Source organism: Corvus cornix, chromosome 11 (assembly GCF_000738735.6).
Source record: "Corvus cornix cornix isolate S_Up_H32 chromosome 11, ASM73873v5, whole genome shotgun sequence".
Lineage (NCBI taxonomy): Eukaryota > Metazoa > Chordata > Aves > Passeriformes > Corvidae > Corvus > Corvus cornix.
This window is the reverse complement of record NC_046341.1, coordinates 9203836-9325731: the sequence shown is the minus strand read 5'-3', so window position 1 is coordinate 9325731 and position 121896 is coordinate 9203836. Positions and strand designations below refer to the sequence as shown.

Here is a 121896-nt window from a genome sequence, read left to right as displayed (position 1 = left end):
AGCTGCAACTTTTGAAATAGACAATGGCCATTTCAAACTCTTCAGTCTCATCTCGAAAAAAAATAATAAGAATAAGCTATCTTCTCTCTAAGCTGGGCAGGAACATCCCATGGGATGGGCCAACATAGAAATCATTTCTAGGTAAAATTATCAGTATCAAGAGAATGGAATTTTAGAAATTACTAAATGAATCATCTCAAAACCAGCACTATCAGAAGTGTGAAACTAGGAGAAGGAGTACAAACAACAGTAATTTTGTTCCTCAGTTATACAACATGGCAACACAAATGCAGGTGAGGGAGCTTGCTGATTACAAGCACAGAAGAAGCTTCTTTTTGAGAATCAAATTTTGTGGCTGAGTGTGAGGACCCTTTCTTTAACAACAGGAAAAGACAAATCAAGTTCTTTACCAAACTTCCCTTCTTCTTTGGTGAAACAGTTAAAGCTTTATGTTTTTTTAAATTTTTCTGTTAAGCTACATGTATGTAAAGATAGTGATTCCTCTGATAAAGCTTTGCAACACAGCACAGTCTAAAACTTCAATCACAAGAAGTAAAGGCATTCATCAAAGATTAAAAAACACTTAGGCCTTACCCCAGGTTCCTAGCCCTCTCCAGTGATGGAAGCCGTCATCCAAACACGTGTGCTGCAAGTACTTATCTTCCATCTGTGAAGGAGAGCTCTTGGACTTGAAGCCAGTCCATCAGCTATAAAGCGACTGCAGCACAATTACAGGTGAGCAACGCCAAAGGGACGCTGCTGGTGGCTGCGGCTGCTTCAGAGGTGAAGCTGAGGGGTCACTGTGAGCACAGCTGAACTGCCAAGAGTTCCCTGCCTCACCCCAGGGCCCGGCAGAGCCCCCCAGAGCTGAGGCACGAAGCCTGCGGGCTGCCCCGGCCTGGGAGGGGCGGCTCAGAGCCGGGCAGGGCCAGAAAACTTTAAAGGCCAAGTCCGGCCCCGCCCGACCCCTCTGGCCCTGGAGCCGAAGCCCCGGGGGAACTGGACCGCTCCGGCACGGCCGTTCCGCTTTTACCGAGCAAAAGGGCGAAACAAGAGGCGGCTGGCGGAGTTTCAGCCCCCGCTGGCCGCGGGTGCCCGGCCGGGACCGTCCCCTCACGGGATCAGTCCCCCCGGTCAGAGCGTGGCGCCGATAGCGCCGAGGTTGTGGGTTCGATCCCCGGGTGGGCCATTCACGAAAGGGTTGGGTTTGATGCTCCTTGTGGGTTCTTCCCGACCCGGACTATTCTGTGATCCTGATGGATTCCTGCCTCATCCACCGCCCTATGCCAGCAGCACTTTGGTTTTTACCGTTCCTCTCTTTTCCCCCTCTTTTATTCTTTTAGACAAGAGCGCAGTTTTCAATACAAGCAAGAAAGTTCAGAGGAAGAGCAGCCCCAGGTCTGGCCTCTTGTCAGGCCCCCACCCGAAGGACTCTGGGCCACCCAAAATGCTGTCACTGCCCTTGCAGTCATTTTACACAGATAACTGCTAAAAATGACACATTGCACCCATGTGCCACGTGTTAGGTTTCACACACAAGAACACACAGCCTGAAACATCCCCAAGTTCACTTTCTAGATCTGATTTCCACTATCTCATGCTAAACAGGGAATAAAACAGCAGTGGGTGATAGACAGCTAGGTACATATTCTGCACATGGCAGAGCCTCTTTGCAGTTTTGTCACGTGGGCGTGGGACTGCACTTGAACTGCGATCATTATCAACTAAGCCATAAAGGTGTTAAACTAGTAGGGGGAGTGTTTACATCTAAATCATGTCTGATGTGACTGAGGTTCTCCATTCCAGCTCTGCCTCAGCTTGCCAAGGAAGCAGAAAACCACAAGTTCCATATCAGTTTTATAAGAGGAAAAATAGGAATCTTTCAAGAGCCTGCAAAGCCTAACCAGCTGGACCATGGCAGACTGTGTGTAATAAATGGACTACATAGCAACCAAATTTTCCTCCAAGGCACAATGACAATGTTAATTACCATTGTGCAGTCCTTTCTACTATTCAAATTACTTTAAAATTATGATTTTTGGTAGACTTCACCAAGACAAATCTTGAAAATAGATTAATGCAAACATTCCCACTTCAAAATAACGAAAAATCTTTCCCTCCAGTCCTACCCGGTTGTTCTGGAACCTAATTTGGGAGGTTTTGATGATGAAATGGCATGTGGCATGAGAAACTTCTGACTAGAGAGAAACAAACCTTATCTTGATGTGATTTCCTCCCCTTTCTCCATTTTCACTACAAAAAGGACGACTGGCTCTATCCTGACTTAAACATAGCATTTTGGGTTGCACAGAAATGCAAGTGACCCATTAGGGCAATTAAACGCAAACACGAACACAATTTCAAGTTCAATACTTTGTTTCCTCTGGCAACAGAATGAGAACACTAAGCATGCATGTAAACAGTTACATCATGTTGCCTAAAAAGTGTTGCACTACAAGAGAAACAAGCATCATACAGATTTCTATCTTACCAGGACAAGCAAAAAGGCAAAAAACCCCCAAAAACAAAACCAAAAAACCACCAGGAAAGTCACACCACTGGCACAAAGTACAAATGCTTATCTAAATCTAGGAGAAGGGAAACGTGTAAGGCTTTTTATCAAAGACTGATGCTCCGGGAAAATACATTAAACCAAAGTATAAGTTACTTTCAGAGGGCAATGCACATCGTAAGCATCTCTTTTATTTATTGTAATATAAAGAAGCATACATCATTCAGTTCTTTAAAGTACAACTCAAATTGTACACTAACAAAAAAGATCAATTCAGGCATCCATGAACATGTCAACAACAGAATTCATTACATTTTGCTCTGCTGGTATTGCACTTGGAATGGTTTAGAAGTAAGGCACAGTAAAAACAAAGTCATTTAGTGCTTCTACAGCAGATGTCTTTTTTTAAACACATGCTACATGACGTAAAAGTACTTCTAGCTTATGTATATACACACAGGGAAAAAGAAAAAAAGCATGCACTAGAGAATTCAGATTTCAACATATCTTGTTGTTTCATAATATACAAATAAAGTAGTTTAAAGATGTAAACAAATTGCATGCACATAAACTAGAGCAAAATCTTTAATACAGTATCTGAAAGCTATTATGCTTAAATAAAAAAATATAACTTATTAGTACTCAGGTTTATGTGCCACTTTTGTCCTGTAGAGATTAAAAATTCAGGGCTGGGGGCAGGGATTTATGGGTGGGCAGAGAGGATTTTTCTGGTTTTGCTGTTGGTTTTATTTTTTTGCTTTACATGTTGGCAGCAGTACACTGGTAAGAAGGTCAAATATGGCTTTTGCAAAACAATGTCTCACGAAAACATGAACAAGCACAATTGCGTTCGGGATCCAGCATCCTGATATTTTCCAGTCAAGAACAAAATGAAACAAAAATCAATATGATCTACGCTTTGAACTGGGTAAGCCATGCATTCCAAAAGACTTTCCTAAAGACATTTAAACTCTACAAGAATGAGACACTTTGTCAAGTGTAAACTCTTAAAAACTAAACAGAGAAGAATCTGAACGACTCAAGCATCGCTTTCCACTTCAAATGCTACTGAGTAAGTTTTGCCCATGGCTGTGGTAGCTGAAGTGCTATTGGACTGTCTTCAGAATTAACTACATGCCAGGAGCGGGTTTGCTTCTTTTTACACAGGTACATTAGAAATTAAGTAAATTAACTGTATCATTTTTGGTTTCACTTTATCTTTGGCATAGGATATGCCATTTTTCAAATTAAACACAGGACATGCACCACTCTGCATTCCAACATGTTATGCTGAAAAGGCACATTTGTTGCTGCCTGGGTCGCAAGGGAAGACTTCTTATTTTACAAAAGGCACGGTGTTGAGTGCAACATCCTTTCCTCATCCTCCAGAGAGTGCTGAGTTAGACCAGGTACAATTGTACACAGCGGCTTCCCAGGAGCTGTCCGTTTTTCTCAGCCACTGCTTTCTTAGCTAGATCCAGGCTTGGGAAAGTCACCAATGCCTCACCACTGGGCTGGCCACTAAAGTTGTAAAGCATGAGGATGGAATCTGCTTGGAGCTGCAGTGGTACAAGAAGACAAAAGAAAAAAATTATTAAGACCAGAGACAACACCTGGAAATGCAGTTTTTAATGCTGGGGCATTTTTTAGTGCATCTGGTTCACTCCACTCCTGTGTCCTTGGCGAAAATATTCTAGATATTAAGAATGAGAAGGAATCAATGATTAAAGGAAATTCAGCTTTTAGCTTGGCAAACAGCAGTAGCTCTTATTCTGCTGGTGTGCTGAATACAGTGATGTAGACATAATTCCATGCAAAAATTTTGCTAGAGAAGCAATTGAGATTAAAGGTTGATAAGACAAGAAAGTTAGGTGTTAATAGGAGGTGAATGGAGCAAGAAATCCAGGCATTAATAATTCTTGTACTATGTGGACTACTGGCCAAGTGACAAAGGCTATTAAGGCACGTCAGTACTCACACACAAAGTTAAAAAAAACCCCAACACACATGCAAAAAATAAAAGAGCTGTATGAGTTTTGTGTTGGGAGAACGAGCTGAACTTAACACAGGTATACAGTGCTAAGAAGATTTTCCAGAAAAATTAAGTAAAATTTGGTGCAATCCAACTGAATTAAATAAATATTTATTGTAATTTTAACAAGGCTAAGAAAAAGCAGGTTAGTAGATGAGATTATTTAGTCATTGCAGTTGATTTACTTTGGAGGGCATTTGCCTTCATGAAGTCTTAAAAGGCAGTTCCAAATTGCTGAGTTCAAAGCAGACATCCCTGTCAGCCCTATTGTACCCCATCCATTTTCCATAAGATGCAGGAAATTCTTCCAAGCTAAGTTTGGAACTCCTGTTTGTTGGATAGAAATGAATCTCAGTGAAGTTTCAAAACCAGAGACTGAAGGATCAAAAGCTCAGCATACAAGGTTAGTTTTTTTGAGAAAACAGTGTCAGACAAAGCTATGCTGGAAAACCAACCAGTTTTATGAATACTAACCCAATTCAAGTTATGTTCATGTGACATATGTCCTCTTGAGTTTATAAGAGGTTAAAATATTTAAGCATTTCATTTCTGTAGAATTTCTGTGTGTCTGGTATACTACAAGAAATAGCAGACTTCCCATTTATTACCAATAGCATTTCATTCATATATCATATCATATATCAGCTTGACATTCAAACATATGAAAATAAAGCAAGTACATGCCAGAGCTTCACTCACCCAAACACTGAGCAGGCAGTAAAAATATTCTTAAAATATAAGCAACAGCACACTTTGGAAACCAAAAGCATGCGTAAGGCAGTTAGTACAAACTTTCTATCATTTCTTCTCAGAGAACTAATGTTAGTCAAGAAATAGCATGCAGAAAGATATCCAGAAACAGAAAAAACCCATCATGTCTAAAGCCCGCTTCAAGTTTGGAAGCAATCTTGGTTTATTTCAGAGTAACACTCTCTCAAAGAGAAAGCTGTACCTAACTTGGGTTGAGCTGCAAATTTGAGTTATAAGATGCTCTGCTCTAAACCAGCTCTTTGCTGTTAATCCACATGGGAATTTATTTACCATCAGTCCAGCTCAGAGTCAGCTAAAAACACACATGGAGCGCAGTTAGATTTCTGAGCACAGAGGAGAGTTTTAAAACATAGTTTGAATAGCAGTATTGGTGTAATACCAATGTAGGGATCTGGAAATTCATGTTATAAAAGTTGCATAGAAAGTCAGCAGAGAAGTCTACACAGTCTTCAAGCAACATGATTAAAAGAGTTAAATGAACCCCTTCAGTTTCACTTTAAGACATACTGGGTTTCAGTTCTTATTTATAGATATTTCGGGAGAGAAATAGATTTTACGTATGTACATGTGTGTTTTAAAATAAGATTCAGATTAATACAAATCTTTTTTCTGGATTTTTTTGTTGTTGTTGTTCTAAAAGAGTGGTACCTGTATAATACTACTTTGTGCCACTTAGAATTCAGATTGAGCTACTCCATGAATTACCCAAAGACTGTTTCCATATCATACTTAGTAGAAATCTATTGCTGATCTGGTTTTTCACTTAATCACCAGACCATGCAGTCTGTCTGCTCCCAACAGATCCAACATGAGAAAACAACTCATTTGAAAACAACTGACTTGATGGTACATTTGTCTGTGAAAGTAATTCTCGCAAGGAACAGTATTTGATTGCCATTTTAAAACTGAAAGATTGTTCTGGCTTTTTCCTTAAGGAAAAAAAAAAATACTAACTAATCAGTAGCATTCTGAATGGAATACAGTAGTACTGTGGCATCATTTACTCCACATAGGCCATAACAAAATTTCTCTAAGAATTATCTGTTAGTGCCAGAAAGGCAGGCAAGTTTACTGTTAGCAAATCTAGTTAGTTGCGTTAGAAATTGACTATACCCAAAAAACTCTTCTGAAAAGAATAATGTAATAGCTCACATTGCATTAGGGAGATCAAGAAAGAGAGATATTAATCTCTATCCAGTCATATGGTACAGAAAAGACAAAGCCGGTGGTCTGGGGGTTTTTGCACACGCATTTGTGTGTGCTTTCTAGCAATATCAGGGGGAAAAAATCATCTTCTACCACTCTACTAAAAGAAAAATATTGGGCTGAAAGGTTCACATGAGAAACAAGCACTAACAAAGTCTTCTGGAAGTTTAACACACCATCTGAGCAGAACCAGGCAATCACACTACCTCCACCACTGCTGCCCCATCAGCTACGGATCACAGCTGGCCCATTTCCTTAGGTTAGTTGATTTTTGAAGCAAAAAGACTAACACCAGGATCCCAATGCAAGCTACTAAGGGGGGAAAAGCCACAAGCAGAGATCTCTGTATCACCAAGCCCTTTTTTCCCTTCCCATTCAGCTCTGGAGACCGAGGCTCTCCAGTCACATCTTACCTTCTTCAGAAGTTACAAAGAGTTACAAACAGACCCACTCTTTCGGTGCTTGTAACACACTCCTGGCTTGATCGCTCAGCTGAATTAGGCCATTGTAGTCATCTGGTGCATACTACAGTACAAGTGTGACATGGGACAATCAGCAAGAGAAGGAACAGTCTGGCACAGCAAGCCACACAGACCATCATTTGCAACCACAATTAAGAGCATCAGCTATAATAACTGGCAGGAGACACTGAATTGGACAGAAACTATTTTTATGCAAGATAAAAAAATACATCAATTGTATTACTGGTTGTAGAAATAAAGTAAATGCTTGTGGGGAATATTCTAAACTATTTGAACTGTTCCTTATCAAGGAAGGGAAATAGACCATGAAGTGCTCCTTTGTCCCTTCTACTCATGAGATGGCAGCACCAGGTAACCAAACTTTTAAGTTTTCATAAGCACAATCATGTACCCAGTAATGGCTCTCACTGTGACAGATGAGCCTCTTCCAGCCTGCACACTGAAATGGGGAATTAGAATAATCGTATGGATCTCATTCAGATGTTTTATGCACTCATGGAAATACGCTGCAGCTTCTCTAGGGCAGAGTGACAAACACTTGAGCTGCAGATAATACTTGTACTACATAGACTACACCAATGTAATAAAAGAAAATCAATGCCCTGGCATGAATGCATTGACAAGGTAAAGTAGCATTTTTGGTAGTATAGTATATTTCTACATTGGAAAAAGAAATAAACTACACAGTGTAACTGCATCATGATAGATTTGTAGAAGTAGTATATTAAAATAAAAATAGTGACTGTACATAACAGGCACACCAACAAATTAGAACAAAAACCTCACATGCGAATCAGATCTAAGAATTATTTGAGATCCTGAATCTGAACAGTAATCACTCATACTATTGGCTTGGTACAAATATGACATATATAGTCAGAAAATACATCTTGGGGAATACGAAACATTGTTCTTAGCACATAACCTTTCCAAAGCACATAGCCTGGAAAGGGACCAAGCATTCTTACACATGCTGCAAACACTGCTTGAGTGGCTCCTATAATCCAGAAGACAAGAGTGTTTATCATAACCTGAGTTGTAGAATATCTTTTCAGTGGCAAGAAGAGTTTCCTGTTTCCCCCCAGATGGACTACCACTAATGGTTTTGCACTAACACTTTAGATGATTGCCAAATGCACACAATGTAGATGTCCTATGCTGCCTTTTTTTTGATATTTCTATCATACAAAAAGTCTCCTGCCAGCTTAGGGAGAAAAGGGTATTATATTTGGGCATACAGGACATGTATCCATCCAAAGGGAAGTTGAAAAGAAAAATACCAACCATCACAGGATACACCTTCCACAGAAAACAATAACCAAGAGCCCAGAGAACATAAAAGAAAAGAACCCCCCAGAATTTTACTACTGAATTCTAGCCACCTTCACATCTAAACCCATGCCATTAAGTAAAAGACAAATATAAGAAGTATTTTCTAGACAGTCTCTGCCAGGGCAACCAGACCGTGCAAATATTAGATTTATCAGTTCCCAGACCTGCCCTTGAAACAAACCTACAAAATGTAAGTTTACTGTTTGGAAGGAATGTCTCAAGATAGTACATACTTTAGATTATCAGTAGATGTACAGTAGGCAAAGTTCTACACTCTACACTCTTACTTTGAAATACTGAGGGACAGTATTTCAAAGGTTACACTTGAAGTGCAATAAACAATGTGGAAAACATAAAAGTTGGAAAAATATCCTGCACAGAAATGTCAAAGTTGTCAGAGCTTAGACAAAGATCTAAAGAAAGTGAAAAAGCAAGAAGAAAATAAATTCATCAAAAGACCTAGAAATAAAAGTAGCTTCTTATCACAAGGATAAGTAAGAGACTGCACTCAATTAAAACAAGCTGTAGAACAGTAAATTCTTCAAATGAAATGAAAACTACCCTAACTTGCCTAAGTACATGATTGTGAATCCTTCTGATTCTGTCTGCATTTCAGAACCCATAAGAACAAAACACAAACATCCAATCACACAGGACCAAACCAAGGGTAAACTGGTTAATAAAGACATAGTATACTATACTTTCTCCTTGAATTTTCTTTTTCTTCAAGCTATTTTATTTCTTTCTTCTTCTCTTACTAAGAGAAATATGGGACTGTCTTCCCCTCACAGACTGTGCACAGATTTAACCAGGTCACTAACCAGAAAGTCATTGATTTCCATTTCATTTTTGCAGTTCCTACAGTGAACATTCAAAGCTCAGTCTAAAAACAGCACATACAAAGCAATCTAGAGAAAATAACCCACTGCTAAAAAAAAAAAAAACAACCCAGCATTAAAACTGGAAAGTATATTTAGACACACTCCAACTGGGAAAAAACAGGAGCAAAGAAAAGAAAAGGGAAATATCATAGGCAAAATGGTCAGTTCAGGACGGCAGCTACAATTCTAGCCCAAACTACCCATAAACTTTACAGCAGAATGGTCCCCAAAGGGAACTCTCAGACTCTGGAAAAAAGCCTAGCTGGACTAAGTCTGGAACACAGAATCAGATTTAATGGTAGGTAACTACAACCTTTAGCACAAGAATCAGGAGAAATACCCTAAACTGGCTTTGCCCCTAAAAGTATATCAATTGTACCATAAGACTACCAATACAAACACCCACAGCACCTGAAAGCTCTGTGGAAGAGATACCACCTCAATGTTCTGTGTATCAGAGACTGAAACAAGTAATGCCTGTTCCCAAAAATACAGAGGGTGCAACTTTAGTCTCTCGCTTCAAGCGTGGGAGGCAACAGACAGAAACTGTAACCACTAATATATTGTTCCCAGTCTCACAGATGCTTTCTCCACAGGGGCAACATTTCCAGGTGGGAGATAAATTTAGGAATAAAGCAAAACAAGAAGTATGCTCTATTCTGAGAGTGTGGGGGTGAGCATCTAACAGTGTCTGTATTGCCACATGACTTCCAATACCAGTATGTGGGAATTCTTCCTCTACCACATCCCCTTTCCCTTCCCTATTGAGAAGGTGCAATGCCTAGGATTGGCAAGCAGATGATGGGGTATCCCCCTCTCAGACTACAAAGAATCAGATTTCAAAAGGAACCCAAAGGAAATAGAGAATACTTCTTTGTTTAAGCATGCATTTCAGAGAAAAAAAATCCCCTAATCCCTAAAAAGTCAGTAACAATGAAGTCTGCTGTCCTGATACAAGAGAGAAATGTCGTTAATGCCCTTGGAATTTAGCCATCCATCCACCTCCCTTCACTTTCTTATTACTGTTTTAAGCACAAGTCACCCTCCTCCCCTCCAACAGCAAGCCTTAAATTCTGGGTCTCTGAAGCCTTGGAGGATTAATATACTGCATAAACTCTTTATAGCTACAGACAGAAGACACTTAAGCCCAGTACAGGTTTAAAGAACACTATTTATTTTAAGCTTTTCTTGTGTAGACACATGGACACCCAAAAAGAAGTCCCTACATTTCCATCGTAGCTTTTTCAGGAAATTCAGGGGGCTTTAAAAAAAGTTCAGATGGTGACCATGGCCCCTAAATCTTAGTAATCTTCTAGTTTGCTTTTTTTTAACTACTGTAACTACACACAATCTACCTAAATAGCAAGTCTGCTTTCTAAGAACTAATCCACAGGGTCTTTTTGGCAGGCGTGAGTTCACTGCACATCATGCCAACCTCCAAGAAACTGGGCAAGTACTACTAAATGCAAGCTGAATCCTAGCCAAGACAACAGCTGTGAACTAGTTTTTGGTCAGCTAAGACTATGGGCACAGCTAAACTGCATCTGCTTTTACATTAAACTAACAGTTCTTGTCATGATACCAACTCTGTCACTATTTGCATTCTCATAAAAAAAAAATTTTTAACACCCCACACCAACACCCCCCACAAAAAAAACCCCAAACAAACAAACAAAACAAATCAAACAACAACAACAACAACACCAAACAAACAAAACAAAAAACCCCCAACCCCAAAAGAGTCAGTATTTGGAGACTGAAATATTTCTCATTGATTCATTTAGCAGCTAAATAGTAAAACCCATTAAGTATTTAGCCACTAAATAAAGAAAAATAAAAATACTTTAGTGAAAAATTTTGTTCTGCTATGCACCAACTTCACATTAATCCATCAAACTACTACCCTACTACTACTCTTGTTCATTCACTATTTACTAGAGTTCTCTCACTGCTTCTACAACTGTACAGTGATGGCCTAAAATAACACTGATGAGTTTTATTTTATTACTGTATTTTATTACTATATTTGCACCACTTCTTCCTCAAACTTTACCCCATATGATATGGAATATGAGTTATTTTTCTGAACTCCTGAAGAGTCTCCTCATAATCCCATCCATGGATCCCTTACTTCATAATGCCCAGAGACCAGGATCTGCTGAGCAGCTGGTAAATTGCACAGTGAGGGTTTTGTTGTTGTTTTGGTTATTTTGGGGTTTGTTGTTTTTTCAGTGTGGTTTTAGTTGGCTTGGGTTTTATTGTTTTTTCAGTAATCCTTTAATATTGGACTCAAATCAATGGCCCTATTGCTTTACAGTACAACTAAAAAGCCGTTTAATGCAAATTACTGAAACAGAGTACTAATACTAGCTCTTTTGAGGATTACAGTACACAACAATATTATACAGAAAGGTGATGGGGAAAATTACCATCTCCCTGATTTACTATTAAAATTCTTACCAAGTTTTCAATTGTTTAATCCAAGTTACAATAAATACATGCAAGCTGGAAGGAATTTTCACCAATAAAAACAAGAAAACAGAACTACAAGAAGAAATCGAGCTGCTGAAACACTAAACAAGAGGCTAATGGTAATAAAACTAAATGAAAATCAAAATGCTGATCTGCAGACTTTTAAATTATTTGTTTTTAGAAGCATGTACTGATGTTGAGACCAGCTTGTTGAAGCCCATGGTAGGCAAAGTCTATCTCTTAAGAGGCAGGTCTGGTATGAAAAGTGCTTTCACTTAAGTAGCAACATGTGCACACATGCAATATACACAGCCCATGAAGCCTGAAGGAAAAAACCAGAGGAGAATAAAGCAAGAACTAAAATTTAAACCCTGTTCCTTTCAGACAAGGACACAGAAAGACAAAAATCACCCTTCAATCTCAGCATCCCGATCTGGTTCCCATAATACCAACACTGAAGTCCATTGAATACCAACATCAATTAGTCATACAGAGATTAAAACCATGCCCAAACCACTGATGATTATTAAGGGCTCACTTTATGAACGAGCAGAAGCATCGTGCAATAAATCCTTGGGCAGCAGCAGAAAATGAAAAAACAATGTGAGGAAAGGGAAGAAAAAAAGAAAAAAAAGATTAGTTATTGCTCCAGAGATGTTATATTGTCCCATTACAGTAAGTCACCATCTCTTTTTCCCCTAAAGGAATGAATGAGTATAAAACTAGCATTACCACATGTGGGATTCCAAGAACAATTCAAAAGAATTCCTTGGTTCCTTTATAAGATTTTGAACCCAATCTCATTTGGACAACATCTTCTAAAGAAATCAAAGAAGTGACCAATTCAATAACAGTAACTGATGATGACAGGAGGTTGCAGGAGCAGAATATAGTTTTCACCTTGTGGCAAAATTTCTGTTCATCTAACCATTTAATTATGCAATACAAACACCAGGAACTGCTCTCCAAATGCAGGAACAAGGAAAAGGGCAAACTGAGCACCAGACACGAAGTCCAGATTCACTAAACTGAAGATTTAGTGAAAGGTAGAGATGCTTGAGATTGTCACTGACTTGTTCAATTCACAGAGTGGTTGAGGCCACATTTTTCAAAGGTGCAGTTACACTTCTAGCTGAATTTAATTTAGCAAATAAGCTCCCCACCCTAAGGCTTTAATATATCCACCATCTAGTCATCAAAAACCCCCATCAGTAGAAAACAACTAAAAGGCAAAATATCGATGGCTAAACAATAGGATGAATGATTATTACTTGTCTGGACATCATGAAAGCCACAAATAACTGAACTTGGTTTGAACTCTGGAAATATCTGTGGAAGAAAAGCCCTGTTCGTCAAAATTCACCACACTTTTTATGTGACAATCTTTTTCCACTGAAAAACTGAGTATGCAAAACTGCTTTCAAAACATAAATGTAACATTCAAAAAGAAGACACAAAAGATAGGGCACTGCATCTTTAAGACTCAAAACTTGGAACATACACATTTAAGCATCTGTTCTCAGTCTACATTCATTTACAACCAGACATCTGGCTCAGCAAATTAAAGCTCATTGTCTTTGAAGAATCTTAAGGTAAAAAAAAAAAGAAATAAAAAAAGAAAACATACCATGCCTGAATGTTTCCTATTAACTCTAGCAATATCACTGTTATCCAACTTACAGAATGTTGAAGGACAAACATGCAAAAACCGTTGCCTTTTAACACAAATCACTTGCAGTGGTTTGAGAGCCACAAAGAGGATTTTAAGTCAGGGCTTCCAAGTAGTACCCAAAAGGGCAGAGTCGGTAGCTGTGTAAGTGGTGTTACCCACAGGAGTTAAATACTCACCAGAATACACCATATTCAATTATCTTTCCTTTTAGCAAACATGTTATGACAAAACAGGGATATAGATACAATATCCTCTGAGACAAAAGGCAGAAGACATGGAAAGAGCCATTCCATGAATTCAAATAAGTGCTGCTGGAAAATTATGTTTGTAGATGGTGCCTTTTTTTTTTTAAACTTATCAAGAAGGTAAGTTTCTGTTCACACACTTGAGAGCATTCCATCAGTCCATACAGACTGAAGTTACCTATAGTATATTTGCTATCAATATAGACAGCTTGGACAATACAGATTTCCTTCAGTTTGCAATGTAATACAGCTTTAATGAAAGATATTCTTGCATGTAACCAAAATAAATTAGCACTTCAAACAGTGTTTGACTGAGACATCTGTCTCTCTCCCTTTCCAAGTCACCACACCCAGCTCACAGCTCTCTGTACTACAAATCTGCAAACTGTAAGTGTTGAAGGTCAAACACTGACCCTACCAAAAGGCTTCCACCATCAAGTGGCCACGACTGAAAACTTTTGGCAGCCCCCACTTTCCTGTGCCAGGCCCTTTGCAGCCCCACTCACACTGGGGCTCTGAGGTCTTCAAACTCAAACCCCAAACCCAGACACCAAATCACTGCTTCCAAATTAGGATTTGTTTGTTTAATAAGAAGCAAGGCAAATCGTGTGCTACACTTCAGTCTGCCAGTTAAATATACAACATGCAGCTTGCACACTTGTTTGGCAATTTCCAAAAGCACTCACTTGCTCAGTTTGATCTCCACTGATCAATTCCCAGAGGTCCAAATATCTCTAGGAGAGGTACTGCATACTAACCTGGTACCCCTGGAAGAAACTGAGTATCTCCTTCATTCCTGTGTTATATGGCAAGCCCTGCATCCGGACTAAGGCTCCAGGCTGGGGCAGGATTGGAGTGTGGGTTGCAGTGGCAGCAGCAGCCACAGCTCCTGGAGGAGCTGCAATGTACCCCACCGTGGTAGGAGATACTGGAGGACTGAAAGAGAAAGAGGAAGCAAAATTGTTATGAAAACCAGTAACTGGTTCTACTACTCAGAACAGGCAAAGATGAAACTGAAAATTTAGATTTGAAAATAAACCCAAATCCCACAGAAAAACAAACAGCCCTGATGTGGATGGTTTTGTGGACTTTCTTAATTTCTCAGAAGCATCTCAATCTATTTTTAAAGAAGTGAAGGAAAATAGCTAACATTTGTTGCTAAAGACATAAGGAGTGGCATTTGTTATTTCACAGGGGAGTAGAAAAAAGTAGCTGCAGATGACTTGTTTTAAGATCATTAATTAAAAAAAAGAAATAAAGGAGAAGGGTGTGTCATAGTATGAAATGGAGGCAAACACCCAAACCTGGCATTTTTGACTCACAAAATAGTGAGTAATTAGCATCTCCATCTCTAGTCACGGCCCATCTAGCAAATTACCAGATAGTCAAGCCAGCAAGTGTAACAAGCCTAGGAACTATCAGTGAACAAGCTATTTCCCCACAACTCATGTACCAGACTTCAGTGACTCATGCTGATACCATCTGTGGGAAGGGAAAAGGTGGAGAGCTGCTTTGCTTTCACATGTAAAAATGTTCTTTGGTCTCACTGATACACAAAATCAAACCTAGTATACACCTATGAGGAGTCTTTCAGTATGAAAACAGTACTGTAAGTAAAAGAACAAACTAAGACATGAGGGTAGAGGAATGTAGTGACACAGCTTCTCTTTTGGCCAAGAATAGAACTGCCTTGATGACATTGTCCCAGCGTCAAAAAACCCCTGTTAAATATTAGGCCAACGTTATCATGAGATTCAAGCAGAGCCTACAGAGGAGATGAATCCCATTACAAGGCAACAGAGAAACAGTTAAAACGGTTTCTGCCTCTGCTGCTGAACATCAAGTTCCCAGGACTACCTACACCAGAAGTACAAATTTAAGAGCCATTCACAGGTGACCACACAGTCACCTACTGCACTGGGATGAGAGGTTAAGAGAAGCAGTGAAATCTCGGGGTTACCTGGGATAGTAAGCTGTGTAATTCATGTAAAGCTGAGCAGCCTGGGCTGGGTAGTAGGTAACAGTTGGAGGAGCAGCTGTGGAGGCCTGGGGCGTCCTGGTGGTTGGCAAGAGGGCTTGTGGCTGGTAAAGCGCTGCTGCCTCTGCTGGGATCACAGCTGCTGTTTGGAAAGCTGCATAAGCTGGTGGAGAAAGACCTAAAACCAAACCAGGACACAGCACCAAAATGCAATCAGAATGAAGAACTCTCAGATGAATAATTCCTCTCCTACAGCAATGTGATTAAAACCTGGGCATGAATGATGAACACTTGAGCAAAGACTGCTCTCTAGCTTCTTCCCTGGAGACCTTTGCTACATTGCCATGAATGACAACTGGGGCATTTGGAATGAGTAATTCCTAAAAGTTCATAACTCCTAGAGCTGAGCAGCCTTGTCTATATGTAAATGGAAAGTAGGGAACTTCAGAGTTATTAAAAGAAAGCATAAAGCCATGTGCATAGAGAAAGCAGGCGTGCACACCAACACACCCTCATGTTTTTTCTAACAGAAGTTGTACTCTGTGGGACAAAAGTACTGTAATAGTAGCTACACATGGGCATCCATAACTGTTGACCATGAGACTTCATATATAAGCTTCCTGCGACTTCAAAAAGTATTTTTAGGATATAGCAAATAGAAGGGAGAATAGATCACTAGTCTGATGCATTTTGATGAACAAATACCTAATTTGTACAGGAACATTAAACTTGGCTTGGTGTGCAGTCAGATTGGTTTTATATACTGTATTTGGCAGCTTTTTACTATTTTGCAAATACATATCAGTATCTGCTTTGTGATTTGGTAATGAGACTAATTAGAACAGTACAGTAAAGTTCCATTATAGTTCCTCAGTAAGGTTCACTGTAATCTTAAAATAAAAAAATGAAAATACATCCAACTTCCCCACTCTATGGTTGGTTAGTATATAATTCCAGTGGGTGTTTTCCTTCAAAAATAAGCCCAAAGAGTACCTTCTCAATGCTCTGAGGCAAGACAGCAAGAGCACTCATCGGCAGCTAGAATACAGAACTTCACCCCATTTTAAAAATGCCTCTCATTCCAAGTAGGTTTCACTACAGGCAAGTCTACTGCAGAGCTCAGAAGAACAGTACACCCATAAAAAGCAAAGTGTGCAACAATTTCACTGGCAAGGCCTTGCTGCCCTCTACTCACCACCGAAAATACAATAAAAATGCCTCTGATCAGTCCCATTATTGCCCAAAGGGAACAATTCCAATCTTAGCATGTACACGGATGATTATTAATCATGGCAAAACCCGAGTCAAAAGGTGAAAGGCCACAAAGCTTCAGCACCTACCACATATCAGCCTTTAGCAGCAGAGAGCAGAAGAATTGGAGACTTACATGGTAACTTACATGGCGGTGGGGATAAGCCACTACGATTTAAAGTGCCACCCATTAAAACAAAGTTCATCTCCTCTCCTGAACACTGGAATACTTCCACATAACGGTCCTTCATCATTTTTTTGTGACATTTTTGAGCCACCATAAAGGCTTTGTCAGCAGATTTCATTTGGATAAAAGCATCACCTGACGGTCGTCCCTAGGGGAGGTGGGGAAATAATTGTACGTCAATCTGTTATTAAATCACCCAGATCACAAGAAATGCAGAAAGGAGTAAGATCAAACATCTACTGAAAGCCTGTATCGTTATTCCTTCTCTGGCACTAATGACTCACAACTCAACAATTCTTTTTAGAAGCAGAAAAATCAAGACTTATGCAACAAGTGCCCAGTTAATACAATGCCACTTCAGTCCTCTGCAGAAAGAAACAGAGAATCATGTAGCGTGGAAAAAAAATTTGGAGGTCTCTAATCCAAAGGCTGTTCAAAGCAGGACTAACTTTCAAGTTACATCAGGCCACTCATGGCCTTCTCTACTTGAAATCTGAGCATCTCCAGGGATGGAGATTCCATATCACCTCTGGAAGCCTGTTCAGGTGCTTAGCTAATTTCTCATTGTGATTTTATTTTTTCCTTTTCACCCAGCTGGAATTTTCTTTGATGCCGTTTACTCACACTGTCTCTTATTCTTTTGCTGTGAAGCCCTAAGAAGAGCCTGGCTTTGCCTGCCCTAGAACTACTTTCGAGGTAACAGTACAACAGCACAAAGTTCCAAATCCTTTAGTAAAGTCCACAGCTACATCAGAAATTGATTTCCAGGTCTGAATTTCTGCAGTCTGACAGATATACCTGTCTGTATAAAATACTAAAAACTTCCTTAACAAAAAAAAAAAAAACCAACCAAAAAACCAAAAAAACACTAAACAAATATAGTAGATCTCTTTCATTTGTTTTCTTTAATACCTCAGTATTTCTGTCATTAAAGAGTTTATTTTTAACACAAGACAACAGGGAAAATATATCTCTATGATCACACCATTAAAACACACCTAAACCACAATTTTTAATTATTGACTTCTTCTAAAGCCTGAGCAATCACTAATCAAGTTAGAAAAACCTAATTTTGACAGAAAGACCACTCAAACAACACAGCAGGAACCCTGAAGCTGACAGAGCAGCTATGCCATCTAAGAGGAGACATTTCTGTTGTATCTTCGGCCTCTGGCTGAACCATGAGGGCTTATTTAAACAGCCTCCAGGATAAGGTTATCATTCAGAGAACAAGCTTCATCCTCCCCAGGCTGATGCATACATACAGAGAGAGAAAAGCAAGGTTGCATGTAAAATGGCAAGAGAAAAGAGGCAAAGACAGACAAAGAGAACATTGTATTTTCCCAAGGTTAAGAGAAGACTAAAGCACAGCCAAGATCAGGTAAGCTGCCCTGACTTCTAACCTGTTCAGTCACTGCAAAGTTACTCCTCCCATGCAAAATGCTGTTACCTGCTGATTAAGGACCATGTGAACTCCATGGGGCTTGATATCACCTGTAGCATCTCCCATAAATTCCAAGATGTCATCAATGCCAGCAGTGTAAGGAAGACCTCTGAGCCGGACACAGTCACGGATGCTGCCCGTGGCAATGGTGTATGGTGGGGGTATGACTGGAATGATGGGAGTTGGAAGAGTTGGAATAAGAGGTGTTGACATGTATCGATTAAGCACCTGTTGGCAAAAAACCCACAGAAATGGACATTTACAATCATCTGTCTGAATACAGAGCAATTGTCACAATACTATTTCCAACATCAGAGAAAAATACCCCTTCTTACACCAAATTACTGCAGTTAGTTTCCTGTAGGGCATATGAAAGTTTCAAACTCAGAAGGGGAGAGGGAAAGGCTAACAAATTCAATGTGTTAGACCCTAATAATATACTTTTCTAATGTCAATATAAAAAAAGTTAAAATCCAATTACAGTTTATAGTATCCCAAAAAGGAACATCTGAAATCACATCTGTGCTAATAAACCAGTATTGCCACATACAGTTCTTAGTTAAACCAGGGTAAATTAAAACCAGTCATTTTAAAAGAACCGAGACCTGAAATAGCTGGAAAGTAAAAGCACTAATTCTAATTTATTCTAAAACCTGATTCGTTAAGTGAGTGTGCTTATTTGTTTAACCCCAGTGCTCATCTCCAAGTACAGAGTTTATGAGGAAAAAATAAAGATAAGAATATAAGAGACTTTGATCTCACATTTTCTCTTGACTCATTTCCAAATGGCAAAGGGAACATATGACACATGTTGGGGCTTACTGCTGAAAAACATTTTTACTGATCATTATCACAAATAAACACATTCTACTGAAAGAGGTATCAAAAAACAGGTTACAAAGCTTAGGGAGTTTGTTTCAAGAATCTCCTTGTAGCACATTTCAGGCCAGAAATCTCTCTCATTTGTGTGGAGAATATTGCAATTACTTTGTACTAACATTAAGTAGATGAGAGCTGGCTTTACTTCTTGCAATTACTCAAAGAAGTAACTTGTAATTTCCTAAGAAATAATCTCTTGCCTAAGCAGCAAAAAAGTTCAGGTGTCAGCCTAGACAGCTGTCATAGTGGAAGAAGTAATGACATATTGGTAGAATATAAGTTATATCCAGGTCTCCCTACAAAAAGTGGAAGCAGAGACTTGGTCGCTGTGACAGAGTGATTTTGTTCCTCAGAGGATTTTGCTTCATTCTCTCTCAGGAGGGAAGCTGTGTGGGAGGGGGAAATGCCATTTCCCAATCTTCACAACACACAGATCAGATTCTTGGCTGTTGTAATACCCATATCACAGCAGTAGCAATGGGTCTAGAAGTGTGGATATTCATTCCCTTGCCCAATCCCTTCGACAGAGAGACTTGCCTGTCACATAGGTTGAAACAGAACTGTATTACATTTTTATAGCCAGTGGTTATGCAAAGACTAGACCAAATCTAATAGTGGTTCCCTTTGGAGCCACTTATATTCTGTGTCAGGAAAAAAAAACCATTATGTGGTGTTTTTCATAGGGACAAGCTGCTGGTGACAAAATAAAATGGTTTTATCCATTTAAGAAGGTAATGATAGGAACCAGTGAAGGATAGGGAAAAAGTGAAATATATTACCTCAGGAAAAAAAAAAAATTTCACTTCCTTTCACCAAAAAATCAGATACATCCTCTTAATTCTTAGTTTCCAAGAAAGCATTGTAGAAATCGCTCATTTTATGCACTCAGGTTTGGATTTAATATTAGAAATTCTGTACATGGAGACCAGAATTTAAAGACAATAGTGCAGATTTTTAAGAAGCATTACTACAATACTATCAATCTACTATGTTTTTAGAATTATTTTTGTGATTTCAGTCAACCTCTATGGAGAATAAAATTATGCAATGATTTTTACTTCATGGTCTAGGGCATAGTAAAAAAAAAACCCAAACCCAAGCAGTGGCAGCTTAAAAAAACCCAAAACAAGCAACCATCCAAACTAACAAAACGAGCAAAACCAGTGCTGCACTATTTTCCATGCCCATTGGGAAACATATATTTGCCTTCCTTGACAATTTTCATATAACAAACATTCATGATTGCCTACAACATATTTGTGTGCAAGTGTTAGAAGAAATGTTTTAACTGTTAAGTTTTGAGTCTCACAACCAATAGTTACAACCTGTTGGACCTCTGCTGCTGTGCTCCTGAAGAGTTCAATGTAACGTTTTCCAAGTATTTCTTTGTGCTTTTTAAGTGCATTCTGTGCATATTCTTCACAGGAAAATAACACAAATGCATCTCCTGTGGGCCTGCCATCTGGGTACTTGACAAAGAGAAGTCCCTCTTTCCCTCCTGTGACTGGGCACTCTGGCCCCAGGAACCCCAAGACATCTTCCTGAGTAGCAGTGAATGGAAGGCCTCTCATCCGGATGATAACTTGATTCTCCTTGGATAAGAACTGGGCCACTTCATTGGAGGTGCCTGGTAGAAAGATAACAGCACATGGTCAGCCAGGAACATACGGGCAGTGCTGGGCACTCGATTCCAGAGGATGCAGCAGCAGCGAAGCATTAAGGAAGAACACAGGAGGTGAGTAGCCAGCAACAAACCCAGAGAAGACCTAACACACTATTAACTTTCAGCAATATCTTTTGAGGGGGAAATCTCTTACTCTGCAAGTGTTTCATATTTTAATGAAATTGGAACAAAGATGAGATTACTGTGAATTGATACAAGATATACAGATGCTTCCACTGCAAAGGCTGGTCCTTCCTCCCAAGACCTGTCTATGAACATCACAGCTCAAATGCTCACATCTCAGTTTCAACCACGTGAAAACAGAACTTGACAGGGTCAAATACTCTTGGAAGGCAAAACAGGAAAAGCTACTTTGTTATCCATTTGCATCCTCAGTCAAGGAACAAAAAAAAAAAAAGAACTAGAACAACATTCCTATGAACTTAAGTAATCACACTGAACTCCAGCATCACTTACCTCCTGCAATTTTTAAGAATTCTTCTCCAGTTGCTTTGTAAACCTTCAAAAGAAAGAACAAAAAAAACCCACATGAAAATCACGATGTTCAACTTTAAACCACACTCTTTCACAAACAAGAGAATTGTGTTTTGGTACTTTGAGCAAAACAGAAGTGCAGTTTGGTTTTTAAATGAGAACATAGACTAAAATATTCGGCTTTCTCTCCAAATATTTGTTTCAAGTCACAACTTTTTACCTCAATGTATCTGCTACCCATATGATGCTTGTGCCTTTCCAGGGCAAGGTCTCTCTGTTCAGAATTGACAAACCGAACCAAAGCCTCCCCATTTCTTCTTCCTTGAGAATTCAGACACAGAGCCACACCACCTCTGGAAGATAAAGACAACAAATGTAAGCTTAGTCTGAAACTTTAATATATTTAATAAATAATTGTGTAAGAATAGTAAAGGAATCAGACTTTTACACAAAGGTTACAGATTGAAAAAGAAATTGCTACTACCCACAATTTATTTCATTTTTGTTGTAACACAATTATACTTTAAAATCTGCTTCATTGAGATCATGGATCTCATGTTGTTCACCGCTTTCTCAACTCCCATGAAGATGCAAATTTGTCCTTCCTATTATCTCAGACAGGCACATTTGAATTTCCTCATCATTCCATATAAAAAAATTATATTTTCTCAGTGTTGGAGATCTGGAATTAAGTGACAGGTATGCTAAATAAACTCACTCTCTTTTCATATATATATGTATACACACATACATCTGTACACAGGTATACACACAAGTCATGAAAATTTCTTTCAAACAGTACTTGGAAATTTCTAAATCTGGCCTGTTTAGGAGGTATAGAAGAACAATAAAGAGTTGGCACAAAATTAAAGCTTTTTTCATATCTTGGCCTCTGCTTTGATTAATGCAATAGGAGTTTCTCCCTTTAGATACTATAAATAAATGAATGCATGTTGGTTTTCAATTGATAAGTCTCTTTTTCTTCTTCACACATTTCAAACCTTTCTTGCACACCTAAGGCTGGTAAACTTGTTCAGTTGTCATGACCACAGTGTGGGAAGGGGTCAAGTAGGGAAAGACTGAAGGACTCTAGTGGGGAGTGTGGGGGATGTGTGTTAAACAAATATTAAAGGAACTTGCTATTAAAGGCAAAGTGATAACGCAAGGCAAATTCTCCTTATCTTACTTGGCAATGTTGAGTCCTTTGAAAAATCGAGCGATATCCTGGTCTGAAGACTGCCATGGCAAACCTCTGGCACGTATGACTGTCTCACTGTCCACAGTTTCGGATTTACTACTGCACAGAAAGAAGGGGGAAAAAAAAAAAAGCCAAAGAAAGCTTTAATCCTTTAATCTAGGTTTTCCAATATTTTACCAAATGTCAGATTGCAACTAATTGAATTGTAAATTGGGAGCATTTTTTCCTCTTGAGACTCTTTTATCTCCATTATTCCTTTCAACAAAGAAAGGGAAGATAACTTGGAAAATTCATTTATATCTACAACATTGAAGATGCACAATGTTGTCACCACATTGCAGTTCCTTAAACAAAAAAACTGGAAAACTGCCTCAATGTAAGGTAATAAGGAACTGGATTAATTTTATTTAAAAGGTCTAGCAATCCAAACAATACAAGTTACTTATGCCTAAGATATTTCATTGTCTGGTGACTGAAATGTATTTGTAAAGAACGAGCCATCCTGTTCCTTCCTTCCTTAACCCAACACCCAATTCAGCATGTAAAACCATTTTGGGAAGCACCACACAGCTCAGCTTATAGAGGGTGCACTGGCTATCAGCCCTGTTGACTTAGGGAAAGTTCACAAATATTTCTTCACCCTGAATAAGATAAGCCAGCCTCGCTGCCACGCAAAACAGAAGCAAGAGAACAAAGAGCATTTAACTTGCAGTGACTTTAAAGAGATGGACTAAAGTACAGCATTCAGCGTGCCAGCCAAAGTGTGTCTGCACTGGGGTGACTGCTGAGTACACTGTACTGTTCTCAGCAGCCAACCTGCTTTCACATGACCATGGGGAAATATTCACAAGCTTTCCTTGCTGTACACAAGACTCATCTTTGCTTGTAAACAACCGTGACAAGTGCACTTACCAAGGACCTGTTTCATACTTGTATTTCACAGTTTCAGGCTCAGTAAATACGTGATCTGTGACAAAACAGGAAGTTTAAATATAACCAGGGTCAGAGACTACTTAAGAATGACAGTACCACTGCCAATTCTTTCAGAAAAGAAAGATTTCAGCATTCAGTATAAATAATTAACTTACTACAACCTTCTGAGAGCATGCTGAAAATGATAGCCACCATGGTCTTCACTTGCCACACACCAAAGTCCTCCTCCGCTTCATCTGTCCCTAAGCCTAGATCTAAACAGGTGATTATAGAAAATAACAGACTTGCACAATCTTTTGCAAACAAGTCATAAGGCTTTCATGATATTAACACAAAACTAGTAATCAAATGTACTGGTCTTAGCGGGGACATGTGACTATTAGACACAGTACTCTGTTCATAAACTGGATTCACTTTAACAGTCAACAGTTTGAAAACTATTGAGAGCTTACATAATTTCAGTGTTAATAGTTCAAAAAAGAAAAAGCTGAGTAAGTTCCTATCACTTTAAACATAACCCAACTTTAATCCCATTCAGATGGGCCAAAACAATCCTTTTAATTTTAATTCAGATGTAGAGTACTGTTTTGGTTTTGTTTTTGCTTTATTTTAAACTCACTTCAGTTAGGATCATGCAAGGTAACTATTACCTGCAAACAGTGGGAACTTGCAGGCCAGCTGGTGCTGAAAAGCCCCACTGACAGCTCAGCTTTTCCTTTAAGATCAACTACCAATGCAAATGATGCTTTTATTTGGCAAATTTACTAAATATGGTTTAGAAATCAGTTATATTCAATTTGGGAAAAAAAAATTACAAGCAGAGCCACTCCCCTGACACACACAAGTAGACATTCCTTTCACTTCACCTGTGAGTTTTTAAAACCCACATCTTGTTTTATTTTTCTAAACTCTGTAACAATCACAGACATAAAACTTCAGGAAGCTTAACTGATTGTTGTATAAAAGCTGCAGCAAAAGGATACATTCTGCCATGGTCTTGATAGTCTGATCTTTCACGGCGGCTGAACTAGGGTAGCAAGAGTGAAATTCTTTGCGCAGATCGTAAAAGGAATAGAAGCAGTCTGACAGCAGGAAGTTCTACAAGGAAGGCAAAAATGTTTGTTTTGTACACACTATCCTTTCGAATGTCAGTTAATACTTTTGAACTGAATGAGGCACTCTCAAAAATCACATAGCTGCACATCACCAGCTTGTCTGTGACGGAACAGTTTGGTTCCTTTGTAACACAGTTCAAATTCCATAATTCTACAGAATTGGATCTCTACATGAACAAAGTCAAATAGCCTCTGGGAGTCAGACCCATGCAAAAGAGCTGGAGAGGATGGCTGGGGAAAAAAAATTTTAAATATCTAGGCTTTGCTGTTTAATTCCCATTTTGGACACTCTTATTTTTTCTTTTGCAGCTACACTAAAAAGCAGAATTGTACCAAACCGTAACGACAAATTTTAAATAACTATTGTTACAGAATACAAAATATCTTTCAGCAACTTTCAAAAAAAAAAAAACAAAAAACCTACAACTGGCCAGCTCTTTCCATGTCAGCAGCTCTTATTCTTGTGGGTTTCCTGCAGACCCTGCTAAACCAGCAAACTCAAGAGCCACCACCTTGCACAAAGGCAAGGTTCTCCTCCCTGTGCATGACAGGCTGCTCTAAACCCTCCACGAACATGGAGTAGAAACTGCTGCTTCATGTGGGAGTAGCAATAAGCTGCAGCTCTGTTTCCCACTGAATAAATGCAAATGGAGAACCACTGCCAGGCCACATCACTGCCTGTGTGCTTACCCTCCACAGGACACTGGTTTAACACAAGCCTAAGCAAAGCAATAGTTCTCCATCACTTCTGTTGAGGTTTGATCTGTACCTCTGTTTCCACTTCACACATGGAATTCAAAGTACTTCTATTGTTTCTATCTCTATCCTGCTCTTCCTGATTTTCCTCTTCCTTACGCTCATCTGGAGTCCAAGTAGTGTGGCTGACTTTCAAGAGTAAGTCCCTAAAATAACTACTCTGCTACTCAGGGTTGAGGTGGGGAGGGGATCATCTTCAATAGTCTTGGAATGCTCTAGTTCCCAACATGGAATTGTGTCACTCCCCTCCCAGTGCTCCACCTCTGCACCAGTTCTGATCTTGTACCTTCTTGGATGTTTCTGGGTGGAGAACTTGTCGAATGAGTAACTGGCCATCACTGCAGAGTGTGTAAGAGCTCCTTCCAAGTACTTTCAAGTCACTGGATACCAGCTGACTAAACTGGAAAATAAAGTGATAAATTTCATTGTACTGACTGATAGAGATACTTTCATGCACTTACCATTATTTCAGCATCTTTTTTTTTTTAAGGAGATAAAGTAATTAAACGAGTTTTTGAAAAAAACGTGATGGAGAACAGACATGGGCTCCTTATAAAAGTAGGCAAATAAACTGTATGCATTTGTGGAATAGAAAACAAGAACATCCAGAATATAGTAAAAAGACTAATTTGGAAGATACGGCAGAATTATGAGTTCATATGAAAGGTGACTGTATTATACTGGTAATGTACAAAATCTGGACTAATTATAATTTAAGTTATGAAATATTTGAAAGAACTTTCAAGATCAATCCCATTACTGGTTTTGCAATACCCTTTCTTCACATATGGTGCCTTAGACTTTGGTTATTTCCTTAATAACTTATTTAACTTCAATAAGAGAAAAAGCTACCCATCAGGATTTACTAATGTTTCAAAATATATTAAGCAATACCAAGCAAATAATGATCTAATACCTTCAAAAGTGAAATTATAATCAAGTCACCTTTGAACAAATAAAAGTTCTTTGTAGAGATACAGTGTTACAAATACTAGATTAAAAAAAATTATTCCCTACCTCTAGGATGGGTAACCCCCAGCAGATTAATTCTCAAGAGGAAAGGGCTCCAGCTATCTTGTTCACTGTTATTTTCCAGCCTTACATACATAACAGTTTCCAGCCTTTTATTTCTCTATACTAGTGTTGAATTCCTAGCTCATAATGGTCAACTAACATGTATAGTACCTACAAGTATTATATAAGTAAGCAGTAGGTTGTTAACTTTCGAGGGGATAAATATAATTATTCTAAGCTTCCCTCTTGACACTACTCCCTCCCAGGAAAGCATCACCTCACAAACAAAGCAATAATTACAATCATGATGCAGTAGCCACCCACTGCTCTCAGCAGCAGTTTATAACTCCAAAACAACCACCTCCAAAAGCAAATTACAAGTTGACTTGAGACTCACACTATATCTTTGTGCTTTCTTTTAACCTGTGTAGGGGGAGAAAAGAGAGGTGGTTTGTTTTATCATAATATGTGTGACACTTTACACCATAACAGTCTCTGCTTAGGAAAGATGATGTCCTAATGACCTGATCCCACAGCTACACAGAACTCACAGTATGAACGAGTGTTGCAGCACCTGCAGCCCAAAGGTAAGGCTCCACAAGGGAGAAATCATGTACTGAACATGACTGAGAAGAAGCAGAGACATGATTACCCAAGCTTTATTTCAAAATAACTGCTCAAACCAATCCAGATCCTTTTCTAGGCTTGGGCGGCTGACCAGAGTCCCACTACCATTTTGAGTTCAGAACCCTGTAGTAGTGGGTACTACACATAAAAACAGGGACCTGAGGGGCAGAACTGGGTAAGGAGGGGCACTCAGTTCAGCACCTTGTGTTAAGTTGCTTCATTTGCAGATATATTTACAGATATAGATAAGAATATAAAGTGAAGTTATTTAATAACAGAGAACATACGTGAAACTATAAGAAGGGTGAATATCCTCCCAAAACAAAAAACCCTTATAGTGCAATCCTCTACACACTACCAAAACACACAAAAAGAACAAATACACCACACATAGGCAAAATAACTAACTCACTAAATAAAAATCAACCAACCCAAACTCTTGCAGATTCACAAAGCCCATTTCCTCCCAGGGAAACAGGTTGTGTTCCTACCACAAGGTGAAGTTTTGAAGAAGCTGAGGCTTTAAAGCAAGTTATTATTCAAGGATGATTTAAAGTCAGAAAATTGAGATCTGAGAGTGCTCAAAATACCTCAGTTGATGTGTAAACATCAGAAAAAGAAGAAAATGGACTCCAGAGGAACCACTTCAGAAAAGTAGTTCTGTGGATGGCCACAGTCACAGACCAACAACAAATATTCTCACCACAATAACACACATGAGGAGAATTGCCTTCTTACTAAATGCAGTAACTTATTAGTTTCTTTTTTAACTAATGGGCACAGTAAAGAGCAAATATTTGTAAAACGGGATTGGAAATGGTGATAGGGATCAGCCTCCAGAGGGTGCACAGGGATTCTTGCCAAAAGGAAGCGGAGTCTTATGGATGAAAAGTAATAAAACACTCCCCAAACCTTCAACTTTGTACCCTGTGCTTCTGAAGATGCTCAAGAGCCAATATAGAGAGTGCAGTTAGGGAGCTATTTTGATCAGATACAAGAAGAAATCCAACCCACACAATTTGAAGGAAGCAGCAAATGAAAGCAGCCTCCTGCTGTACATATAAAACCTAAGAACTGTAGTTCAAAAAGACTTTATCAAGTTAGAAAACAAAAGGAGAAGAACGTTTGCACAAGGCAGGAAATGCTCAGGTCAAATGGTGTAAGTCAAGTTAGTAAAAATCAAGACTGCTGCAGTGAAACAGTTACATTTTTTTCAAGGTGGTGTTTCCCACACAACTTACAGCTGAAAAGACAACATAGATATTTTCAGAAGCCTGTACTGAGAAGATGCCAGAGTAGTAAAATATTGCATAAGGACACTGATAAGCCCAGTATTCCAAGTGTACTAAGGTTTGAAGAATTCCAAAGGATCAGCATTTGTTTTTACTTTTACCTAAGTAAAAATAAGTCTAAGTATTTGCACTGCATAATTATTAAATGTCAGTGATAACATTCAACATTGCAAACTCCTTTCCAATGGAACAATCAACATGTCAAAACAATTCTGTTTTTCTTACCAGATGCCAGCAGATTAAAGTGCCTTAGATAAATTGGCACAAGGTTGGCAGGCCTTGTTGAGAGCTTATTTAGAAACTTCTCTTTTAAAAACAGCCTGTTCGAAACTTTGGGGTGTACTGCTCCAGAAGAGGGCAAAAAGACTGTGTGTGGGAAGAACAGTCAGGAGACGTAAGCAATCCTTCCTTATCCAAAACAGCTTAACTATGGCATGGGTTAACTGAGGAGAGGAGGAGGGTAGCAGAGCGTGAATGGGAAGATTCACCAGGATCAGAGCACAGGGCAAAACAGCCCCAGAAGAATGACAGATATTTGAGATTAGCCTGAAGTAGCTTCTTTCATCCACATGAGATGTCCCCTAATTCTGCAAAGGTTGAGCATGAAAAGCATAGCTGTGGACCAGCTCTTGCTGCTATAGATTACACCGGACCCTCAAGTCTTTCAGGCAAAGATACACGTCACACATGTGTCAAACGTATTAAAGCAACCAGGGCAGATGTGTTTGTAAAGCCACATTGTTCAGCATAACAAGCCACATCAGTTAAGCAAGTCAGCATTCCCGAGGAAAAGCCATCTTCAGCCTCCTTTCTTGCACCACAGATTTCAGGCAGCATTTCAAAAGACAGCCTTGAACAGGCATCCACCCAAATGTAGCAAGCTAAGGACAAGTTAAGACCAGCACCAGATCCACATTAGGTTTTTCTGTCTCACATGTTGAACAACCTGTCCACAACTCAGTCATTTCATAAATTCCATCCCCATCTCCTTCACTCCACTAATAAAAGCCCATCTGAGCTATTTACCTGCTGTCATTCATCTTCATGCTGCCTTTCAAGAATGCCCCCACTTCAGCAGGCAGTGCTACCCCACCTTAACGCTTCCCCCACCAAGCTCACACACCCTGTCTGCCCTGTTCATCTGCTCCTTTCACAGCAGTCACACACTGTTAATTACCTGTTTGCATCCTGCAGCCAGCCCTCATTTCAACTGCAAGAACCAGTATTAACATCACCCTCCACCTTTATTGCTTATTCCACCAGATCAGTCTCTCCAGTAAAGCTCTGATGAGTCATTCCATATTTAAAGGAGCACGTTCAATAATTCCATGCCGAGATTAAAAACTGAACAGAGAGAAGAAGAATCAAAGAAGCTGCTCTGTATATTTGCCTCCACAAAACCTAAAACAGTTCTTAGAGAAAAGGTGGTGAGAGGGATGGACAGACTTTGAACACCACTTTGAAAAACTGGCTAAACAGGATTTTGTTCATGTAGCTGAGAGTACAAAGAGACTGAAGAGACATGTTTTGCCAGCAGCAAAGCTGGATGAAAGCCAGCACAAGCTGCTGTGTCTTTTGCAAATGAATCCCAAGGGACTAAAATAACAGCCCCCTTCGTGTTGCCTTAAATATCCTGAACTAGGATGTGCATCTTAGAGAAACAAGAAGATTCTTCATTAAGCTTTTTCTACAGTTATGATGCACGAAACACTAAAATAAACATCTGTCTATTTGGATATTCTCATTTCCCTTACTAAAAATAGCTCTCATCCTTGAGAAAGGCCACTGCATCTGCACTGTATCTGTGCCTGGCATGGTAATGAAACACTGAGATAATTCAGTCACAGAATGCACCCATGCTGTCAAACGGAACCATTTCTAAACCACCATGGTACTCTGGGGGATTGTCTCTTTAAATCACCTGTGAGAAGTAACAGAAAATTCAGCTGTCTCTTACTCATCTGATTTCCAGCAGCTCCTAGTGAGTCTTTAAAACAGGATCCTTTCCTTTAGTCATGCACAGAATTTCTCTTTTTTGCTTCTTTTGGCCCTACTGACCCATCACAGCTAAGACAAGACAAAATAATTCACAGAGCTTCAGAATTAAAGGCATCCTTGCAGTTTAACCAGGTCTGGAATGCCATGCTAAAGTATAACATAAAAATCCCAAAAATAGCTTAGCTTGTAGTCCACACTTAAGCCAGACGTGAATCTATTTTCAAGTAGAAAGATGAGTTATATTTATCAATATTCTTTGCACAAAAGATGGTCTTCACTGTGTAGGATCTGGTTTCAAATCAGTAGCATCAACAGGATGTTACTAAATTGCCCAGAGTTTACAATCTGGTGATTGCAGATGAATACATGGTTGTGGGATATGCCCAGCACCTCGGACCCCACCACCAGCTGTAATACATGGTCTACTTTCTGCCAGATCAGCAGCTCATTTTTACTTCCATGACATCTTTAGACTTGGGTGGGTGAACAGTTCATACCTGGTCCAGTCAAAATTGGAGACATGAGACAGAGGGATAGATGATATTTGATTTGGCTTAAAGCCTGTTGGAAGACTTTGAACAGGTTTAGCATTCTAGATTAGTGTTTTGTAAAAAAAACCCCAAGCAAACAAAACAAAACAAAAGCCACCAAAACAAACAAAAACCCCCACACTAGAACTTTTTCAGGAACGATATCTTTTGGTCATTATTAAAAAGAAAACTTTCAGGAATAACTTAGAAGAAAAGTTATTTTGCCTCACTTAGGCCCTACATTCTGATATATTCCCTTGAGCTTAAAAACCCCTCATATTACTAAAAGGAAATCATCTTAGAGAAAGTGAAAATAAGACTCCACTGATCTGTAAAGTACCCTGAGATGAAAAAAGTTTTATCTGAGGCACATAAATGTGCACTGCTTACATCTCCTTTGCACAAACCTATGACTAAAGCCATACTGTTTATAACCATGGATGTTTTCCAGTCTAACTTGTATTAAAAAAAAAAAAAAATCATCACTTACTAGACATTACTGCAATTCACAACATTAGAGCTTTAGACCCTCTTTTAGGTCTTTGGTGTGAGTCATTCTTTGCTTGTAGCATGGAGCATATAACAATGATCAGTCTTCTTTCAGCTTACAGCAGCATGGAAAACAAAGGATAATCTTCGAAAAGGTTTCTCTGAAGATTTTCTACTCCCAGTTCTGTTTCAACAGGCACTGCAGTTGTTGCCTCAAAGCCTGATTTTATGCTAAGTCCTCTACAGTTTATTCCAGAGAACACCCAAACTCAATTATACAGTTGCAGGTGCGGTTCCTGAAAAAAGATCTCCAGCAGTTGAACAATGAAAGAGGCTGCTGAGAGAAGTTGCAGATTCTTCATTGTTGAAGATACTAAAGACCCAAAGTGGCCATGGTCTTTGGCAGCCTGCTCAAGTATCCCTGCTTTCAGGGCTTGGGCTGGACAACATCTATAGTTGCCTTCCAGCCTCAGCTGTTGTGTGACTCTCACATCTTTGGACTCTGTTTTGCCCATGCTGCAGCTCCACTAAAGATCAGGACACCAATGTCACCATGGTGTGCACATGAGGGGTGTTTGGGAAAGGACATGTTTTCTGGGATGGGGGGGAGGGGAAGCGAAGGAGATCAGAGTTGAGACACAGCCAAATCTCATTAACAGAACCTGTCTGCCACTAAAACAAAACAAGATTGGAGCACCTCTGAAAAACAACATCCAACATTCGGACATTGAAGTCTGTCTGAAGACTTAAAGTCTAATACAGCGTGAGAAAACTCAGGAGTGACAAACCATGGCTTTGGTATACAAAGCTTGCACACACATACACCACATCGTGACGTGTCAACCTATGGAAATATTTTCACTTGGACTTTGTGCCTCAGTTCCTACACCCATGAGGGTTTCACATTTATTTACAATACTCTCCATGGGCAGTTTTCTGCTCCTTCACTCTTCCAACCCTGGTGATAATGTCAGCCTTATCCATGCAATGGAGGAATTTAAAGCATGTCAATACTACTGGGAGGTGCACAGACTGCATTTCAGCACTATTTACAAGTATGATAACCCTTTATTGTGCTAGGTAACTTTTTAAACAGAGAATCCTATAGTAAGCCCTTGCCTTTGTTCATCAGTTAACTGATATTCCACATGGCTGATAATGGATACATGGTGACCTTGTACAGAAATTGCTATATGGAAAAAAAAGAAAGAAGTGTAAGCCCCAGTGTAGCCACAAGCTACAAATAACTTCTTTTCCCCTTCTAGCTAAATAGGGAAAAAGTTACTGTATTTAGATACCATTCAGACATAAACACGAAAAAAAAATTGCCCCTTGGTTTTTCTTCTTGGCAGGGCAAACATGCAGGAGATGACAGAGGCAGCCCAGGTCTATTCACCACAAATGTTCAAAAATAATATTGCCAGTTGATTTCTCCTATTAGGAGGAAGGCAATTATTTGCTCTACTGAACACTAAAGCCTGAGATTATTTAGTGGCTGCAGACTAGGCTGGGCAAAGCATGGGTTTCATTTCCAGCTTGCCAGAGAATTTAATTTTGCTCTATATAACCAGTCAAGTTACATATCACCTTATGCCTCTTGATGGCCTGTAAACTGCATTAAGTAACAGAACAAGTAATCAGTCACAAAGGCCACCATAAATGTACTCAAGAGAGATGGGTAGATAGTACTCAAAACCAGTTAAGAGCTTCCATCCATCTTTGGCATTTGCAAGTGTAAGAGCAAGTTTGCCCTACTAAGTCTCAAGGAGAGGCAGGATGTGGCACTGAGCTTCAAGCACTGTAGACTGTCTTCTTCTCAATTACATTATGCTGCTTCTTCTACCTGTTAATCTGCTGTCACTTTGCCTTCTTTCCTGAATAGAGGTCTAGACCAGGTACTGCACATCCTGCTGCTTCTCTGGCTGTTCTAAAGCAGTTTCCTCCACACCAGCTGCTCACATAGACAAGCTCCTGCTGTTGCCTCTCTCACAGAAAGAAACTAATTCTTTTTCACCCATGGCATGAGCCAAAGGTGACAACAGAGTCTCAACTAACCTATGCCTGGCATTCCGCCATGAAATTCCAATCACAAATCTTCAAAAGAAGTAGTACTTGAAAAACAAAGAATTATATTTTTAAATTTGTTTATGATATTCACTTTTATTTTTTAATTTGTTGGGAAGCTGAAGTTACCAGAAATAATACCACCTTGTCCTCTTCCTTGCTATCATCTCACAGGTCACCACAAGTCTCTCAAGACAGAAAGGCCTATAGATACTTCTTATAATTACTGCAAGACTTCAAAGGAGATAAATGGAAGGTATTCTTCAAGTTTATTGCATCCGTCCACGCAATAAAAGAAGAGCAAAATTCCTTTAAAATTCATTATACTCCTTCAGAATTAATAGAGGGACTTGCAACTTTAAACTGAGATGGTGAGAGTAGCCTACAGCTAATTTTCTGCATTAAAATAGGTCTGTTTAGTGTTGTTCAGCAACAGGTAGAACGTGAAATACAGAAACAGAGCAACAATTGTCATGGTTTGTCTGTCCAGTGAGTCTGTGGAGCATAGAAAACAGACCATTGTGACTCAGGGCTGTGACAAACTGTCTTAAAGATGAAACTTCCACATTATTTCTTTCTGTGGTTCATTTTAATTGGGACTGGGTCTTTGTCTGACAAAGTAAACAATAGCTAACTAAATGCTTTAATTCTTCCTAGGAAAGAATGTGAACATCTAACCTTCTGCCACGACAAAGATCTGTCCAAGCCATGCCACTTGAGCATTTTATGACCACTTTTGATTAATTATTTCTTAGATGTAAGTTTGCAACACCAGATTATTTGCATGCTTTCCAGCTATGGTATCTACAGCATCTAATTCAGGTAATGCATTAAGCATAAAAGGCAAGAGCATGGCTCAGGCCATCTGAATGTCACAGCAATCTGGTCACAGGCTTTTATCTTCAAAAGCACAACCTGTTTTAATAAGAGAGTGTTGAAATATGCAGAGTACTCCACAAGTAAGCTACTTGAAGTCAGCCTTGTGTAAGATAAAGCACCCCAGTCCAGCAACATAAGAATTTCAGAGTTTGTGGACTTACTTTACTACTACATTATGTGTCAGGAAACAGCTAAATAAAGAAACACTTACTGAGATAAACTATGTTTTCACTTTAATCAGTGTGAAAGAGGCCATAGCTATCAAAACCAACAAAATAATGCAAAAATATGCATATCTTGCAAAATACTTTATTATTTGTTAGCACCGATTATTCATGAGTCTGACTTTAAGCAAAAAGAAAAGTCTGAATACTACTAATACAAAAAATCCCTACTCTGTCAACCTTTTATCTACATTTCAAGCAGGATTACAATGGTGCCTCACACTCCTCATTGCTTGCTATCAGCTCAACTCACAGAGCAAGTCATTACTGCCTGAAAGACAAGGTTGAACATACTTTCCAAATGCTAAGTTTTAATTAATGCTATGACTGCAATATTTCCCAAAGTCTTGATATAAGCACAAGCCCTCTCAGTGCTTTGTACCTCCCCCACTCTCACTCACCTCTGTTTCAAGGACAAACTTTCATTAGCAATGTGATCTTTAGCACTGGCTCTATTGACTGTAATGCTTGGTACTGCTCTATTTACTCAACACTACCTCATTGTTTGTAGTGCAAGCTTAACCAGTTGTAGGAGAAAAGCCAATGCCTGCAAAATTAAAGCATTTTTTGCTAGTAAGTTGTTTCTCAAGTTGTTTCTGTAGTAATACACAGGGAAAGTAAAAAGATGAGGCAACATCAAAAGAATGAAGAGACACCTATCATCCACAATCCAGTTTCCTGTATGGTTTTCTCATACTCCCGCCTCTCCATTAAACTTATACTGTAAGAGTATTATAGGCAGGGACTTTCCTGAATACAGCCTTGAGATCTATGAAGTATTGTTGCTTATATTAGAATCCAAGTGATTCCTGATCAAACCCTTACAAATATCAGCAAAAGAAAGTCAAACTTTTAAAATTGACTCTGCTTTCCTTCCTAAATGGGGGAGTGTTCCCTTTCTTGTACAAACATGGTTTCACAAATACATAAAAGACAAGTGGAATTAGATCCCTAAATCAGTTTGCCTTCAGTCTCTCAAACTTTCAAGTCACAGATTAGGGCAAGCATCAAGAATTGGTTATAACTCATCTAAGGAAAAATGAGAGTAATAAATTGTTAGGGATACGATTTCAGCAGTTCAAAACCGAGTAAGGTCAAAATTTACACTTGGCCTTCCAAAGGATTCAGACCTGCCCAACACAGAACAAGGACGTTAATGGTGACGCTATTTAGATGTTGCTTCCTCTTATAGAACTATGTCCTCCCTTCTAGGTAACTTACTGTTTCCAAAGCAAGTTCCTTGTGACTGAAAAGACTTGATGTAAGTTTGTCTGAATGTGAAGCATGTCACAGCTTCTTGTGGTCAAATCTTAGTATCTGAGACTTAGAGAGAAAGGCTGTTGATTTATATTTTCTTTTGTTTCTTTAAGCATAGCACAAGAACAGCAGTTTTCTTCTGCACTTCATATTTACAGGGTGCCATTTCACATGCTTTACGATAAGCTAAAGACCATCCTGTGTAAGTTTAATTCTCTTGTAAGAAATAACACTGAGACACTCAAGTTATCAATCAAGCAAACTGCAAAACTCTGTCACAGTCATATTCTTGTGACAACTATGTATTTCCAGCTATGTATTTCTCATGATCCCCCCTCCAATCCAATGGCATTTGATTCAAGAGTCTTGGTGTGTTATACACTGTCTTGTGTGTTTCTTAAGCTGCAAAGGAAACTTAACTTTCAGCTACAATAAGTTCTAGTTACACAGCAAAACTCCCACAGGGGCTTTTTGCACTTCTATTTTTCAAGCTGCATTACTATAGTTCTACTTTCCTCTTAGTGCAATTCACTGCAACAGATTTACTTATCAGGAAAGTAAACATCTTTACAGAAGTTACAGCAGAATTAATTTCACATACTGCCAATGTCGACACAGATCATTATAATGTTAAAGCACATGCTTACATTTCTCTAGAATAAGAGCTGGAGAAAGGAAAACCCCACTAATTAAGTTTTGATTTGAGTTCCATAAGAATGATAACACAATTCAGAGATTGTCCTAGAGCTCTAGTAACAGACAAACTTTCATTTTAAGCTAACAGGTGTCCAAAATGAACACAGGAGCCAAGTTTTTGCAAAAAGGAGTACAACTGTTTCTTAACCTTAAGTTTCTAACCAATATTTCAGTGCTAACAAAATATCCATTTCTCAGTACTTTTTGCCAAACTCTGCCCACTGCAGCTCTACAAAGAAAGCAGCAGGAGGAAAGAGAAACTAAAATATTTTTAAATGGAAGTTTGGGGGAAGTGGGAGAACTGATTTTAGTTGTTTTGTTTTGTCACTCATCAAAGGGGTGAGCATTTGAATTTCAATTCCCAATACCTTTTGTGTAATATTTATCCCATAACTCACATCTACTTTCACAGCATGTGGATTTAATGAATGAGGCACTATTAGGAAAGCACCTTTTTATGAACTAAGCAAGAACAGAGGCTACTGTATAGAAGTACACTGGAGCAAGATGTGAAAAGTTTAAAGAACATCACCACAGATTATCAGAGCAAAGCACTGAAACATGGTTTGTAAAACAAACATGACTTCTGACTCAGTACTCTCTTAGGGCACGTGTCAAGTTGTCTTTCAGAGTATCAATATTTCCCCTCTTTTATTGGAATAAGATTGTAGCTAACAGAAATGGATCATGCAGGAAAACATTATGTCTCTGCAGGTTTTTGCACAGCAGCAACTATTACGAAGAAAAAAGCTTTTCCAGAGTATAGGAGATGGCAAAGACACGAACATGAGGGAGAATTACTGTTTCTGTTTCTAATAAAGAGACATAAAATTTCCAGTTGTAATCATAGAAATTATAAAATGAGACAGGACTGATATTATGTTGCTAAAAATTAAACTTCAAGCAGCATTTTTAGTTTTGGCCACAACACTGCTTTGCTCACAGTATCAATTCTAGCATCTATGCATCAGTCTGAAACCCAACTGCTCAGCAGGGAAGTGCTGCAACACATTGACAGAGACATTGCCCTCATTTGGCAGCACTCAGCCACCCAAAAACTTTATATATAACTTAAGGGCATTGGTTAATGAAAAAGAGGGGGAAAAAAATCAAGTAAAGCAACATACAGATTGAGGAAGTGTGCAACCCTTTCAAAATGCTACCAGAGGAAGAGAGAAACAGCACAGGTTTGCAGACAACGCAGAATATCCACGAAAAAGTTTTCTAAGCTGCTTCCATGTTAACAGCAAGAATAGATAGAAGCACTGCACATATAATTACTGTCAAAATAGCAGAATACAAATAATAGAATAATTTAGGTTGGAAAAGCTCTTCAAGATCATTGATTCTTACCATTAACTTAACAGTGCCAAGTTGACCACTAAACCATGTCGCTAAATGCTACATCTACACACTAAAATCCTTTATGCTTCATTTACTCCTCAACCACTTTTAAAAACCCTGACAATAATTCATTAACACATTTCCAGTGATTTTTTTCAGTAGCTACTTAGAGCAAGTTAGAGGAAAGAAGTTCAAAGTCTCTGAGGATCATGCAATCCAGCAATCTTTGTATTAAAATGCTTCTACCTGCTGTTTTGCTGTCTTTCAACGACTTTAAAAAAACCTGCAAGAACAATTTCAAGAGAAATTCAAGTATTCAGACATAATATTATAGCTATGGAAACATCCAAATGTGTTAATGACACGGTTTTCAAACACGGCACAACATCACTCCCTGTGAAGACAGGCACCTCAAGCTATTCTGGAAGGTCACATAGTAAAGTTTATTTGTCCATATATGCTAATCCTAGACATGGTAATTTAAAGTTACTGTTCAACTTCACCAGGAAAAGTAGCAACATCTGCTATCATAAAAAAGTCTACTCATCCTCAAACCACTGGGCCAAATTATTCACTTCTCGTGAATACTGGCACTTCTAGTTTTAAGAGAAGATAGCCCAGCTAGCCAAGGCTAGGACATTTTTATGCCTCTGAGGAAAAGAATATGCAGCTTTAGACAAATTCCTTTATCCAATTCTCTGCTCATTCTGAAGTCAAATGTACCTGAATACAGGAACAAAGCAAGGGAACCTTCCTATTTCCTAAAGGGAATACTTGAGGAATTCAGATAAAAGTATTGCAGCCTTTGGAGAAGGTAAGGTCACTGCTTTTCCACACAACCTAATGGAACATAAATGCTGCCAATAACAAATGGATTCACATGACCTACATATGTATATTTCTGTACACATATATATATATATAAATATACATAACAGAGGAACTGTTTATGCTATCAAGTCTTTTCTGGGTTTTTTGAGGGAACAGATTTGATTGTTTCAATAATAATGTAGTGGGCTACAGAGCTGGGTAGCACTGAGGATTTGTAAAGGGAAAAATAGTTTACCTATACCATCAACAACAGAATTAGAACTAAGGTTCTGAAAAAAGAGTTAGCCATAGCTAAAAAAAAAAAAAAAAAATCCACACTGTAATATCCTACAGCTACAGAAAGCATTAGCAGATCCTTAATTCCACACAGTAAATACTGATGATATTTCAATATTAAGTATGCTACCTAATTTAACCAATGCTCATCTAACTTTATCAATGAAAATAGGTGGTTATTGGATGTTAATAGATGTAAAAACTTCATATAAGGCTACCTGCACACAGGACACTCAGCCCTCCTGTAGGAGCAGAAACCTCTCACTTACCTGCCCTGACAACCTGAAGGCCCTTGTGTCTATCAGGAAATCCTCACCACTCACTGCTGATGCCAAACCAAGGCCATAATTTCACATAAACTGCTCAGTGCCCTACCTGTCTTAAAATGTTACCCTCCTTTCACCCACACCTTAGTGCTATGGCTGCCCTCAGGAAAACTTCCCAATCTGCCATGTGTGCATCAGACAGAACACTCCAAATCTGAACTGGCTTGAATTCAGAACAGTGCCCTGCTCCAGTTCAATTTGCAGCCCCAAAAACTTTTGTACTGGCAGAATGCAGGTAAGGGAGGGCCAGGTAGCAGCAGCTGCCTAAGTGAAAGGTGCCACTGAAGTTTTCATACAACAGCAGCTCGAGCACGCAATGCAGAGGCGGAAATAGCTTAAGCTGGTATCACCATCAAACGTGTTGGATCATGAAAACACAACCAAAGGGTGTAGTTTCACAGGACGTGAGCTTGGACAGCAAAGCAGCTGCAAGTTCCCACCCCACCTGCTCATTTCAGTGATCCTGTTTACAGCACATCTCCACAAAGGGTTTTACTGACACAACAAAAAGATGGCAAAGTCTGGCATAGGGGCAGGGGAGAAGCTGGCTTCACTGCTGAAGCCAAATCTTGTGAAATGACACCCTAAGTATTTGTTGTGGAAAGAACAGCCTGCTTAGTAACATTTGCCAAAGGCGTGCCAAACACCTGCTCCAAAATGTCAGAACTCATACCCAGCAAATACTCCAAACTCAGCTAGGAGTTTTATGGAGGTGATGCAGTCATCAAATAATCTGAAGGTGGAAGACCAACCATAAGACAAAAAAACCCCAACCAACCAAAAAAAAAAAAAAACAAAAAAAACAAACAAACAAAAACCCCCAACAAAAAACCAAAACAGAACAAATCCCCCCCCCAAAAAACAAACAAAAAAACCAACAAAAACCCCCAAAACAACAAAAACCAAATAAACAAACCCAAAAAACCACACACACAAAAAATAAAAACCAACCAAAAAACCCACCCTGCATTGTCAGGCTTTTTTCTGCAGTTTGAAGACTGGGAGATGTATTAAAAATAAATTTAAAAAAAAAATCATTTATCCAAAATGAAGGCGTGACAGCTGGTAAGGGAGCCAAGAAAACTTTCTGCTAGCACTTTGTGAGGAAGAAGCTGCAGAACAAGTTTCTCTTAAAAAGAAGGTTGTAACCGGTTTATCAGGTTAGAGGAATTCACAAACTCTTCCACCTCTCCCCCCATCCCATTTGTTTCCAAATGCTCATTTAACCAGCTTGTTTCTTGCTGAATTTGCTGAAAATAAATTGCACCTGCAGCTCAGCTGGATGATCAATAGGCATCCAAACATGCTTGAGGGAACTGGCAATTTGCTATCACCTGATAAAGTGGCAACCACTGAATATTTTCAATTTAAGCATTATTTAGGGAAGTGGGAGGAAAAAAAGGTGCAGCTTTGTCTTTCTCTAAGAATATAAATCAAAATATTTACTGATGTATTTGATTTAATATATTCAATCAGCAGGACTAGGACAGTATTTTAAACAAATTTTTAATACTTAAATGTCAATCCATAGATTCAATTTGAATGCTTTTGGTAGTCCAAAAGCAAAGCCAGGTCTCACATGAGAATGTCTCCCTTTTTATGTATATCGTTCAAAGAAAGACGGTAATTACAGCTAAACACTGCAGATGGTTCTCCAAAATTATTAGCTCTTCTTAGACTTACCCTTTGTCAGGAAGACATGCAAATAGTGTCTTGCAAAAGGAAAGTAACATGTCTTAAGGCAAGTCATGCTGATTCAGCCAGGTTTTCTGTATGGGAAGGATTATGAAATCCACAGCAGTTTCAACTTCATATGGGATCTTTAACTTAGAACCCCCGTGGCTACAATCAGAGAAGCGCGTGAGGATGTCAGCTTTTTGAAGACAGAGTAATGGGGCTGAGAGAAAGGCAAAGTTCATTTTGGTTTTGCTCTTTAAAAGCAAGGTTCCATTCCTGCAAGGTTTCAGAGAGCAACCTGAAAATAATTGCTTTCCCTTAAAAGCTTGGAAACTGGGAAACTATAAAGCTACAGCAGTTAACTAGAAAAATATAAATAACATGCTAAATAAGCCAGTCCTGTGATTTGAGGATCTGAACAATGAAACCTGGCAAGAATGTCCGAGTAATGCAGGAAGAAAACTATTCCCCTTGGTAAGTGGTGTAGCTGATGCATGTTTAGAGGCTTAGATCACAGGCTCAAGACAGTTTCAAATACACACTTGAACAAGAGATCTCCCATTTACTTTGTTAAATAAAAATCCTCACATTTTTCTACTCAGTAGCATTCTGCAACATCTCAGCAGCTGTGAGTTCACCATTACTGCTCGCACACCAGAGATAAGTTACTAATGCCATTTTGAGCTAAATACATCAAGCAGGCTGCTCCCAAAGAGCACACATTTTATGACTTCAGGTAACTATTTCCCTGACATTTGTACATACTCCACTCCCCCCCCCCCCCCCCCGCCAAAGGAAAGCTATGACAACATGGCACATCACCTATCAGAAAGTACAGATAGATCCCATAACTGCAGTAGTACCTATGGAATCAAATGCTTGTTACCCTGGACAAGTACAGTAATTAAAACCTTGCAACAAAACATACAGAGCATACACTGCAGCAAACAGCTTGGTTATTTAGGGGCACTGTGTTTCAGAACCTTACCTTGTAAAATTACAACAACCAAAACTTATTGATAACCCTATTTTAGAACATTTCTTCAGAAACTCAAGTAGTAAGCTGTGCAAGATGTAACATTTTAGGAATATGAAGCAAAATTGAAATTATGCATCATTTGTTGAAGTGTCTGGTTAAAAGCAAAGTAAAGACTTGACCACAGATTACAGGTAGACCCCATCATTGCTGGAAAGTGACCTACACAGCAATAGAAGGAGACTTTCTGTGGTCAAGGGAATAACTCCAGACCCACAGTAGCTGATCTACTGTTTACCAGCTACAAATCACTGATTCAGAACCACAGAATGTTTGAAGTTGAATGAGGCCTCTGAAGCATGGATAAAAGTTACAATGGATTTGTGCTCAGTGATTCTCACTTCCCTCTAGGTGTAGAGGCTGGGAGATCTCAAGGCAAGAGCCAGAAGCAGGCACCGACACTTTCATTTACATGCTTGAGATATGTGCTAAAGTGGGTGATTTTCAGCTGCATCATCAATTTTCTACCACAATCCAGGCAGGGTGTGGAAAGTTAATTTCACATACTCTATAACATTATCTCAAATCAAGGTACAAGTCTACTTCCTTTTCCTCCTCCTTTTAAAATAACCACTTCACCTACCTGTGCTTTTGCTGAACAAAATGCTTAACTGAGAAAGAAAAAAATACCCTGTATGTGTTGTCAGATACCTGACTCATCCTTAAAATACATGATGCAATTAAAATATTCAGTGGACTTGTCTTCAAAAACGCAGAAAATTATCTACTATTAAAGAATATGGAGTTTTGCTTTTTGCCACCACTGCAAGTGGGAAGTTGAATTAATTTTCTCCTAATTCCCACAGGAGTCAGGACACCGAGGGGAAGGGAGAAGAGTTTAGGTAAGGTGTGTTCCAGAAGACTTATGATGGATCTGGCCACATCACAACTGGCATCCAACAATTAACAGTAAAATCATTATTTAGTTGCATAGATATGCAAACAAAAAGGAAAAAAATTGTTGTTTTTCAAGAGTCTCTACCCACCTACACACAAAGGTAGTATTTCCTTTTATTTGCTAAAGCAGACCCACCTACAGTGCAATTTACAGCAATAAGATACAATCTCTCATAAAGTATTGAGTATAATTAAAGTGTGTCTGTTATAAAGGTAAACAGAGTGTACTGGGCTACGCTGTTCCAGATGTCTTTAGTGCAAGATCTGGGACAAGATCAAACCTGCAGCTGCACATTTTCTCAGGGGTTATTATGGAGCTTTAAAAAAAAAAAAAAAAAAAAAAAAAAAGAAAATCACCTCTTGGTCCTGGACTCCAGCAAAACAAATGCAAGTAGAACAAATGTCATTGCAGCCAATGCTGACAGATTTTAAGCCACATAGAAGTTACATGTTCAAAGACACTGCATGGTTAACACTGCACTCTGGAGTGAGTACCAAAGAGGCTTAGGACCAAGTCTGCCAAGTTATCTGTGTCACCAGAAGTTACAGCAACACAAACCTGTTCTACTGCCTAAGCAAGTTTCTTGCTGAAACACACCTACAAATGATTCAGACAAGGTGTGGAAAGCCAGGTTTATATATTACACAAAAATGCACTATTGTATTTTTCCATTCAAGCCCATTTCGTGTACAGAAAGGACAGTCAAAGCAAGCACACTTTAGGGAACTGCATTATCTATACACACTATTTGCACTAAATTTTTTGAAGTAACTTAAGTCCTCTTGAGCTGTAGGTATCATACAAATTTATAGATTTACTGTCTCAGTGTGATATTAAATGAGCCAAAGAGCAAACCTACAGAAATCAGAAAAAAATAAAACCAAATCACTTTGTAATCCACTAATTAGGCTCATCTGGAAAAGAGTGATACACAACAATCATATCTGATGTTACATGAAAGATTTTGAAGATTTCAGCTGACTTTAGGAATAGCAAATGAAAAAAAGTTTTTTAATACACATTAGAGCATTGAACCTGTAGACTGGAATGTACCATGTGAAGTTCGAAAATTTGATTAACACTGCTTTATTAAGCAGTACTTTTACTAGCCTACTCTTTTAAAGCTTAAGAGAATCCTAGAATAAAAGTAGACCCATCAAAACAACCAGAAGTCAGATCTTCCAAACACTTATAGCATCACCTCAAACAACTCTGGTATTGTACATAACTGTTTCAGAATTATGGTGTTCCCATTTCAAATGGTTCAGGTACCTTTTGGGTTAGCTTAAAAACAAGCATGAAAACTTGCTAGTGATTTCAAAATGAAAGACAAAATTAAAGTCCGTTTCCTTTTTCAAATCCATTAAATCTCCTTCACAGGCTTCACCCTGAAGAGCTCCTGCTCCCAAAAGCAGCACCTCACCTGTTGAAGAACCCGGTCCAGTGGTTCAGCTTTGCCCAGTCCCTCTGGTGTTAAGCCACTGACTTCGCGACACTGGTCACTTAAGTCCAAGTTGTCTGCTTTCACCAGGGATTTGTGTAGTGTCCCTACCTAAAAACATTTAAGAAATTATGGGCAAAAGTGAGGAACAATCGAATTAGCTCTTTACAGCAATGTGTTGAGACTGCAGAAAAATCAGAAAGGTGCAGTATCACCTCCCGATAAACGCCAGGAGAAAACGCATTTGTCTATTTCACAAATCGAAACCTTTGGCTGCGGTTTCTCTCCCTCCCACCCCGGAGAGCCACGCTCTCAGCTTCGGAGTATCCGAGCCCATTTTCAGGGAAGGCCTTTTGCAGTTAGCACCCACTTTTGCGGGAGTTAACTGCAAAGGGAAGATCACTTAATATTAAGGCAGTTTCATGAATCCACTAATGAAATTGATAGTCCTGTTTGTTTTATCAAAGCCCTTCATGTCTAGGGGGTTATTTATGATAGGACTTTCGGGGAGAAAAAAGATTAGAGGTGACTTTTAGATTGGCATAAAATTAAAAGAAGTCAATATTCTTGTAAAGGTTATCCAAACATTGGTTAAACAAACAAAAAGCAGGCCCAAAGGGTCCAACGGTGACCGTGAGCCGGCTGCCAGGGAAGCGAGCACGCTCGGAGCCACCCGGGGCAGCTTTTTGTTTTAAAGCTTCAAAAGTCCGCAGACATCCTCGAAGCTACACATGATTTAAGGCGGACGGGGCAGTGGGGCGTGGAAGCGGCCAAACTTTCTTTAGAGGTTACTTCTTCCCTGAAGACGGAACAAAAAGGAGCTTCCCGAGCGAGCGCCCCCGGGCAGGGAATGACCCCCGGGCACGGGCCCCGCGCCCTCCCTTCCCTCGGTGCATTTGTGAAATGAACAAACGGCTCCGGGCAGGCGGCGAGTGGCCGGGAGAGCCCGCTCGCCCCGCGCCGGGGAACGCGCCCTCGCCCCGGATATCGAAGCCATACCTTCTTGCTGTGTAGATCCACAACTTGCCACACCAAGAGAATTAGTTCCCTCTCATCCGAACCCAGTTTAGCCCCATATGCACCAGCTGTTGCCCCAAACAACACCACCAAAGAGTCACTGTGCGAAGCCGTCATGACCACAGGGGGAAACAACTACAATCAAAAGCAGAGGTCAAAAAAAAAAAAAAAAAAAGAAAGAAAAAGAGAGAGAAAAAAAAAGCAAAAAAAGCAAAAGAAAGACACACTAACAAACAAACAAAAAAAAACCAACCCAAAATAATCCCATAAGGCTCACCCCCTACCTCCAAGTAATCAAAGGGAAAAGGAGCGAACGAGGAGTCACAATAAAAAGAGGAGAGAAAGAGCTATTTAGGAGATTGAGTGTTTGAGGAAAAAAAACATGGAGAAAGAAAGGCTCCCATCTCTACCTGTTCCCGGTGATCTCCTTCCCGGGGCCGATTGGGAGGTGAAATTAGCAAGCTGTGGGTTTCTTTCCCTCTGACATCATGGCAGAAGCTCAGTCTGGGCTTGGGTTTTTTTTTTTTTTCTCTCTCTCTTTTTTTTTTTTCCTTCCCTCTTCCCCTTCCCCTCTCCTGAGTTACCTGCCCTTGGTGCAGCTCATGTGACTCTAGTCAATCTCCCAAAGGGACAAGGCCATTGGGCCTCTGGAAAAGGTGTAGGAGGGACGGAGGGAGAATCAACGCCTGGCTGATCTGGCCTGATTGGTTTTTGAAGGAGATCAGAGGCAAACTCCCTTTCTCTCTTTAATTCTGCCTGCAGGAAGTGCCTGTACCTGCTTTCAGTTCTGCGGGATCCCGCCCGGCGCTGGGTGCGGGCACTACGCGCCCGGCGAGCGGGGCACGCGGGGCTCTGTACGCTCAGACCCGCGCCCGTTTCGGGGGAAAATCTGAACAATGTACGAGTACGGTTGCTAAAACACAATTTATGACTTGGCATTGAATTCCACGACAGAAAAGTCTTTACCTGTTTCTAAGTAATTGCCTTTTGTGCACGTTGCTGTGTGTGTATCGAGCTACCCATGCCGACGTTAATCTGTAACGAAAGCGTAGTATTCCACAGGGATTTTAGGCAGAGAGTACTTTTCAATTTAGGCCCTATTCTTCATATAGTTTGTAAAGGTGGGTCCTAGCAAAACTTTTTTTTTCTTTTTTTTTTTTTTTTGGATTAAGGATGCATCTAGGAAATTTTGCAAAATAGCAATATAAAGCCTTGCATTTTCTACCCTACCTCAATAAAGAACTGTCTCCTGGGCATTAACTGCAGTCCAAGATAGGCAGCTTTTCCCTGCTCCTCTCTCCTGTTTCACTGGTGAGACTTCAATGGGAAATCACCACCTAGTCTAGCTGCTATGAAAACACTCCTGCTCAACAGCAGCAGCAATAATATTTGTAACATCAGGGACTGAGACAATTTTCAGAAATATTGTCAAACTCAAATTGATTTTAAAACAGAAAAGAAGATCAAAAGGCCTCTAAACTCTTTTGAAAGTTATTTTTCCTATTGCCACCACTGATGAGTTACTAGTGATTTTTAAAGGCCAAAGTTGGACTAGTAGTATTTTTTCTTTTGTTTAATTAAGTCTTCAGTTTATACTTCAATATTAGTATTGTGTTGAAATAGAGCTTTTACTGAATGAAAATTGGTGCTGCTAATTGGCTAGTGGTGTCTATCCTGGGAAAATGCAGAGCTGAGCATTTAACTGTGAACATCTGATGGCTTAAATTATTAAATCATATTTTCTCATTTTATTTTAACATTCCAATTTTATAATTGATTAATTATAGCAGTTATTGTGTTCCTCCTTATGGCAAACACTGATTCCCCATGCTAACACCACCAGCAAGACTAATTCCTTTTATTTCAGTGAAAATAAACTACAGTTCAAGGATGCAGTCCAATGTGAAGTATCTTAGAATTCATGTGTTACAAGTATTTACCTGACAGAGGCCATGCAGGAAACTTTGCACAGGTGCATCTCACTGAATATCACGAGACAGTTGTTAAACACCTCTCAGCTCTTGTCTCTGCAGCTCATGCAGCTGCTTGGGAAATCATCCTGAAAATACATTGTTACAGAAAGAGCAAATTCCCAAACAACCAGAGATGAAAACTTTAATCTGTAACATGAATATATTTATATATTTAAAATGTTTTCAGCATTATATTTGCTAGCATTGCTGAATTTATGCCACATCTATATTTTTCTCTGTCAATGCACTTCTAGAAGTCCTTGGTAGAATAAAAACCCATTTCTATTCCTTTTGGTTAGTTACAACCTTTGGATATAGTGGTAATGAAACAGTGTAACAGACTGTTACTGAGTATGGGATGATTCTTATCCCTGAAGTCTGTAATAAGAACCATAAAAATGCATTGACTGCAAGTGTGAGAACTGTTCCTCTTTTCCCAAACTGTTCCTCCCCTCCCAAACTCACATATTTATGGGGGTGTTTGGAGACAGGCAGTGTATGCATAAGTGTAAACACAGATTAAGTGTAAATACAGATTTTAACTGTAGCTATGTTCACAGAAGAAAGTACCCAGCTGTTGCAATTTAGCTGCCCTCATGAGGATGTCACTTTGTAGCCCTAATATGTGAATACCTCATACATAATGGGATTTTAATTAGCAGATCTCTATAGATGATCATACACATGATAAATTCTTGGCCAGGTTGGCACATATGCTCACAGGCTCCAGTTAATCGAAAGAGAGAATGCCAATATGTATGTACTTGTCTTTAGGATTTAAGGTGAAAGAAAAAGGGTTATAATTGACTTAGAGCAATGTGTCAGATTAAAAAAGTCCTCCTCAAATAAATGCCAAAGACCCTTGAAAACTAACTTGAAATCTACACATTGGTGAGCTCAAAAGCTTCTATGCTTTTTACAATTATATTAGCTCATCTCATAAAATGTAGCCTCTCTTCCTAGAAAGCCCATCTGGTTTCTACTTCTAGACTATCTTGACTCATATAATCCTACTATTACTAATTTACCTGACCTATTCTAGCTAAATGAACTTAAAACATATTCTAAAATTTAAAGAAAACCCTTAAATAAATGCTGGCCTTCCTGCAATCACACATTTCAAAGTATCAGATTATGCATCTGGTTCCTCATTCACCTTTTATCCACAACGCTCCCATTTTCTGCCCTGAATTATACCAATGTTATCGATCTAAAAAATATAAAAGAATGATGTCGTATCTCTTAACAGAACAGCAACAGGATCCAGTTCCTGAAAAACATGTGGGACAAGCCCTTGTACACTGAGCATAGAAAGGTTAATTTGTAACCAAGATCTTGCTGAAATAAAGAGTTATTGCTCACCTTTAGCTTTAATCCTGGCAGGCATATTTATAGAGGTGTTTGCTGGTAGGCTCCATGTAATGTAACCGGGTGGAGAAGAAAAGTTTTAAAGATGGACATTCATTGTTATGCAAGCTTAGTACTGTGATTATTTTGTTTCTTATTAATCAAGCAATTAAAACTGGAAAATAGATCATTTTTACAGTTAGATCCCATGAGAACACTGAAGAGAATCATTAAAAGCATTGTGCTTGCAATGGATAAATCTGTAGTGGCATTTTCATTCTTACTATACAGGGAAGGGAAGGGAAGGGAAGGGAAGGGAAGGGAAGGGAAGGGAAGGGAAGGGAAGGGAAGGGAAGGGAAGGGAAGGGAAGGGAAGGGAAGGGAAGGGAAGGGAAGGGAAGGGAAGGGAAGGGAAGGGAAGGGAAGGGAAGGGAAGGGAAGGGAAGGGAAGGGAAGGGAAGGGAAGGGAAGGGAAGGGAAGGGAGAAGAGAAGGGAAGGGAGAAGAGAAGAGAAGAGAAGAGAAGAGAAGAGAAGAGAAGAGAAGAGAAGAGAAGAGAAGAGAAGAGAAGAGAAGAGAAGAGAAGAGAAGAGAAGAAAATCTTTTACATTATTAAAAATTCCTGTGAACTGAATGTCCTGATGACTGAAGTCCTTTTGCTGAAGTCTAATAAAAGGAGTATGAAACTTTGAGACATGAGATCTAGAGTAATATCCTGGCTGCATTTAGATCTACAGAAATACCTCAATTACCTTTCAGGGAACATGGAAGTCAATCTTCTGTTCCAAACTAGTATGATATTGAGAAGTTATTTGTCCTCATGAATATTTTAGTCATCAGTTAAAAGGAGGAAAATGATGATGATATTTAACCCTGTCAGATGGGTTAAAACACCCTGAAAAAAGTGAATTAACTTTGAAGTTGGGTCTAATTTCAATTTCTAATTCTAATTTCTAATTTTTTCTACGATTTTGAGAAACAGAGATATTAAATCGAGTAAGTATGGAGCCTTGGTGTTTCTCTGCACAATAGGGATAGTAGTAAATTCTCTGCATGCCTCAGCATCTCCAAACTGAACTGGCACTGGAAGTAAAAGATCTGTAAGTGATCTGTAAGCAAATGTGAGAAGACATTTAGATTTCATACCCATTCAGTCCTTGGCTCCTGGATTGGATTATAAGATACTGCAGCAATATTTGCTGAAGGAGGAGCTTACTGTAACTCCTGAAACATAAACCCATATGTAAAGAATTTTCTGGCATCCTTTCTTTAACAGCAATGAGTGGGAAAAGGCATGGGAACAAGTGCTTAGCAGTGTTCTTTGATTGCTGTCCAGATGTTTGGAGAAATCTGATTTTTTGGTCTGCCAGGTAGGTCTCCCATGATTACAATGCACTGTAGAAGCCCTGAAATAATTTCCATTGAGATATCCACAAAAGCTCAGCAATCTGTAGAAGAGCTTCAGAACTCTGGTTCTGATGGATTGGTACCCTGCTGCGGATCCAATATTGCTGCTAGCAAGAATTTTCTTGCTAGCAGCAATATTGTATCCACACCCTGCAGATACCAGCACCATCAAGCCACACTGGAAGCATTCACTTAGAATCCTGTATCAGTTGGAATTCCATTTCTGTTGACTTAAAGGTAAATTAAAACATAACATTGGTGACTATAAAGAGAAATAAAAATGAAATTACTTCCCCTATTACTTTACACAGTTTCTCTTCTTTATGGAATGACCATCAATCCAGTGGTTTAATCCTACAAAGGTTTTATACATGCTCAGTTCCCACTGGAGTATTGGTGTGAGCTGTTTAGCCAAATTTCTCCAGATTACATTTATCAGGCTTTTGAAAATCTAAGCATTTACTTTTCTACCAAACTTATGGACAAATCTAACATGCATGCATAGTAGTGTCTTTCATAAATATTATTATAGATTTACATCAAAGTTAACAGTTCATAACAAATAAACTGAATTTCCTTCATTTTTCATTGGAAATAATGCTGTCCTTCAAATAATTGACTAAAGAATTTTCTGGATTTAGAATCACTGAAATGATTGCTGACAGGGAGGGACCTCTGCAAGTCCTCTTGTCCAGAACTGGATTATTGCCAGCACTATGGTGAACCAGCCAGTATTTTGGCCAGCTGTGTCTTGGAAACCTCCATGGATGACACGTTCCAGCGCTGCACTGCGTTGCTGATGAGAAACTTTCTCCTGGTCGCCAATCTGATCTCACTGCTAAATTTTTAAATAATTCACTGCAACTAGTTGAGACAGGATCTTTAAGCCATGTGATACAATTTCTGTTACCTAATGAGATGAATATGCAAGTATTTCCTGACCCTTTCAATCTACCTTATCTGTGATTGAAAATTGACTTTGTGTGAAGCTTTATTGCCCCTACAACCTGCCTAAGAAATTTTCATTGCAATTGGTTACTTTTTTTACTAGCCTCAGGTACAGTATAATATGAGAAAAGAAGTTCAATGGAAAATATTCTTTTTGTGGCAGGTTTTTAAGCAAGACTGATGTTCAGTCTTGGATCAAAACACTTCTGTATACTAACCCATTCTCTCTTTGCCCATTGAAAGGATATAGTAGGGTCAGTGTGGCAGCATTTCCAACAGTAAAAAATTCTCTTTTTAATTGTGAAGTTGATCTAGTGATTTATTTGTTATAGTGAATTATAAAGGAAAAAAAATCCATTGCCACCATCCTTGGTACCATCACTATCACCCCAGTGGAAAGAGTAAAAACATAAATTGGTAACGCAATCCACTGCAATAGCTAAAAGCCAAAATGCTCTCTGTTATTCACTAGTATTTACATGCAATTAAATAGAATCATCTTCTTAATTTATAAACAATAAAATCTAAAATTACACATTTACAGTTCAACAGGATAAAGTTATATCCTCTTGGGGAAAGATCAAGATTTCAACTCCTCATAATGGAAAATGAGAATGACCTGATGTCTACATGAAGCGTTTCATTTGGGCCATTTTGTACTTTATATTTAACAGACCAACTCAGAGGCTTCCAGTCATAAGAGTAGCAAGACAGGAAATTCAGTAGTCCTTTACCCTTTTAGAAAACTTTTGCAACACTCCTTCAAAGAATCAGTGGTATTCAGACTGTCATATTCCCACACATAAATGATTCATACTGTACAATTAGGAAGTTCTCAGAAGTTCACTGAACCACAAAATCACTGAAGTTTTGAAGTGAGAAGTGGCCACTGCCAGCTGGAACATTGGATTCCAGTCACCCAAATCCAGTCACCTTTGCATGTAAACATAAAAAACAAATAGACAACACAAGAAATGTAAAGGCCATTATCTACATCAAAAGATCTGCATGCTCCACATTGCTCTCACTGAGAGTTGATGTAATGTAGCAGTGATGAAAGAACTGATCATCAAATACAAAGGACTGTATACTGGAAGTCCAAGTTATTCAATGAAAAACAACTGTAAAATTTACACAATTAATGATGAATTTATACAGGTTACATCTTCTCAAGCTTTGCTGACAACTGGCTGATACTGGCCTCATGAGATTATCTTGGCAGAAATTACTAATCTCTGTCTGTTTATTCAGATTGTACCACAAACTCTCAGCTGACATAAAAACCTTGATAAAAAAGGAGGGTGTGTTCCTATAATACTCCATTCCCATTTGATTTAGCTGCTCTGATATTTAACCTGTTTTTTCATTAGAATTTAATTAAACTTATTCCACATAGAGATATGCTAATACACTTCTTTTTCTCACCACAGTATAAACAGAAGTAAAATATAAATGCAAAACATAAGCAAAACTTAACCACCTGTTGAAGTAGTTAGGCTTTAAAAACATTTCATCGAAGCATTTTGTATAATAAATTGATGAATGCAATTATGTGCATCCAAACTAGACATGAAAGGATTTATCATTCAATGATTTCCTGATCTTTCATCTTGCTTATGGCTATTTTGCTTCACTTCATTTCTACCAGCAATTGTTACATACCTCAGATCTGACAGGGATTTCAAACACACCCTGTGTCCTATTCTATCCAACGCAAGGATGGGATAATTTGCCCAAAGAAGCAGCAGACCTCTGATACAACTTTTTTTTTGTATTTCTGTTTTCACTGTCCTTTCTTGAAAGTACAAGACTTTAAGGCTGACGCATTGCTACCAGCCTCTAGCAGAACTAATGCCAATTTCTAGGAAGATTAGATGAGTTTATTTTCTACTCTACCATTTGCAGCTTGACAAGACAACTACAGTTTTTGCAAAAAAAAATTAATTTTTTTCTTCAGCATCTCTAGATGCAATTGCTTGCATGGAAGACTAGTTCACATTCAACTGTATTATATAGTTACAATCATGTCATCAAATTCTCACTCAAATAAATTTCCCTGACTTATTCAACAAACGCTCTTCTCACTTTAACCTCTGAGCATGATTAAACAACTACCTTTCTTCCTTTGGCCTGATGTTGGATCTTACACACTGTGGAATATACAGTGGAAATAGGATAGAAGTAGTGTCCTTACAGATACATCTGGCTGATACAGGAGAATGATATGGTTTCCTGAGAAGAAACATTCTCAAAGAAACATACTGCACAGTCAGTAAATATATTCAGACAGAAAGAGGACAGGTATACCTAGATGATTCCTTTTGGCATACTGTAGAAATTTTAAATTTAAGACTCCGTATGATGCAATTCAGTGCATTTTATCACTTAACAGCTATAGAATTGCTTTATAAGCACAGATAATAACTAAGCACATGGCAAGCAGGTGCAATTCCCTTCCCAGCAAGTTGGAGTTGTGATAATATACCCTGACAGAGCTGTTTCATAAGTGCCAGTACCACCTCACCTCCTTTCCATAACCCTCTCCTAATGTGGCACACCCTTGTTTGACAGGAAATGTCACCTTGTGTTCAGTCATTCCTTGTTTTCTCCAAGTAATTATTTCAATCATGGTGTGACACAGTTAACATACATTAAGATTTTGCCTTTTCTACACTGAAATACATGGTGGTGAGGAAAAGAAAAAGAGCCCTGGGGCACACAATAGGAAGCTGCCTCGCACATTCTGGGAGTGGCTCTGCAGTGACTTGAGTGAACGCACCAATAATGCTCAGGCTCTGGGTGAAGTAGATGTCTAGGACATAACTTTAACTTTTAATTACTCCTTTCCATACTCTAGTGCTCTGCTTTGTGTGAGCAGGGAATCTGAGGGGTCCATCTGCTCCTCTATTCTCTAAAGCGGAGTCATTACCTCATTTGGTTCAGTTATCCTGGCAAAAACAAGGCAGTGACTCATGGGAATGGGCAAACAAGAGGGGTACTTTTGCCTGATAGTGTCATGAATGCGTGGCTTTAGGGCACATGAAGCTTTTCTAGGGCCAGTTCCCGCTGAAAACCTGCAGCCTCACTAAGGGCAGTCAGGCCGGCTGTCGCTGTCACACATGAGTCACGATGGGCAGCATTTTACACCTTTATATGGACATTAGATGTAAGACTGTGAGGCCAGGTCTTCCTGTCTCTCAAAACTCTGGATTACATTCTATCTATGCAGGAATCCCTGTCAGAGGAGGTATAGAACATCAAGTTTTTGATAAATTTATGTGCAAATTTCTCCTTTTCCCACGCACATCTTGCAAAAATGACTTTAAAAAACATTTTGTATTTTGCACGGTTATCAAAAGTGCAAGATTTATCCATCCAAACCTTGTGAATCTGTTTGGTTTGGGGGAACAAGGTGGAGTCCACCACCTTCATTCAAAGATTGGCTGCTTTAATCAAAGAGATGTGAACAGCTTGCATTCTCAACTTTTGATTTCCACAAAGCCTGTTTGTTTTACTTAAGGCTAGCAGCCCCTGTTGCCAAGGAATTGCTAGGGAGCTAAGCCACACCTTTATGAACACACTTAGCACTTCCTGCTCTGTGCAGCCTTAAAAGCAGTCTCCTCTACTCCAGAGAGATAATTGGAGGTTAAAAAACCATCAACAGCTACATCTTAAGATCTTGCCTGGCTGGCAAAGCCACCTGTCTTTATGCCCTTGTTAAAAAGTTCACACAAGGTCTTGGGGAAGTGTTTACCATGAGATATATTTTTCAGAAGAATTCGATGTTTGTGATGGTGATAATATGTTTCTTACCCTTTCATCTGTTTGAATCCAGAGCTTCCATTGGTGCCTGCTTTGTGACTAGAAGAAAATGAATTGGTGGGTTCCTCTGAAATCCCTCTGGGCTGGTACAGATGCTGTAGGCTGACTGGTAGCTCCAGCACACAGGGTAAGGGTTCATTATTTGTAATATATGTAAACAACCCTCTCGGTGCTCTGAGGCAGCATCATGGTATAATTGCTAGATCACTTACATCCTCCTTTTTCTGCTTCATCTGTAATTTAAATTTTTATATAAAAGGATTTGTCAGTCCTGTTGATGCTCAGTATTTACATCAATCTCAGGAAGCTGTATTTGCTGTTTGTTTGGGGGTTTTACCATAGTTTACTTAAAGAAACAAAATTTAAACACACACACATTCAGTACTGTAAAACAAATCTAAGCACAGAACTCACTGCTGAAACTTAGTCTAAAAATGCCTAAAGCACACCGAATACTCATATCAGAAACCTTCTTACTGATGAATCAGTCCCACCATTTCATAGATTTCCCCCTTTATTCTTTCCTTCTGATGCAGAATATAAAACTATCTTTTGTTTTATTGTCACTGCATACTGCAAATGGGACTTCAGGTTACCACTAAACATTTCTTAGAATTTTTGTGACATGTTACAAACGACAGCAGCTTCTAAGACTTGGGTGGATAGCAGTGATGATTAATAAGATGGTAACTGGTGCAGCAGTGAGGTGGAGTAGGTGTGAGTAATTGTATTCTGTGGGAACTTAATCAGAACCCTCTGGTTCATGGGCATGAAAGTATTTTCTATTCCTAGCATTTATAAGAAAGGACAGAAAATCAACAGCATTTTAGTGCAAATTTCCTTCAGGATTTCTATACAGAGGAAAATACAGGCAATAATAGAAAACTACAAATTTGGAATCAGTTACTTCATTGCCACTTTTGTTTTTCTGAGAATGAAATCTGCAATGCACATTAGAATGCTGTAGACTCAAATGCAATGGGAAATGATTCTCTCTTACAGACTTAAAACTTGTTGCACAGGCCTAAAAGCACTACAGGGGACAGACAATGCATTTGAGGATGCAGCTTCATTGCTTTGAAGGGACACCATTCTCCACAATATATTATTGGGGGCAGAGAAGGAGATTGTGAGCATACACACAATGAAACAAAACTAGTGGATGTAAAATAACAGCCAGTTTCATTTACTTGCACAGTTTATCTATAGTAGCAACCAAAGCCCCAGTAGGCAAACAGCCTGGGCAACTGGTGTGGAAGAATGGATTCCACAGCTTTGCAAGGATTTCATGTGAAGCAATACCCTCTTACTGGGATTAGTTGCCTTACTCAAGATCAGGCTCAAAGGGATTTACAAAACAACTATACACCCTTATTCAGAGTCATACAGTAACTTCTTCATTGTTGTGTAGACAATATGCTGTGTAAGAGAGACTTGTTTTTTCTCTTATGTAGAAGAGAAAACACCCCTTCCTTAGAAAAATCATAGGGGACTGGTAATATGGGGATTAAGCAGGCAGGATTACACAGTCTCAGCTGAAAAAAAATAGTGTATGATAACTGACAAAAAGTGTTAAGTCCCTTTCAGGAAAAGGGATTATTAAGCCAACAGTTCTGCAAGTCAGGCCCACAGTTCCTGGTTCTTGGGCAACAAATATTAATTATCAAATGCTGCTATTTAACATAAAATGTGTTCTCTTCAGTCTTCATTTGCCTTTCTACAATACAATCAAGGCTAGATGACAAAAAGTATTTGTCACATTTCAACAGGGAACTTGGTTTGGCATTGGGCACGATGGTTTGTACAATGGTTTAGGAATACTGACGGAAAGGATGTCCACTGGAATGCTCTTAAACTCATAAAACCAGAGTCACTACCTTTACATGAAACAAGAAAATGTATGTATCAAGATGTTGTAATGTATCAAGAAAAATTAGTATGGGGACGAAACACTAAGGAGTTTATTTGATCTACTGTCCTTGAGTGAGACAAAAGACAGTAATTTCAAAAGCACTGTTTATACATGAAGGAAAATCAGAGCTCAGGTATCTGTTTGTTTAGTTTCTTTAGCCCGTCAGAGAATAAAGACATAGACTGTTTGAATTGCTTCAATTACTTCAACATCAAATTTCAAAGAATCAAACCACAAAAGTTCAGTTTCCTAATCTATTTCCTCAATAAAAATACATCTTTCAAACAAGGCAACATTAACATTTGGGTAGCAAGCTCATCAAAACACATGATCCCACATTACAGACAAATATGGATGTATATCTATATGCACATATACATAACTCCCTTGTTACATATTCATTTCCTTTTCTCACCTTTGTGTTCCCTCAGAGTTTTCAAGTTTGGGCCAAAGGCATATACTTGATCTGTTCTCGTTTAGCATTTCTGACTTCTTTTATCTTCTTTTAGTTCATATTTTTCTATCCTTTCTCTCAAGCATCTGAAAATGCAGAACATTAGCTGAGTATATAGCAATGCAGAATAATCAAATGTCTGTAGAGATCACAGGTTTCCCACAATAGTATTACAAGTATAAATTGAATACATATTTCACACATCATTCACAACATAGTTATTACTGTCTCCCCCTGCTCCCCAGTGAAAGGAAGCAACACTTCAAAGAAAAACTATCTCAGTAGTGTGAAATTCACATCTGCTGTAAGGCCATTATGCACCTAATTTCACATTTGATTTGAGTGTGACTCTATCACTTTCCTACCAGCAGTACATACGACCTTTTTTAGGAATGACTGCATAGGAGAAACATGCTCCTTCCACATAAAGTGATTCTTTATGATACCTTTCCTCCACCCCTCCCAGCAATGCCTTCATGTTTAAGCAGCTTCACTCTGAAGTTACTATAGCTCTGCAACTGTTGCTCATTGTGTAGCCCTTAATAATTGCTTTCCATTTGGATAATGCTGTTGTCATATACTCTGCATAAGGCTACACCTTAAACACCTAATAAAATGAAGTTCATGTCAGAACAGCAAGGATTACTCCTGAACTGCTTGACTCAATGCAATTTTTTCATACGTTGGTTATGAATAACAAGTATTGCATAGGAGGGGTGTATCAGCTCTTCTCTTTTTCTCATCACTCCTTGCTCTGTGTACACACACACCAACATATGGCCACAGCTGCAGTTCATGTGCCTCAGTTTGATATCCTTGATATAACAAAAGCCATGACGGGCAGAAGTTTCTCTGAGGATTCAGAAATTCAGGATATTTGTTCCTATTTGAAAATAGCATGAAATTGTATTTTAGCCATAATTCAGAAGACATCTTCTCAACAGGGCCTTTGAAAAGGGATGAGGATATGCTGCCACTGATGAAGAACACACAAACCAGTTCTGTGTATATCAAGTCAACTCCAGTATCAGGCTTTAGTCCAAAGCTGGTTCATGACTGAATTTTTCCTAGGGCATGCAAAGATTCTAAATGTGATATAAACTGCATTCCTGCAAAAGATTTCTTAGCATTTGTCCAGTTTCTCAAGAAGTTTCACTGGGACATGACAGGTATCAGATGTGAGGGCAGCATTCAGCACAGAGCTAACTTGTTGCCTTCAAGTTCAACAATGCTTCCTGTTAACCAGGCTCAATAGAAGTCAGCAAATAAAAGACTCCCCTGGGCCTTGTAAAAATTCATTTACTAGTCCCGAGTAGAACATGGGTGAATTTCTGTTGAAAGTTAAAGCTAAAGCTTTATTGTCATTATTTTATATATAAATTAGCCATATTATACCTCCTTTACCCTGGATCCATTCTGAATAAAAAATGCCTTGCTAGTGTCATATTAAATGTAACCTACTCCTTTGCAATATTTAGATGCATTCTATTCCACCACAGAAAGCTATGCAGTGATTGCAGGTTTTAAGGTTTGTTACATTTGCCTTCATTTTCATTTTGAACATTCCAAAACTGTGTCCTTTGCCCACTGCTAAAGGGTAGAATTATATTGGAATGGAACATAACTGTCATTTAATCTCTGGAAGGCCACACACTGGCTTAGGTATGCAGTCAAATATGCTCTAGAAGGCTGCATTTCTGTTCAGTTTTCTGTGTAACTATGAACCTCTTTTATGAGCTGCTCTACAAGATGGGAGTGACAGTCTCCCACAGCAGTGCTCTGCAGTTACTGCTTCACCTTCAAATCAAATGGTGGTTATCAACTGAACCAACGTCTCATACTGAATTTTCTCTTCTGTACTCATTCAAAAAATAATCCTAATTTGTATGTTGTTCAAGAAATAGTAGAAGTAACATTTACTTCACTACTTTTACAGTTGGACCACTGATCTAACACCATTCAGACTTGCAAAGTCAATCTTATATGACAAATTTCATGTGAAGAAATTCTAGCTTTCGTTTGTTTTACAACGTATTATAAAAGAAATCTCTGCTCACAGTTTCACAACATCTTTTGCCTCCCCTTTCTCTTTGCTTCCTTCAACTGAATTCTCATAATTCTCCGTAATGTCATGGGAAGATGATAGTCAAATTTTACCCAATGATTAGACTTTTCCCTTTCCCTCCACATTTGTGTGTTCTCTGGGCCAGTTTGAATTTTTTACCCTGGAGAGGAATATCAAAACAAGTAGATGTATCTAAAACGTACAGCAGACATGTTCAAACAGTAGTAAGTCTCACACTTCTTTTGCACTACAAAGAAAACCACAGGATAATAAACTCATCCAATTTTAAGTATAAAATATGTATGTTTATATACACATAATAATGACGTGGGAATCTGATACAAGACTTTCATAATATAGAGGTGATAGACAAAAGCCTTGAAGAGCCCTTGGATGTTCTTTCTCTTTCCCATTTTAAACAGGCATTTTTCTTTATAGCCCACCCAGACTAGGTCACCATTGAAAGTGTTCTTGGAAAGTGACTGCACAATAAACCCAAGGCAAGAGGACAAACATACTCCTGCACCACTGTACAATTTGTCTCAATAAAGCAGGTGGAACAAAAGAATATTTTAACTTGTTAGGAACGAAAAAAATCAAGAGTATTTTACTTGAAGTATAGTTAAAAAAAAAAAAACAAAAAGAACATTCAGCAACTAGAAATATCTGTTAATAAAAACACTGTAAAAATCCTGTATGTTAAATGGTAAAAATGGAAAATGTTCATTTATTTGTTCCATGTAGCTTTCATCATTATTACATTAACTGTCACAGCTGAGTAATAGAGCATCCTCTGCTTGAATATTTTCTATTATGTAGATCATGTGTCAAGCTATGATCCAGAAGGAAAACACAATCCAGCTCTCATGTGGCCTACAGCTAACAGTTTTCCTATTTTGTGTGACTTGTAACTAGCTAACACAGAAGTATGTTTAAATAGCTGGCCTGGCAAAGACCTATTCAACCTTGGAGTAAGGAAAACATTTCCAGACCCAGTATAGATCAACAGGTTATGTGTGACAACATATTCAACAGTCTCAGCAGCATTGCCAAGAGAATGCTGGACTAGAATTTATGAAACTGCTAAATTCATAGTGAACTGATGCACTGCTCTGCCATTTTTCCCCTTAGTGGGCCCTATAAGATGACTGCAAAACTGGCTGAGGGTGTTTAAGTCTCTTTGTGTTTTGTTTCATTGAATCGTAGAACCAAGGGAAATTTCTAAATCTTTAATATTGAGATGATACCTAACTCTAAAATTTTAATGGTTTGAATAGTTAACAGACAACAGGCTCACATGACCACCTGCAAATTTGAGTTGAATTCTGAACTCTGTTCAGAAAAATCTGAAATTTGACACATGCCTTTTCAGGTAAAGCTTCTGAACACAACTTTTGAAGTTAAATACTACAGCTAAGCTGGTTTAACAGCTTGGCATTGCCAGGAGTGGGAAGCCCTTGTTCTTTCCCCACACTTCTTTTTCCCAGCTTCATGTATCCCATCTCTTTGTAGCTGCTGTAGCTGTGGTCAGACTCTGGCTGAGCCAAAACCACTTGTTAATTCACCAGTAAAACCCCTTTTAATCACCAACCAGGCTGACTTAGTTCTACTACTGCCAGAGCCTATGTAAACAGAGGGGCCACAGTCAAGAGGGAGAAAAAAGAGTCTCCTTTTAGCAAACCATAAGACTGGCCAAAGCCATGATGCAGCCTCCCTCTCATTACTTACACAACTTAAAAAACTGATTTTGTGTTTGTAACGAGGAGTTTAGAACTCATTTTGGCAAGTAAAATTTTTTGGCAATTTTCAGAAGCCTTGACTCCCTAACTATTCTTTAGTCAAACTAAGTTGCAGTTTCACAATCTTTTTGTTGGTTGGGGCCAGAAATGCCATTTTAACTATAAGCTGCTCTCACAAGTACTGCTGTGAAGAGGAATCGTCATGATATCATGCCCTTACAGGGTCCTTCAAACAAATACTTCAGTGTGACAATAATGTAATCACAGACTTAAGGAAATTCCTTGACTAATGTGCTCGGGCATACATTCTAGTCAGTTTAGTACAAACCATATTGATCTAAAGAAAGAACAGTAATGTACTTCAGATACATGTACAGAAGGAGACAAAGCAATAAAGTGACAATAAACAGTAAGCAGCCAAATTCTTCATTAGTTAATGGGTCATGCACTCATAGCTACTTAGCAGTATTTTGAAATACCCACAGCAGCTACTTTAGGCTCTGGGTCTTTCAAATTTGGAATTTTACATTTTCAAGTCTTTCGAGAGTGACAGCTAGAGCATAGAAGAAGGAAAAAGCTGAGGAAAAAGAATAGTACAGCGCTATCGTTAAACTTTTTATACCATCAATACCTGAGACAGAAATTGATCTTGAACAAGAATATCAGTGTTTGTTTCCAGAATATCACAAAAACCAGATGGTATGAAGGACAGATCTTTCCAATGTATCAGATGCACGACCACATGTATTTTGAGTGTTCCTTTCAGATAGTTCTGAACATGCATCTATAGCACTATGAACAGGCATACCCTTTGAAACAGCTCCTTTTTTTAAGTGTAACTTTAGTCAGCTACGAAGTGGTTCAGGCTTTCAAGAAAAGACTCCCATCTGATGGCTGGAATAGTAATTTTATAAATATCCTGTCCCCGTTTGTTAACCAGCTTTTCTCATGAATAAATACCACGCAGCATTTTCCTCCCCATCCCCATCTTTTAAGAACAAAAGCAGCCTCAGGCCACTGAGTCTTCCCCATCACCTCTTAATCTCTGAGAAACAGCTTCTTCCTCAATTGTTGTTGCTTAACTAATGCAACATTTAACACCCTAGATGAATCAGCACTGAGCTACAAGTGACCTTCTGACTACTGATCCTTCAGCTCCACAACACTAAATTTATTGATGGAAGTGTCTGGAGTTGGTGAGCTCCATTTTGGAGCCCACATTTGCATATGATACCTTCTCACCTCTTGTTCCTTTGAATCTGTCTCTAGATTCCAGTACATGCAATTAATTTCTGTGATGTGGTGCATTCTGATTATCAGAACTCATGTCACCTATGAAGTTTTTGTTCTTATCTGGGCAGATCCTAGATGATGTTTGAAGTTTAGGGGTTTGGGGTTTAGTACACTACTTACAGAAATTTCCTGTATTACCTTACCAAAGATCAAATGGAAGCATTGTGTTGGTTGAGCTATTGAAGAGACAGCAGTTCCAGTTAGCAGGAAGTTTCTCTTTCTCATCTGAACTAAACAAGAAACTCAAGTGGATGATGGAGACAAGAGGACAGGTTTGTTACAAAATCTTTCCTCAACAACATGAATATGTATTTATATATACACACATATTTAAAATGTAAATTATGCAAGTATGTATGCACACACACCTTTTTTTCCTCAGCAGTTATTCGTTAGGGTGGACAAGGATGAAATCCCTTGATATTTTTGCTGGAGTTCTAACTTCTTCCTGTGTGCAAATTTTCTTTCTTTCCACCCCTCATTTTCCTCAAGCATAATGGCCTATGTGTAATAGAAATAGCATCAGTCAGCAAGCCTTGTCTTCAAGCATTAACAATTTCAACCAGCAAATAAAATGACCCAGAAATCAGAAAAGATGGGTTGGTTTGTTTGTTTTTGAATTTCTATTCTTATATTTCCCCACTATTCCATCCAAGAAGAACATATTGTCTTTTAGGTAAGTGCTCTGTGAATGTTTTCCTTCAGTCGTACACATGATCTCATCCATCCTCCTCAAGAGGCAAAGGTGGGGCTGTGTTTATTGAGCAGCCTCTAGCGGTTCCCCAAGGAGCCACCCATGGCTGTAACTGCGTGTGCTGCAGAGGCAGCAGGTACCTGCTCACACCTTGCACAGGGAGCAGCTCAGAGAAATGCTCTGAAAATGTCATCTTGCCTAGAACATTGAGAAAACTGTTGGGCCTTTCTTTAGCATCTCGAGTTTAACAGAGAAATTCTAGCAATGAAAAATCTTTATTTAGAAATCAATAATTAGAATAAAACTTCCTATTACTGGAAGATTAATTCCTAAAAGAGGTGGTCCTTGGGCAGCAGCAGTGTGAGCCAGCCTCCAGCTCCAGGGTTTTGTTCAGTGACAGGTTGTGATGGATGGGAGAGGACGTGGATGGCAGGGGATGGGAGGGATGGAGCTACCACTGAGCTGGCAGAGTTCATCCTGCTCATCTTAAATAGCTGTGGAACTGCTCCCGACCGAGCAGAGCCCAGGCTACCTGAGAGACCTGGACGTGACCCCGGGGAAATAATCATCTGGGGAAGATGGGGATCTCAATTAGCGTCTTTCAAAAAACAGTCATACACTTTATACAGCACAGTTAATATTATATAAAAAATGTCCAGCATATGAAAGACTGAATATATATTAATCATGAAAAAATTAATTCTAAAATTAATTACAAATTATTTTAAATTGTTTCCATTGTTTATAATTATAAAATTAATTATAAAGGCTTTGTAATTGTTGCCACTGTTTATGTTTAAATACATAAACTTGGTGCTCTAATATTCTGTTAACTTGAAAACTTAATGTAAAGAACTTCAAGTTTACACAGAAATTTTGGGCTCTGAAATTTATGAACCCTTATCTAACTATTTTGTGATGATAGACTGATATTAATGAATTTTTTCCAACTTTTACTACCAGCTTTTTCCACTAAATATCAAGAAAGGAAGATTCAGCAGCATATTTATTAGTTCACACGTAAAAATTAGTGACCAACACGGCAAAAAAGAGCTATCTTTAAAGTACCTACTTAATAGTTCCTCTGACAACCTAAAACTTTAAACTCCAAAAAGCTCCAACCATTTTTTTCAGCCTGGGTAGGATTCTGAGAAAATATTTTTCAGCTGATTCTCTGCATTTGCATCCTAAAACTACTGTTGAAGCTCTTCCCAGCAGTAATTAATTACTAAGTGCAACGGGCATGTTTTCACTACAGCCTGAGATCCACCAACCCTGCCCCGAGGGGAGAACAGCTGCCCCACCTGTCAGCATGCAAATATGTGTGGTATGCCCAGTCACATTCACAGTAAAGCCTGCCATCCCACTAACAGAAAGACTAAGGTTTCCTATTTCTTTGAGGCACATTTTCAGGAGATCAAAACAATGGACTAAAGGAATACTCTGAAACTGGGAAACCAAATTTGCAAGATTTTACACTTCTACCAAAGATACTTTAAATCCCTAAAAAAAAAGTAATCTTTTTGAGTTTCTGAAACTCAGTACACCCTGGGCTGTGATTTTTTTTTCCCCCAAAATGTAAAATGGCTTTTAGGTGACAAAAGCTCCATGATTTTAGGTCATTTAATAACGTTCTAAAATAATATCTCATAAATCCAGGATCCTGAAATAATTTCAGAAGTCTTATTTGTGTGAAGTTAAAGAATATTTCTGTAGTCATTGCTTTGTTCTTATTTCTTTGTATCCCAGACTGGTATACTGGGATATCCTCACAAGGTGGGAAGCACTAGGAAAGTTTGTCATCCAAGATCTGAGAAACAAAATGATTAAATATCTGAACTCTCAAGAAATTGTGGGATGCAAATGGGATCATGGAACAAAAAACTCTTCAATAGTCTTCTCTACAGAATGGTGGTGTCAAGGTTTTACATCCTTCTAATCTGGGCAACACAAGAGTTCACCCTCCAGAACTTTGTGCTTTGGAACAAAAAAACCCAAATGTGCTTGTGTCCTTTGTTTATTCGGCAATGTTAAAATTCCCGTTTTTTTTCTTTCTCATTGCCATTTATCCCCAGTCAAACCACAAGCATTGTCCATTCTTCTTCCTTTCTTCCCAATAAAGATGAGGGGGAGCATGAGTAAGATAACACATGCTGTGACTGCAAGCACTAGTGTTGTTCTTAGGATAATACAGGAATCTGCCTCCCAGCCACCGAAGCTTGGTTAGGGCATACATGGAGCCTTCACTAATAAAATGCAACTTATTATACATATTTTTTATCCTACCCTGAAGACCTACATAAGAAAGAGCTTTTCAGCGATGTAAAATTACATTCTTAAAGGCTGAATCTGTCTACAGAGGAAATAAAGCATAATGTGTAATAGTCCAGGCTGGATTTAACTTCCACATCCTTTAAGCTTCATCTCTCTGCTGATGCTGAAAATCAAAGGGCCAGTTCAGACAGATGTTTTTTTCATCAAAAAACCTGAAGTGTGAGTGATATCTATGAAAAATTTTTAGTGACACACTGGATTGTAACCAACCTCATAGTTAAAACTGACTGATTCCAGTTAGAGGAACTTTCTCACTAGCAATGATTTGTTCTTATACTTCCTGCTGTACAAACTGGTGGATTGTTATTTGTGATGATGATGAAGCACTTACTTAAACTTCTGAATGGAATAGATATAATTTCAGAGGCCAGTGAAAAGAAATAACCTGTAGAACTATACCTGAAAATATGTATGGTCTATTTGCAAATATACCAAGAAGAAAACAGAAGGTATCTGTATGGAAATCATGCAAGTAGTGTTCCAGTTCTGCTTCTTTTTCTGTAGTTACCTAATTGATGATCTTGATATCAATTTATCAGTTACATTTATGGCTAAACCCTCCTGACATATCTGCTGCTCTCTAGTGGTTTCCACAGAAACAATAAAGCACATTTCTACACTCAAAAGCTGTGCAAAAGAAAAATCTATATTGACTTGCTATTGCATTTTCTGTGGCAAAGTCTGTCTAAGGAGCTCCCTCTCCCCATTTTGGGCTTTGATACAATGGTTCACACAACTGTTTGTGGGGCTGCATAATGAAACACGCCTAGTAACTGATCAGTGTTAAAAATCACCCTTTTTCTTAAGATATTAAGGGTTAAGTTAACCCTAAGAAAAGGGGTTATTTAAAAAACTGATCATTTCCCTGATCTGCTGAATGGATGCACTATCACTACCAAGGACAAGGATAGGGGTACAAAGTGAGCAAACTTTTTAGACTGTTTTTGTCACTGAGAGAAAAAACTGCATCCATGGTGCAAATTCTTGATTTCTTAAACATTTCTGTGGAGTGGCTGTGCACAATCAGCTCTTGCTTTGGCAGCAACCAGAACACTACCAAAACTAACCAGAATGGTACAAAACCAATCTATACACTGGTCATACACATTTTAAATTACATCTTTCAGAAATGCTGTTAAAAGCAGTCAGAAGTTCTGTTGACACCTTTCATTTTTTCATTTTTTTCATCTTTTCATTTCTTAACATCTTTTCATTTAATCCTTACATCTACAGGCCTCAATGAGATTGGTCCTCCACAATCATTTTCACCTATCGTCCAATACTTCAGCTAGATGCCAGTTTTTGCTGACTCTTCATTTGTGCCCAAACCTGTCTTTCCTACTATTCCTTAAATCTAGAAAACCCTGCTCAAATTAATTAGTATTCAACTTAAAATCCAACCTCAAGACATGTTGATACTTTGGTGTTTACAGTAAACTGCCAGTTAAGGTGCAGAGGAAGGCTGTGTGCAGGGAATTTTGATGCCATAAACACTCTTTACTTCCAGCTTCAGGAAGTCTACTAAGTATGCAAATAACTGGACTTGTTCCTCTGTGTCACTTCTTCCACTTTCTTATTTCTTCCACTAAATTAGCTGCTGCAGCTATTGCAATATACTGACTGAAATAAATCTCAATGCATTGTTTGAAGATATGGGACAGAAAGCTGACTATTGCTGTATCTCTTCTGTTTGATACTGTGGTTGTATTAAGTAATTTCCATGTGCCAGAAGCAAAGCTGCCTAATCACTGTGCTCAATTCACCTTTTCAAATTTTTTTAGACCCAAAGTGATTTTAACTGTATTTAGAAACAAAGATGTTTTTTCCTTAAAGCTTTTAGTAAGACATAGCAAAATTTACATTTATCTGCCTTTGGCAAAGGACTTGAAGAGCCAAAGCTCGCTGCTATACTTCAGTCCTCACTCCATATCCCAAGGGAAAAATTCGGTCATCTGTAAAACAGGAAAGGAAATGTAATAGATCAAACTCCATCAGATCAAATAAGCTTCACCATAACAAACTGATGTGATTCTGTATTATATTATGCAAGAAAGAAAATAATGAATCCCTGAATCTTATAAGCAGAAACTCAGTTTATACCTGATTTCTAATATATTTTCTGTGCACAGACATACACACACACACACACACACACACACTGGAAAAGGGCTGTTCCTAGCAGCAGTGAATCATTGACATTTCTGGGCTACTCAGCAAGGGTCAAGAGATAGTTTACAAATAACAAACTTCATTATTGCAATAGTAGCTCTCACAATGTTGAAGGGCGATTCACAGACAGTCACAAAATAAATTCATTATGTGTTTAGAAAGACTATTCAATTTGTGCATGATGTCATGCATTTATGAAGACAAGAGTTGAGAAAACAGACATACAAAATACTGAACAGAATTAATCAGCTCTCTCCTGGTATAGCCTCTGTTTTCAAATACCACATGAGGCTGTTTTCATTCACAAGTTCAACTTATGACAGAAGGAAAATTCAAGGCATAGCTTTTTACAAGACACAGGGTTAGCAGAACTTGTGTTAATGCCTCGCTGCTGCAGTACCTCAAACCCATCTTTCTTCAAATATTTGATATTGTGAGTTTCCTTCCTTAAGCACCAATATGACAAAGGTGCTGTAAAACACCTCAAAGAGGGGACTTGAATGACTGAAACATGTGGCTAAGGAAACAAGGGAAAGGGGAAACAAGAAGATGGATGTAGGAGAAAAACAGTTTCAAACTCAAGTTTCAAATATGAATGTTAATGTAATATGAATGTTACAACTGTCAGGAGAGAGATACAAAGAGAAAACAACAAGTACACAAAAACACAATCTAATGTGGAAAGAACTGCCATGAAGTCAGAAAGTGTTGACTCTATTTCCAAATTACCTCCTGTGTTTCCAAAAAACTGTACAGAGGTTACTTACATACTACATTTTCTGTCTGTAAAATCAGAGAGAAAGAATGCTTATCTGATAGGCAACTCGGATATAGAAAAATCTGTAAGTAATCTTCAGACCTATCAAGTTTCATGCACTAAAATGAGATTTCCACAACTGCTTTCAAACACACATTCTCATACAGCCCTCCATACCTCTGCTGGGCAGTGCCACAACTTCCCTTTTCTTCCCACCTCTCAGTCATCATCCCAGGCTCCCTCCAGCCTCTGGTCCCAGCACTTTTCCCACACATCTGTTCTGAGGCACCTGTGCTATGTCACCTGTGGGCAGGAGGACACACCACTGTTTGTTTGAGGGGTCTCCTGTTTGTGCAGCTACAGATCTAAGATGCTACAGAACTGGAAAGAGTAAAATCCCTTGGGTGATTGAAGCATCTTCTGAAACAAATATCTGGCTAGATCCATAACACCAGGCAAAGTCAAATCTCTGACTCAGCCCACCTGACAGGGGTAAAACAAATGAGTGAACAAGTTTGATGTGATAAAAAGTGTTGTCTCTTACTTTTCCCTGAGGCTTTTTTCCTACTTGCTAGTGAAGTCTTGCTCCACCTGTGGTTGGTTTTGTTTTGTTTCCTGGGAAAAAAAACCTGAAATAGAAACAAACATGTAATTGGAAAAATACTCCAAATTAAATGTTATACAGAAGGCAAGCAATTGTAAAGAGAACTATGTTGTCCAATAGCAAACAGCATTCACAGAAGAAAATTCAAGCAGAGGTAGCCAAAGCAACTACAGAAGAATGCAAACACGATTCTGCAGCTAGAAGAAGACTAATAATGAGAACAAAGATATATTGTTAATACAAATGATGGAATGGGAAGAATTATAAACAAAGTCATTCACCGAAAGAAAACATCAAATTAAGTATTGAGTGAATAGGTTAAGTAAAAAATAATTTTTCTTTTTTAAAGCCCCACACCTGGAAATGTAAACAAAAGGAGTTTTTAGAGAGAGATGCCAAACAGAAAAGATTAACAATGGAAAAAAAGTCATTGAGAGCCATAGAATATTTTCCAGCTTGCTGTGAAGGCTGGATTTAGAGTAAGGAAGATGAAGGCAGGGTATTTATAACACATGAAGTTAAACCTTTAGTTTAAGAAAATTAATTGGGAAAGTATTCTCCTTATTTTTAAGTATAGTTGATAGACAAATAAGACCTTCCTCTACACTTGTTTCAGGAACTGCTTACTTCTTTCTACAGGTTAAATAGGGAGAACAGAGAGTGACAAGTGGCTGAGCCAAATTAACAGTTCTTGGACTCCAGTCCTGTCCCCACCTTTCCAGCTTCTCTTTCTTTTCTCCCCACATCTTTCTTGTGTTGCCTCCGAAGTTTATCTGATTCATTTCAAGGTCAGGCAACAAAACTCACTAACTTGGGAAAAATGTACACTTTGGAAGGTGGGCAAAGGTAACTTCTGTTGTTTTATCAGGTTGAACAACCTGCAGCCAGATGAGCTCCAGAGGTGGCTCAAGGTAAGCAGGGGGATCACGTAGCCAAGAGCAGAGAGGGTTACAGGAGAAGGGCACAGGGAAAAGGTAAGTGCTTTCTGGCAACAATTAGCTTTTACCTTAAGTCATAACTTAAGCACCTTAGTTAAATACGTAAAGTTAGATGGAGGGAACTGTGCCACTGCCATCCTTTATGTTCACAGAGGAGGTGCGATTACTATTCTTGAACTTGTATCTTCACATTCTTAGGTCTCTTATTCATATTAACCAAATCATCTCCTCAGAAGTTTAATTAAAGCTGAATTAGGAATATCCACCACTGCCAACCTCTCCTGTGCTATTCTGCTCCACAGCACTTCTTTTTTATTATACTACTGAAAGTATGACACTCTTTCAAGAGGAAGCTAGTATTTGATTTATACACTTGCAGGTTTAACGCAAATCTCATGAATCCTGTTGAGTTTTATTTTTAGACTCAAAACCTTACATTATGCAAATAGATTACAATCTGCACTTTCAAATTTTCATTTCTCAGTGGTATTCACTGTTTTCTTGTTTATAGAGCCTTTGGTTATATATCAAAAAATCCCTGATTCTTTAATATACCTTATACTTTGATATACCTTAGTCAGGAAGGTTTTGCATGGTATTCAGACTAAATTTAGCCAATTTACAACTTTTTTTCTATTTCTAATATCCAGGCTGCTTGCCCCTATTTAATGATGTTGAAGCAAAAAGTGGGACAAAGATTCTACTCCCTGTAGGTACAGATGTACAAACAAGCTACTGCAGGCCATGCCAGGGTGTGAACCCACAGCACATCACATGCTCTGCAGAAGCTCTGCAACCTGTTCCTTCTCTAGTTTGTTATGTGCTCTTACTGCGCAAAACTGGACTTTATGATACCTTGGTAGCCAACAGGAATTTGTGCAAAATATATACTTATTCAGGCTGGGTGACCATGCTGGGCCCTTTGTCTTTAATATACAAAATTATTTTCTTCTGGGAGTTACAACTCTCCAATATCTTTAGATAGCAGACGGATCTCAGATTTCAATCACACATGCACATGGCAATAGACTACATGCATAAAGAAACTGTTGTAGACATCACAGATCTCATCAGGAAGAGTAAATACACTTTAGGAAACTCTTCCAAAAGAAAAAAGTCCCTTGAAACTAGCTCTCTTTTGGGGAAAATTTTTATACTCTGGTTCCTCTGAAAATTAAGCTTGGGAGTGGTCATATCAAAGTCAATGAGGGGAAATAGTGCATGCAAGAGTTTTGCAGGAACAAACTCCTTGCACATTCGGGATTTTCCTTGCTGTTGTAACAACTGTATTTGATTGAATTTAGTAAAACAATCTATTTATACTGTGAAAATATGACACCTTCTGTACACCAATCTCTCCCTATATCCCCCAGGGTCTGTCCACGCGCACAGATGTGCGCACACAAACACAAACCGTTCCTGTGCAATGACTGGCTCCTTGTGTTGCTTGAGCAAAAGGTTAAATGATGATTTGTTAGCTCATCAAACCTTTTCTGAATAGGTATCATTTTTCTCTGTGTTCTGGTGAATATGTAAACACTGTAGATTCTAAAAGAAACAAATGCCAGAGGCACTGAGGTAGGTGTGTTACATAAAAATGAAGCTCAGTGAAAAGTCCTGTGACATCTGCAGCACCCGCCCAGCCCAACGTGCTGAGTAACAGGGTGAGAAATGGAGAGCTGCGGGCACGAATAACACATCAGCACAACTGCACTCTCATGGGATTGTGTTTTGTAAATACAGTGATGCATAATGTGCAGCCCGAGTTGGATTCCCAAAGAAAGCAGTCCATGATAAATCCCTGAAACTAAGGAAATACCTGAGATAAGTATGTTGTAGACTGAGAAGGAAATCCATTTTAGATGAATGTATAAGAGATGTGGCCTTCACCTTGTTTGGCTTCTCTGAAGTATAATTTGCCCAAAATTAAACTAATCTACAAAAATTCTGTCCTGTGCTATTGTGCTCATTACGTCTGCGTGGAAAATATACAATCAATTTGAAACATAATTTTAGACGCCTGATATTAAAATCACAAATCATGACACAGCATACCAGAAAACATACTTTCAGATTGTAAAAATCAGGGATGATACAACAGGGTCTTAAATATATTAATAATTCTAAAAAGACATTTTCATGCTTCTAAGACATCTTACAGCAGCCTCTATGCTCATTTCTAAAAGAAGGGATTACCTGTGATGAATATAAACCTACTATTTGTGTATGATCTTCCCTGTGAGTGTAAGAAATAACCTGGGATTCCAGTCTGACCTCTGAGACATGTTGAAATTAAATACCTAAAATGTAGGTGTTCACTCTGAAAACTGGTATTTTTCAGTTTCTGCAAAATGATTTTTCCAGGTTAAAATTGCTGTTTCAGATTGCTTTGAGACTACATATTCCTTGCTTTTGCTTAAAACATCTTTAGAGACCTTTGCAACCGAAACATAAAACTTTAAGTTGTGGGGAACTTTGTCTATAAAGGCAATTATTCATATCTTTAACATATACTTCAGCCATTCCAACTGTACCCTGAGGAAATGTTAATTTTTAAACTTTAATGTATTATTTTAATGTAACTTTCTCTGTTACTATTTCTGCCTTATTCTCAATTTAGGAAGCTACTTGGAAAACCCTACTAAGGTAAATTCCATGCTGGTTTAAGAAGTCTTCCTTCCTTAAGAAGTTTATCTATGTACATACCTAAGTAGTGTAAATTCCTATAGAATTTATATCACTTTGATGAAAAAATCAAAGTATTGTGATAATAAAATTTTGAAGTCTTTTGCCCATCTGCAGCATATGACGATCATTTCGTTAGACCTCTATTTAACTATGGTAATATATTATTACACTTACCTCACTCTTACAATGACATTCATTGTGTAGCCTTGGGTACCTCCCTTCACCTTCTGTTTTCCTGACTGTAAACCAGGAATAATAACAGCACAGCCAGGATTCACACACAGCCTCTCTGAGCCGTGCAGAAGGGCTTTGCTGGCAGTCAGGTCATCAATGCATCCCCTCTAACCCATTCTTACCTTTGGCTTTCATTATGAGGCATAATGAAATTTCTACAGGAACGTTTAATATTAAATACAAAACTGCACTTCTTGCCCAGTATCACCAACCATCTAAAGTTGCTAAGAATGTGAATTCTACTCAGAAAAAAACACAAACAAAACTCTTCTTTTGAGATTCAGGTAATGTTGGGGCATTAAAAGGAGTGCCCTCCTGACCTCCACTCATGTCCTGAGGCAGTAGATTGGGTTACTTGGTATCATTGTCTTGGCTTGGATAACTGCTCATAAAGTTACAGAGTTTTAAAATTCCTGCAACACCACTTATTTCCAGGAACACCTGCAGCTCTGGTTTCCATAGGCCAGTTTTAAATTTAGTAGAGAAATATTTCTTGATTTTTACTGCCTTTCTTACTAAAGTAACCCCATAATTTCTTGTGGACTGAATGGAGTCCTACCAATTCTGTTAACCACTGCAAAGAAGCAAGTTTTCATTTTCTGAACTTCTTTTTTTACAGATTAAAATCCTTCTCCCTCAAATAATAATATTTAAAAAAACTAATGCTGTATTATTTGCTATCATGTAATCATGAATTACACATCCAGAGTTTGAGTTTAAACAACAGATTTCAGAGATAATTAACTGTTCAAAGTAGTTCATGGTGTTATAGAAAAAGAGATAAATCCTTCGTTTTTTCTGGTATTGGATTTTTTCGTTATTACTGTTTATTTAATACTGCCCTTTGAAGAATTGAATATACTATAACATTAATCAAAATATAGGAAGTTGCTAGCTTAAGAGGCTTATCTTTATCTTCTGATCCGACAAATCAAATTGGGTTTCCTGTGGGGTTTTTTGCTTGTTTGTTCACTTTACAGCAAAGTACTGATCTAAGGCACATTTCTACATCACACTTACAGCCTTTACCAGTGATCAGATACATCATACTTCTGCTTAAACAGGAATGATGGTGAGCTACTTCATGGATGGAAAGGGGAACAAGCAGAAAGAAAAGGAAGTGGTTTTGCCTCAAGCAGCCAAGGTGAAATGTATGTTTAAACTTACCCTGGAAGCAGGAAACTTCACTACCCAAGCTTAGCAGTGCAACACTGTCTGTGTTTATTTTTCCCTATACATGTAGGAAATGAGAAGGGATTTCCTTGGCACACAAAAAGCAATGGCAAGGTGACAATTTGGATGTGTATCTATTCACTATTGTCTCACTGTGCTACTCTTAACATGTCAAAAAAGAGCTGGGGATGAGCACACCTGCCATGGAACTGCTGCGGGAGGTCTGGCCCGGGGTGAAGCCACAAGGGCCTGGCCCGGGCAGCAGGGTCCCAGCTCCTTCAGAAACGGTGTTTCCAAGCTGCCATACACATTTAGAAACTAAACAACTCTAAGAGCAGCTGAAGCACAAAAAGGGGTGTTATGTTCCCTGCTGTAAGGAGGAATGTGAGTGTGAGGAAAGCATAGGACAGACCACACTGCCATAGGTCAGCTGGAGTAGAGGCCTGCTCACCTCCCACAGCTCCCTCACGCAGGGGAAAGCCACAGCAAAATGCTCCCTGGGTACTTAAACAGTGTCATTGCTTTTGATACACTTTAGTACTCGTGGATAACAATAGTAATTTAAAATATTAAATAACACCACCACCCCTGTGTGAAAATATCAGTGTGCCTACAACTATTTACCTGAGTTAAATTATATAGCAACAAGGAAACAAGTACTCTATAGACAATGCAATATGAATTTGGTGCTTGGGAAATGCATAATTATGTTTTTAAACACATAGCAAGCATTTTTCTTCCTTTGCTGTTGTGCTCAGGATGCTAAATATTTAACTTTATTCAACCAACGGTATCATCGAAATGAAATGAAAGATCCTATCACAGGGCCAATCCAACAGTTACACTGGGCTATTTAATTGTCTGGTTAACTCAAGCCAAAGTTCAGTGACCCACAGCAGGTGAAACTCTCAGTGCAGAGTGTGATAACATCTTTGTGATCAGAACAGCGTATGCTTTCCTAGCTCTTGTGCTCACAGAATTTCTATGTATTTCCAGTGGTAAAAAGACATAATTTTCCATATCTTGGAGAGAACAAAGTATCTTTCTGTGTAGCAAACACAGAAAAACTGATGAAACTTGAAGAATCAAGGGAAGAAAAAGGGTTAGATGTAGGAAAAAAATACTCTGAAGTTCTTACATTATAATTCTTCTTAATTTGTAATATTAAAGGAATGTAAGTATAAGTGAAAAAGCAGCAACCTTGAAATAGTAAAGAGTAAAAACAATATCATTTTTTCTAGGAGGCTCCCCCACTTTTTACAAAGTTGCTAACTTAAGCCATTACATAAAATGGCAGTTGTGGCTTATGGGCATTATTCCATGAACAGTTTGCAGTTTCCTGTTCTTGTTCTTTGTGTTTCCATTGCTGCTGAGAATGTATCAGGTGCCTGCGAGCACTAATAACCCTTAATGACCCTCCACTCCACAGACCCTGCCTATAGGTCCAGGAGTCCATATAAGCTCAGGCCTGGAACTTCACCCACTACTTGACCTGTGCTGTCAGATTGCCTGTTTGAGTTCTGCCCTGGCCATGCCTGTGCTTGGCCATGTACCTTGTTGATACAGGCCCTGACCTATGGACTGACTTCCTGACATGACCCTGACTGACTACTGTGGTCCTGCTTGGTCACACTGGCTGTTTCTGATGATGCTTATCTCAATGGGCCTGATCCTGATCCTGACCTTGACATACAGACTGATTCCTTGGCTTCTTCTTTGGGCCAGCCCCATCTGCCCAAAAACAAGAGCCTGGAGGGAACCCAGAGAAAGAAAATCTTCAATTTTCACTTTACTTTAGTTGTCACAGAACAAAATAAGGTGTGTAATGTAAAATAGCTGGGGTTTTGTATAATATACAATGCAAATCTTGGGGTAGAATGGCTATTTAGGGAAATGGTTATTGGGTAGAAAACTTTAATTCATGAGGTCTTCTTCCTAGAAGTGCTATGAGAAGTTCTTCAGCAAAATCAGTTTCTTCTAATTCTGATTGTTTTAAAAGGATTAATCAATTAGTGTAATGCTATTCAACATGACAAATGTAAAGGATTAAGCCAAGCCTTGCTCATAGACACTAAAAGCATTACATACAGAAACAAAACATTGCAATAGAGAAAAAGGGAATTTGAAACCAAATCTATTGATTCTGTTTTCTGCTTTACTCCTAACAATTCTCTTATTTTCTTAAAGGCAAAGCTTTTGTGATTTTCTTAGCATGGATATCTTTAAGACTGCAAGAACCATTTTTAATTTTAACCACAAGGAAGTCAAGACTTTTTGAAACTTTTTGAGAGCATCTCAAAATTACCAAAAGCCTAGAAATCAATAATGTCACCTGGCAGGAGATGTGAGCTACTCAAATTCGAGTCAAGGTCCAGATCAACATGCTTATTGATTGTTTTGTTGGGGGAGGGAAGGGGAAGTTGTTTCCAGCATAGACTTCTCACAAACTGGCATGAGGCATTACATTCTGTTAAATATTCTCAGCTTTCCTACTTCACGCAATATTTGAAAAAATGTGGGCTTAGGCTCCTGAAGAGCGAGAAAAGAGACAGACTAGATCACTCTGAAATGAATAGAAGTTGAATGCTTAATATGTTATAGTGGTTTTTTGTGAACATTTCTTTCTCAATGACCTGAACCTTAAATATGGTTCACAATTGAAACAATGAACAAAGTACTTCACTACTTGTTTCAGTGACTTCCGAAGTACTAAAATTAAGCCTAATCTTTTAAAATGGAAAAGCCACACGGTGGCAGGAGTGAACAAGGCATGTAAAAAACCTGCCCTGCTAAATTCTTCCCTCAGTTTTAACTACATAATGTTCCCTTCTACAGCACAGCTGAAGGTCTGTGGCTGAATTTTTAAATCTAACAGGCACTAACATAATTAATTAGTTGCAATGTTTTAAAAAAAGTCCATAACTTCTAAGTTTCTGATACTACTCACCAACTTCAGCAGGAATTATACAGTAAATGTTAATATTACGGTAGCTTCTGAAATTACGTAATAGAGTTAAGATATGGAATCTGCAACCTGGTTTCAGATTGTCTACACTGCCATATATTCCCAGAGCATCAGTGATGCAGTGACTAGAAGCGATCTTCACACAACTATTCTCCCATTGTGGCTCTTATGGTGACACTACCCAGTTAATGACAGGCCATAAATACTGCTTCAAATTCACAGTTCTCCAAAAATGAAATATTTAGCCCTTAATTTTTCATGGAATGTGCTACACCATGAACAGGTCTGCTATGCAAAAATGAAAAGCCTGATTTTTCAGTTTAAGATCTAGCAAGAGCAGTCTAAACTTCCAATCCTCCAATTTACAACCATCTGGACATACCCTTCACTTCAATCACAATACACTGTAGATGTCTCAGTGCAGTTCACACTGTTTTCTAGTTAATGGCCAGTGGAAACAATGACGCACTTAGCTGCATATACTGTTAAGTACCTACACAGATGCAGCCAAAACTGAAGACGGACCAGTTACTTTTGCAATTAAGATATAGTTCTGATAGCTGACTTCTATTAGATAGAGTGGATTTTGCAGTTTAGCAGACGTATAATCAGGATTCCTAACTTAAGAGCTATGACTCTTTAACCTGTATTTGAAGACTTCATGGCATCTTTTTCATTAGTTCTATCATTTAAATCACTGACTCAACATATTCCATAAAAATAATTTTCATCTAATCTGAACATTTCTTCAACTTCAATCTATTTTAAAATGTTGAACCTTACTAAGAATCATCCACAGGATTTTTTAGCATATTTGATTTAAGGGGAAAGAAGACACAAAGGAATCCAATAGTATATGATTCTCTTATCTCCATACCTATCAGTGCAAGAACTTTCTTAGGAGTGTAAACAGTGTTGTAAAGTTTCTGAAATCCTGGTGTCCCTCATCATAGCCCTGGTCACACCCAGCTCTTAATGCTAACAGGAGCAGCAGAAGTTACTCACCCTCTCAGAGGATAGGCTTATGTCTCTCTAAACTCTGTTTTATTGGATTTTTTTTTTTCTTTAACCTATTGACTACCAATGGAGATCACACTGAGAAGTTTTCTAATAAATAACTGTTTTAGTGATTAACTGATCTGACAAGAAAGCATTCATAAAAATCTTAAACTGCCTTACAACTAAATAGTTTTCACTTCCCTGTCTGTTCTCTTTTAATACTCAGCTTTCATGGCTGAACTTCTCAGTTTCATTCTAAGTCCATATACGATTCTTAATAATCTTGACTAACTTATTTCTCATAGTTCTCATTTCTCATATTTTACTCAAAAAAGCCAATAACTTTTCTTTGGCTTCCCTTTTCCTAATATAGGCAGAAAAGGGAGGAATACAAGAGCTGTACACTAACCTGTAGAGAAAACCTTCACCACCGTTAATATTTGCTAATTTTGCATCTTCTAAAATATTTATTCTTTATCAGACTCTTGTTTGAATGTGAAAGAATTTGCATTCCTATGTTGTTTCTGTGCCATCTGTTAGCTTCCAGGTTCTTTTTCCCTTTTCACCCCAGCACTGCAGGCAAATCTTTCATTTAGTCCTGTTAATTGTAACCCTAAGAGCTCCATAACTGCAGCCTGAACTGTCTTTAAAAAGTCTCATAACTTTTGCTTTACTTCTTCCTAGAAAATGTTCTGGTGGTTTAAAAAAATTATGTTTTTCTTTATTATAATGCAGTTACCCTGTTTCTGCTTTCAGATAAGGATCTCTGATTTCCCTTGTGCTACTCCTTAAATTACGAGTTGCCTGTAAACATTCACAAAGCTCCATTGTTTTAATCCCGATAACTGTTATAACTCTTTTACTGTGATGCCTACATAAACATTTTGATGTCAACAGGCAACAAATGGTGTAAGGCTGATGCTTTCTCTTTACGTTCTTTTCTATCCTTCTTATATATTGGCTGTACAAACTAAAAATTCCTCAGACTTCCCTTCAATCCATTTAATACAAGATAAATTCACTTTAAGCAGCATGATTCTACTACAGTAAATGTGAAAAAATCCTGATGTAAATTCATGGAATGTTCACAGCAAGTTTCAGGCTGAGAAATACTGAAATGTTAAGAGATAAATGTTAGGAGATTATTAATTTTTACAAATGTGAGAAATTCAAACTATCTGGTCACCTCCTAGTACTCAGTGTTCTAAGCACTGTTGCACTGACTCTGCATCATGCTCCCTGTGCTTCAGTGTAGTCTGAGGTGATTTGACTCAGGTGACTGAAGTGGCTCTCTCTTAGCTCAGCCTTTTGCCTTGCTGTGTCATGAGAAATAGCTGGATACTGAAACCACAGAGCAGACTTCATAAACAAGGGTGGAAAGATTAGGAAGTAAGAAAAAAAAAGAGGAACTCAAATGACATGAAGCCTCAGTTTTCTCAGGAGAATCTGAGTGTGTCAAGATTCACTAGGAAGATTGATCTCACCTCCAAGTCACTATTTTGATCTAGCTTCAACAACAGACAGATGTGAGAGCATGTTAGCACTGATGAAGTGATAAATCTGGCTGCATTACTAGACCTGATGTGTACCTGCTCAAGGAAGCAGCAGACACCAGCATCAGCTTGTACTTTTAGGTTAGCCCTAATGGTGCCAGTTACATGACTGTTGTGTTGACAAAATATTACATCAGTGGGGGTTTTAACTGTGCCTACCAACATTGGCAAGAATTAACTCTATTTACTCTACATAAAAGTGAAATTAGTTAAGGTTGCTATATTAGTATCTTCTACTTCTCAAACAGCTTTCAAAAGAAACACAGACCTTAGAGATGGTTGTCTACTGGAGGCAGAACCAAGGCCATTAATAAGAACTTAAGAGGGACAGCTCTAGCTCCTTGATGGACCTCATGTTTTACAAGGACTTCAGTACTGCAGTCGTGAGTAAAAAGCAGTGGAGAAAAAATGTGAAAAATTAATATTGAGGCAGAAAATTCATGCACAGACTGATAGAAAGGAAAACTTTAGCTTGTACTAAAGTTTGTCTGGGTCTTCTTCCACCCTGTGAGTTGTGCAATGCTTGACTCCTTGTGGTCTAGAAGTTCAGTTGCAGAGCTCATGGGCTCATGAGATAGTAAATCTCCTCATCTGTTCTGTGTTGTTGAACAGTGAGTGATTGCTATCTCAAGAACATATTGCAAAAAACAGCTTCACTTTTTTATGAGTAGATAACTGGAGTTGCTGGTTTTTTTGTGAGATAATGTCACATTGCTATATTGAATGTACTATAGCAATTAAAAGCCATTAGAGGGGTGAAAAAGAGTGGTAGGTAAAAGATGGGGTAAAGTCTAACGGGTTTCATCTGTTGCTTACTACGTGCTGCAAACAAGACCTTGCTATTGAAGGAAAACCCTCTGTGCTGTGGACTTTTCTACTATTCAGGAGAAAAAATACTTTTTGATAACAAGCAGGAATAACAAATATATATGCAAAGTTTAGAGAAATACTCTTCCATTAACGGCTAAGGATTTTACTTCCTCATGTTTATTTTAGTTTATAAGCTAAATTAATACAACTCAAATATCCTTTACTGTGACACAATCAGACTTAAAAAATTAACTTCTAGTTAGTATTTGTAATTTCTTTGTAAAGATGAGTAATGTAGCTATTTACCAGCTGTCCAGAACAGGGTATATGAAATTACAGTATGCTTTGTAATCAGTAGTTATCTTGATCTTATTACAAATTATTGACTTAAAAATTAACAAAAGTAAGCATAAAATATGTTAGGCACAATTGAAATAAATAAAACATCAAAAGCAAACACTTGATGCCATGCAGTTTTTCACAGTGAGTTTGCACACATTCACAAAACTAAAGACCTTGCAAATACAAGTCTTATTGGTTTCTTATGGCAAAGTCCACTATTCCATAAGAGAAGAAAAAAATACTGCTTTTATTTGCAAGGCAAAGTTCTTATGATATTAGACACTTGTACTGCTGCCATAACTTTCTTACACATAAAAAATAATACCAGGGACCTCTCCTTCCTCCTCACCTGAGCATGATCCAATTCCCCCATAATTTAATAGACATCTTGGAAGCTTAACTTCTTTGAATCAAAAATTTTGAGGATACTCAAAGTATATATATTTAATACACCAATAGTTTAATTGCCACTGAAGCATGCAATGTGTTTGACATCAAATATTGCATGCAGTCTGCAGTGATGTTAGCCATACCACACAGTTCTCATACCTTCCGCTTCTTCTGGAGGGATGTCACACTCCACATTTGACTTGTTCAAACCTACTACCCCAAGATAATGCAGTAAATGAGCTTGACTGTGTAAACAACCCTTATTACTTTCAAACTTAAATAAAGTAATGAATAAAAACACCTTTAGATTTTCCATCAAGCCAGAAGAGTTTTGTGTCATTAGTACATTTAAAAACCATTCTAACCCATATAAAGAATTTAACTTCTTAAAACTTTAGATTATATAAGGATTTTTGAATATGCAGTAATTTTTTTTCTGAAGAAAAACTTAGTTAGAAGCTTTCAAAATCTCTCCTTTCCACATGCAGTTCTTTTCTGTTTTCTGCACACAGACTTTGTAGAAATCAGAAATAATTTTAATGGAAAGTTAAAATGCTGCATTTCTTACAATTTGAGCTTTTAGCTACCTTGCTGAGGCTCTCAGCAACAGTGGAATAGTGCTCATTTCATGATGGAAATATTACGTTATGAACTGAGTTGTCAATGCCAATTGTTATAAAACACACAAGAAAAAAACCCAAAAAGCTTTTCTTTATCTCCAGCTTTCCCTGAACTGCTCAATAAATGAAACTGAGAGTATGATGAGAAAGGACTGCTGAAGGAATGGCACAGATTATTCACTGTCAGAGATTTTCTGTGCCTATCAAAGGATCTTCATGTTTGGCTACAACCAGACTTCTTTTCTTGTCTTCCTCTGTTACAGTCTGACTGATCTGTTCAAACAGCTTTGACATCTTGGCAAACCTCAGGTGATTCTGAAACCTTCGTGCAGCAAAAGCATAAAGCAGAGGGTTAATACAGCTACTGATGAATACGAGTGCTCCAGAGATGTACACTCCTTTGTCTACAATTTCTTCCAGTGCCAAGGACATCGCCTCATTAGAGAGTTCTGTTTCAATTGAAATAATATCCAGGATGTTAAAGAGATGGTGAGGGACCCAGCACAGAATGAACGCCACCACAACGCTGGCAATGAGACGTTCTGATCGCTGCTTGGAGTGGTAAGTCATTCTGCTTATTCTTCTTGCAACACACACATAACAAGTGCAAATGATTAAGAAAGGGATTACAAAACCTGCAAGGGTCTCCAGCAGAAGATATGACACTTTCTGTCTATTAGAAGAGTAGTTGCGACACGTGCATAAAAGTCGACCGTTCATTTCTTCTGTCTCTTGAAATGGAATGACAGAAATGCCAAAAGCAATAGACAGGAACCAAATGAGGAACACAATCAAAGAAATTTTTCCTTTTCTTCTGTATGTTTGAATTGTGAAAGGGTAAAACACAGCCATTAGTCGCTCCAAGCTGAGTGCTGTAATCAGAAATATACTGGCATACATGCTGCAGTAAATAATGAAAACCAGAATTTTGCAGAAGATGACTCCAAAAATCCATGAGTCAGCAAAGGAGTAAATCCAAACTGGTAAAGTGATCAGTACAAGGACATCAGCAATGGCCAGGTTCAAGATCAGCAGGACTGAAAGAGATACTTGCTTCATTTTTGTACAAACAGTCCAGATGACGATGCAGTTGCCAGGGGTGCCAATAATAAATGACAAGCTCAGTATTATGCAGACTACTGACCTCACAATATTCCATGTTGAGTTGACACTGCTTTCCTCAGCTTGACTCATTCTGGAAATTCTTCCGTTCTTGGTTGCTCTGCGCTCTGCTTTATTCTGAAGGTGTTGGCAAACTACTTGAAAGTTCTCCTCTAGCTGGTGTTCTGAAGGCTAACACAGACTATGAGCTCACATCCTCATGCTCACTCTTACAGACATCTGACCACATATGACAGTTCCGGTTGTTTAGGAGGATGGGTATTTTTGCATACAAAGCAAAAATAAAAATACAGTACAGGACCTGACTTTGCTGTTAGTTATACATCCATTGTGCTTCAGCAAATTTTAAAGCATGTTGCTAGTCTTTCTAAAGTGTCCCTATTTAAAGAAACTTGCTACTGTTGTGATCTTACTGATCTAATCAACGGCAGTGAGGAGAAAGAAACCCTTTTTATGCTATTCTATTCTTGCTCCTATGAATAAACTCAGCACTTTATAAAAACAAAAAAAAGAGGGGTGGTAGGTAAACTAAAAATGTGCATTACACGTTTGACATGAATTTTAAAGCACAAAAAAGTGTGCTTACTACCTTCATGTCATCATTTTTAATTCTGCAGAAAAGAGTCAAACATATTTTAGAAATACCCTGGCATAAAGGAAATCAACACTTGTCCTATTTGTACTGTACCAAACAATAACCATCAGAATATTCAGTCTGGATGTAGAGTTATAGGAGATGCTTCATGTCAGAGAGAAAATATATCATTATGTTATTGTCCTGCTGTGCCAGCAATGGGCTATAACTTCATGACTTTTCCTAGGAAACTTGGTAGTCAGTGCAGTATTCAAATCCTAAATGAATCCTAAGTTCTTCAGAGTCTAGCCAAAGAGTATGAAACCATTTTGCTATCCTGATCTCAAAACATCTTTTGAAGTTCATTTCTAAAATGTTAAAGGAGGAACTAGAACAGCAGAGCCAACAGAAATATTCGGGAAGTGGAACTGGAAGGGTATTTACCATAAAAAAAGGTTCACAGAAACAAAGGAGTTATTTATAGCTTTCTTAAATTTAAGAACGTGACACAGATTATTTCCTTAATTTTACAAACCTGGCAAACACAGTGCATAGTATTAAGTCAAAAAGTATTTTTCACCATGGAAAAAGGATTGCAACATGAGCACCCCCAAAGCAGCTTAGCCAGTTTTGCTCTCATAAGAGTATAATGAGATCGAAAGCAAATCCAGAATAACCCCACTGAAGTAAGTATTATATCTTTAAAATACTATTTGTGTAATAAAGATTTAAATTGGGATTTAATCTGATACATGATTCCAGTTCCTTTTTTTTCACCACACTTAATGAGCATCGGGTAGGGGAAAATCTGAAACAAGTTGTTTGTATTCTGAAGGGAATTTCTGGAAACCACTTGTGAAAATTAACTAATGGGAGAAGTGCTGGGCAGTATCTCTTCTTCTAATGAAATCACCTTTACATACATTATTTCTCCAGAAGTACCTTCATAGACTATTTTTAATTTATTGCCAGTGGCATATCTAGATTGAACTAAATTGCAGATTTCTCTCCTTATTTTTAAGGAGAGATGTCCAGTATCTCTTGTCATCCAGTGCTACAGGGACTGGCAGGTTCTTTAAGTAAAGTCAATCTAGATTATGATTGTTGTGTCACACACCGATTATCAAGACTTTGACCTGAATTGCAGAGAGCCCAGGTGACTAAAAGCCTACATAACCAAAGGCTCTAGATAGTAAAGAAAGCTACACTGATTACAAGAAATTCTGCTTAACTGAAAGCTGGGATAATTGCTAAAAATCCTGTGCAGCAGTAAGGTACACTAACTGCTAGAAATTGTAGATAACAATAAGGTATGCTGATGAGTGAATTTTTACCTCATAATGAAGCTCTAATTGTAGCTACAACCTTGTCCTCGTTCTACCAAGGATCCCTAAAAGCACCTGTATGTTCTGTACCATTGTGTGACACCTCTGTAGGATTTTCCTCTCTAAAACTTTACTTTTGGTGGAAAAGAGCAGTTGTCTGAACCATTGGTATGAGTACAGTTCTAATCCAGTAGTGTATAGATCTGGCTGAACTTCCGGAGCATCTGCCCTTACATTTTCCAGAAACATGTTTCTCCACTTGAGTTGAAGTTTGCTTGCCGGACAGCCTCTGCCTCTGGCTGTATCTCTCATTTAAACAAGAAAACAAACGAATCTCTGAATTGCAGCCACAGCCTGGAACTTCTGTTTCAAAAAAATCCCAGAGAAGTGTTGAACTGCTAAGATTTCCTTGAGTAAGACTCTGAAGCCAGGCTATTAGACCAAATATCTCAGACATTGGAGTTAACAGTAGGTCAGGAGCATGTTTCTGAGCAGCTCTATGTGACTGTTGGATCACTATGAAAACTTCAGACCGTAAGCTGTCTTTAATATTCTCTAAAAGTGTCTGGCTGCTATTTATCAAATTTACATTAGTAGCACACAAACTTTATGGGCAATTTAGCAAATATTCCCATTAAGAGGGGGAGCAATGTAATGTAGCCAATAACATGCTAAACACAACAGTGGCTAAACAATTCAGTATCTTACTCACTCTAGTGACCACATGTGGGTGGGCTTTAATGTATGAATGCATTTAGACTTTGGACCACAGAAGTTCTGGTCTACTCCATCACAGCAGTGAAACTAGGCTGCATCTGTGTGTTAAAAAAAACCAAAACAATTTATGTTTTTTGTGTGCATGCATATTATATGTAGTGCAACAACTCAGTCACCAATACAGGAAATTTTCTGTAAGTCTGTTACCTTTAGATTGGCAAATAACTTCTGAAAACTTTCCAAGCTCAAAAAGCCTGTGCTTGAATAGAGTTTGCTTCAGCTTAAGTATCAGGGCTGTGTTTCTCTCAACCTTCAAATTATTTATTTTACTCTGAATGAATGCATGAGCTTCCCTCTGGTGAATGCTCTATAATTTACACTACCCCTGAGCATTTTCCAACAGCTGTGTTTGCACCCCTAAATGTAAATTGTAATTGATATTTCCACCTTTTGCATATTTATTCTGAGAATCAGAGTTTCACTTCAAAATGCTAAGAGCCTCTGCTCAAAGTGTATCCACCCCTCCACGCAGTAAGAGCATCCCTGTAAGGATTTACAGAGTAGCAGATGCATGGCAAATCCAGAATGTGGAACTTGTATCTAGAACTCTACCAAGGAGACTTGTAAAACCCACTTTATATTTTGTCTTCAGAAGGATCCCCTGGATGATTGTCTAGTAAATGATTGTAGAATAATGATTATGAAGTATCACATATCTGCTGACACACTGCAGATTGATGTTATAACCTCATTTGTCTGTTAATATCAAAGGGAAGGAGTTATTAGTCTGAACCCCCCAGTTCTTCAGCCATTGAATCAAGGTGTATTTGCAGGTTTTGTACAAATGTCTTATAACAAACTCAATTGCATGTGCTACTGAGGACATTGTGGAAGTGCCACACTTAGCCTTGATCAAAGAACTATGGACTACTTCACAGCTGATCTAAACGTTGTTTTCTTGACTACAGGAGGGGCTCCTATATAAGGGATTTCATGGAGGTGTGCAGTAGCTAATAATGTCTCTGCTCTGCAATTACTGAAAAGGGAAGTGCAGTGTAGGAAAAGACACACAGCAGATATTTCTAAGGTTTTGCAGTGTTTGTGACAGCAGCCCATGGGGTAGCAAATTCAAATAAGAGCACTCCCAGTGCTGCTTTATCAGAGAGAAAATAACCTAGGGAAGAACTTGGGATCAGTTCCAGAATCTAATAAAAGATGTGTACTTTGCACCATGAAGTTTGAAATATTCTGTTCTGTGTGAATTGTTGTTAATCAGTATTCTAACATCATTAAAAATCTGTATTCCTTACCCAGCTCAGTAGTAAATAACGATAGTTTTATATGGCTGGATAGAGAAAATATTTCCTGTTCGTTATGTTCAGGGAAAACTGCTTTAGGACTTGTGACAGGGAAGTGCTTCCAAGGCACCTGTTGTATGTGCATCAGACATGCTTACATACCAGCACCCTTCTTGCCCTAATAGACTGATCACTGGTAATCAGAACATGTTCCCATGGTGAAAACCACAGAAAAATATTTTCCTTGTACAGACATACCAGGTGCATTAGATTAGAGGTCTTAATTAAGATAGTGTAGAACTGTATTCATAATTCTGACTGTAAGCAGGAATATGAATAACAATTATGCAGAGATTATGGAAAAACCTATAGATACCTTTTCTTGACATTATGAACGTATACAGTTTTAGTGTCCTGTTCCAGGACAAGATTTTGAACAGAAAATACACAGATTTGTTACAATCGAGGGCAAGACTGGCCTGTTCAGTATCAGCTACCACTAAGGAGCTATTTGTACACAAACTGTTGCTAGCCAAAATCCTTAACAATACAAGCATATCTGGCACTATAGTTGGTACTGAGTAAATCAAATACACTGTTTACATGCTCCTCCTTTTGAGTAATAAGTTACAGATGACAATACTGCTTGGATGACTTGCTGCTAAGTATTACTTGATTTATTTTTTTATAGTTTAGCCAAATCTACTGCCATTTCCACCTTGTTTACTGGGATTGCACAGAGATATTATTTTGCTATATGATCAATGTCTCTTTTTGTTATTCAGCACTGATGAAAGAAAGTTTTTAGCAAAGCACGTCTCAGTGAAAGACCTGTGATTAAAAACCCACAAACAGATACTCTGCAGTGCCTGAGCAGCAGCACCAGACGGCAGCTGCCCTGCCCGCGTGGAAGGGGCTGTCCGTGCACTTCTGTGTTTGCAACACAGGGCGGCACTGGGAAACCATCCCTTGGTTTTTGGCTGAGCCTGCAGGCCCGGCGGTGCTGCCTTTCTCTGCACAGGGTGCACGACGTTCAAGGCCATGGGTCTCCACAAAACTGATTCCTTTGCATAAGAAGGTTAGGTGATTGTGATTAAAATGTCAACAAACTTACGGAGAAAAATCACAATGTCTTTTTTTTGTCTTGTACATCACATTATTTTCGAAATACTTGTATTTCTACCTCTCTGCATTCTGTTTTGATACATATCCATTTCCAGTGCTACATTCTGTTTTACCTGATACAGTACAGACAGCTCCCTCTGTGACAAAAAATAACATTCATTTTAAGAAATAATTTTCATTTTCTATGCCTCTGAAGGAACAAAGTTTGGAAAGTTGGTAATTATATTAACAATTGGTTCTTCAGTGTAGTTTCCATTTGTGTCTTCTCTTTGTAAAGCAGATCACATTGTGATCTCTTGGGTTGTGAAACAACCCTGTTCAGCAGATTTGAGCACCTTTGAAGACTTATTTAATTCCTTTATTACACACACCTTAAGCTTGGGTCTCAGTGTGACATGAAGTCTTGATTTTGTGGCCTTGTGTCAGCAGGCTGGTAAACTGTGCTGAAATTAGAAAGACTGTACTGATTTTATGGGGAACACAAGGATCTTTCTCCTGCTCTGTAGTAGGCACCATGTGTGTTAGGAATGCCTGTGTGCTCAGTCACTTAGTAATTAGCATACCTGACATTCTTTTCTGCATAGCCAGAGAAACGAGCACCCTGTGCCATGCTGCTCTTCAGAATGGTTTTGTCCAAGCATTCTTAATCTGAAACAAAAAGTAATCAGGATTGATTCTGAGATGCTACACAGAGCTACACTAACAGCTATTTAGTAAACACATATATATTGTACACACATAATATATTGTATGGAAATAGTGTAAGATACGCAAACTTCAGGCACAGGTAATTTTTTATCATTCTGTAATGTGAGCTATTGTTTCTGTAGAACTTTTATATAATATTAGAAATGACTGAACAATGATAACTTCTCTATTAAATGAAGCAAGTGCTTTCACTGGAAGAAAGTGGTAGCACCATTTTCTTAGTTAAAAAAATTAATTATTTATGGAATTTAACAGAATGTAAAGCTAATAGACTGTAAAATCATCTGATGTCATACTTTTCCTATATTTGACTCTTGAGGCTAATTACGCGATCTGGTTTTAGGCAGAATTATTTCTTATGTTCTAGTGTTAAGTCAGATCAAAAAGTACTTTTAGCCCAGTATCTTGTCTCTGGTAGCAGCCACAAGCAGGTGCTTAGAGAAGAATGTAGGAACAAGCCATTTGTGTCTATACTTGTCCTACATATACTCTGGCATTCAGTGAATTACAGCTGAGGAGTTTCCTGAATCAGGGATGGTTTCTGTGTGTCTAATAAAGCTTTGTGGACATTTATTCTGTAGACTTCCTAAGCCCATCCTTGAACTCATGTGAACTTTTAGCGCTGCAGCTTTGATCCACGCTGTGTGAAGACCCACCTCCTCTTGCTTGTTTGCTGGTCTCCTGTTGGCTCCAGCTGGCTCCCCACAGTTCATATGTTGGAAGAAGAGTGAACAGCACATCCATGTTCATCCTTTCCACAGTCCTTCCTTGATTAAACCCTACATCTGTCAGTCATTTCTTAGTTGCAGACTGAAGAGTTCTTACACACATGAATATACCTATATACCTTCCTATACCCCATATAGAAATCGTCCCATGCTTTTCATCATCTTCTCACTGTCTCTTCATTCAGGTATTTTGCTTCTTTCAGACAGAGGAACAGACAACAGACTAGTTCTGAAATTCAATAGTTCAATTAAATCACAGCGTGCTGATGACGGAAAGCAAAAGAAATCGAGACACACAGAGGTCAAAGTTCCCTCATCTCCAGTCTGTCTCACCCTGCTGCAGTGTAACAGGGCTGGCCATACTGCACTCAAACATGTTGGGTTTTTTGGCTTTTTTTTTTTTTTCTAATTGGGGATTAGTTTAGTTTACATTCAAACCACAAAAATAATAATTAGCTTTTGTCTTTCTCAATGCCAGTCTGTGCTCTAATACTTAGAAGACTTTGTTCCAAAGGTCACTGTGTCATTCTTCCTTCATTTACTCCAGATGCTCCACAATCATAGAACTCCTCATGTGATGCAATTACCTTGTAATCCTTAAACCATAGGTTATCCTCTGACTGGTAGAGCTTTTTATCTCTGCTGTGTCCCCTATTCTGTGCTTAAACCACTATAAGTCAAGTATAATCTAAAATTGCCATTATTTGGTATTGTATGAAAGGCAGCTTTAATTGCATCTGTTACTTTTTTCTTGGTAGCTTTGTGTCTTGTTACGTCTGGCTGTGTGGGAAGCATTTAATCCTCTATGGTATTGAATTGTATCTCTTTAATATCTCTTCTGACAAAGCAAATGTGTGACTACTCTTTCTCTCATGATTGTTGTTTTCCTGTCTTTTGAGTTTGTGACTATTCACCAAGTCCTGTGGTATCTGCCCACAGTGTCACTGAAGCTCTCGCCGCAGCTGTGCTGCCCTGGCTCCCCTTGGGGTTAGCTGCATGTACCTCATGTTGGCCCAGCAAAGTGTTTGCCATGTGCAACATACCCTGATACAAAGGGTTGGTTTTTGGCACATTCTGAGGTCTGTTAGTGAGTGAAAAACAGACAACATAGTATGGAAAACATGGCTAAGACTCTTGCTAGACACTGCTGATGAGTATCCTTTGACAAAATTACTAGGGATCCCCCTTGGCATGACAAATCACAGATCCAGTCACAAACTTTACCCATGTTCTAGTCCTCTGATGGAAGTTTTGAACAGTGTTAGGCTCAATTTTATAATTTAGGAGATTTGCTAGGTTGTTGTCATTATGTAATACTGACTTCTATAAAAGTTTATACAGATATCAAGAAGACAACTGTAAAGGATATAAAACCAGATTTTAAACACACATTTATAAAGAACTCACATTTTAAACACTATTAGTCTTTCTGTATTATCTGAGAACAATCATCTTGTGTAAACACAAAAGAAAAACATCAGTACTGTCTAGCAGATTGCCAACATGAGGAAATACCCAATAAAACAGAGTAAGAGAGCAGCTTTGAGAGAACTGTTTTCTGCAGCTAATCAATGCATCTTTGCAGCACACAAACACAGCAGAACCATCTTCACAAGTTATGTTAGAATGAGGTACAAGTAGAAGAGTTGAAATTGCTTCATAATGGTACAACCTTTTACAGGAACACTCACGTATTTCTTGCTTTCAGCAGAAAATTTGTTTTCATGTCACATGATAGCGGTACCCATTTTTTACTGCTTCTCTGGCTTGTAATCTGAGCAGCTTCATTCCCAGCTGCCAAGCACTGATAGCCAAATTAATTTCACCATACCATGAAGAAACTCTTATGAGTGTGAGTCTATTGTCATTATAGCACGGCAACAATATTTACAACATCTCAAGCTGTCTTTAGCATACTAATTTTAAAAAAAAAAATTTCCAACTAAATCCATCTTCTCAAAGTACTATGTCCAGATAGCCTTTGGTAAGCTTCCCATTTCTAATATGTCCACAAGGGTCTCTAAAATATCATTACTCAGGTTAAAACATGACAGGTCAGTTCACTGCTGCCTGTTTAATATGTCCTTTATTCAGTGTTGTTACCAGGAATGTGTTAAAGGAAATGGTGGAATTTTATTAGAATATTCATTTGACATTCACTTATTTGCCCAACAGAACTAACAAAATAATTGTCCTGATCCAAATTTGATCATAGCTATGATTTGAACAAAGGATTAAAATAATGACCTTCAAAAGTCCCTTCCAACCTTAATTTCTCTGTAACTGTATTTTTGCACTGACATGTTTGATAGAGCCTCACATGATGCTACTCATGATGCTGCTGATTCAGCCATTGCCCCATGATTAACTGTTCCCACCTGCCTGTGTCCCTCAGTCTAGAAGGAAACTGTGTCCTTACAGGAATCATCAAGCAATACTTTATAACTTAACCTGCCCAAAGGACGGGACAGTAAAGTGCCTGTGCATTTGTAGCCTATCTCTTACTGTAGAACATGGTACCAGCAAAACAGCAGATCAGGCATTTATTTTTACATTCAGTGGCAGTCAAAATTCAGATCTTAACAATTAATTTTGTTAATCTTGTTAATTTTGTTTGTTTTTAATGTTAATCAAGAAACTTTGCTAAAATGTGGGTCTGCTAAAATGTGGGTCTGTCCTATTTGGTTTTTAAGTGTAGTCAGTTTTCCTATTCATATCTAGTTTTTAATGTGATAATCTGGATTCAAAGGATAGAAAATAAATGGGTGGTCTATGGACATTACATCTTCACATCTAAGATGACATTTGCTTTACAGATGTATCTTTTGGTGGGATTGCATACACATTTCAGAGCCAAAGAGACATAATTATAAAATGAAGACAAAAATCTTTACATATCTTTTAAGCTCAGGTAAACTCTCATTTTTTAATGCACCAACTAAAGAGGAACTCTCAGATTGTTTCTTACAGGCTGAAGCGAAGTCTCTCAACAAATGTGATCAGGGTCAGATGTTTTTCCACCCTTCAGTGTTGGAAAAATTAGCACCGAAAATGAGTGAGTGAAACCTTATGGAGACTAGGCAAAGACTAACATCCCCTTCAATACATTACTAAATTACTGACACCAGTTTCAGTTCTTCTGGACACACCTGTGTTTGCAGAGATGGATTCACTTTTGTCAGTAATCCATCGGATGCAGAAGTAGCAGTGTTGTGTCTCTTCAGAAGTAGCTCTGAGCTAGCAGATTTCCTAAGCCCTGTATTTCTCTGTGACTTCCCTGACACCCTGTCCAGCTGGGATACTAAACAGGTGTGACACTGGATGAAACTGCTCATTAAACAGTGGGCTCTTGCCTTTTCATTATCTGTGGACTAGAATCCTGAAATGCTGCTGCTTGACTCATGTCACTGTGCCCTCTCCAACCACCCTAATTCTTGTAAGACTTGTTAAGCATGCCAAATTCTGCTTTTTCTCCAAATCTTCTCTTCACAGAAAAAAGTACCTTGTCTGCAGATTACAACCACCTTGACAGCTTTCTACGTCAGAGGGCCTCAGTTTCTCTGCACAGCAAAAGGTGTCAGGTTCTACCACTCTTGCAGTGTGCTGGGAAGTTGTACTTTGTGGGAACTTGTGCAAGACATAAACTGTCCCTGAGGGTTCAACCTACTCAGTTTTCATCACAACATGGATTATATTTTCAACACTTTTCCTCATATATTCATCCTACACAAAATTGTATCTCCCCTTTTCATCTTCCCATGCCACCCTTTATTTTTAAATTTTTTAAAATTCCATATATTGCCTAGCTCCAATTCCAAAATTCTTCAGTAGTCCAACCCAGAATACCAGCTCTGATTAAATCTTGAGTAAAAGTCCCACTATTTAAGTCTGAGCATTCTTGCTAAAAATTCCTCACTCACAGATTCTAACAAAATTCTCTTTGAGCAGGAATTCTGAAATTCAGCTTGTCAGTAATTAAATCTTCACAATTTACTATGAAGCTCTATTACATGGATGGTTTACAAGGACAAACTGATTTGCTTTAGCAAAACATGAGTCAAAGGAGTAATACGATCTCTATTATATGGCTTAAAGGTTTGAAGATAGAGAGATGACAGTGACTGTTAATCTGTTAATTGTGGTTATCCTACCCTGGCTCTGAGTTTGTGGGTTGATGTTTATGTAAGTCTATATTTCAGTACTCCCACTACCCAATTGCCCTCTTCCCTTTTTTCCAGTCCCTCTTTGACACTGTAACCAAATTTAGCCAGAAAGACAATGAGGAACACAAGTTTTGTTTACAGTCCTAATGCTACTGAGCAGAACCATAGGCAACAATATGGAAGTGGATGTGAAGTGCTGAGGAAGCAGGGAGAAGTGAAAGGAGGAAGTGTCTTTGCAGCCCCAGTTCAAATATGATAGATTGTGCCCTGGGACTGTGCTACTGCGCTGAGGTGCAAGGACAGAGTAGATTTGTGACAACACTTTTGGTTTTCTTCAAATCTTTCTTTGAAACTGGCTGTCTTCTACTCGTGTAACTCAGCACAGTCCTGTTTGAGGGTATTTGAGCCAATACAAACACCACTTAAATGGCAAGGATCAGAGGCAAACAGAGAATTCTGTTCAATCAAATAAAAGACATTTAAGCAAACAGTAGATTTCTGGAAAGGATTGTTACTTTTAAATAACCAGTGTGCAAACTCATATCCAACTCACAATTTTTGTCAAGTTGCCAGTGAAAGCCCTCAAAAAGTCTTAAACAAAGATAATGCTACTGACACCGTAGTTTCTGGTGTTTAATATAATTTATTTCTATGGTGTGGATTTTTTGGAAGAAGTAAAGAATATTTTCTTAGAAGATGGATTATGAACATAAAAAAAAATTCTACAGTGGTAACACACTGGCCTCTGAATTATGGATAATGATTTTTTTTCATTTCATACATAAGTGAAAAAGATGCAGTACTCCTTTTATCAGTAGTTCAACTGTAACAACTTCATTTTCCATTTCTAGGCAGCTTTGGATACGAAACATGTGAAGGAAGCAGTATATAGAATGAATTTCATAAAATAATAACCCGGCTGGCATTTTACTGGCAGTTCAGATGTGTAGTTCTGTTGGTTCTGTTATTCTTTGAATCTGCCTTGGGTGATGACCGGTAGATTTCTGTGTGGCTACACAGGGTCATGTTCCCGAACTGCTGTTGGGAAGTCATGCCCTGTTGTCAAGTCATTCTCTGTGGAGAAAGAGCTGGATTGCTCTTCTAACAAAACAGCCCCTGGAAATAGTTACACTGACTCAATTAATAGCAGGGTATCATCAGCTGGAAAGCAATGCCGTGTGTCCAGGCTCCTGGGTTTGTTGGTGTGAGTGACAACAGGACCAGGCACTCAGTGTGAAAACAGAAATTTGCTGTGCATATTTAAACCTTACAAAGGCAAAGAGCTTAATTTACTTTGTGTTTAAATGCAAATGGTCCTGATCTCACAAAAGGACACAATAAAAGGAAAAAACCAACATACACTACTTGATTCACCAGCTGAAAGACAGTTATCTAAAGAGCCTGGGGTTGCAGGAATAGCTATTATGTGCTTAGAAGCCTTTTCCTGGAACAGAATTAGATGGAAAGTATTTTAGTGAAGTGCGAAGACATTCCCAGCTGTCAAAACAGCACAGAGATTTGTAAAGGAAATATTAAGATTGGTTTGAAGACATCTTGAGTAGAATTGATGAGGAAATGGTTACAGAAGTGATACCTATGTGATAATCAATAGGAGCACTTGTAAATGCCGACAAATGCAAAGTGTACATCAAGCCCAAAAGGCCTGTGCTTGAGAGGCCTACAGCAAGGCACAGAAAATCTGTCCCAAGATGATGCTTTGATGCCACCCGAGAAAACCCACAAGATGAAGAGGACTTGACAGGTGTCATTCCTTGAACCTTGCGTCACAGTACAAGTGATCCCAGCCAGGCTATTTGGACATGTGCATTTTGGGGCTTTTGACTATGAGAGAAAACTGATTTCAGACACAGTCATTCTTTTAAATACTGTTTTACCCTCCCATAAGGTCTTTTGCTGCATTTTGTAACTTTTAATTCGTACACCAGGTTCACTGTTGCAATCAGTTTTAGTCAGTCATACTTGCACACCCTGCAGTTTGTTTTAGTAGGAGGTCATTTCATGTCAGCACTTGCACAGTGACTAAGCACCTGTCTTTGGATTTGTTGGATGTAAATACACAAGGTGTGGCTGCTGCCTAGAAAAAGGCGAGTCTAGATTTAGCCTTAGCCTTACCCTCCTTAAATGATTTGTTGCTTTTTCTTCTCTTATTTCAGGAGGAAGATGTATTCTTCTCCTTCCATGTCAATGCCAAGACAACATAATTTTTCTAAACTCCTCTCAGTAGGCTGTATATCTGATTTACCAGATTCTGCCTTCACACACAAATCTCTGACACGTCCGTCTTCAGGAATCACAGAAGTTGTTGAACACTGAATTCAGTGAGGCAAGAAGAATTTCAATTTTATACCTTAGTTGGTAGGAGTTACCAAGTCACTGAGTAGTTTTCTACTTCTATTTGTCTTTCACTCACATGTCTTCACTTGTTATATTGTTCATGGTAGTGTATTAACTATTCAAGGTAGGAACACTTCTGAAAATTAGGGGGGATGTAAGAAGCTGTGAAGCAGACAGTGCAGTGCTCCTGTTGCAAAATAACCTTATCAGAAATAGCTTTATCCTGAGCATGAATTGATAACATCTGGCTCAGAAAGTGTGTTTCCACAGCAACAGTAGATATATGAGTGAATCAAGGATACCTTGTCTGGCCCATCAGCACAATCATTACTGATCATGAGCTGTTGTTACACTGGTTCCAAGTACCATTTTTTTGTCTGTTTAGTTTCTTCATCTGTGGATACCCTTCCTCGTTCCTCTCCACACAAAGACATCCACCAAACTACCTGTACACCAAAGAGAGCACGTAGCCCCTACTAACTGGTATTGCTGAAGCACAAAGGCTTACAACCCTTCTGGTTCCAAATTACTGTAATTACAGGTCTGCCTGTTCTTGTTACATATTTAAAGGTCTAATGATTTTTTTTTTCCCTCTCAGTATTGCCAAACGCCTGATCTCAGGGATCCTCTGTACCAATTAGCTCTCATGTTAGTCGGGTGTTGCCTGAAGTGCAGATATGCCCATGAGCTTCTATATCAGATACCCCGTCCTTTGACCGTGTAATAGTAAAATTCCCAGCCCTCCCATGTACTTTGGCTTTCCCTTAAACCATTCTGACCACGCCCCTTATGCGCTACTTATTTTTAGACATGTTTTGCAGCAAACGCCCATTACTTCGCTGTTAGAATTTATCACGACCGCACAACTGTAGACGTAACAGTGAGAGACAAACGCTCTCCTCCCTCAGCACGTCTCCCTCCTCAGAGCGTTCTGTCGGCCCCAGCCCGGGGCTGCGGGGTGCCCTCCCTACCTGTCGGCCACACTGACAGGGCTTTCCGCGGGGAGATCGAGCTCCCACAGCCAGGATCGAGCGGCGGCCGGTCGGGCCCTCAGCGCTGGGCGGTGACGCGAGAGGGGGCGGGCCCGGCGGCGCGGGCGGGCCCTTTTCTGGCCGTGCCGGGCGGCGGGGCCGTACTCCGGCCGGGCCGCGGCAGCCGCGGTGCAGCGGTGGCGGCTCCTGGCTCCAGGGTTATGCGCTGGGGCGATGTTTCTGCCGGCTGGCGCCAGGCTCCTCCCGCGCTCCGGACGGAGCTCCTTCCTCAGCCTCCTGCTGCTGCTACTGCTGCTGTGTCCCGGCGGCGGGAGCGCGCTGCGCCGCCGGCCCGCGGGGCCGCCCGTGGTGCTGGGTAAGAGCCGGGGGGCGGCGGGGCGGGCGCTGCGGGGCCGGGCTGAGCCCGCCGGCCCCGGCACCCCCCCCCGGCGAGGCGGCGCGGGGGGCCCGGGGCGCTGCGGGCTCGGGACGGCCGCGGGAAGCGCGCCCCGCCCGCCGCCGGCGGTGCACGGGCTTCGTGGGGCTGCGGGGGGCGCAGAGCCCGCACCGAGCGCCGGCTCCGTAGCTGCCCTGGCGCTGGCAGCTCGGCCCGGCCCGGCGGCGGAAGGTCCAGGCCGGGGTACGGGCCGGGGGGCACGAGCGTGCCCAAAGCATTGGCTGCCCTGGCCTGGCAGCGGGCGGGGGACAGACAAGGCTCGCTTTAATACGCTTCGAGCTCATTAGCTAGCACCAGAGCATCGCTTAAGTTTTTCCTCTATATGGGCCTTACCTGAAAGAGGCTGGAATCAGATGTGAACAGAGGAGTGATTGGGTGCTCCAGCAGTCGAATTACAAAATTTTTTAAAAATAGGCTTATTTCATCATATAACGTGGAAAAGAGTATTTGTTACTAGCCTGTGGTTTCACCTGTTAACACAAAATAGTTTGTAATGAATATGCAGACAATATTCATATAGTAGTTAATAAATAATATTTGTTAGTTGCTTTTTGTATTCATTGATAAGAAGACATAAATAAATTTTAAATGTTTCAATAACTTGTCTGCTGAAAATGTAATTCTTAAGCATCCCACGACAGCAAGTGCATTTGGTGACAGTAATGTCAGTAGCCAGTCCTGTGAATACATTCAGCATGCTGCATGTTCTTATTATTGATTAACCTTGATGGTCATGCGGGATGAAAAACTAAGATGGGAAAAGGATAATCAGTGGCATGTTGTTCAGTTCAAGCTCCGTTTCTTGATAATGATTTAGGCTCTGATGGTGACTTTGTTACTACTTTTACAAACTTCTGATTTAGAAGGGCAAACTCTTAACACAGCATTTTTAAAACTGTTCTTGTTATCTCAGAGAACAGTGTGTACAAATCCACAGTTCTTAAAAGGCCACGGAACTGACCGACAGGCTGTGGATTTGGATGTAGAAAACGCAAAAGGATGTCCTAAGAGGCAGGAGTTGAAACAGGAAAAGTTCTTTGAATTCTGTCTGGGGAGTCTAGAAACAATATTTTATCCCATCTTTCCACTCTGTAGTGCTGGGGTTTAGCAATAGGCCTTGGCGCTTGCTCCAGTGCAAGCTTCTTGTTGACAGAGGTGTTTTAGTTTCTGATCCAATATTGAACTCTATCTGGGAAGGAATCAAAGATGTAAAAGCAATTGGGAGAAAGGGTTACTGTTTGTAGAAGTGTGGATTTACTACTGATGGATCTACTGTAAGTATATATGTTCCCTAAGGATGGTTTTAAGAACTGTGGCTGACCTACATTTTCTTAAGAGACATTCCGGTAAATACTGTGTGGCTGAGCACATTTGTCCGGAGTGCTTTGCAACAGACTTTCTTGCTGTTACAGTGAATTTTCATCAAAGGCTGCAGAACTTGCATCTCCTACTGTTCTAGTCAGTCTCTGCATTTTAAAATTTGCTGGATTTTTTGCTGCACAGTCCTCACTCTTCTTGCATATGTGATGTGTCGAGATAAGCTTTTTTTTTAAATTACTGTGATGAAGATGGTGGAAGGGCTTAGGAGAATCATTTTGGGAAGTATTCTAAGTGCTGGCTTAACACAGGTTGTTTGGGGGAAGGGAGGAAAAACCCGCATCACCCGGATGCACAAATGAAAAGGAGATTCAGAGGTGCAAGGCTGCATTATACAGGCCTATACAAGCCTGAGATGAATTTGGAGCCCATACCAGGTGGGAATACAGAGTTGATCCTCCTGATTTATCGGACTGGCATCTAGACTCTTAATTCCTCATGTAAGTTCAGTTTTAAAATAAATTTTTATCTTGTACTAAACAGGGTTTCATGATCAAAGCACTCACTCTTGATCTGTTTGGAAGTTAACACACTTCAGTAGAAAGGGGAGTTAAGTTTGGTCTTACTCTCTGTGGCAAGTTGGCCACCTGATCTTAAGGAATAAAGAAAGAAGAAATGCTGTTTAAAGGAATGTTGTCAACATAATGATAACTTCAGAAATCTTTTAGATCAGTGGTGGTCACAAGACCCAGTGTAGCTTGCTCTCAAACCTTTTGTGTAATGATCCCACTTTGCAGTTGCAATCTATGCTTACCCAAGTAACAGGGGGGAAGTAGAGCAGAGTCTTGCAAAATATGGAGCATTGCTCATATAAGGGTAACTTCTGTTCTGCTGCCCAGGTACTGACAAAACTGCTGCTTCGAGGAATCTCACATCTGAAAACAGCTGAGCTCCGTGAATACAACCTTTCAACTCTTGGCCGGAGTTGTGATGGCAACAGCTCTCAGATTTGGAGAGCCCCCAGCTGGCTCAGGTGAAAGGTGGTTCTGTGGAGCAGCTGTGCCAGTCTAGCAGCTCATTAGTGCTCACCCAGCTTTCCTTGTACCTCTTTGTTGGCCACTTTCTGGAGTCCTTTGTCTTGCTAAAGGATGAGGAAATAACCTGGTGAGGAAGAAGTGATTAATTTTGTAGTTGAATTACTTTAATGGAGGAGCTGGCACAAAGAACATGAAGAGTGGCACCACACCCTTCGGGTTAGGTTTTTTTTTAAACCTGGTCTGTGCATCCTCAAGGTGCTTTAGTAGCAGGAGTTAGTATGCTTGGAGCTCATGTTTGTTCATACCAAGGGAGCAACACCAGGGACCAGACTGCCTTGTGTAGTAACTGACAGCAAAATCCTGCAGTGCAATTGCTCAGTTTTCTCTGAGATTGAAATAAAAATGCATTGAAGTGTATTCATATAATAGTGATACTAGAGAAGAAAAAGAAACAGGTGAAAGTCAAAGCCTTACTTGCAGAGCCTGCTTGAAGGCCTGATATCAGGCACAATGCTCATTAAAATTAAGGTATTTTCTTGGATTCCTTTCCCAAGTGTTTTGGGGGAAAAGGAGACTAATTATGATGCTGACTTGCTTTTATGCCTTTTTTAAAGTGTTTTCTATTTAAGCCAGGATGATATAATCATACAGAAAAATCTTTACATATCCTTTAAGCTCAGGTAAACTCTCATTTTTTAATGCACCAACTAAAGAGGAGCTCTCAGATTGTTTCTTATAGGCTGAAGCAAAGTCTCTCAACAAATGTGATCAGGGTCAGATGATAAAACCAGAAAATAACCCACTGAATGTTTCAGTTCTACTGACAATATCTACTAAAAATGTATATTCTGTGCAATTGCTTTTGCATATTTGCTTTATATTTAGATGAACTATAATTTTTTACACTTCTCTTATCAGTTTGGTGATATTCAATAGGCTTGTCTTTAATGCTTGTGGCAAATAGATTTGTGGCTGTTCTTCCTCCTTCATTCTCTCATATAGCCCATCGACAATCACTGCATACTATCTTGTGTCTTAGAAGTTTTTGGAGCTGATAACCCAACCTTATAAGATCAGTGTCAGATGCACTGAACTCTACCTTTTAGAGCTGACTAAACACAATTACTATATCAATGTTCTGATACCTTCTGCAAACAATTTGTTAGGTACTTGGCTAAAGTTTTCTAGAAAGACACCTAAATGAAGTTTGTTAATAATTGATTTACATGCAAAAGAGCTTTGCCTGTGAATTCCTGCTGACTGCTAATTGAGCTGCGTGTGTTTGTATGGTCAGCTGGCTAGATGTCAGGAGTGATTTAAATGTTTATGCCTCATGTGATCCAAGGTATCTGGAAGTATCATGTGAGACGTTGTTTGCTTTCTTGTTCCTAATTTTAAACACAGGCCTTTTCTGTGGCAGTCCATGGAGTCTATGAGCTACTTCAAGACATTCTTCTTGGAGAACTGTGGTCAGAGCTTAAAATTAATTTTCCAGGAAAGTTGGTTCATTTTGAAGGAAGACTAATTTATAGAACTATGAAGATGACAGTTATTTGAGGAAATAATCCTGGTTAAAAAGTTAAGATAGTTGATAAATACCCTAAGGCATTTGCATTTCAGATAAAAGTAGTAAAAAAGTACCAACTGCTGGCCCTCTTTTTTTTCTTTTTCCCCACATAAAAAATATCCTGGCTCCCCACCCTATTATTAAATAGGTACCTTTTTTTTTTCCCTTAGGATCCTCATATTTGGACACTTGTTGAATGATCTTTTTTCTTTGTTATCTGAGCTGTCTTAAGGCAAGTCACTTTCAGGGTGCAATTTGCTTATTGTCTCTTGGTGGGAACTGTGAATCTGTCATTAAGACTTAAGGACAGTGATAGGCAGGAGTAGGAATGTATCCTACAGCTAATTACTGCAATTCACAGTCTGTTACCTCCCTTAAACCTAATGATATTCTAAATGTGCTTTTCCTTGAAGTTTCATCATACAAAAGCACATCCCAGAGGGAGATCTACTAGTTTTGTCAGGGAAGATGAGACGCAAAAATCAGCTAAGGATACTATAATATTGGAAGTGAATTGGGCTCATCGATGTGTTAGAGTGAGTTCTGTTGGGATTAGCATCTTTGTGAAAAATGCGGATATGCTGGAACTGATAGAACATGAAATCTAATGGAAACACTTCTTCCTGCTGAATAAGAAATCTCATTTTTCCAAATGCTGCAGTTCTGAAATTAATAGAGGAATTACACAGCTGCAAATTAGGGAAGCAGGGTGCTGCTACGGATCTCGTCTTGGACATCTGGTCTTAACAAGTGCTGATGTATTTTGCAGAGCTTCACAAGCAAGTTATTTTGGGGTCAGTTTGCAGGCTTTAAAAAAATAGCAACGCTCTTTAGTGTTTCCAGCAAAAAGGTTTAAAAACTACAGATACTGGTAGATGAGAGGATGAGGAGAAAAATTGTATACAGATTACTCTGCCCATGGGTACTTTCTCTGTACGCCCTGAAAGCAAAGGGAAAGACATTTTTCATACTGCTTTCAAATTCAACCATAGAAGATTTGGAAAGCTACATCCTTAATCTACAGAATTAATCTTCAGTGTGATTTTTTTTTTTTTTTTTTTTTTTTTTACTTGTTACTTATAAAAAACCACTAAGTAATTCTCCAGCTGAAATGTAAATCATTAACACTGTTAAACTGGATGGGTTGAAGACTGAAGATCTTGCATGTTTTTTCAATAATCTCTAAAACTGAAATTTGTATTTTGTTCCCTATAGGTTCATCATGAACCATTTTCATTTTGCAGAGTATACTTTACAAAATAAAAAACCTCCAAGGTGTGAATGATAGTGATTAGCAGTTTCATTGTTAATATGGAAATGTAAACATGACAAAAACATTTTTGTTAATCCCTGCTTTACAAACGAACAAGCATCATACTTGTACTTTTTAACTACAGTATGTATCTTTGCACAGGTAGGGCTTGTCCCTTATCTTTTGTTTAGAATTGAAAAAATTGCCATTTTTCATCTTGTTCCTTATCATCCCTCGAGTAAAAATCAATATGTCATGTTTCTCATCTTGTATCCTGAATTGGACCCAGGAGCACAGCCTCTCTCCTCCAGAAGCTTGAAGATAAAATATCTTAACTAAATGAAACTTGCAGTTAATCTAAGATCATTTCATTAAGTCCAAGTGAGACTTTGTACAGTTTCCTGCTTTCAGTGCTTTTATTGATAAATGTATCTTGATTATAATCTTAAACTTCTTCAGTTGTGCGTTTTCCTACTCTGAGCAGGAGTGCTTATGGTTGAGTGCAGTTTGGAAACCTCAGCAAGTTCTCCAAGCTTTAATACCCCAGATGTTTGCCTAAGTCTTTGAAAGGTATCTTTGCTGGAAGAACTTTATTTTTACCTAAGGAAGTGAGATTCCAGGGTAGAACAAAATGTCACTCTTCTTTGTTTTGCATTGAAACTGAGGACAAAATCAACCTGTTCTGTCCTTGGCAGGTCTGCTCCTGAAACTGGGCAGTCATGAAAGATTGATATAAATAGAATTACGTTCTGTTCCTTTTCCAATTAAAAGCACTGATATGGCAGAGGCACAAGACTGGAACAAGTTGTTGCCTTAGTTTTCTAAGCAAGAACTAAGTAGGATTTTGTGGGGTTACAAGACTGAACTTCAGTAAACTCTTTCTAGGGTGTGATGCAATACTGTAATCTCCCTTACTATGCTTTCCAGTATATCAGAGTCCTTGAAATATGACCTAAAATAAACCATGGTCAGCTCCTGGGCCTTTTAACGTTTCACTTAAGTTTGCAAAAATAAAGCCCTGTAGAACCTAATGAGAAAGTAGAGGCAGTTAATAAAGAAATCCTGAGGTATATCTTGTGGTGGGGCATAACCTGCAGTGGTTGGAGGTTGTAAGAATGTGGTTGTCTGAAGTTCTGGCCTTTTTCAGTTCTGCAATAAATTTTTCTCTAAAAGCACATCTGGTTTTCCAGTTAAATTGGGCATTCCACTAAAACATATTATCTCTTTCCTTAAAGCATTGTTAAGTATCAGTGTATTGTAGAACTTGAACTGTTTTGATTAAATAATTGGCTGGGGGATGGGGGGAACAAATGTATGGGTAGATCTGCATTAAAAAACTTCAGAACTAAACATTGGCAAGTAATATGGGGTACAGCACACACTAAAAAGAGGGCTTTGTGGAGCTGAAAGGAGTGGAGGGAACCCTTAAGAAGTAACTTTTAAGTTTTTCTAATACAGAAAAGCTTCTCAGTTACTGAAATGTTTTTGCCTCTCTGGTTCTTGAGGAAGAAATGACTAAACATAACAGGATGTAAGAAGTTTCTCTGAAAACTTGATGCTGAAAATTGTAAGAGTGTTTGGTTAAGACTAATTCTAATTTGGAAAAATATTCCTGTTTCCATCTAGGGTTTAAAAAATAACAAAGAATAAACCTTAATCAAAGGGATACTGGCATTTAGTATGTACCTTAAGGAGGTGCAAATACCCGAGACCCTTCAAGTAGTACTGATGTAAGGTATCCAAAGGAAAAAAAAGTAATACTGTTGTTGTAGCCAAAGCTGTGAATGTAAAAGATATGAAACTGCATTTTTACATTGTTAGCCAACTATGTCTTGTGTTGCAGAAGTGTGGCCTTGTGTGATAAAGGGCAGATAAATAATATAAATGGATATTTTGCTTTTTTTCATTTTTAATGTTAAATTGATAGTTTGCAGGCAGCTGTTTAAAAAGAAAGACTTGCATGTGCAGTTGTGATGCTCTGAAAAAAAAGTTCTTTCAGAAAGATTCAGTTTGTAATTTAAAACACAGATAATTTTGGTGATGTCCAAGACAATCTTTTTCTTTGTACCCATGGCCTTATATGATGTGGTCCCATATAGTCTGCTCTTTGAAGTTATGAGCTGTTGATCCAGTCATTCTACATGTTGGTTTCTCAGCTAATGATTTTTGAAAATACATATTTTCAGTGGAAAATGTATAGGTAATACCTTCTTATGTAGTATTTAAATATTTTTAAATATTAAAATTATTTATTTTAGTTACAAAACAGTATTTAGCTGTGTATACTGCAATATAAAATGTTATATACTTTAATTAACTGTCTCATTTTTATCTCTCTCTCTCCTTTTTATATTTTTCAGTTCCAGGGGACTTAGGTAATCAGTTGGAAGCAAAGTTAGATAAGCCATCAGTGGTTCACTATCTCTGCTCTAAGAAGACAGACAGTTATTTTACACTCTGGCTGAATCTAGAATTGCTTCTGCCTGTCATCATTGACTGCTGGATTGATAATATCAGGTAAGATCAGAAATGCTGCTCTTTGCAGTTACGTCCTTTCCTTAGGCTGGCATGCAGAATGGCTGCCTTTAAATTCCTTTTCTGATTCAAGACCAGTGAGAGAAGTTACTTGGAATTTCTGCTGGTTTTGGAGTCAGGCTCTTCTTGGTGCTGCCAAGCAATAGGACAAGAGGAAATGGGGAGAAGCTGATGCACAGAAGTTCCACCTGAAATATTTTGGTTTTAAAAATTGCCTAATTTAAAGCTTTCACACTATTTCATAATTCAATCTGCTTTATTAATGTTCCTGTAAAAATAATATAAATATATGAAAACAAGAAATAATTAGCTGGTGCAATTAAAAACTATTTATTTTATTGGCATATTGCTCGCTTATGAATGTACTGAGCTGTTGTAAAGCAGCTTTGTCTTGCCCTATGTCTTATGGATTAGAGAGATCTTTGTTGAGAGAAGATTTGTGCATCAGTTTAGATTCTTAGACTCCATCTAGGGGTAAAAGCTTGCATTCAGGAATGGCAATTGTATTGATACGGTATTAAAAACAAACCAACCCCCAACTATAATAATAGGGATGACTAAAGAAATAAACTCCTGACTCAATGCTCCGGAGTCTTCACATCTTAAGTTGATTTGAAAAGTATTTACAAAACACTCAATGCCTCAATATGTTTCCTGAGGTGCCAATCATTATTAACAAAGAAAAATACTCCCTTATGCTGGTATGGATGTTTCTAGTTAAATGGAAATTAATTATGTTTAGGTAGGATAATATTTTTGATGTCTGATTTTATAGGTATTTTATGTCCTATTGCCACATTCTTATGCTCTTTATAAGTTTTTTCCATTTTGTGGCTTGATGCAAAGTCAAATGGTACAGAACTATATAAAGTAGCTTATCTTTTAAAGATGAAGCTCAGCCATAGTTCCTATACTCAGCTTTACAGAGTTGAAAAGTCTTAGATTCTGCACGTAAAGCATTAAAGTAATTGTTTGCACTGTATAACCTCTTAGCCATGAGAGTACTCTGGTCATCTCTGCTTGGGTTAGGTTTTTTTCCTCCTTCTGAGTAATAGTATTTAAAGTTCTTGTACTGCACTCAGAATGTAAGACCCAGTGTGGTTGAGGGTTGTCATGTGGCAATATAACATGTTTCATGGTTTTTTTCGTTGTTTTTCTTCCCCTCCTCCCCAGGCTGGTATATAATCGAACAAGTAAGGTTACAGAACCACCAGATGGAGTGGATATCAGAGTACCAGGATTTGGGCAGACGTTCTCCTTGGAATTTCTTGACCCAAGTAAAAGGAGCGTTGGTATGTACAAGCTGTGTTGGGAGTGCTTTGTCACTTTGGGGGTTTTTCTAGCTTGTCTTTATGCAGCAAGCTACTGAAATGTGTTTTCAAATTACAGTTCCATGAGCTCACTTTGCTTTTAAGAGTTTTCATTACATTGTATTGATTCGTTTGTTGCGTGGCCTGACAGATTGAGACAAGAAGATTCCATGTTATTTGGTGTTGTGTCAAATCTGAGTTTGCTGGATGAAATCTGAGTAGGCATATTGAGGACAGATGCTTTCTGAAAATGAGATGGGTTGAGTAGAAAATTCTGTGACTGAAGCTTGACAAGCAAAACTGAAATAAAAGCACTTCAGCTTGGTTCTGAGTGAGATGTTCTTTGGCCTTAGGTATGGGTTATTGGGATTGGGAGTTATGGTACCACAATCTATAGCTCCTTGTATTTTGTTGATGTCAGAATAATTATATAATTGCATTTGTGCTGCAAAAGATTTCTGCATTAATGTATCTGCAGGGTTTTTTGTTTAGTGCTTTTGTAGAAGTCATGTTTCAGAAACCACTGAGTTTGATAAGCTTTTGTGAGTTGTTGTTAGCTGTGGCTGAAGACTGGAGGAGTTGAAGAGTCAGTAATGCACTGAGCTTCATGTGCTTCATAGCATGGATCTGTTCTTTAAGGGCAGTGACGTGCTTAATGATCTCCACTAGATCACTCTTACAACTACAACAGGTTTATGATTAAATTCTCTGCTTGAGGGACTATATGATAAACATTCAAGACTAACGAGTGAGGTTCTGCTCAAAACTTAAATATGACTCTGATGTTCAGTAGACTGTTCTGATGCTGTTACTGGAGGCATGATGTCGAGGTAATACTTAAATCCTACGTGTCAAACCTTGTAATATGTAAAATCTTTTAATATGTAGTCTGCAACTGTTTCCTTTCTTTGCTATTAAAGCTTTATGTTCAGTTACTTAAGTCTTAATCCACTACCCCAGAGATAGAAAAGCAGTTTTGGGGTAGTTTCCAAAGTTCTGCCCTGGGGTGCGCAATAAGCATTTGTTTCCAAGAATAAGTGTTAGTGAAGTCCAGGCCAACCTTTATACCCTACCTGACATTAATTTGCAAACAACAAAAGCTATGACTGCCGAAAACCCCTCAGAAATTATTATGTTGCAGTTCAAGGGTAGACTTCTCTCTGATGAGTAAAATTTATCCACTTTGTGTATACTACATTTTGCTGCCAAAATGTTTGAGAGATCAGACAACTAGTAAGAAGTTTTAAAAGTGATGTTCTCTGTTTTGGGGGATAGTGAGCATAACTCATTTTGTTTAATATGCATGCAGCTTTCCGATTGTTAAAGGCAAACTGCAGGTTTAATGTCTATCTATGTGCTGTCGGAGATAATGCCTCTGGAACTTTGTTTTGCAGTAGTGTCTGGCAGCTTTTTCTCACACTAACCTTGTTACTGTTCTGTTTCTCTCTTATCTGATGTTTACAGGAAGTTACTTTTATATGTTGGTGCAGAGTTTAGTAGATTGGGGCTACAAACGTGACGAAGATGTAAGAGGAGCACCTTATGACTGGAGAAAGGCACCAAGTAAATAATATACTGTTACTTAAAAATTTTTGACTCTCCTAGCCAGCAAATAATGTATTGAATTTCTTCTCCCGCCCTGTACAATTATACCTAAAAACTTAATTTTGATTAGTTCTTGGGGCCTGGGTACTCCTAGATGTAGATGCAAGCTCAGTGTTGTGGGTTTTTTTTCTTCTTTAAACAACTTGCCACTTAAAACTTGCTTAAAACCAGAACAAAACAACAGAAAAAGCCCATTTCACCAAAGCACATGCACACAAAACCCCCACCCTCCCCTTTAATATTAGAATTTCTAAGTTCTGAATTATTAATGCCACAGACAGTTCAACACAATTATTTAAAAGCTTATTTTTTTTTTAAAGCTTAGCATTCACAATTAATAATTATCACTGTGTAATCTGTTTGTTTTAGATGAGAATGAAGACTATTTTGTGGCACTTCGCAAGATGATAGAGTTACTGTATGAGCGATATGGAAGCCCTGTTGTCCTAATTGCCCACAGTATGGGTAACATGTACACCCTCTACTTCCTCAACCGACAGCCCCAGGATTGGAAAGACAAGTACATCAAGGATTATGTGTCATTAGGAGCTCCATGGGGAGGAGTGGCTAAAACTCTCCGTGTGCTGGCTTCAGGTAGGTAATTTGAGGCTTTGCAGTGCATTTTGTGTGTAGTGCACAATGCTAATGAGACTGTTGACTGGAAGACTGTAAGACTGCAGGATGAGAGTTTAAGGTACCATGAAGGTAAAAATACTTTTTTGTAAGTGATGACAACTTGATGTTTCAAGCCTTGCAACCCAACTGTTATTTTTCATATTTGTGGGGGTGGACTGAGTTTTCTCACATCCTGTAACCAGGAGCTTTCTCCCTTCTTGACCTCTCGTGGCCTCTTTTGAGCAGATTGTTGTGTCATTTGCTGTTTGGCCTGATGCCTTCTATTTCTGTCCCTTCTGCCACCAACCTGATTGCTCTCTGTTCAGTATTGCAAAGCTACCAAGGACTCCAGAGCATTCAGCAGTTTCCTTTGATTAAAGATCACACAGCTGCTTGAGGTTAACATTAAAGGAAATTAATGTTAGACAGGGTGGGGAACCGGTGTCCACAGTGTAAATCTCAGGTGAAAGTTAGAACTCTACAGATTAGGAAAGTGAGTCTTTGAGGTCTTGGGTTTATCACACAGGATATGCCACAGACCAAAAAACCAAAAAATTGAATAAAGCAGCAGAATGTATTTCACTAAGTAGCTTAAAATGACTGATGGAAAATGTTCACTTACCCCATCATGTGATATCATAATTATATCATGTGCTTTGACATTTAGTTCATGATGTTTCTGACTTGTTAGCTTTGAATAGCCACTATCTTCTTCCTAATCAAAGCTGACATCAAAAATTGGACTTATTGTTTTAGATGCAAAATGCAAAACACACAACAAGAGCCAGCCATGCATGGACAGAGCAAAGAATACTTTGCTTAGCAAAGGCACTTGATTCTGAACAGTTGTGCACTACTCCATTACTAATTAGAAAACTTGACTCAATACAAACATCCAATTTACACATTGTTAAAGCTGTTGAAATGGCACTGTAAAAATTGATTTCCCATTTCCACAGGCTTTGTCTGACACATTTGCATGCTACAGAAATGGCAAGAAGTGAACAATGTTAATATTACCTCCATAAAATTTCACAATTATATAAAATTCCACAGTCCTGTATTTCTGTTGGATTAAACTTTTGTGCTTCATACCTCATCTACACTTTATAATGCATTTCAAGCAAAGTGGCTGATTCTTCTAATGCATAATGAATAGCTAAATTTCTTCTAAAATGTAGTTAGTAATATTTTAATCTGTGTATCTGTTGTACTAAATTTTCATGTTTTCAAGCAGAAATTTAAGAATCATGTGGGAAAGTTAAATGGGCAAACATAATATCAGAATGTACAGTTTTAGGCTGTTTCTGTCTCAAATATCTGTAGTAAAGCAGCACCATCAGCACTTGGATTGCATTAGTCTATTTAAGAGTTCCTAAAGTTATCAGGGTTAGTATGCAGAAGAATTATTGCTTAAAAAAAATATACTGCATTTCAGCAGGAAAGACAAGGCACTCTATGAATGCATTCTTTCTGTTCCCATTCCTGTTTATAAAGTGTAATGCCTAGAAACTTCATGTCAAATCCACAGTTGTTATCAAAGTGGTAAACAGTACACGGATGGAATTGTTTTCTGGAGATTTTTGTGATACTTTCAGCTACTTATACATGTGCTTTGCTGAATCCCACTACAGGGGGCAAAGACACAAAGCTCACAGTGGTTTGTTTCTGGTTTTGAAAGGTTGAAATGTTAGCAGTGTCTTCCTTAGACCTGATGTTGTGAGTGTTGTGTCTGCACAACGTCAGACTTACACATCTTGTTGGCCATCCAGTACTTCTTCAGTTATGAAAAAAATAAAAGCACTTTGTAGCAGTTCTGTGAGAGAAGGCTGGAATAGTCAGGTTCTGTGTTTGATTATTCTACTGGAAATAAATGTACACATTCCTTTCATTGTTCAGTTCAGAACTGGGGCTTTCTTTGCTGAAAACTGCCAAGCAGTATTCAGTAGCTTAGTGGTGAGAGTGCACAGTGAAATGCTTAAACCACACAGTATCATGAAACCCATTTCCATCACCTTTGTGATTCTCGCTGTGCATTTGAGTTTTCTTTGTCTGTTTCAGACTAGCAATGTCTCCATGTAGTCCTCCTGAAGAAGGCAATACTGCACTTTGTGTCTCTTTGCTGAAGCAATAGTGCCACCCCATGGAACTGAAATGGACCAGAGTATATTTTTCAGGAATGGTGGTTTCGGTTGCAGCATTTCAATTTTTATGGTGTAGTTGACCTGGACCACTACATGCTGTAACCACCTGGATCTAATAATAGAAAATAAAATTCAAAGTTCAGCTGACAAAAGAATTGAGGTGTGACAGCCACTGTGATAATGAAAACAAATAAGGAATATAAACTCATGTCTGTCTCATGGTTTTGGTTTTTTGTTTGTTTTTTTTTTTAATAATCTCTATATCAGCCATTTATTAAGCAGCTTTTAATTTTGTGTAGATGCAAGAACAATTGTTGAAATATGCAGAAAGATGCATATAAGTTATCATTTAGTCATGTGTTAGTTTAAGTCATTTTTTACAGTCATTCATCAACTCATATTTAAATTTTGGAAGTTATTAAAACTCAGTTTACAGAAGTTAATTAACAAGACGATCATAAATGAGGAAAAACTTTTCAAATTGTCTGTAAGCCAGGGGAACAAACTTATTATTCATGTCATCACCATGAGTGCTGGTAATTGCTGCTGCTGAAGATTGATGCTTTGCTTTATGGATAATGAAATTCCACTTTTTTTTCCTAAGGTGACAACAACAGAATCCCTGTTATCAGTTCACTCAAGATCAGAGACCAGCAGAGATCAGCAGTTTCCACGAATTGGATGCTCCCCTACAACTACACGTGGCCCCCAGACAAGGTCTTTGTAAGCACACCCACAGCTAACTACACTCTGAGGGATTACTGGAAGTTCTACAGGGACATTAACTTTGAGGATGGATGGCTCATGAGGCAGGACACGGAGCACCTGGTGTACCAGATGACACCGCCCGGGGTGCGCATCCATTGCCTGTATGGCACTGGTGTGGAAACCCCCGATTCTTTCCATTATGAAAGCTTTCCTGACAAAGAACCCAAGATTTTCTACAGTGATGGGGATGGTACAGTGAACTTACAGAGTGCCTTGCAATGTAAAAAGTGGGTGGACAAGCAAAAACAGCAAGTGGTGATGTTTGAGCTTTCAGGAAATGAGCATATTGAAATGCTGTCCAATGATACTACTATCTCCTATGTGAAAAAGCTGCTCTTTGATTTGTGATAACCTTGTGTTGACAGTCATTTTCCTCAACTGTGATGCCTTCCCTTAAATATGGGGAAATGCCTTTTAATCCCTTGATATTTAGATATTTGAATTATTTATTTTGCTTTTTTAAAAGGTTGCGTTCAAGTTGCTTGGTGTCCTAAATGATCGTTTGTCTCTGATTTGTGTTTATGATGCTTCATGGTATTTTCACATTCTGCAAATTTCGTCAAATACACGTTTTGGTGCCTCTGGTGTTGTGTCCAATGGTCACACAGACTTTCCTTCGGAGATTGTGCAGCCCCTTGCACATACCACATGGAGTCATAGATCCCAGAGCTCCTTTGTGTGGCCTTTGCAGGTTTGGAGTGGGAAGGCTAGGAAGGATGGCAATTTTGGATGGCCAAGGGAATGGTATTAACAATTTGGGAAACACAGTAAGCTTTTTAAAGGGTCTTGCGTATTCTGATCCACAGTTCCCAGTGGATTCGTTTGTAAATGTGCCTATCTACTAGGTAAGATACAGAAGAGGTCTGCCTGGAACTGTGCTACCATTGTTGTAATCCAGACTTTTTTTTATTACAGCCTGGGAGAAGAAAAGCTAGATGTGTGAATTACTTGAAGCTTCTTTATTAGGTACCCTACTGGGTTATTTTAGAATGAAGAAATTGTTTGCTCATCAACTTCTAGAATCCCTGATTGCGCACAGTCTGGAGTCTGAGGAAATCTCAGCCTGTGCTTTATTTATCAGTGAGGGAATGAAGCTAAACTGTGGTTGGTGCTTGTAATAACTGTAGCAGTGTGGAGTAGCACATAAATCAGAGGTAATTGAATACTGTCAAACAATCTATATAGTGTGGAATTGCATTTCTGGGTGAAAAACAACCTTCTGTAGTGGAAATGATAATGGATGGTGGGCAGTATTTTAAAAAAAAAGTAAACTTCTGAAAAGGGGTGGGGAATGGAAGCCAGCATAATATTATATGGAGTGTAAACCTTGTTCTCAGTCAAATACTTTGGCTCTGATCCTGTTACCTAAGCAGTGATTAGATCAACATTGCTCCACTGAAAATAAATGTTTTAAGACTAAAAGTAATTGCCCATAGATTACAAGTTTCATTTTTGCTGTTTCAAGAAGTTGGGATAAGTGGTTCCGTAAATGTTGCTATAAATTGCTGAACATACAATTCTGTAATTTCCTGCAGTATTGTTTTACTCAATGTTAAAATAGAATAATTTCAACTCTGACCTCCACAGAAGTGGTGGCCTAAAGGCCATCATATTTACCACCGTGATTACAGAAGTCCTGTTGTAGATATAGTTCTACTCAAAAATTCTCACTTGCTTCCTTTAAAACCAGTCACCCAGTTAGACTGCACTTAGTTTTCTGAAAACACAGTTTTGAATGCTTTCAAAATGCTAGGTTCTCCAAGAAAAATGTTTTAAGAGTTTTGGAAACTCATCAAAATATTAAGGATTCATTACTTAAGAAACTGAATTTGTCTAAAGGGTAAAATTTTAACTATTTTGGTAGCATGCCTAAAATGTTTTCTGCCATTGGACATATCAGTAACATGTGTTGAACTGATGAGCTTGAACTCTTGCTATTGTAGAATGGAACCAGGAGGTAGTTTTAAGGCTTTAAGTTTTAATTCAGAAATCTCTTGTTAGTTCAAACCAGCTTGAGCTAGGGTCATCAACAAGCTAAGTATCTTCCTAGGTTTTAACTTCCTTAGGTAGCTTTATTTCTCCCTCTGCATTTTTTCCTAGTGCTTATGTTGAGGGAGCGTAGACATTTTCCTGATTTTTAAAATGGATCATTAATCTTGTCCTCACTTGCCCAGGAGCCTACAGTTCAGCAGCAATATTGCCTAGACTTTTCCAGAGTAAGTACTGAGTTGCCCACAGCCTTTATTATGTGTAACTGTTGAAATGGAAAAAAAAAAAAAAAAAAAGAAAACCACAACAAACCCACAACCAACCAACCTAAACAGCCAATCCCCCCCAAAATAAAAAACCCTACAACAAGAAGGAGGGGGGGGTGGAAAAAAACCAACCAAAAATTTCCTCTTTAGCCACGTGATCTATTTTATGCAGGGCTTGTCAGCTGGATAAGCTTCAGGCTTGTGTTCCAAGACTGCTCAAAGATGATAAAGCTCTTCCTTGGTCTGACTCAATTTTTGAATAAATTGCTGTTTGAATAAATTAGAGAAAACAGCTAATCACAATCTGTATTTCTTGCTGAAGGAGAATGCATGTTAATAAGCACTGGATTGAGTGGAGCTGGAGGCTGTATTCAGGATACCAATGTAGACATCAAGGGCTGAAAAATGAGAAAACAATTCTTAACCTGATCTGGAGAATGTTTCTAAGCTTCATTTGGATCCTTACCCATTGGTCAGTAGCATTTTCAGTCTCATAGCAAGAATTTAGCTTCAGGGGGTTTTGTGATTTGAAGTTCCAAAGTACATTATTCAAAAAATGCTTGTCTTTCTTCCTCTTTTTTTTTCTTTTAGTACTTCCAAAATACACTTTTTGTGATCCAAAAAAAGAGAAAAAGCACAACTCTTTTATTTTTTTCCAGTTTTGGCAACCAAGTACTGTGTTTCTGAGATTAGTTGGCTGTATCTTTTAACCTAAAGATTTCTAAACCAGTTTTCCATTAGTGGGCAAGCCCTAGAGTTCCTCCTTAAACTTGTGTTAATTAGTGTGGTAAGAGAAACTGAAGGTTTTTCAAGGCTTTTATTTGTTCGTGTTGTTTGTCACTATAAAGCCTTGTTGTAAGGAAATGTGCGTACCTGAGTCCTAAGTACTGTGTGAGAGCAAGCACAGTGCTTCTGGGGTTCTTTGATTGGATGTGGTGGATCTGCAGGCTATAGTTTTATGTCCAGAAAGTGTGGTTTTGTTGTTTTGGGGTTTTTTTTCCCTGCCAAGTGATCATCAGCCCTTTCATTTGCAGTTTCTTGCATATTAGGATGTAGTTCTCATTGAAAAGTGAGTGCGTTATTCAGTTGCTGAAATGGAACCACTGCACTCTGCATGTGAGGAGTGGCTGCTCTCTGCAGCACCATCCTCTGCAAGGACAGTACTGAGCATTGCTGTTACAGACCTGCTGCAGCCACGTGCATTGAGCTTTCTAGATTCATGTGGGGAGAGAGGTCTGAAAAAGAAATATTTAAGGAGAGTGTGGCACTTTGATAAGAGGATTAACTCAGGTGCTTTGCCACGCTGCACATTGGAAATGTTTGAATTCACTAATGTATCTTCATTATACCTAAAGCATTAATTATGTGTCTCCATAACTTTTACGTAGTTTTTTTGTTCTTCCATCATATTTTCAGAAACCAAAACTAGTCTTGAGGACCAAATGTGTTTCTTATTTTTGACAACATGTATAGAAAATGCTGAAGAAGCTTTCAGCTGTCATTGTAGTACTGCTGAAGAGGTTCAGAGTCACTATGTGATTCTGTATAAAAACAGAAAACTTCAATAACTAGCAATAATTGCAAAGGATTTGCAGACCAAAGGAAGGAATGTTTGGTATTAAGGTAGTTCTTGGAGCACAGTGTGTTCAAGGCCCTCTTAAATTCAGGGAATGTTTGGCAATGACTTTGCTGCTGTACACTAACCAGTATTTTGTACAGAACATATTCTGAGACCTGGCATTTTATATGTTCTTGTGTATGAATGTGTTCAATAGATTTTGAATATTTTATTGTCAAATTTGATAATATAATAAAGTTGATCTAATACAGATTGTCTTCTGTTGTGAATAATGAATGATGTGCTGTTTCAGTTCTCAGAGGAGATGAAAGCTGGGTGCTGTTTCTCTTCCCTAAAGATGCTTGGTGTCTCTCACAGTTATTACTTCTGGGTTAATCTTCCAAATGCACCTGCTGTCTTGTGGTCCATTTAGAGTTCACTGTTAATTGTTCTTGAATTTATGGAGGTGTGGGACTGGGACTACTCAATTTCTTTTTGCTTGCATCTTACTTGCTCATCTTGTGTTCAAAAAAATTTTTCTCAGGATGCCTTATATTCTGCTCAGGTAATTATTTTGAAATTAGTTCCTCAATCCTTAAGTGTTTTAAATGCCTGCAGTTACCTTTATACTGTTGGTTTCCAAACTGATCCACAAACCTGTGCATGATGACCATACAGTTTTATAGTTGTATAAAACAATCTTTTTCAAATTAGAAATAGTGCATTGTGGCTTTGAAGAAACTGCAATGCTAGACAGTGATTCTGTGAGCATCTGGGGTGTTTTTTACATGATAAAGACTGTAATACAAGTTGAGTGTTCGTGACTGCTGTTCCTCTTTGTGCCCTAGATGCCAACTATTTGGACATCTTGTCCCAGTACAGATGTTGTTCATGCCTGCCTCAAGCTTCATTGACCCCATATGATTGCAGGAAAAAGGGGAATGTGGCCTTCCAGCTCTCTATTAATATGGGGAAAGTCCTGCACTAAAGCCATGTGCCCATTCTTGCAAGAAGCTGGGAAGGCTGAGAGCACAGGGAAGAGGAGGACAGAATGATGATAGGCCTGGTGGAGTGATGCAAAGCCATGAGAGACGTGTGGTCTAATGGAGTATTGATGTAACCATGGTGTTAGCACAGCTTGTGCACCTTTCAAATAACAAAATTACAGTTACAGATTGTCTGATGCTATTTTGCTGTGCCATCTGAAATTATTTCATTAGTGATGGGATTACAGTTCTGAAAAATGATGCTGATTTTTCTCCTGAGTTGTGGTTTTCCTCCAAAGTTCTAGCTTAATAGTTCGCTTGGGTTTAAGACTAATGTCCTTTGTGGTCACTCAGATCAACAAACGAGTTAAATGGAATATTCATCTCCCAAATCAGCATGCTTTAGGCAAAACCAGAATGTAGTATGAGCCCAGGAAATGCAAGAAATTCATATGCAATGTTTTACAAAAAATATTGATGTTAAGTTTGTTTTAATGGTTTGTCTCTCTCTCTCTCTATATATATATGCACAGTAGAGGGCAGTAGTATGTAAGTTACAGAGATTCTTCAGTTTCATTGAAGGGCATCATGTTAGTTTCACCTGAGAGATACAGGATTGCCGGGAAATGAAGACCTAAGTTTGATATCCACAAGATGTTTCCTGTCCTGAAGCAATTGTACATATTCAGACTCTGCTATGGAGGAACTTTTATTTTCTGAGTTAAAAAGCAGGAAACTTCAGCTTTATTCAAACTCTTGAGTAAAACAATCTGAAGCACAGATTATTCACTCTCATTTACATGCTTAGATTAAAGCACAAATTGGACACTACAACTACATGGAGTGGATTGGTGTGTGATACTATGATGTACAAAAGAGATAATGTATTTTTAAAACAGCTCTGCAAATGCTGTCAGCTCTGTTTACTTATTGCACTGCTGAATAATGGATACATATTGTACCTCAAAGTTTTCACTTTGCTTGTAACCACTGACTCACACCTAGTAACCTTTCTGGGAAGGCAGATTTATTGACCAAGCTGCAATTCCATGTATAACTAAAAATGTCACCTTATGTGAGTAAATTCATCAAGACAGAGGGTAAGTTTGACTGCATGCAAATACTGTGCCTACAGATTAAGTATTTTCATCATTATTAGTATTTTTGAGATTGTGTTATGTCTGAGGTAGTCAAAGATGGATTCTAGTACAGGTCTAAGCAGGCTAAGATTAGCCAGGAACACTGCTGTTATCCTAGCTGTGCTAGCAGAGCCTTTGTACCTGTACTAAAAAAAGGCAAGATTACAATATAGGAAATCTCACTAAATGCTATTGTGACCAGTACAGATCAAAGATGACAGTGGAATCTATAAACAGATCTGGGAGACAAAACTGGCAAGGGGGGCAGATATAAGGGGTCCTTGCCTATCCACATCATGAGAACATACTTTCAATGACCAAACCACAACATGTCCTGTAGGTGCCAAAACATGGACTGGCCAGCCCTGCTTTGCACAGTTGAGGTGTCTGGAAGGACCTTTAGAAGGGAATATTGTGCCAGTGAATTGTTAAAGAGGTTTTAGTGGAAGTAAAATCATAAAGCAAAGAATGATGTAGTCTCTGATATGTGTGAAATCCTCACTTCTGTTGTATCTGCTTCAGCCTTGAGCTCTTGTGATATTTGTAGATGAAGGAAGTACTGTTGTCCCTGTTTGACTCAGACCTAGGTAACTTGTTCAAATTCCTTTAGGCAGAATCTAATCACATGCCTTTAACTCCAAAGTTGTGCTCTTGTCATTAAACCATCTTCAGATCGTTTGCAAGTGAGGAAGGGCAAAGCAGCCATGCTAAGCTTGGATAGAGAAAAGAATACTTGAGAAAAATGTGTGAATTAATGCATTTTCTGCATAACATATTCCTTGTTAGTAATTTCATCTTGCTGAGCTAAATCTGGGTTACAAAGCCATCAATCCCGTATGAAGGTGCATCCTTGTTTTTCCATCTACTGGTAAGTGTATGTTACTTCACATTTTCAGTGTTTCTATTATGTTCATTAGTACTTTTATGCCAGGCTATGATACAATGAAGAAAAATAGAACTAAAATAGGACATGACTTGGCAAGGGGGAATGCCTTCAAACTGAAAGACGGTAGGTTTATGTTGAATATCAGAAACAAATTCTTTACTGAGAGGCACTGGCACAGGTTGCCCAGGGGAGTTGTGGATACCCCATCCCTTGAAGTGTTTAAGGCCACGCTGGGTGGGGCTTTCACAGCAACCTGGTTTAGTGTGAAGTGTCTCTGCCTATTGCAGGAGAGTTGGTCCAAGACAATCTTTAAGGCTCCTTTCAACCCAAACCTTTCTATGAACATGAAAGATAAACACCATTAAAAAGTTCCTCAGTCTAGTTTTGGCTCCTAATCCAGTGACACAAGCCCTTTCCTCCTTGCCTTTGATCCAAGCCTTTCCAACCAGGCTTTTGTCATTAAGGCCAAGTTTTTTTCCCTGCTTCAATGGTGCTTAAATCTCAGCACCTTATGCAAAAATAAATCTTCGAAAGCCCAACACAGCATGAAAATCTTCCACGCAGACAGAAGCAAATTGTTAACAATCAACTGTTATGTAGAATGTCTTTTTGGAGAGAGACCAAATGCTTCAATAATGGCAAATTAGCTAAAGAAGCCCATGTTTTCTTAGCAGGGATGCCTATACAACCACAGTATTTAGCTCAGAGCTTAAGGGTGTCAGGAAATCAGAAAAGAGAACTGAAATGTCAGGCAGCAGGAAGAAGTGAGAGGCTGGGCTGGTAAAATGATGCCTGTGGGGCTATGAAGTATTTGTGTTTGTTTTTAAAATCTACTTCATCAAAGCAAAAGGAAAATTCTGACTCCATGAGAGAGAAGGAAAAAACATGTAGCTAGCTGGACTGTAGTTACTGGGATTTGATTATCCTACATCAAAATCGACATAGCAAGAACTAATTTAAAGCTCCCTAGGTTCTCAAGTGGCCAGCAGAGAGTGATGTTGGATTGCTAAACAGTAAAGACTGCAGTTACTGGGAATCCTGAAGTTATGAAGTATATGCACAGGATCAATGTATAGATCACGTGTCTTAAGAGCATGTTTCCTGTGAGAAGCAGCAAAGGATCTGGATTTATATGTGGAGATAGAAAACATTGTCTCTTTTTCTCTGTCTCCACTTAGTTAAAAGTCATTTAGCACTGCAGGGTTCAGAGACCTCTACTATTCATGGTGAGTGACTTGCCTAGCTCTGGTCTCTTCACTTCAGCTCTGAAAATGTCTCAGTTCCTAGCTAAGGAATTGAGACTCACCTAAGGACCACAAGTCTCACTGTATTTTGCCATTTTTTCATGTCTTCCATTTTAAGAATACAGACCATAGTTTACTTCATCTCCCAGTTCAGACCAGCCTGTGCAATAAATTCAAGGTCATCACGTTATTCCTTTTCCAGCTGTTTTTGTTATTAACTTTCTGAGGAGGATCACTAATTTATTACCACTGAGACAAGGACATAAACACACAAGACAGTAGTATACTCTAAAACAGGAGTATCATCTAATTTACACAAGAATTTGTCTCTGCAGCTTAACAGTAGAACAAGACAAGTTTTATTACCCAATTCATATGTTTATGATCAGTCTAGAAGGATTCCATTTATAAAGTAAAATTTATACCTTTTGTGATGCCATCTCATAGAATTTAGGTGAGGAAATAGTTTGTTCCATAGCAAAAGTTAGAGAGAGTTTTACAAATTTATTTTTTTAAAAAATTGCCAGATTGTAAATCCATAAAATAATTCCATTTTTTCAGTGTAATAGTGACCTGTTGGATGTACGCCCAAGTATGACCAACTACTAGCAAGTGTTTTTTCAGGAACATAAAACAGTGAGGTGCACAAGAAGAAATACTGCTGCTATGATTACTGCTACTTCTAGCCCCTGTTAAATATTTACACATTCAAAATTTTATTTAGTTTTTCAGCTAAATACAGTTTTTGTAACACTTCTTGAAGTTTAACATAGCCCTATTTCTGTACAATGAAGCAGCCAGGATTTGGGATCAAATCTACATGAAAAAGTCTCTTATACTTAATGTAAGGCTGTTCTTGGGAACAAGTATTTAGCATCAGGCCCTTAAGAAGCCAGATACATTAATGGAATAGAGTAAGATATTGTGCACTTACTCTTTTCAGAAAGGCTTCTGTAAATGCTAAGTGTGTGTTCAGTCAGTATTTTTTCCCAAAAGTTTCAGACCAATAGAGTAAACAATTTAATTTGTTACTGTTTGTTTCTATTTCCTGTACTCCAATTAACAAACTGAGAAATTAAACTGATTTGTCTGGTTTCACTAATGAATAGAAAGCAAACAGAAAGGTCAGGCTCAGACTGACTTTTTGGAAATGTACAAACACATGATCCATAAAAATATTTTTTTTGTAAAGAAATGGCAGGTTGAAAACAGGAAACGCCATATTTTTATCTGCTGAAATTAGTCAAGTTGTGGTAAATAATAAGAGCAGTAGGGTTTAGATCCGACCTTACATTCCATCTGTTTTACTATAACAGCTCTGAGTTCCAGTTGCAACCAGGAACAAACCGACAGCACCAAAACAGACTGGGAGGCTCTGGCTGCCTTCAGCAAATAGGAGCAGGCTGTGGAGCTTCCTGTAAGACACAAAACTGAGTGAAGCAGCCCAAAGCATGTCACTGAAGGCTCATGAGACTTGTCACAAACTTTTACTGATAAGCTGTTAATTACCCCTTTGCTGTTGTCGTGTCATCTTTGCTATAGTTCTGTAATGAATTGGTTGCAGAGAAAGAGCTCATTTTCTCCCAAGCTCTGTGTGTGTCATCAAGGCAAGTAGTGAGTCACTATCAGAGCAAATTTGACTTCAGTGGTATTGTGGTTTAACCCTCTGCAAGGTCCTTGTTTCAAGATGCAGCATCTACAGCTTTCCAGTCCTCAGCACAGGACCACTGTTCTCTGTGTTTCCAACTACTCAGAGTTGGTGCACAAACTTGTCTCGGTAGCAAAGTTAAAAATTATGAAATGCCTATTAATTCAAAATGGATGTAATGGGTAATTTTCAACCCACTGTACTTGTAGTTTGGGACATAGTTATAACACTCATTTACTTCTCTAAATAAGGCACCCTATTTCAAAAGGTGTGTGGGAAGCTATGCACAAATGCAGTCGGTAGGAATTTGTATGCTAAACTCCCACATTACATTAAAATGTCCTGCACCACAGGAGGTGGTATGTAGGAGTGGGTGGGCAAACTTCAGAACAGAAGAAGGTACTGAATCACTTGAAAAATTCTCCTTACTCTTTATTTATGTATTCAATTACTTGTTCCAGTTTTTACCTCCTAAGCATTCTTATTTCACAGTGTTATTTCAAGGCTGAATAGAAGTGCTACATTCTTGATGCAAACCTGTCTTTACTCCCACTTCCACCTCTCTTTAAATTTGAGATGCAAAATTTTACTGAAACGTGATGAACTCCCAATACAAGTTTCAAACCTAGCTTGCAGTTGTCAGTTGTTATCCAGGATTCCCAAAGAGGTACCACAATTCTGCAACAGTTGAAGACATTCATATTTTGTAGACAAACAAGTACTGTTGTGTTACAGTTCACATAAAACAGGAGAAATATATGGTACATATTGTAATACAAACTTTCATTGGGTGCTTTAAGAAATGCAACTTTTCTTTTTAGTTCATCCAGGTGTTAGA

At 38.6% G+C, this 121896-nt stretch overlaps 3 protein-coding genes and 1 non-coding gene across 12 annotated transcripts; 1 reads left to right on the top strand and 3 right to left on the bottom strand.

Annotated features, from left to right (window-relative positions):
- Positions 1-2681: 2681 nt before the first annotated feature.
- On the bottom strand, positions 2682-49057 carry ESRP2 (epithelial splicing regulatory protein 2). Of its 7 annotated transcripts, XM_039558217.1 has the most exons (18): positions 48756-49057; positions 47361-47479; positions 46387-46455; positions 45403-45555; positions 44386-44514; positions 25791-25904; positions 24617-24731; positions 23789-23887; positions 23613-23667; positions 22689-22799; positions 21723-21855; positions 21485-21527; positions 20670-20971; positions 18472-18693; positions 16971-17169; positions 15566-15761; positions 14364-14541; positions 2682-4071 (listed from the first exon to the last, which is right to left on the bottom strand). In XM_039558217.1, exons 4-18 carry the CDS (start codon positions 45535-45537, stop codon positions 3913-3915), a joined length of 2190 nt encoding a protein of 729 aa, XP_039414151.1. In that variant the 5' UTR covers positions 45538-45555; positions 46387-46455; positions 47361-47479; positions 48756-49057; the 3' UTR covers positions 2682-3912. The 7 variants fall into 7 exon arrangements, with proteins under 7 accessions (XP_039414151.1, XP_039414155.1, XP_039414154.1 ...); XM_039558221.1 differs by lacking the exons at positions 46387-46455; positions 47361-47479; positions 48756-49057 and adding exons at positions 6935-7046; positions 45831-45979 and having other exon boundaries at positions 16983-17169; XM_039558220.1 differs by lacking the exons at positions 46387-46455; positions 47361-47479; positions 48756-49057 and adding exons at positions 6935-7046; positions 45831-45977.
- A 228-nt stretch (positions 49058-49285) lies between these two features.
- On the bottom strand, positions 49286-96842 carry LOC104687483. Of its 2 annotated transcripts, none has more exons than XR_005602884.1 (9): positions 96736-96842; positions 88374-88458; positions 68878-68962; positions 68511-68636; positions 67268-67359; positions 62748-62880; positions 57244-57368; positions 54908-55149; positions 49286-52027 (listed from the first exon to the last, which is right to left on the bottom strand). It is a non-coding gene; the product is annotated as an uncharacterized LOC104687483 (transcript). The 2 variants fall into 2 exon arrangements; XR_005602885.1 differs by having other exon boundaries at positions 49286-49963; positions 51829-55149; positions 96736-96839.
- LOC109143178 (leukotriene B4 receptor 1-like) lies at positions 81519-85352 on the bottom strand. Its single transcript, XM_019284256.3, has one exon. The coding sequence runs from the start codon at positions 82841-82843 to the stop codon at positions 81833-81835; it is 1011 nt and encodes a 336-aa protein (XP_019139801.1). The 5' UTR covers positions 82844-85352; the 3' UTR covers positions 81519-81832.
- Positions 96843-96877: 35 nt separating the features above from the next.
- On the top strand, positions 96878-115428 carry PLA2G15 (phospholipase A2 group XV). 2 transcript variants are annotated; one of them, XM_039558172.1, is made up of 6 exons: positions 96878-97111; positions 104726-104882; positions 106074-106192; positions 107675-107773; positions 108185-108409; positions 111179-115428. In XM_039558172.1, exons 1-6 carry the CDS (start codon positions 96970-96972, stop codon positions 111688-111690), a joined length of 1254 nt encoding a protein of 417 aa, XP_039414106.1. In that variant the 5' UTR covers positions 96878-96969; the 3' UTR covers positions 111691-115428. The 2 variants fall into 2 exon arrangements, with proteins under 2 accessions (XP_039414106.1, XP_010394919.2); XM_010396617.4 differs by lacking the exon at positions 96878-97111 and adding an exon at positions 99218-99542.
- Positions 115429-121896: the final 6468 nt, after the last annotated feature.

Excerpts from the sequence above, each read along its gene's own strand:
- ESRP2 (XM_039558217.1), bottom strand. The coding sequence starts at position 45,537 with ATGACGGCTTCGCACAGTGACTCTTTGGTGGTGTTGTTTGGGGCAACA. Across the intron at positions 25,905-44,385 it reads TGGACCGGGTTCTTCAACAG|TTTAGTCAGCTGGTATCCAG; the intron begins GTGAGGTGCTGC and ends TTTATTTTCCAG. Across the intron at positions 24,732-25,790 it reads ACCCAGAAACATCCAAGAAG|AACTTCCTGCTGTCAGACTG; the intron begins GTACAAGATCAG and ends CCTTCCTTGTAG.
- LOC109143178 (XM_019284256.3), bottom strand. The coding sequence starts at position 82,843 with ATGAGTCAAGCTGAGGAAAGCAGTGTCAACTCAACATGGAATATTGTG.
- PLA2G15 (XM_039558172.1), top strand. The coding sequence starts at position 96,970 with ATGTTTCTGCCGGCTGGCGCCAGGCTCCTCCCGCGCTCCGGACGGAGC. Across the intron at positions 97,112-104,725 it reads GGGGCCGCCCGTGGTGCTGG|TTCCAGGGGACTTAGGTAAT; the intron begins GTAAGAGCCGGG and ends TATATTTTTCAG. Across the intron at positions 106,193-107,674 it reads CCCAAGTAAAAGGAGCGTTG|GAAGTTACTTTTATATGTTG; the intron begins GTATGTACAAGC and ends TGATGTTTACAG.